The sequence below is a fragment of the Passer montanus genome, unplaced genomic scaffold, assembly GCF_014805655.1.
Source record: "Passer montanus isolate IOZ18808 unplaced genomic scaffold, ASM1480565v1 scaffold102, whole genome shotgun sequence".
Lineage (NCBI taxonomy): Eukaryota > Metazoa > Chordata > Aves > Passeriformes > Passeridae > Passer > Passer montanus.
In genome coordinates, this window is record NW_024356727.1 from 968,312 (window position 1) to 1,112,490 (window position 144,179).

Below are 144,179 nucleotides of genomic sequence, written 5' to 3' on the forward strand. Positions count from 1 at the left end.
GCAGAAGTCAAGAATACATATTTTCAAATAAGTGGAGGAAAATCAAATTCATGACAACTTTATTTTCTTCAGTGCTATTGTTGCCTCTGACACAGTTTGCTAAGTGTCAGTGATTTTAAGATAGTGGGACAAGCTAAAATGGTAGCAGGAAAAATAAGGCTTAGAAGTCCTTTTACTGTAGTATCTAGCAGTGTGAACAGGGAGAAAGAAAAAGAAGAGGCACATTTTAGAAGTATACGGAAATATATTTGACAAGTAAAAATAAACTGTGGGATTCATTGCTGCAGGAGGCAAATTCTCTCTTATGGCCTTGAATTACTAAAAGATGCATCCGAAAGCAAGGTGAAGGAAATAATATGGCCAAAGTAATAAAGACATTTGATGCCAATTTATAATATTATATAATTATAGATTAGCTGCAATAGGAATTTTTTTTTGAGGAACTTTTGCCTGGATGGAGGAGAACATGGTGGAGCAGAACATGACTGCAAAGTAATACATACAAAATGTTTTAAAAGTTTTTAATTTTCAAATCCTAACTTTAAACCCCCCTAAATTATAGAAGAAGCTAGGCTATGCAATGTTTGTTCAACCAGCTAGTTGTCTGCAATATTTATGAGTTTCATGGGAATAACAGTAAATGTCAGAAATAAATGTATGCCCTCATGGCCAAGTCACAGTGACTCAATTTTTCATGCATCTTTTTTGGTGATATAAGGCTTAAAATGTTTTAAAATGCTTTTAGAGAATTTTGTTAAAAATCTTATGGGTGTCCCAAAACCAGTATTTTCAAAAGATTTTGGAATAATGTAATATGCTAAAATGTCTGGGAATGGCTATGCAGCATTGTAAGGATCAGTCTGGCTTATTCATCTTCCAGACACTCTTTGAATGTGCACAATGAAGCCAAATCCAGAATTCTGATTTCATTGTACCTGCTCTCTGACTTCAGAGGAAGACCTTCCTAAGGATGATCACAGGATTAGCTGAGCGATACAAGTGAGAGCTAAAACAGGTTTTCTTCCTGTTAAACAATTTTCCTATGACTCAGAAGCAAGACAAAGGATGAAGAGAATACAGGAACTTAAGAACACATTCTGTGTGAGGTAAAATGTCTTAACTTAGATTGCTTTTAGAGGAAACTTGCTTAGGAAGAGCTGAGATAATTTTACAAATTATTTACTAGGGGAAAAAAAAAACCACTGAAAAATAATCCCTGTCAATATGTATTTAAGTCCTGATTTTTCAGCTTTACATAAGAGTGAGTTACCAGCATTTCCTTGAAGGTTATCATACTCTGATCTTTGTTCATTGATATATGAGAGTTTGAAAGATGTACAATGAGAACAAATCATTTCACTGCGACAATGATGAAAATAGGAGATATTTTTTAAGGGCCAGATTATATAAGTAAGTAGCCAAACCACCCACTATTTTCATATTAAAACAAGTGTAACTTTTCCTTTCTGAGATTGCTTAGTGAGGATCAAAATTTCATCTTTGTGGTAGATGAGGTGGTTTGGATATTTCCCTACCTAGATCTGCACTACCTGTGCTGTTATGAACCAGTCACTTGTCCTATATCTTGAGAACATTTCCAATTTTTTTCAGTGTATGTTAAAAACACAATCTGTGTGAATGATTAACAGAAGAGGCAGTCATGGAAGGCTTGTCCTGTCCTTAAAATTCTGTCAGAACATGCTCACCTATTCAAGCTGCTTTTCAATTCAGGCTGATCAGAGCCTGCCATAGCTCAGCTGACAGGGGTTCAACGGCATCAACTGGATGGCTTGGGATCACCAACTGCATCCCTGCTCTCTGCACCCAGAAAACACAGCCAGGTAGTAGTTCTTGGGTGTATGAACTCATAAAGCACACAGCTTGGTGAACATCAAGGTCTTCAAGCCTCTTTCCCCTCCCAGACAATGGAGCACAGCCCTGTGCAGGGAACCCTCACCAGCATCTCTCGTTTCCCAAATGCTCCTTTAAGGAACCCACCTGTCCTTGGACTCAGTGTGGCAGGCTTGACATTCCTGTACCCTTCCTCCCCTCTGCAGACAGTTCAGCCTCAGTTCCCAGCAGAAAAGGATCTCCAGGGAAGAACTGGAACTGCACTCCAGTTATCTTCTACATTATTTAAATGTAAAACCAGTATTTCTGGTGAACTCTCTACAACAGATTGGCAGCATGGTAGCCTTAACTGCTCTGTCTTATAGAAATCATCTTCATGTCTCAGAATGTTTTTGTGGTATTTCTTGTAATAATGTGATCTTAAACCTCCACTTAAAAAAAAAAAAAAAAGGTTTTGGGAGAAAAATCCCGCAGCAAAAATAGAAAATTCTAAAATGTTTTATGACAACAGTTTAAAATGAATCTGTTTCAGCATTAAAAATCCATTAAAAGTTAAATGAAACCTCCCAGCACAAAGACAAATATCTAGGGATTCAATTACTGAAACTGCTTGCAATCCACTTATTTAAGTGGAAGATTCTTTTTTCAAGCTTACAAGAAAAAAGAATTCTTGAAATGAAATAAAAAAGCCAACGTCAAAGTTTCTGTACATCACAAAGCAATAAAGCAATTTAATGTGATATTAACATATGAAACAGAAATTAACTATACTTTTCAAAGTGTTCTTTAAAAAGAAATAGAAAAAATGGTCTGATGATATGTTCTTAGGCTTCTGATTAAAAATTGCAGTGTTCCATAGTTTCCGATTAATAAGTTGAGTGAGAAAGTTAGTTGTCATGTCCTAGGCTTGTGCTTCTGGACCTAAGTCCATTCAGAATGAGAAATGGAGAATATTTGCTAAAACTTGCTAAATCTGAAAATAGTTTTGAATTTAGGTTTATCTTTTATTCTTTCTATCCTAAATAAAATGAAATTGATAGAATTATTCAGTGCTCACTTATATTGATCCAGAGCAGATTAAAATAGAGCACCATGAGAATCTGTTTTAGCTCTCTGTTACAAGAGGTCTGGAGTTCAAAGACTTTGCACAGCTATACATTTACTAAGAAAATAATATCCATTGTTCCGTACTGGCTGATGATTTGATTAGCTAGGGAAAGAAAAAAAAAAAGAAAAAAATCAAAATCACTTTTATTTCAGAATGTTGATTCTCTTACTAAAGTTTTGTAACTGTTATTTTTTATCCTTCTAATGAAACAGAAAAAAAAAATACAACTCTTTTTATCACTGATAAGTCTGGAATACGTATAATCATGATAAGAATTGTTCTTTTCCTGCTTTAAATTACCTAGGAACATTCCTCTCATTTGTTTGGAGGTGGACATTTTCAGGAAGATGACTGCAAATAGCATGTCTCGACTTCTGCAGATTGCAGGCAGTCTTGTCACTTTATCTCAGCTGTCTAGGGTTTGAACAAAACCACACATTGATTTAAATTTCCTAACTGGTCAAAAATCCTTGAGTCAACCTGGTAAAATCTGCCTGTGATGAAGTGCTGCCTTTACTGTCAGTGTTATGTCCTTGAAAGGTGTTCAGGGCCAGCACTTGGCATGAAATGCAGCTGTGGTTTCCATGACATGTGTTAGACAAGCTAATAATAACAGTTTGCAAAATGTCTAATTTGCATAGTTGACTAAGGATTTTTTTTTTTTTTTAATCCATATATGTACAAGCCAAATGTAGAAAACCAGAAGGTTATTAGAGGAGTTTGAAATGGAAGATAAGTACTGACAGGAGAAGAAGATAATGAATTCCTGGCAAAGACCTACCTTCCTGTCTGTAAAGTAGGCACATCTCTGGTGTCACACAGCAGAAAAGGAGGGGAGGGGAAAAAAACCAGCTGCAAAGAAGGGAGTTTTGAGAAAGGCAGACAAAAGTGTAATTGCCATGTTAAGCAGCAAATTTGGGCATGCCGGCTGAAAGCAATTTGAGTTCACATGGGTGAGAACGAAGGAAAGCTCTGTATGAAGGAGAGTTCATACATAACTGACACAAATTAGCAATAAGCTATTTATTCTTTCTGCTCCTGTCACCTTTGAGTAATAACAACCTTTCACAGGGAAGTAATGATTAAAGTCATCATAGCCAGATTTAACCCACTGACCAAGAAATCAGCAAATGAATCCACTCTTGTGACCAAAGTCAAGAATGGCCAGTGGTACAAAATTAACCCAGTCTTTATGATATTTGAGAAATGTAATTTCATGCTCCACCTCAGCTGGTTTGTCTTGCCTTGTTATAGTTCTTTGGAATCACTAATAGTATTTTTGAAGAAGCAAGGAGCCCTGCAGTGAATTAAGAGAAAGTTGGGTTTCATCCACAATTCATCCACAAAATTTGGTAATCCTAAATGAAATGTCTGAATTATGTGATGTCACAGTTAAATGACAGGATAATTGGGGTTTTTTTATGGTGCCTAGTGTTGGTCCCTGGAAAGGTTTGAGACATGTCTTAAACACATGAAAGGCAAGATCGTGAGGAGCAGCTAACATGGGTTTAGATGAATAAGAGCAAATTAGGCAGATAATGCCAGACCAAACTTTTGCTTGCTGTGCTGAGGTGGTTGAGGCTGTAAGAAAGGGGAGGACAGTGGCTGTTCTGTGCTGAGGCAAGGCCTTTGACACAGTCCCTCACAAGGTTTTCACACAGGAGCCTGTGAAGTTTAATAAAAGTCAACGTGGAGTCTTGCATCTGGGACAAAATAATCCCGGGTAGCAGCACAGGCTGGGGTTCATCTGGCTGAGGAAAGGAGATTCCACCTCTGCAGAAATGGTTCTGGAGGTCCTTGTGGGCAGCAAGTCAAGGGTCAACAGCATGGCCTTGCAGCAGAGGCATCATGAGTGTACTAGTAAGAAATACATTTATTTTTTTTGTTTGCCTGGGTAAATTGCAAATGCAATTTCCAGTGTAAGTTGTTTTGAGGACAGCTAACTACTTCAATCCTCAGCCAGGCTGAGGAAAGCCACATTCACCTCCTATATTTGGCATATGTGAAACTTCAGGTGGAATCCTGTGTCTGATATTGGATTCTCTGTACAAGAAGGATATTGTGGACATGCTGAAGGGAGTCTAGGAGGCCAACAGGTTAGTCAGGAGCATGAAACACAATGATTGAGGAAAAGCTGAATGAGCTGGACTTGCTCAACCTTAAAAATAAAATGTTTCTGTGAGACCTTACTGTTTGTCTATACTTCCTGTTACCCTGGGAGGCTGTGGAATCACCATCACTGGAGATGCTCAAGACCTCTCTGAGCATGACCCTGAGTAACTGGATCTAAATAGACCTTCTTTGAGCAGGAGTTTGAACTAGGTGACTCCTTGAGGTCCCTTCCAGCCTAAATTTTTCCATGATTTAAAATCCTCAGGGCTGCTTTGAGGAGAATGAACAGGTCTAAGTATTTATTCAAAAGCTCTTATACACCTTGTGCAGGGTATAAAAGCAAAAAACAGATGAAAAATACTTTTACAAACTCGATCACAGCACATATGAGCAAGGGTGGGATGTATTAACTTTGTAATTTTGAGTTTGTAGGCCTATAAGTGCTTTTAAGATGAGCGTGTGTTTGTGAACTGAAACAACAGAAGAAGAGCTGATTTCTTAAAGTTGTTTTTAGCTTAGTATTAATTCTCTATTTGATTTTATGAGTGAGTATAAGGAATTCTTGGTACTTTTAGATTAGTTTCATTTACTTATTCATCTCTACACCTGTATAAAGTGGTAATTTAAGGAACCTTACTTAATCTGAAATGCACATCATTTACTTGTAATTATCCACCAAGCATTGTGAATTAACCCACCTTTATCATGCTCTTTTATGCATTAATTGGCTACCAAATAATTTCCAGCCAGTTCAATTGCTTGATCCTCTTTAATTTTCCCAGTCCACTTTTTTGTCTTCTTCTGTGCTTCAGAACTTCCTACCTTCTGTTGAACTGGCAATTAATCATAAAAACTCTGTTGGCAAGCAGTTGCCTGCTCTTTATAGAACACACCGTATGTCTCTTGCTCACAGTTCTCTATAGTTTTTGGATATGTTAAAAATAAAGCTGGTCTGCAAATAGCTGAGATTTTTAGCTAGGAGCTGCTTTTGGAGTTCTCTGTGTGATAGAAGCAGAGTATTTTGTGTGTCAAAAAAGATTATGCTGTTACAGGGAGAAGCATGAACAATACCTTCATAATTTCCTTATCAGTAAGAATAGACCCCATACAGTCAGAGAGTTTTGACTCAGATTTCCCTCAGATATTTCAGCAATGTCTCCCACCTGAAATAGGACTGACTAACAGCCTGGAGTCAGAGCAGAAGTGCTGCTCAAAATGGAGTTCAGCATGTGTTTTAATTGTGTATTCAAACCCAAGGGGAGGCAGAAAGGCTTCAGCCTGTGCTTAAATCCATAATCAAGAAAGCATTTATATATACTTTAAATGGTAGACTGAATGGTTTTCCAGACTGCAAAGGAAATACTTAGAATGGATTCTGGTTTCAAGCTTAATGTAATCTTGTGCTTAAAGTGTGATTTTTTGGGGGTTTTTTTGGAGGTTGAGGAGATGTGTTTGACCAAATGTAGCTCAAGTGGTAGTTTGAGAGTTGAGGCATTACTGGCTTAGGCAATGGCATCACGATCTCTGATGATTCAATGGCATTGAATCATTGTAATAAATCCAGGACTTCTTTTGGTTCAGACATCATCAGTGTCACAGCACGACTGCAGTAGGCTGAGTAGATGGTTCTGAGGACAGCTGACCATTAATCTTTGATCATTTGTACTTGCCCTTCTTCCTTTGATACAACACAGGGCTATTTTGAAAGGAGTATTAATAATAATCTGAAATATATATTAATATTTTTAGTACAACAGTCAGATAGAACATCTTTTTTAGGTATCAAGGGTAATTGAAAAATTCTAGCTTTTTTTTTTCCTAACTGAAATCTATTGTTTCAGTGAAAAAAATCTGCACTATTTTGAGCTGTGGGAAGGAACACACAGAAGGATAAAATCTAGACTCTTTTGGCATAAATAGCAAGCCATCCAGAAGAGTCCCTGGGGAATTATTTTTCCCAACATGGTACTGCTGGTTCTTATGTTAAAAAAAAAACAAAACAACCCAGCCCCCAAACACATCACAAAGTATTCTTATGTGCTAAATTCCATCATACTAGCACATTGAAACACACAGAACCTTTGCAAGCCAGACTTGCCTAAGGCTCTTTCCTGAATTTCAGTTTTAGAGATATTTTGACGTGCAGTACTGCACCTCATGGTGTTTTGGGTGGTTTAATACTGTGCAGCAGCTGACTATTTTTGGCTCTGAGCAGCGCTGAGTCATAACAGAAATGTTAAGAAATACAGGCACACACAAACTTTGGGAGCATCACTCTCACTCAGGATCAGAGTCAGGCACATCCAAAAGCAAGAAACAGCAGGGCCAAGGGCTTTCCCAGCTCCCTTCTTCCCCATCTGGGGAAATCAGCAGAAGTAGCTGTGGAACAAACCCTCCTTCCTCAGTGATACTGCTAGATCTTTGAGCTTTACTTGGAGGTAGATATATATCAAAAAGAAAAAAAAATGAGAGGTTGCATGCTGCAGGAATCTGAGGAAACAGTGATTGCAACAGCAATTCCTGTTGCAATCCTGAACCCATTGATGGCAGGAATAAAACATAGTTTTTTGTCTTGGGCTTTACTTTCATTGCCTGAGATATGCATGTTTTGTGTAGAGGATCTGACTGACCTTCAGCTTCGTGTTCTTTTCCTCCTTTGGAAACTTTCTCTTTAGAAATCTCCCATGCTTAATCTTTGTAAATTGTACTTCAGCCACTTTGAACATTCTGACAGGTGTGAAGGAGCAGGACAAGGAACTGGTTTTGCAATACTATTATTGCATTCTGTTTTCTCTCTTTGCTATATTTTGTGTGAAGAAATTATACTCTCTCGTAAATTAAAAATAGCCAAAATATGCCACTGTGCTCCCATTTGGGTCACAAGATGGGTGTTCCAGCAGCATGTTTGGTTCAGGATTATATGAGCCACTCCTTTGTCTCCTGAGGGTGCTGAGATGCTGTCAGCATGAAAAATCTCCACTCCACTTTGAGATGGCAAAGTCCCCATCAGGAGTTTTCCTGTGTAGCCTGCTGGTATAGTTGTTTCAAAAGGTGCAGGAACATTAGTGGATGTACCACAGAAGAAAAAATCCTGAATTTCTCAGTTTTCTTGCTAATTAAAACAAGGTTACACTCCTGTCTTATGTTTATTGTGATCAAGTAGTGAAATAGTAGCATGTTGCCTACCTTTCTTGACTTAGATGTAATATTATTTATGAATTTGTGAAGACTTTGAATCAAAAAAACCTGAAACAGGAATATTGCCTCAGCCAGGAAGGTTTTAAATTTGCATGTTTGTTCTTAATGCAGGGAGAAAGAAGATAGACCAGACAGAACATTTTGTACCCATTCATCATCTGCTTGTCTAGTCTGGCTTTTTGATTTTTTTTTGTTGACACTGTCCTTTAGTTAAAGATAATTTCCAGGCAATTTCAAGGCTTCTTTTGAATATGTAAATATTTTGATGATTTATAGGCTCAAAGCCCTGGAGGGTAGAGGAGGCGTTGACACTGTCCTTTAGTTAGAGATAATTTCCAGGCAATTTCAAGATATGTAAATATTTTGATGATTTATAGGCTCAAAGCCCTGGAGGGTAGAGGAGGCCAACAGAGAGCACATTTTTACAGAGTGTCCAGAGAGATTGTAGAGTCCCCCTCAGAAAGCATCTGGACGTGGTCCTTGGCAAGCAGCTGTGGGTGGTTCCTGCTTGAGCAGGGGGCTTGGACCAGGTGGCTCCACAGGCCACTTCCAGCCTCAACTGTCCTTTGGGGTTTTGGCTTTGATTGTGGTCCTGAAGCCTCTGAACTCAGCCCTGCTGCCAGCTGGAAAGGATTCTGACAGTGATCCCAGGGTCCTCCAGCAGGTTTCACCCCAAAACATGACCTACCTATTCCAGAGTATCATGTGGTGCTCTCTCAGCACCTGCTGCTCAATAATGGAAGAAGAATGATCTGAAGTGAGGGTAACTATACAAACACACCTGAAGTTCTGTCCTGCAGAACTAATGTAAAAAACAGAGCTCATTTCATTTGGAAATTCCTACATGAAAGAACTTGATTACCAGTGTGAAGTAATAAGTTAAATAACTCAGACAGTTAGACATGAAATTTACACTGTAAAACTTTCAGCTCTCTGCTTTCGCTTCATGAGTCAAAATATCAGAAATTTCTACCTTTAACTGACAACATTTGATATAATATATATTTATAGTTTATAAAGTGAAAATGGGGTTTATATGGAATATGCACTTTAAGTGGATTCAAGGCAAAAAAAGTTAAAAAGAAATAGCAGAGGTGGTATTGATATGTTGCTGATGCATAAACAGAAAGAACAAATGTAGGGGTTTTTCTCTTCTTTCTGAAAGATGAAAACAATTACAATGAAAAGAAGGATGTATCATACTACCTTATTACCAAGGGAGTGCAGAATAAAGCATCAGGAGAAAACGGGGTTTTCATCAGAGAAAGGTAACCCTTTGAGACACAGGGTTAACAATCATGGTAAATATGTAAGTATTTGTATGTGTCCCCTACATTTTTTGGGTAATCACTCATAGTATAATAGTGTGTTCAAAATTCTGTTCATCTTCCCCTTGCATTTTATGTTTTAAAAATTCATAAGCAAGAAGGCTTTATTTTTTATTTCCTGTAGTGGGAGATGAAATCTAGAGACTTAGGAAATTCAGGAATCTCAGTAGGAAAGAAGAAAAAGATAATTTGTCTGTAATCTTTAAAGTTAGAGTTATTCACTAAAGCTTTTTTTGAAGACAATCATCTAAAACAATTCTGTTCCATTGGAAAATAGTAAAATTGGTAAAAAAATGGAAATTTTTTAAGAAAATAAAAAAGAAGGTGTTGATGATACCCAGCAAAAAACCTGTTATTTTTATGTTGTGGTGTTTGGTAGGATGTTTTAGTTCTGCTTTTTGTATTAAAGTCTGAAAAAGCTGTATCTTGAGATATAGGCTGAAAATATAGCAGCTATTATAAAATCTCACCTCCTTCTGTGTGGGACTGGGGATATGGGTCTGATTTGCATTTAATGAAGTTTGGGCTTCTTAGTGGCAGGAAAACACCTCGCCTGGTCTTTCATGCTGAGTGCAGAAGGACCCTGAGTGAAGAACAAAGAATAAATCAGCTCATTTCTTGGACAGGGGTACACACACTGCATGCAGAGAACAAATGCTTTCAGTCCTGTGGGGAGCAATTTGGTAATTGGGAACAATTACCAAAATACAAAAGCTGCAATGTGTGTGTGGGGATATCCTAGACAGGAATGTTGGCAAAGCTTTACTATTCCAAGTGAATTTGTGTGAGAGTTCAACACTGCTGCAGAATGAGGTTGGGAGAGTGGAATCTGCCTCTGAGTTGGAGGGTCTTGAGGTGTATATTTTCCTCAGTGTAATGGTTATTCAGGTCTGGAAGTGTACTTCTCATCAAATAGCTGCATATTTTTGTATCATAGAAAAAGTGTGGCAGCAGAACTTTTCAAGTGCACTGTTCCTCTGTATTGATGTTGAATCAGCTAGAGTACAGAGCCTGAATAAGTGACTTGATTTGTCATGCCTAATTCAGATAGGAACAACAATGCAGGTCATTGTTACCAAGTGACCTGGATTACCCAGTTTTGTTCTGCAACACAAGTGTAGTTAGCCGTGGAAATTATTGGTGCTCTGATTGGTCAAGAACAATTTGCATTTGATCATGTGATAAAATTATTTTTAGACAGAGACATAGGTAATGACGTGTGTATTTATTAGGTTAGAATGAGTTTAAATCACATTTCTTTTCTTCCTAGGAAATTATTTAAATGGCTGCTTAAAACAAAGTCCCTGTTTCATTTTTTTCAGGATTGGGGATTCTTTTCTGAAGCTGAACATGACTATCTGTGTGCTGTCAGAACTACCAGAAGCTCATCCTAAGGCCATGAAAATCAGTGGAAATATTTGGAATATACCAGAAATTTTGGAGGAGGCTACATTATACTCATGACAAGAGTGGGGTCATAGGCTCATAAGAAACAAGATACATGGAAATGTCCACATTTTATTAATTGCAATGATAACTGGTGTTATAGACTGAAACATTCTGACTGCTTTGTCTGCAACTAGGACTGGTAAAAATCTAGAAAAGAGTAATTATTTCTAAATATTGTCATTATTATCTGAATAATTACATGAGTATGAATACTGCAAAATATTAATTAAATTCTATTCAGTGAAAAATAACTTATAGAACAGAGGAGTCATAGAATAGTATTGACAAGATCTGCTTGCAATGCAATCACCAGTGTTTTGTTCTACTTGAGAAGAATGTCTTGAGAGAGATGAAAGAATTTAATCTGTGTTCTTTCTTTATTGTGACAAAACTATCAGATTTAAGGTAGCGTTGCACACATGATGCTAAACCTGATTAAATATTTTTGATAATTAAATTTTAAAAAGCTTCAGAGTACATGTATCTTTTAGAAAGTGAGAATAACTGAGAAATTCTTGTAACTGTCTGTCTAGAAAATAGTGGCTTCTATGTCCGTATGCTCAGTTTTAGTGCTATTAATAATAACGTAAAGTTCTCATATGCTATTTTTCATCTGGAAATAAAAATCCTCTTGGGAAATTCATCTCAGCTCTGTGTCACAATAAGTCTCATGAAGTGATTAAAGCAAGGACATCAGTGCAGAGAGACAGCCCTTCTGTTCCAGGCTGGTGCTCTAACCAAACAATCAATATTCATTTTGGGTGCACCAGGTCCATCAAAGAGCACAGAGCAGATCACAGCTAGTGATCAAGCAGTTTATTTCCAAGGAAGGGTTATTCAGAAACAAAACAAACAACTCCTCAAGTCTAAGTTTTAATATTTTAAGGAAGCCAGAAGAGCACTCTGGTAATATCCATGAGCTCTCCAAAGATTTAATGTCTGTTACACAGTAAATGCTGCATAAAAGTGATACTCAAGGCATTATAAAGAGATGTTATATTGCCACAGCATATCTATATTTCAATTGAATTAAGGGACATAAACCTGTTTTATGTGTTTCAAAGAGTTTCAGCTTGCAACCTAGTAAATGTTACTGCTTACTACCTGGATGAATATGTGCATCAATAGAATGAACTGTTAAAGTCAATACACAAATATTTGTAGCAGAGCAAGTGAAACAGAGGGTTTTATTCAGTAACATTGCAATTATTGACCTCAAATGCTTTGACCAAGTTAGGCATCACACTTCAATAGAGCAGTCAGTAGAAATATGTGTTATTTGGAGTTATGGCTATGTGGGAGAACAGAATAAAAACCAGTGTATCTTGATGGTGTCTTGTTTTCATCTTAAGTAGCTATGCAGGCTCTCATTTTTGCTATTTTTCCCAACATCTGTGTTATATAAGTGATGCTGATTTAAGCTTTTGATTATGTGCTATTTTGTTGTCTTTGAATTATGAAGGTTCACAAACAGAGCTAATGTCTTAGGTCAGTTCATTTAAGGGGAAAAAAAAGGAAAAGAGAATAATCATTTATTCATAAGTTAAAGAGAATGAATTATACAGAATTCTTTTCTGTATCTGTATCACCAGCTCTTTCATTGCCAACACAATTAACCCAAGTACACTCTTATTGTTATTATTTGAGGTAAAATGCACATTGCAGCTTCAGGCTTTTAAAAAGTGGCTTACACACTAAACTTGTTGCATTGAACTAAGCATACTAAAGTCTCATTTTGCCTTAGGATTTAGTAAAGATGGTGGCATGCAGATGGTGAAGATGGTGGAAATAGTGCCTAGGTCAATATATTGCCACATATCCAGCGTTGAGGCAAAGGACTAAAAATATTCTTTGTGCTAAATAGAACCTCATGAATAACTATGCATTTGTAATTATAAGTTTTACTGCAAATAGTTCTTTTGTAGCAGAGATTCCATTTGACTAAAAAATGGCAAATGCAGCAAATACTTTTTTTTAAGGAAAGGTGGAGGGGATGGAGGTTGCAGGCAGCTGTAGCTCTGTTAACATGATCTTAATACTATGCAAAGATTTAGAAGAAAAAAAGAAAAAAAGATGAGGTAGCAGAACGAACTACAACAATAAACATACGAAATACACAGTATTCCTTTTTCAAAGAAAGAAAACAATTGTACTTAAAAGAAGACATACTCAACTAATTTAGGACCAAAGGAATGCAGATTAAAGTAGGCAAAACCCCTTAAAATCAAAATCAAAACATCTTTTTACTTTTTTTCCCCCTGAGGCTTGGATCATGTAAATTGTATTAGTGCTTCTTTGTAGATTTTGCACTTTTAAATTGTTCTAGTTCTGAATTCTTATCAAATTATACAGAGAAAATTTATTTCTAGTAATCAGTGATCGAACTACTTTTATTTCAATGTAGATTTCAGCTTGGAATGTGGATATAAGGAAAATGATACATTTTAACTGAACTGGAAGCCTTTGTATCTTTTCCAACATGTCTTTGTAAGGTTGACTTACATCCTTATAAATAATTGCCTGGCTGAAAAAGTTCTTTGGAACTTTATCTTGCTTGTAACTGATTCAGTATTTCAGACATTTGTTATGGGGATTTGGTTAAATTACCTATCCTTGCTTTTTATAGTAATGAAATTTTTACATTGATAGTTATTGTCAGCAGTGCAGGAGGTTACATGAGGTGATAGCTTGGTGATGCCACATCACTCAAATTAGGACTTCTGTGTTTAGAGACAAATTTTTTTCTCCTGATCCTACATTTAAAAATCAATCTGCCTGGACATATCAGCAGTTTGAAACAAAGTAAGGCAAAAGAAACTACCTCCTGTGAATTCTAGTTCTATGTAAAGAGAGTTAAAATTATAAAGTCATCAGTAAAAGAGATGAAAAGTCAATTTGTTGTGGTTTTTTCCCCTGATTTTTGTTGCACACAGTTTATATACACAGTTTATTTTTCCTACTGCTCTGTAAGTATGGTGATAAACATGAGGGCACAATGTACAGCCAGTCTTTTAGAATGTGTTTCAGAGAAATATTTCATTGCAATTTCTGTTATATGTTTTTGAATGTTCAGTATTTTGCTGAAGCCCTATTTTCCCAGCTCTCCACCACAGGCCTAGGACAAAGCTCTCTCTTCTAATGAAAAGGTGAAATCACAGAAGAGAAAGAAGTTTATAACCAGAGCCTTGTTCTTACAGGCTGGCTGGTTATTTTAATCATCAGCCAAAGCACAGAAGCCCCTGCTTGTTACTGAAACCTTCTTCACCTTTGGGAGCAATGTTCTGTGACATTAAGGAACTTTATGACAAAATAATACCACCTAATGAGCTACAAGATAACAGACATTTAAGATGAAGGTTAATATTGAAAGAGACTGGAGTTCTTTGTCTTGTCTTCCTCTTCAGTTTGCCAGGTGAGTGCAGGATTGTGCCTGTCTGCTCATCCCTGAGGAGCCAGCAATGCACAGCTCTGCCACAGCAGCTGTGACTCAATGCAATATTTTACCAAGGAAAATTAATTTACTTGAGTTTTTTTTGTTAACCAAAGGTGGCATGCCTTCTCCTCTGTTGGGATAAGCAAATCTTTTCCACCCCTTCCCTCTACTCAGTCCTGGGAATGTGGGTGCATGTGTGTGTGTGTGTGTGTGTCTGCAGCCAAACAAACCATAGCATCTCATCCTTGTCCCTTCATTGTCTCTTTGGGAGTGCTACAGTAATAATGCTTAATTAGTTTTGGTTTAAAATTTAGAACTAGTCTGAAACTGGACTTTAGTACATAAGTAGTTCATTTAATAAAGGGAAGACTCATTTAATAAACATGTGGATCCACTGATGAGATGAGAGGGAGCAGGGACAGTTTTTAGGTCAGGAGAACAAACTAAAGTTTAGCCTTTAAACTATGTGCAAAGAGATTTAATATATTTTCTTTTTCTACCAGCACAATCCTCTTGTCTTAGATGTACCACTTATCTTTGTGGCCAAATAAGTTTAGACTTATGGCACAATGCTCAAATTTATATCCACATACCGAAGAATCATTTAAAAACAGAGCACGGAATGGAAAAACATACAAGTCCAAACCCAGCACTTTCAAATCTCAGTCCTTTTGTTAGCATTCAGGAACACATAATCAGAGAATTATTATATGCAAGTGCTTTTATTGAAGAGCTCTGGATGTTGGGGGTACAGACCCAAATCTGACTCTGCCATGGGTTCAGGATGAACATGTTTTTATATTCTATCATTATATAACTTACATATTAGTTATTAAACTTACATTGATCTATTGTATACATTGATTTCATCCAAGCATAGGTTTCTCGTGATCCCACCCAAACCCTTGAACATAGTTTCTCATGATTCTTCTTATGATTAAACAATAATTATATCTAAACAATCACCACATCTAACAATTATATCATTTATCATATACTGATTACACAGGTACAATTTCACATGATCTGGCTAACACAAGGCCTAGTGTTTCTCAGGGCCTACTTTTAACATTTTCCCAGGGACTACTATGTGTAGCTTTCTTTCTAAATCCCCGAATTTTCTATGATTTTAAAATCTTTTACTATCACTTTGTCCACACTTCATTAAATAATTTTCTCCCAAAGTCCTTAAACCCACTTGTTGTAGCCATTTAGCTTTGATTACAGCACTTTTAAAGAGCGGAGTGGTGTGGCCCACACCAATTTGACTACCTTGGGCAGAGATGAGGGATAAAGATGCCTCAGCCATCAAATCCTGGGCAACTCATGTCCAGGTGCATTCATCCCCAGACACCTCACTGAGTTTTCTTGGGTTGGCAAAGGCAGAGGTAGCTTGGGCTAGCCTGCAGAGAGCCACTTCAGAACTGAAAAATTTTTTCTGAGTGACCTTCTACTATTTTGTCAGAACAGTATGTTTCTATACCAAAAATATGGCTTAATGGATAAAATATTCCTTTGTAAATGTTTTATTAGTGCCAGACGTATAATAAGGTCACAAAATTAGATCAGTTCCCTTGATCAATATTCAGATGATTTAGACAAAAAGTATTCTTTCTATCCTGTCACATTTTTGAAACATGAGGGAAGTATTTAAATGAGATCTTTTCTGTCTTTAAAAATGGGAAATTATAAAGATACTAGGTAATTTATAGCAAGATAAGTTTATTCTGTGGAAGTATCTTAAAGGGAACTTCTACCACCCTTCTCTGAGTAGGAACAGAAAAATACTCTCTTACTTATTACTCTATTAAAAAAATGACCCAGTGGAATATATTATTCTTATTTATAGAATAAATTCCATAATGCAGTTTGGAAACAAACAAACAAACAAACAAAACAAAACAAGTTATACTATGGAGAAGTGATGCATTTTACAGCCTGAGTGTAAAGAACAGGAATGAGCTTTCGTGAGGAAGAAGCCGTGAAGTAGGAAATTCATGGTCATAAACAAAAAATCCCATTGTTTACCAGGAGTTTGACTTATGCTCCAGAAACTATGAAAAAATAGAAAGTGAAGTATGGCAGGACAGGTGTATAATCTCTCACACTAGCTCTGTAGATTGTGTTTATTTCGTGTCAGAGTGTCAGCAGTTCCCACCACTTGCACTTCTGCCCCTTTGCTCCCTCTGCAAGTTCTGCTCTCTAGAGAGGCTCTGAATGTTGGATTCACTGCCTGTAGCAAGCACAGTCAAGGGGTACTTGATTTTCCTTTTATTGCTTTATGTTCATTTGTATCTTCCCTCTCACTTAATTGTGTCAGAATTATTCAATCCAGGTAAATGGAGATCACCAGGAGAGAGATGGGAAGTAATTAAATACATAAACCCCCCACTCATAAACAGAGAATATTTCTGGCTAGTCTGCTTAAATAAAAAAATATAGAATCCTCTATTTATTTTGGTGAATGCACTTTTAGCTTGTTTCCTTTTTTTTTTTTTTTTTTTTTTTTTTCCCCTGGAGGAACAAAGAACATTTTCTCTTATTTTCATTATGTGAAATTAATAAATAAGCTGTGTTATCTTCATTCATGGTAACAGCACAAATGACCAAATTGCTAAAATATTGTTGTCTTTCTCTGCCAAAAGGAGTGAAAGGCTTCCATTGTGTCTTCCTCCATTTGTACTTTATTGGTGAATCATGACATTTAGAATCAGCATATTAATTCAAAATACAAGCTGGTGACAAGGAAAACTTTTGAAGGTAGGTCTCTTTTCCCATATTTTGACTGACCATAAAATTTAACTGGCAGATTGTCTATTAACTCTTGGCATTACTGGAGGGTATTTCTATTTAGGTCTGCCCATGAAAAAAACCCAAAACTTAGTTTTAGGCCCTCCATTGGTTTGACATTTCTGTGGTAACTAGAAAGTAGCTTTAATGCAAATATCAGAAAGTCCTCATTAAGTTTTATTAATTATGTCATGGGTAAATTTATTTTCCATGTGATTAATTTAATATCACACAAACAGCAAATACAGTTATACCTCCTACACACCAACTTAATAATGAAATATATATAATATTCATCTAAAGGGTATTTAAAATAAAGCTTGGTTAACTTACAAATAACAGTGAAAAATTATTAACTGGTGAAGTGACATACATGTGAGACTGAAAGGGTTGGACGAGTCATGAGACTGCTACTAAAATATGGAATTTTCATGGCTGTTTTTCTGATCAGTAAGATTTTACCATGTAATGCTGACTCGGTTTTTAAATTTTCTATGCTCTTTGTCTTAATAAAGAGCAGTTTTCTTTGGTCAGAGTAACCTGTGGGTATACTTTAAAAGCACCATCTCCAATATTGTGAGAAGTTCATATCATATTATCATATTAACAGGAGGTTCAGTGAGTGCGGACATAAACAGGAAAAATATATTTTTGTGTGTAGATTTGTACATTCCCACGCAGACATAACTGGGATTAAAGTACACAGCTAGCAGAAAAGAGCATATCACTTCTAGGTATATTAAGCAAGAGCTCAAATATTCCCATAGAGGAGAGCTTAAAGAATCTTTGGTTTTCTCAGGAACAGTGGATCTGTTAAGTGATTAAAAGTGAAATGAGAGTTCAAACCTTACAGGTATTCATATCTGTGAAGCAGCATAACCACCAGAGTCTTACATTAAAAATTCTCTCAGAGAAATCTCAGTGGAATGACAGCTCCTAATTTCTGTGGAGCCAAGAGAAGCAAAATATTTACTTTTTTATATCACCTGTCTTTAAACTTCTCTCTTTTAAAATCCCTTGCTTCCTGCAACAAGGGAAACAAAAGGGACACATAATAGACTTCCTTTTGCATGTGGAACAAAGCTGGATGGTACTTTTATCCTTGGCTTCTTTGTTGCTCCCCAAATCTATCCCTCTTTGAACAATCTGCCACTGCTCTGTGCCAGCAGGAGCTTTAGAGGAAGGCCATCTGCACTGTCTGCTACATTAAGGGACAGATTCTCTTAATTCCTGATGTACTGGAATGGCTTTGTGTCCAGAATGGAATTTCTGGTCATCCTGCTTTTGGGGATGGGACAGGGCAAAGATCTCACAGACCCTGGTAATGCTGCTGAGTGAGAAACAGGCATTTACTCACAGAACTGCAGAGCTGGGACAGCACACACACCCAGCCTACCCTTCAAAGGTAAATGTAAGCTCTGTTGTCATTTTGTGTAAGTACTGACAGATAAATGGGAGATTTTGAGGCAGATTTTGAGGAAGATTTTTACAGCAATGTTTTAAGTGGATCACTGATGTTCTGTGGTTCACTGCAGACAACTTGGAGCTTTCAGCTGCAGACAAGGGTCACCAGTTGTTTATATAGTGGCAGTACTCAAGAGGATCCTGTTATGCTATGCAAGGATGGAAAAGAGACAATTCTTGTCTGGAATGTGTTTTCACTGCAATAAATCATACTCTGTCCTGGGTTATATCTCTGCTGTATGCCAGGAGAAAAGGTTTTGATTAATCTAGACACCAGGCAGAGTTTTGTTCTATTTATTCACTCCTCCAAAATATGAACTCTCCTCAATGTTTTCTGGACATAAATCTTCCTGTTCCCCTCCTGAAATTTCTCTTGTGTCCTTATTGCAAGCCCTGTATTTGGAAAGACTGTTGGGGTATTCCCCATGAAACAGAGAGGAGGTCCTCTTCCCATATCCCTTCTGTTAAAGGAGAGAATTACATCAGTTAAAAGTTCTACCTCTTCCAGTGAGATCATTGACTTGTCTTTTCCTCCTACCCTCTGTGGAACAGGTGAGCTGCAGATTGGTGGAGATCATTCCTCAGGAAGAAAGTATTTTTAAATATTATTTTTGTTTTGACAGACTCTTGTCTGATTGATTATACTTAATTGGCATTTTGTCTGTTTTTCCCATCCTGAGTCTTTGTTACATAATTGTAATTTTTCAAAGGCAAAAGTGATTTTAGTAGTTTCTCCAGACAAGACCTAAAAGCCTCTCTGAAGGTACAGATATTTTATTAATCTGAATGACAGAGGAGAGGCATCAGATATTGAAGTTTATCTGTGTCCTCTTTTGAGATATACACAACTTACTTCATTGTAGTAGTTTAAGAATAGTGAGTTCTCCTTCTTGTCTCTTTAAGAAAGGATAAAACCAGGTAGCACCTTTTTGGGACCTGTTACCAGAATAGTTTTGGCCTTTTTGCAAGATTCTCTTCAGCGCTGGGCAGGAATTGCATGCATTGCTCTGTAGGTACAGCTCACTTCAAACCAGGGGGGGATCATAGGCAGCGCTAAAGTCAGATACAGTAAGGAGACTGTCATCAGAAACACAGGACATCAACATTTTTAAGGAAATATGTAGGATGGGGAGTCCTTAATTAGATTTTAAGTACAGAGTTGAGTTTGTTGCCTTATTTAAATATTATGTCCAACAAGCAGAGAAATCCAGGTCAGACCCAACATGGGCTTGTTCTGCACTGGGGAACATTTACAGAACATTCCCACTATTGCAGCTCCACTAACATTAGTGGTAGGACGAGCTGCAGCTTTCACAGCTCTCCAGCACCAGCAGCTGTTTCAGCACTGTGCTAATTAGATTGGCACTGAGCTGGTTTCATAGACATGATGCTGCTGACAGCTGCTGGGGTGCCATCTACACCAGGGCTGCCAGCACTGATAAAGCTGTAGTAGTGTTGGGAGCTGTGGCAATTATTTGTAAGTGAAACTGAGATATGTGGGCTGAAGTTATAGTATGTGTATGAATGTATAGATGTGATTTAATTCTTTCCCTGTTTCCCCCTTGCATCCTACTCACATGTCTAAGCTTTGCTGATCGTTTGTGAAAAACTGAAAATCTCTTGAGTCATGTGTCTTCTGGCTTGATGGAGGTACAGTGGAGGGAGCAGGAAGGTTTCCTATTTGGGATCAAGGATCTGAAATACAATGAGTCTGGGTGAGTGTAAAGCAGGGATAATAATGATCTCAATGTGCATTGTGCTAGTGGTGATGAGCTGTGTATTGATTGTTAAGGGACTTTGAAAAGCTTTCAGTGCCCAACATGGTGGCTGTGTGAGTTGGCTGTGGTGGTCTCATCCACATGGATCTGTATGTGATACCTGCTTTCCTTATCAAATCAACATCTCTTGGCATGAACAATGCATATTTCTAATGGAATATAATTTTTAAAGATAAAGGAATAGAAGGGTCTCAGTACATGTGAATGTGTCAGATCATTCATTTTTCCTACAATGTTTTGTCATTTCTCTTAAAATTTTAAGAGGTAGAAACACTTCATTGAAATTATAAGTTTAATCTTTACTTCCATTTTCCTTACTCTTTTACTCAAAGTATCTTAGCACTTGACAGGTTTTTTAGTTTATTGGAAATAAGCACTGCTCAGCTTGTCACAGGTGAAAGGTTACTTACTAAACTTTTAAAAGAATAAGTAATTAAAAGGATACTGTTGTCCAAAGAAAGAACACCGTTGTCCCCCTGCCCCATCCTTTTTGAATGCAATTTTCTTTGAACTAACTAGAATGACATTTTGCACAAGTAACCCTTGGACCTCATATTGAAATAATTTCCATGAAAAATCAGAGACATGAGAAATCAGAGACATGGCACTTCTACAAAAAGTCTTTCTCTCTGCATGCAAAAACATGTAAACAAGTGAGAACAAAAGTTCAGAGAGGTGCTGTTTAAGCCATCCTGTACTCCAAAGAATAGTTTAAAGGAAAGTTCAGATACCTTTTCACATTTTTGTATGTCAGCAAAATGACTTTTTAAATTGTGTGAAGTGACATGTCGTACCCTTCCCCTTTTCCCTCAATTTATTTTAGTATGAATTTTAGCATTTGCTTTGGCAAAAGGAGCAGTGTTCCCTCTGCTCCAATGCCTATATCCATACAGAGGCCCAAAATCAATGCCCAGCTCCTTTTCCAGAGAAATGCACACACACCCAAGAAAATGAAATAGTCATTTGCAGCTAAATTGCCTGTGGCAGACATTCAGAAGAACTCTACTGGTTGTCTGATAAATCACCCACTCAGCCATGTGAGTGTTTGGTTCTAACCATTCTTTCACACAACCCCACACAGAGTTTAGTATAAAAAACATTACAGTCTAAACTGAGTAAATTTTATTGAATATGAAAAAAAATTCTGGCCTGTTTGAACTGTTCTATGTAAAATATCTATGAACCTCTTTGTCCTTTTTTTTAATATAAAAATTCTCCTTTTTTTCCCAAGGAAAGTTAACTGCTTTGAAAAATATAATACCAATGTTAAATGTAAATTCACTGTGCTGATAACACTGTTTTGTTTAAAGCACAAAATAGAAATAAGAATGTGTGTTAGAGAACCTATTCTGGATTCATTAGAAGTGAGTACATGCAAAGAAAGTTGACTTCTCCATTTTTTGTGTATCTTAGTATGTATTTTCTCTTCTGGAACATGATAAAAGCACTTGTGAACTCCACAAGCATTCAAAACCACAAGAAAATTGCAATGAAAGATCTACCAAAAACAATCTACCAGATGACAAGCATATTTATCAGAAATCAATAAGAATATTTTGCTAGGTGAGGCTCTGCTGTTGTTCTGTATAGTTAATTTCTAGTCCTTAAGCCTCTGTAGCACTTCATAGTTAAAAGAAAACTGTTATATTAAGTGGGGATGATAGAGCTGCCTGTCATATGCTATTCTTTGTCTTTTCCTTGTTCTTGTAAACATAATCTTCAAGTATAAATATTTATATTCTCAAGTAACAATAAATATTCATGGCTGCCTCATGTGTGTGGAAAAAATTGAAACCCTTTATCAACTTCAATAATGAGATTTTTCTAGAATTTGTCAATTTAAACCAAGGTTTCTAGTGATTTGAGAAAGAAAAAAATTTTTGCAAAGCTGTACATTGCAATGTGAACCTTGAACGACCTAAATTCTCTCATCCTTCACTCATTGTGGATGATATTTTGAATGTGAAAATAATTGAAGGTTTCTGTACCTGATGGCTGTTCAATGATTTCACAGTACATTCCTAACCCCCGTTAGCTTGTATTATTCTTGGTCTTTTTCATTGTCCCTTAATCCATATTCTTTCCCCAAGGGATCCCAACACTTGATTCCTACAGAAGGGTGTACTTTGCAGCCGTGACCCTGAAAAACTCTTTTTGCAGTGGTAGCAGGCCCACAGGAGCAGAAGATCACCACTTTTGGTAGCACATCTTTTTCCATAGGCAAGGGAGGTTTCAGGGTTGATGTTGCAGAGGGTTATTTGCTGCTTTCTAGCTCCTACACCTTTACAATCTAAAGGAGCACAGACAGCAGAAGAGCTGGTTAGCCACTTGGCAAGGGCTCTCAGCAAGCACGGCTAAGGAGGTGCTGCACAGATGAGAGGGACCAAGGCACGGTGGAACCACTTCAGAGATCAGAAATATGGCCATTTTTCCTCATCCCTGTTCTCCTTTCCATTCATCATTTCTGACTTTGCCTAGCTTTGCTCCAGATTTCTCAGTCTCATTCTCATTGAGGAAGTAAATAAAAGAAACCTGAAAATAATTCTCCAGACAATGTTTCCAAACTTCACTGAAAACTGTGCGAGACATTTTTAATTAGAAACAGAAGTAGAAATCATAAACCAAAAGGCACCATGGGATAAAAATTTCACCAATAATTCATCACAGTTTAAAAAAAAAAATCAATGTTTTAATTCAAGGTAAAGAATAATAAGCAGTGGTTTAGTCAGATTAGTTGTTGACGGACAACATTTTTTTTTGCTTTTTTCTTACAATGTAGAAAAATATATAGTGTAAAAAAAACAGCTTTAAGAACAAGATTCTTCAGCAGCTACTGAAATTGTCATGTAGCTGTCATTAACACTAATTTGCAATATTGCACATAAACAAATTAGCAATGGGCTTATGTTAAAAACCACTGAGATGGAGTGGTAAGTGTAATATTAAGTACAATTAAATGGGTCAGTGAGTTACTTTGGGTAATAGTCTAATTTAGTCTCTTAAAGTGAAGCAATTTTGGTAGGATTTGAAATGAATTGAACTCAGTAGTACAGTGAGAATGGTAAGCATGAAAAGCAGAAATGGAAAAGTAATTTTTACAGTAATGTGGGACCTGTAGGTGTAATCTGCTCTTGCTGATACACAGCTACAAAGTTAAGAGTGTCTTTTAGCTGGAGAATATATTTTAAAATGGCTGCCACCTGCAGTAAGGAATAATGATGATCTCAAATAAAGAAGAAGGTGTCTGGTAGGATGTACTTCTGTAGGAGCTGCTGGAATCCAGGTGAGAGACCCCAGGGAAAACGGCTTTTAACACAGTGAATAATTCGTATTCCCTCTTCTAGAGGCATATGATGATTCTCCGCCCTTGAAATTCTAGAAATACCAATGAATTTTATTCATAAATTTTTCATAATTTTTGGTTTTGTTTTTTTTTTTTTAAACAGACATGAGACTAAGGTGCAAGTTAGTTCTTCTAAGAAGTTTCTTCATCTTCTTCTTAAAAAAAAAAACACAAAAAACCCAAAAAACCCCCAAAAAACAACAAAAAAAACCTCACAAATCTCCCCCCCCCAAAAAAAAAAAAACCAACAAAAAAACCAGAACAAAAGCACCCACTATCTGAAGACACATTTAAAGAGCTTTCAGTTTTACCCAAACTAACCTCTAGCCAAACATCTGTAAGAGCAATAAGTCTTACTTGCACCATATGGTACTTGAAGTATCTGTATGTCTGGACGCAAACTGATAAATTAATTGCTCTGTGAATTAATTTGGACTGTTAGTCTATCTGCAGAGATAACATTGCTGTCATCCTTCAGCAGAATACCATACTTGATGCTTCATCTTTCTCCTGACATATTCAAATTCTAACCTCCAGCTAGACAGTCTGCAGGTGGTGCTATGGGAAATGTTTGCAGTTCATAGACAGAGCTGGAACACAAGTGCGGAAGGAACAGATTCATTCCTCTTCAGCTTTTTCCAGGACAGAATCAGAAAGGTAGTTTCTTTCAAAAAACTCTAAAGCACTCTGTACTCCCCTCTATGGAGTGCTCAGTCACAGATCAACAATGTATAAAAGGGATGTAAAGTGCCTTTTTCACCTGGTGGAGCTTTTAACCAACTTTTCTATGCTGTGAATGACTAATATTTGTATTTCAGCCAGTGTAATTAAGCTTTAGTTTCTGGTAATAAGAGCTCATGGGACAAGAAAAGCAATGGAAAAGAATAGCCTGAAAAAAAGTAAAGAGAATAAAAATGTGTTCACAGAAAAATTAATGGATATTAACATTAGAATTTTACTACCCAAAGGCAAAAGGAAATTTTCTGCAAATGTAAAGTAATATGTGACCTGGCTTTGAGTTTTTGCTTGTTTTGGGTTTGATTTTTTTTTTTTTTTGGAAAGTCTAAAGCAGTTTGCATAAAACTAAAGCAATGTGTCCCCTTTTTCTGAACTGGCAGCTGGCTGGTGAATTTTGATGGCCTTGATATTGTATTAGCAGCAAAATTGTGTTGTAGCTCACAAACCACAATGGTGAGAGAGATTTGCAGGAAACTTCATTGTTCAGCAAGATTAGTACTTGAGTATTTTTGGTAGGTTTTAGTCTACAGGAAATTTTTCAAATCTATACCAAAATTTCATATGTTTAATATTTTAAATTTTTATTATTATGATAGAGGGGAAATATTTTAAAAAAACATGCATGTGGACTTATATATGTGTGTAGAAATATGCTATCTTATACTATCCACTAGATGGACTCAGAAATAGTGTTCAGAATCCAAACTCAGATTCCTGGTAAGGAGAAATATCTGATGTGAAGCAGTTGCTGGAGCCTGGCACACAGCAGCAGAGCTGGGGAAAGGAGCTTCTGCACCTGCACCTTTTGTAAGGGCAAGGTCTGACTGTGATCTGCTCAGAGAGAGGTTCTGCTTGGCTGCCAGTGCTCTCTCCATGATGGTGTTGAAAAGGCAGGATTATATCCAGCCAAGAATCTTGCAGATTTCTGAATATAGAAAAAATTATATAAGTGCTTGAGGTAATTTGAATTAGATCTCTCATAGGTGCTCAGAGTGCGTGTAAGGCTGCCATATGGCCATAACAGTGGGAAAAGCATGTGCTGAAACATGCCAATAATTAGCTTTAGCAGACAATTGAATATTCCACTTCAAATGACAGGCTTATTCAAAATCATTGTCTCAAATTACTTATTTCTTTTTTCAGTCACAGGCTAAATTATTATTGCTCTTTGTGTTGGTTTGTTTCCTTATCATAACCAGCTGCTTTTCTCTTTAGTTGCTGTATTTGCTAAATGATGCAATACTTTCTCAACCCATAAAATGTGAACAGTGAGAAAAGGCATCAGCAGTACTCATTTCATTAAAATAATTATTTTCGAATCACCTGGAACATACAGCTGTAGTTATGACTACAGTAAGCGATGGAAATGACCTCCAGAGAACATGCTTATGTTTCCACCTAGTACAGGCTGTCAGAGTAGCACTGTATCATCTCCTTACTCTGTTCAGACATCAGAAACAAGCCAAGGGATAGTCAAAAGAGAAAATGCAAAAAGACATCAGCAAAGCCTGGTAAGTAATACCCACTCTTATTCTACCTTCGTTCTATGCTGTGCAGACTGCAGCAGTATTTTAGCAGCTGTAATGACACTTGGGCTTGAGAAAAGTCCTGGGATCCTTGACTACAAAACTGATTGCAGACTATACAATGACTCTATCTGGTGCTTGATAAAATAGTCAATGAAGGCAGTGGGTAAGATGTCCCAGTAGTAACAAGACAATGCATCTCAGAAAGCAGAAGTGCTTAGTCCTGTGAAAGTAAAGTAAACTTAATGGAAATAAATAATGCATGCTGCAAAGGAAAATAAACATGTGCTCCTACCACAGCCATTCAATCCCCAGAGTTGGCTTTAATAATAAATCACCCCAAATGGTCCAATACTTTTTGGGGAGAGAATTACACTTAATAGAGTTTATCTTTCAGATACCAGTATGAGACCAAGCTGATTTTTTTTCTCTGCTCCCAGTCTATAGTTGTTTATTGATGTGTCTTTCCATAATTATTTTTTGTGAGAAACACATGATTAAATTGATGGTATAATATGTGCTATATGAGTAAAAATGACCAGACTGGTAGGGGCATAGAACTACGAGGAACATCTGAGGTCACCTAGTCTAGTGTGATAATATTTCCCGTATATCATCAGTGATGGAGTTTCCATTCTTATTGCTATTAATGGCTATCCTTTCCTTAGAAACCGCCAAAGACAGCAACTTGGGACTTCCACAGGCAATCTCTGACACTAGTTCATTATCTTTGTCATTGAGGGCTGATTTATTTTTTAATCAAAAATCCCTTCCTGTGTCCTGTTTTCTGCATTCTGTATCTAATGTCTTTCATCTAATCAACACTCATTCCTTGCCCCTGTCTGTTGTGGATGTAAAGACTAAGATTATTTCCTTCTTCATTCCAGTAGATTTCTGTGTCATTGAAAGTGTTGCCATGTTCCCCCTTTTCCCCTCCTTTCCTCTATTCTAAACAACCCTGAGTCGAATGATCATGACAGGTCTCGAGGAAGAAATCTTATATTTCAATCTAAGCATAATATTACTAGATACATCAAGTGGATTTGAGAGGCCAACTTCATTAGATTTTTAAATGAAATTGGGATTCACTGTTCCTTGCAGCCGTGGATGACTGATCACTCTCCATGTCAAATCAGCCTATTGTTATGGCCTTCTGTGAGATTTTTGTGCTGCAGTGGTGATAAAATATAGTAAACTAAAGAAACAAAGGCATTTTGAAATACCACAAGAGAAAGCAAGAGGTCTGTGGAGAGATGGTGTGTTCTCTGAGGACTTTCAGATGCGAAGAATCAGTAGTGAGAAACACCTCTGTGAAGCAAGGTTGCTAACTGAGTAAGGAAGATCAAGGTCAGGATGTTTTAGTTGGCTCAGCTGAAGCTGCAGGTTTGACACAAAAGGCTCTTTTGCAACTCATCCAGCCACAAATTCCTGACAAACCTTTGCAAATGGGTAAAACATCAGTGTCTTGGGAAGGTGTTCCATATATTGCATGGTCTTGTGAGAGGAATCTTTGTTTTCTCAATACTTCCATGCTAATAAAGCTGAATTTTGCCAGATATGTGCTAACAATATCAAGCCTTAAGCCTGTTTTAGAAGAGTTCTGATGGACATTGCTAAGCCATTGCTGCTTCATCTTTCCAAGATCCAGTTTAAAAGTGATGATGTAAAAACCCATCACTTGATGCAGAATGTTCACAGCTGCAGTCCCTTTGGATAGAGTCAGACTAGTAACCTGTGTAATGCAGTTTCTTGCCTATGATAGGAATTTTTTGTGCTGTTCACCAAAATGATGAATCCGTGGGTTACACTCCAATGAGACTCTTGTGAAAGTGAGACACAGGTCAAATTCAACTGTAATTTTTAATACTTTCCTAATTTCTCTCATTAGTCCTTTCTATTACTAGTGCTGCTGATTTGTGGTTACCAACAGGCTGTTTTTTCCTTAATGAAATCTCCAAAACTGAAGGAAGTTACATGTTTGTATACCTATATGATGCTACAGGCATTGGCACTGCTGGGAAACACAGGAATCATTATAAAATTCTGTGATAAAACTGCAAGAGAGAGAAACATTCTGAATATAACACCATTCCCAGCTGACACCTTCACTGTCTGATGCTTCCAAGTCTGCCCTTGAAGGCCAAGAAACCATTGAGCACCTGGGAGTGCCAGTAGCTCATATCATTAAAGAAAACATCAGCTGTGAAAATTTAGCAGCTGTAGGAAAACATGATCATATTTGCTTTCCTGGAATTCCTGCAGCTTTAAAGAAATGTGGTAAAGGGAATGTCTGTCCTACACCATTGCTGATGCAAACAGACTGGGCCCTGAGATATACATATTATAATGAATTAATATTAGTAAGCTAAACTGGCATTGCATTTTCTTAATTTTTAGCTCCTGTAGAAGCGGTTATAAAATATTCCTCCTTACTTTTAAAAAATCTAAAGGCATTTCCCTGACCCAGCATTCTGCTACTCACTCTCAATTGTGCTTGGTTATACATGTATCTAGTCATATATACAAGGCTATTTGTTTTACTCCTTCAGAAGAGAAGATATTCTAAAATTGATGCCTCTGAGTGAGCTGCTGTTGAATGCGTTAAGCTGTTCTGTATGCTTGAATTGGTGCTTCACTCATTAGTTGATGCAGAGCACTGAAAACCCTTGTGTATAAACCATTCCAGTAGGGGAAAAAAAAAAGAGGAAGAAAAAAAGCACACAAAACCCACAATCAATTGCTTGCTCTGCTTACTTTGGTACAAGAAAGCTGTTAATAAATTCTTATTATTGTGCTGAATGAGTTATTTCCTTTAGACATTAAAATAAAACTCAATGATCCAAATAAGGTAACTTATAAAATATTCACCTCATATACCCTGAAAATAATTGTCACGGCCTTAGAAATACCATGTGAATTCTGAAGGATTCCTATGCATTTCTTCTAGCTCAAGACTAGTCCTGTAAATTTCCAAAATCTAACCATCTGTAGTATAATCAGACATTGTTTGTGAAGGGTACTGGCTAATCAAGCCATATCTAATTAAAAGAGATATTACTATTTATACTTTGCTGAATGCAAATTTTTGGGTGAATCTTCCTGAAGACTGGTTAGATGTTTGGCAAAATTTTCTGTGTAAAGGCCTGCAGAATTTAGGGTAGAAAACGACACAAAATCCAAGTGTTCTTTGATGTGTAACATGGAATCCAACCTTATTCTTTTAGTGCACTTGAAGAAAAATGGGTGCTTGAGTTAGTGACCTATGGAGTTATGAGTCACTGGAGTTTCCAGAGGATGAGTCAATCCACTCAAGTGTCATTTTGCTGTCACTGACTATATGGCAGACAAGGCTCTATTTCAGTCGTGTGTCTTAACTGAATAAAGCTGGATGTGTGAATATCCTGCTCAGACATTTGAAATTGGACACAATTTATATTTACTCATATTCTCTTGTAAATCATATTTCTGTAATGTTTAAGTGTATTTCTGTAAATGTGTCTGAAAAGAGATGTGAGAAAGCTGTGGAGGAGCATTTAATTGCCTGCAATAGTTAGTGTTTAAATTGTATGGCAGTGTCCATTGTCAGAGTTTGCTCAGGCATTTTGCTCTGTCATGCAAACTGACAAAGCTGCTCATGTTTTCCCTTCAGTTTAAAAGGAAATTATTTTCTGGTGAGCTGATTAAGAATTAAGGGACTTTCCCTATTCATTTTTGCCCTCTGTATGCTGAATCTGTGATTTCTCTCAATAATTACTTCAGTCTGACAATCTTATTACAGTTTGACTGGAAACTGCTCTCAAATTGGACTAAAAGAGACCTTTTGACAGTACCAATAGAGGTAAGATTTAAGTAGAGGAGTCAGCCAAAAGGCAAGGCTCTTTTTTCTTATATGGCTAGGTAGTTTCTTGAATAAAAAGATAGAGAAAAAGCTCTTATTTTCTCACTTCTCTCCCTGCACAGTTTTCTTTAAAGAGCACTTTCCACACTGGCTAGACCTTTATCCCATGGCACTTAGGGCTGTGTCATCTTTTAAAAAAGGATGTTTATGTTTTTATGCAGGACCTATTGTCACTAATTTAAACAACAGAATATCTCATGTCTTTTAGACAAAGCACAGCTGCTTATTTCTGTTTCAATCAATCAGGAAGAATAAAATCTTTTAAGCTGAAAGTAAGTATATCAGCAACTATTTCAGGAGGTTTTTAATACTATTCAGGATGCTGATTTTCACTAATGTGTCTATCTTACATATTCTTCAATGATTGTTTCAGGCTGGACTAGATTAATCTGAGGCAACTGAATAACGTAACACTTATTTTGAGATTGAGAATTGTATCATGAACTAGCTGTGGATTTTTACAGTACAAAATAAAGCAAAATTTAAAATCCTATAAATTCTCCAAAAAGCTGTGCACATCTTTGCTTTCCAGTTCCATATTTTTCCTCCCTTTTCTGTTAGTTTTCACCTCTGATGTTGTTGCCATTAAATCCTTCCTATTGCATAACAGTCCATTCAATGACTTCAGGGTAAGTCCAGATGTGAGGTTTAGTCAGCACAGTACCATGTATTGGGGAACCTTGACCCATTTCTTTCTTCAAAATTCTAGGGGAATTTTTGTTTATTTGTTTGTTTTTAAAAACAGATACTTTATAAGTTGAAAAAATTGCAAAAATTTCCTTAGAGCAGTCCTGCCCAACCTTAATAACTCTAATTTTTCTGGCCATGAATTAGTCTGTCAGTCTCATGAGCTCTCTGAGATGAATCATTTCAGACTCCAGTTTAGCATTTTCATAAACATCTGCATCACTACTTAATAAATTACTCATTGCACCTTAAAGCAAAATGGTAATGCCTGCAACAGAACCTCACTATAGTAACATAGTGAATGAATAAAACATGTTTGTGCCATGGGAAGTACAAGGAAATGCTGCTTCCTTCCACTCTCGGCGTGTCGGATGTGCAATTATTGGGTAATTAAGTTCACCTTACATGACAGGTGAATGACATTCCCACACTGCTGTTCCAAGTTTGCTCCTCAAGCAGGCTAAATATGTTGTACAACAACATTTCAAGCAGAAGCAATGCATAACAGCTACTACAGTGTATTTTGTGGGCAAGAATGGCTCCTGTGCCAGTTTCTGCTACCATGGGTAGGCAGGATGTACTTTTGATAACATGTGAACTAAGAAACTCAGTAAGTCAGGGAAATTCCTTAATTAGAGTAATCACAACAATGAATGAGTGTGGGGAACTGGAGTCATGATGGTTATGACTTCTGCCTTTTCTTTCTTTGTTTTAACGTGATTTCACCCATTTTTCAGCTGACAAGGAGTCTCATACCACATTTGCAATTCCAAATGACTGACTCCTATGAATCATTTTCAAGAGCTGTGTAGGAAATCAATTCTCAAGGGAAGGGAAATATTCTTCTGATTAAATTGATGTAGCCTATTCCTCATTGCAGCCTTAAGAGTATTGAGAAGAGATATTTTTGTTTGAAAATATAAAACCTGCAATTTAAGAAAAAAAATTCATAGCCCTTGTTGCTGCATAAGAATTCACAAAGCTGTGGTATTTAACTCTTAAATTGCAGAGTTAACTCTGGGAGAGTGTTTTTCTTGTGATAAGTCAGCTAATGTTTACTGTATGCAGGGGTATTGTTGAAGCTTTGCAATCAAGGAAAAGCAGATTTCAGCTCTGGGTGTTTCCACTTATGAGCATTTCTAATGGAAGTTCAGACAACTGAAAAGATGGGAACCATTTCTTTCATTGCAAAGCTGCGAATGAACTATGCAGAGCTGCAATAAAATCACCATTTTTCATTATTGTGAAAATAAGAAGCATTCACCAATTCTCCAAGTCTGCAAAAGGGACAAAGCAGAGAATGCTGTTTCAAAACTCTTTCCTTTAATCTGTTCTCATGGATGTGGCTTTGTTTTAGCCATTCTTTTGCAGGGTTTTGTCTGGGCAGCATGGAACTTAGGTAGGAGTTTTGCCCTTCATTCCAGCCTGTAATGAAGACTCCTTCTGAGAACAGCAAGAAACACAAATTGGTGAAAGGTTTTATCTAAATGTGAACCCGGGTCCACACCTGTTACATAAAAGATAGGGAAAACCTTTTTTTTTATTAAGTGCCCCAGATTTTCCAGTCAGAAACTGTGATGCTAAGGTAAGTTCCACTGCCTTCAGATCAGAAAACAGGGTAAATGGGTAGTCAAATGTTTTCGTTTCATCAAGAGTGATTTGAAAGAGATACAGAGGATTCTTTAAAAAATCAAGAGAAAGTAAACACCAAGTCTACTTGCAATGTTTGGAGATAAAACACATAATTTTTTGAGGTCTCAAGGACCTGGTTTTACTTCTCTTTCATTCTGAAACATGTAGCTGATGTTTTGATAGACAAGGAGGCTGTGCTGGGATGATGTTTTATTGCTACTCTATTCACTGAAAGCAAGAGGTGTGAAAAATCAAAATAAATAGTAACTTTTATTTTTTAATGGGTCAGAGTTCCATATTTATCTTTGTGTTGGTTATAAGAAATATCTAAAAAAAAAAGACAACATAAGATTGACTAATAGAAAAATTTTAGGTGTTAGATTATCTTAGTATTTATTCAGAAGATGTTACTAAGTTTGCCTGTTATTTCAAATTTATTCATATAAAATTTCAGAAGAAATTTGTTACCAGTGTTTGACCAAAGGGGTTTTTTTGTACAGTGGAATTTCTTCCCATGCTTGTATTTCTGTAGCTAAATTTTGTCCTTTTTCTGTACTCCTGATGCCTCCCAATAGCTGTGGAATCAACATATTCCATTAGTACACACCTTGTGCCAGGGTCATGGATACAGACTTTAAGACTTATTTTGCACTGAAATATTCATGGGCAAGAAATCACCCTTCTACTAGATGGAAGCTTATTCCGTGTTTTGAAACCTATTTTCATATATATATGTATAATGTAAAGATATGTATGTAAATTAAAATATATATGCAGCAGTTACATTTTAGCAATTCTCTTTACATAAAATTATTATTACCATTGCTGTGAAATCATTAGTAAAATATTGTCAAATACTGGTACTGACAAGCAGAAAAAAATCTCCAAACTTCTAATCTCTGGCTTTTCTGTCTATGTTAATTTTAGTTTACTTTGAAATGCTTATCCATCAATATTCCCATGAATTAAATAATTCCAGAACTATGACTTCATGCTTATTGTTGACACAGGGCATGTTCACCTTTCGCAGGCAAAACAAAATATCTTTCATGGATTCATTGCTGCTTATAGCATTGAATAGAGCCCGTTCTTGATACTGAAGGAAAGCCTGGATAATCTTCTCTGTTCATGGCTAACTTGGGGTTTTTTTCAAAGTACTGAATGCAGTAAATGAATATTTCTTTACAGCCCTTTTAGTATACTTCATGTTTCTAAACCAAGGTAAGTTTGTCTCTGAAACTTCTCTGTCTGATGGGGATGGAATTAAAAATGAATGCTTATGTCATGGCTGTTTGAAAGATCTGAGAACCTGGTATGATGCAGCCTGATCTAAGGAACATTGCATTCAATGAGGAAGGGAGATAATGAAAAATGCAGGATTAATGATCACCTATTTCTACATTTCATCAGTTAAAGCTCCAGTGTGTACTTGGATACATATGCATTATTCAGAAAAACTCTTCCAAGTACTTCATTGACATATAGGAGATTTTGAAGACTGTGACAAATATGTTTCTTGAGTTTCTCCAAAAACTGGTTTACATTTGTTCCGTGTTTTCACAGGAAGTCAAAGGTGCTCATCTTTAAATCAGGGCAACCAAAATTGTACTTATTCTTAGATTTTTATTGTTTTAAAATATTTTCTCAAGTGGAAATCAATGTAGTAGCCTGTAAGTAAGACAACATGAGTCTGGTGTATTTTGTTTTGAAGGGAGAATTCCACAGGATCCCACCTGACCATGGAGAATAAAAGGCCCAATCAAACATCACAGCTCCATAATATTCAAAAGCTCCTGTGGATGGTAAGTAGTCTCTTCTAAAGGCAAATTGAGAAGAGATGACCCTGGTCTTTGCTGTGTGTACATTCATTGCACTTTTCTGAGGCCATCACTGCCTTCTGTTCTGGAAGAAATTCTAGAGTCTTATTTTCAAGATTTGTGTTGCACAGTGAAAAGTCTCAGAACATATTTGAGTGTCATTTAGCACCTTAACTGATCTACACAGAAAGGAAATTCTCAGCCATGGTGTGTAAAAACCTATATGTTGCATGTGACTATTGGCTGTTCCCTCCTTACCTGTTTTTGTAATGTACTATATTCTCTTCAAAAAAGTGCCCAACTAGTTAAATTCAAGAAAATGCTCAGTATTTTATTAAGGAAATAAAGTTCCCAGTCCTTAGATTGTCTGTTGTATGTTAACATTCTCTTAGAAGTAAAGTAAAACGCAGACAAATGGCAGGATCCAAATACTTTTTTTGGGGTTGATTTTCTGGAGAATACAGCACTAATAAGTAGGTAGAGAAAAGCTGCCAGGGTGTACTTTGTGCATCTGCCATCTGGTAGCTATATAACACAGTTGTGGTGGTCAAGCAGGTGGTGATTAACCATGATTCAAAATGATGTTTCACAGCAGGCATGCCCAGCAGGGAAGGAAACGTGGCTTTCACAATATTCTGCTGGAATTCACACACTGGGAAGAGTGAGGTGACACACAAGTGCTGTGGGCAAGAGGGACTGGGAGCACATGGGAGGTTCCCCTCCCTTGAAAATTGTCCGTGTCATTCAACCCTCTGCTGGTGCTGCAGGGTTGTTCAAATAGTTCTAGGAATAAGGATAAACTGCCTTATGTTAAATTTTCATTGGGATTTACACAGATGGTTCTAGAATGCTGAACATGTCATTCAACAAAATAATGAAGTAAGAGCTTTATTCTACAGTGTCAGAATCAGTCACTGGAAAGCAACAATTGTGCTTGATAGAGGTACAAATCTTCAAATTGTTCCATTTTGGAATCTTCAGGAGGCCAAGTATGATTAAGAAAAAAACAGGAAAAAAGTGTAGTCTAGAAAAATCAAAGATCTGTTAATATTGTGCCAATATATTTACTTGGAACAATGGGTAAAATAAAAGATGTAAAGATAAATGTAGAATAGAATACAATTCTGCAATCTAGAAAAGCAGGATTAATGATCCTGCTTTTTATGTTTTCTTTTGCACAATTCTGTTGTGAAAAATCCAATCTGATCATCCAATGTTGATCATCCAATGTGATTGAAAATGAACATAGCATTTAGGATGGAGAATATGGATATTATTAATTTTAATACTATTAACCAATTTTAAGTTAAAAAACACACAAGGTCAATGTCCTCTTAGAAAAGGGGAAGTGTACCATCCTTAGTACCATCCTGCCCTGCAGATTCATTTAACATTACATGGAATTTTGGTTGTTTGTGTTATAGAGCTATTAATACACACTGAAGCAGATAAAGAACAGTGGAATGATCAGAGAAAGGAAAGAATATCATGCAAAAGAGTAAACAAGCTTGGCTTGTTTGGTTTAGCAAAACACAGATGGAAGGAGGGATATGATTGTACTTGATAAATATGTCAAGGGAAATACCAGGCTGGGAGCTATTTAATCTGAGACTGTGTTTGCACACAGAAAATTTTTATAAAGCTGGCTATAAGCATATTTAGGATTGAAGTTGTAAACTGCTTTTGAAATATGAGATACACCACTTGTGAAGGACAAGAAGCAGACTAAAAACTGAAATACAGAAAATTCCATTTAAACAAAAGGAAAAAATATTGTCTGGGCAGGTGAACAGCATTGCACTCCAACCTCTAGTGGAGTATGAGTGGATAGTTGCATGTGTATTCACCAAAGGAATTCAAGTGTACTCAGAAACAGATCACATGCTCTGAGTATTTTTCAAGTGGTTGCCTTGGTTCAAGATAAGGCAGAACATTTCAAAATACACAATTCCCATCTATGTCAAACAGACACCTGATACTAAAACCAGTTGTCTTATATTTAAAGACTGTCCAGAACAGGTAATATTGTGTTTTGCTTTTTCATGGAATTTGATTCTAAAAGTCCTCTTTGTTTTTTTGTTTTTAATTGAGTAACATAAAATAAAGGAAAATATTTTCTGAAATACTTTAAGTTTTCGGGTTTATTCTTATAAAAGTCCTCTTTGTTTGTTTGTTTTTGAGTAACATAAAGGAAAATATTTTCTGAAATACTTTAAGTTTTTGGGTTTATTTTTTGGCTATTGCTTTTTACAACTGCAGATTGCTTACCTTCATTTTGTGGAAAGGATCTGAGCAAGGAATCTTCTAATCTTGCTCTGTTATTACCTTTGCAGAGTTAGCACTGTAGACAGCAAAACAAAGAAAACTAAATCCCTAGGATGCTCTTTCTGAAAAAGATCAAGACTTATCTTACAAAAACTGAGGCTCTAATGAAATGAAACTAAAATGCACTAATTTTGTTAATCTATCTAAATTTTACAAAATTTTCCTTCTAGTATATTAGGAAGAAAATGGTGCTGTTCATTCATTTATGCACATGAACAGATGAAGTGTATGTGTGTCTGTATGTATATATATATAGATATATATATACATATTAAAAAGCAAATTTTATATATAAGAAATAATTCTTAAATATGAAAATATCTCATTTTTTTCATTACAAGAATATTTTGTGGTCAGTTATCCAAAAGAATAATAAACCCATCCTTGTGACTTAAGAGTCACAGAGCACCACATCACACAGCACACTGACCCTGTGTTTCAGAGAATTTTATCAATGCTCCAGACTCTTGTGTGGTCAGGCAGATCAAGTGGATTGTACATTCACAGTTTTGCCCAGGGCAGAAAACAATCCTGGTGCAAAAAGGAAGAAATGCATGTGAGAAAGCTGGGAAAGATGCAATACACGGGTATTTCTTTTCATTTTTTCCTTCTGCTATTGATATCTTCCATTTGAGGACTACAACCCTGTGAATGTTTGCCACAAATCCTACTGATCATGTTTTCCTCCCCTGCAGTAGATACCCATAACTTAATTTCTTCTGCTCTGGCTACTGCTAGGTATAATTTTTTCTGATAAAACATAGTTTATCATATTTCTAGTTATCTAAACTGGGCTGTGCAGTGTGGTGTGAACCACTGATCTACTCCCACCTTCTTTTCCCTGTACAGCAGTAATTTTTCAGTTCATTCAGCTTGTTTTATGGACATAGTCATAGCTTCACTATTTGCTTCTCTGTAAGCTTGGTACAAGGTAGATGATGTGAAGGCAGAGTTAGATTTTCTTCCAAAGGACCAAGACCTAAAACAAAATCTTTATTTTAATGGATAACTTGATGACTTCAGTATAACGGTTTGGGAGAAAAGTTCTGCAGAATCAGATCTAGGGGGGTTTTTTTTGTGGTGGTGGGGGTGTTTTTGTTGTTTGGGGTTTTTTGGGTTTTTTTTTAGTTGTTCTGGAAATACATCACTTGTGAGGATCTTACCACACTGTTAATTTACAAAGTATTTTATCTTTTATATTATGCTTTTTGCCATGCTCACTGAATTAAGAAACCCGTTGTAGCAGCTCTGCATTCTAATTTATGATTTAGATAGGCTCTATTTATTGCTCAGTTTACTTCATTCTAGGTCAACAGCTTTAATTAGAGTATTTTTAGCAGATCATGAAATACAAGTGCACGCAGACATGGAAATATATTAACCAGTCCAATCCCAGCACTTTGTGCTACAAGTCTTTGTTCCTGTATAAGCAGAAACAGTTACTTTTTTTGTAGACTTCACTAAGCATTTGCCATCTTTTCTTGCATTCACCGTTTCTCCCTGTCATAGTTTTGCTTTTATTCTACTTTTATTTCCCCTGTAAAGGCATACTTCTTACTAGTAAAACATAATGGAAAGTAGTCTTCAATCATGTTTCTACTAAAAAATTTGTAACTCTAATAGAAAGCTATACTGAACAAAAGGCCTTTTCTAAAATATTATATTTCTTCAATGTTTCCTGTGGACTAGGACTGAATTAAGGTGTTTATATTTCTAAGTCAAACATTTGGGTGGGATGTGGGAATTACAATTTTGGCATGAAAAAGTAGAACAGTTGCATCTGATTTACTAACATGTGATGGAGATTTTTTTGTTACTTGACTTTACCGCTAGAGACATGTTTAGAAGGTCATATGCATAGGCTGAGGGAAAAAAAAAAATAATTCAATTTGGTAAGAGGGATTGTGGTCCTTGAATAAACCCTGGGCTGGAGAGTGGCATTTTTTTATACTAATGCATCCATGATTATTTTTCAAGTGGAGGCCATTGTCTGCTAGTCCAAGGCTCTGATAAATCTTCAATTCCTGTGCTGATAGTGTGTCAAGCAGGGCTATCTTAAAATTCAGGCTGTTAGAGCACTGTAAGGAGTCAGGAGTTACCATCCACAGCCCAGGTTTTTCTGGTATTCAGGTCTTTTTGCACCCATGCTCTGCCATCCATCGATCCCATCAAGTCATGTGGCAAAGCAGGATTGCAGTTCCCATACTGATGATCTGGGAGATGCTGCACAGGTATGGAATCAGTTTGACAGGGGCTTAGGAGAAGGTTAAGTGGAGGACAAATTACCACTGGTCTCCAGAAGCAGTTAACATTGATCTTTATAGCACCTTTATAGCATCTTTATAGCAAAATAATATACATTCTGGCACTGCACTTTATAGATTCTGCATGACAAGTGATAAAAGTTATGAATTACTTCTATCAGGCTTCATTTTTCCCTGCTTTTTAGTTAATATTACAAAGCCTGATGTAATTACCCATTTGGCAGCTCTCCTTGTCAGTCATCTGCTGATTCATAAGCCAGTCAAACAATATATTACACTCCAGATCATCTGTGAGGACTTTGCTGGCACAGGGCTGGCATTGGATTTGGTTTTCAAGGATATTTCAGCAGAATCAGAGCTATCCACAGGGTTCCTGTGCCAGTCCTGTCTCCTTGCTGTACACAGAGCTGTAGGATTTTAGCCTGCACCTCTTCTGTTGCCCAAAATGACTTGCATGCCTTTCCTTTCCAGGGAACAGAGAGCTGTTCTGCTTTAGGTATAAGTTTGTCGTGTCAGGAAATATGGCAGGTGCTGACTTTGTGGCTGTTTTGGGGATACCTAAAAGCAATGTGGAAACCTGCTGGTTCAGCTTGAAGACCTTTAGTTGCCTTTGTTTCCCATGGCTTGATAGCCATTACATATTTTGGGGTCCTGCCTCCCTGCAAATACATCAGAAATGTATAAATTACAAGCACATCAGGGCCAGGGAGAATTTTCTTCACACGTTTTACTAAAAAGCTAAAAAAATTTGCTGAGCACCAATTATCGGCACACTGAAGTTCTCTCCTCAACATCTTTGTCTCCTTGGTGCACTTTCCTGCTGCAGCTCTTCTCCTTGTGTAGCTGTATGAGTTTCTGCCACTGCTCTGCCTTGCTGTGTGTATTTTGTCCTTCCAGGTTAAATCAAACTATGTCCAGATAAACAAGGGACTTTGCTGAGGCCTAGAGCTAGGCTAAAAAGGGCAATTGTTTTCACAGATTGTTATGAGGATTGTTCCCTTTTACCTTTTAACAGATCTAACTTCAAGGTGTGTGGAAAATATTAACTAATTTTTGCATTTGTAGGAGTATAGCTTTACAAATGATGTTGTAAATGATAATGCATTTGCTGACCATTTTAATAGTTGGGTAGGAACTGAGAGGTGTTAAACAGTTCTTCATCTTGGATTAATTTTTAAATATATGATCTTTTTTTGCAAAATTATTTTTCAGGATTTTTCACGGTTATTAGTTTGTCAATAGAATAATAAAAATCTCATATATAAGTACACACAGAGGTGCAGGAATAAAAACTAGAATGACTTTGGGGAAGGAAAGGGGAAGGAAAAATGCTTATCCAGAAGTTACACACAACTTATTCTGAAATCAGGAAAATTCCAAGTATAATTTTCCATATTTTATTAATTATTAGCTCATTTTTTCTTAGAAATCATGGAAACTGAAGAAAGAAATACCAGAATCTCACAGAGAAAGGTGCTTTTCAATTAATCCTAGACAGAATGCAGACAGAAAATGTTGAAAATCTTGGTAGGATATAATTTATTTATTTTTCTCTTTCTTTTATAATCAAAGGTCTGAAAACAAAATGTCTAACTTTCAAGTTATTATTTTTTTTATTATTAGCAGTAGTAGTAGTAGTACTACTACTACTACTACTACTACTACTACTACTACTACTACTACTGCTAGTATTAGTTTTACAAGCCAAAGAACATCTGAAACCTGAAGGTCATACCTTTGTAAAAAAAGGACAGCCCTCAGGCCCATCATGCAAACCAAGTGACAGAGGTAATTTGAGCATAAATATTAAAACAGTAAGTATTACCTCTGAACTGTAGTAGGTGTTAATTCTACACTGTATCTGAAAACAAAACATCTCCTGAAAACCAAGGCCATTTCTTAAGAGGATGCTGAAGCTTCCTATACAAGACTGTTCATCTCTTTATGACACTGTTTAGCAGTAGTGGATGTGACAACATTAATTTAGATCAAGGTTACCAAGGTTAGCACTCCATTGATATGAATGAAGAAATTCAGGTTCATGTTGAGTCCTCCAGATAAGGCAGGACTAATAGGCTGTAAATACAAAGGTTGCACAGTGATGAAGGGCTGGATGGACTGACTTAAAATCTCAGCAGTTGTGCTCTTCTGCCACATGCCTGTCAGCAAATATTTTACAGGACATCTGGGCTGGATCACACTGTCTTTTTTTTTTATTCTGGAGGAGTAACTGACAGGGGATTAAGATTTTCATCCCACTGGAAAATTCTCCATTACTGCAGCAGGTCATAATTAAGTCAAAATGGCATTCCTATTCTCTCTGCAGGAAGAAACTGACACCCTGACTCCTGTGCTCATTTCTTGCTCAAGTGAACAATGTCTATGAGCTGCTCCAAACCAGCTCCTTATGGCTATGGGCATTGATGAATTCTGGTCTCTGTGGTGCTAGAGTTCTTTGTTTCCTGTGGCCTGAAATTTCAATAAATTCAGTTTACAAATAATGGCAAGGATTTGGTGTTGTCAAGCTGAGCAAAATAGCGGCAGTAGCAATTGAACATGTGCTTATATTCCAGAGTTATAACTGAGACAGTGAATCAAACTCATATATGTGAGCAAGAACAGAGGAGTCAGTATGGTCCTCTCTCTGAATGTGAAATAAATGAGAAATATGTGTCAAAGGTTTCCTCTTATTCATGTCAAAGGAAAGGGGAAGTATAAGAATCACCGAAGTTCCAAAGACAGAGTTCCTTTCAATACAGCACTGTATTGAAAGGAGCACTGTAATCTATATTTTTTTTTCCCAGATAAAGTTTAAGAAATGTGTCTCATAGCAGATGATCATGACCCAAACATTAGAAATCCATATTAGAAATTAATTGCACACATCTAGCAAAGAGGCTTACTAACATCTGGAGCACCTTAGCTCATGAGTACTTCTTAGATTACTAGCTACTTCCAATATTGAAACTAATTTAAATCCACTTTTGATTGAAATCCTTGAATTTTTCATGCATCTCTGCATGTGAAAATCATTGGTTTATTGTTGATGCATAAAAAAGATATCCTTTCCATCAAACCAGATTCTGCAAAATTTATGAGAAAAAATAGCGTTTCATATGTGCACCTCTTCTGCCTTTAAAAATAATAAATCTGATTCCAAACAGGTTAATGCTAAATTGCTTGCCTAATCCCAGTACGTAACATCTTAGAAGGAGTGAAATTTAAAATGCAGAAAGTAGTTTTGCTACATGGGAAAATGGAATCTGCTTTTAAACTGATGAGTTTGGTCCAATGTGGTTAGGAAAGGGACTCCCTTACTATAGAATGCTCTCATTCGTTTTAACATGACTATTTCATCTTACCCTCAGCAGGCTTTTCAATTCAGCTACAATAATTGCCATAAGTTGAAGCTGAAGTCTGTAGTTGGGCTTTACCTTGTAGAATATGTCCCTGCCTACTTCTGTGCTGCTTTGGCCTCACACCTTTAATTGATAGTCTTGTTTTCACTTTGCCATTTCACTTTTTGTTAATTAGCCTTTCTTCTTACCAAGGGTGATATTTTTTCTTTATTGATATTCCATTCACAGAAAAGCTCAGCAGAAAAGAAGTGTTTTCTTCCTGGCCAATGCCCAGTCATTTACTTATTTCCTTTCTGAGTTTTTGGGGTGTTTTTCACATATAAAGAAATATGTGCCTTTGTCTTTTCTGCCTCTTGTAAATCATTGATGATCTCATCAGAAGAGTGGGGGCACTTTATGATCATGAAGCTAAGCTTGTTACTTTTTGGTTGCTTTTTCTCACGTTCTCTGACAAACCAAGACTTTTTTATTGAGATCTGTTCTTGTGAATCCTATTTCAGGATTAAATTTGTTATGCTGTATTTGGATATTCCTGGAAAGTGCTTCATGATACATTTTAGAATCTACTGTCAAAATGCAAACACATTATTTTTATGCATTCTGCAGCATTAGACACCAAATGTGGCAAAGCCATTTCTAACAGACTTGAATTCAAGAGTCATCTGCTTTTTGGTCTTCTGGCACAAACATTACTTTTAGACACAAAGGAAAAGGAAAAAAAATGAGCTGGTGGTAGATTCCAAAGAAAGATTAAGTTATGGGTTGTGATTAAGTCTTGGAAGTTTTGCTTCATATTTATATTTGATGTCATCAACTCATTAACTGTTACATTAACACTAGCAATGCATTCCCATATGGCTTGAAGAAAGGTGAGCTCTCTTCTTTGCCTTCTTATCCTTGATTTCCATGCACAAGCAGGAGTGTTACTGAATCAAAAATGTCTGTGCAAGCTTCCTTATTATTTTATCCTGCTTGGGAGAGCATTATTAGCTATATTTCCAGTGCACAAGGTCTACTGATATTCCTCACAAGAAATCACTTTTCATACAGTGGTCATAAGCATCAATAGGAGATAAAGTGTTTATTTCAACGGACTCTGCATTAGGTCCTGGTTGCCCTAAAACTGTATTGTTTGTTTTCATTTAATTAAATCTCTGTAACAGAAGAAAAAAGAGAACATTTTCAATACTGCTGTTTTTATTAAAAGACATGCTTCCCACTTTATCCTGCTTTCCACATCTTCTGCTGCTATATTCCATTTGTATTCTTCTTACTCATTGGAGTTCTGTGGGTGTGAATAGAAAGGAATCTGGTACTCATGACTTGTTTGGTGATAGCTGAGTTCTTGTAGGTGAAGTGGAGAAGTGGTGCCAGACATTGTGGCACTAGAGGCCAGCTTCTGACAATCTGTCCAGAAATGTCAAACTTTACTTTGAAAGTAAATACACATTTATAAGCCTCCAGAGAGAAATTCCTGGACAAAATTATTCCAGAGGTCATACTGACATTCTATTTTTCATGTAGAGTGCTTCCCTTTCTTGATCTGTTTGTGTGTTCTGTGTTTCACCCCCAAGACAAACATTTTAAAAGCAGATTTGTAACAGTCTCCAGAACACCATCTAGATTCTCCATAGAATAAATTTGCACATTGTCTTCCGGGCAATTTTTTTTTTCTGCTCTCTGTAAACATATTTGAACAGGTGCTTCCTTCTTTATCCACCACATCTCTTCAAGGCAGTTATTGTTTGTTTCTCCTGTCCCTGATTTGCATTTCTTTTTGGAGATTTACCAAACAAATACAGTACAATCTAGCATCAGTAGTTCCCTAGTTCTCCTTTCTTTCAGTTGTTTTTCCTTTGGAAGGATATGATGGCTGATTTCCTAGCACATCTCATTTCCCATTATTAATTAAATAATGTAGAATATATGCCTATTTCTAACCTTTCATTTTTTTAAATGAAAGGTTAGAATGTTTAAATATTTCCGTCTCCCTTGCATGTCTGAGATGCTCCAGAGATGGACAGTGTTTCTGCTGATTCAACACATAGCATGGTTTTGTATGACCCAATTTCTTTCCCTTTGAAATCAATTAGGACTTTGCTGATGAGTTCAGACATAGAGGTGTTTTTCAAAAAACACACGAGAAGGAGGAGGAAGAGGAGGAGGAGGAGGAAGAGGAGGAGGAGGAGAAGAAGGAGGAGGAGGAGAAGGAGGGAATGGTGCTCCATTGAAGATGTTGTACAGCTGCTGGTGCTGCAGCTCAGGTCTGGAGCAGCCCTTACAGGTGGGTGGGTGGCTCCCAGGGCTGTCCCCTGCAGAACTGCTGAATGCACTGGTGAGAACATTTGAATTTTAAAGGTGTCAAGGGGAGAACTAAGGCATGGGAATTGTTCCATAAATCAACTCCTAGAATCCTGTTACAGACCACAGAGTTACTGACTTAGCAGTTTTATCTAAACCATTGATTCTTGAGAGCTTTAAGGATAATTTGCTTAAATCAAGGTAACCTTAATTATGGAAACTTGATTAATTGCTGCAGTATTTCAGCTTTCTTGAAACATATTAATCCTAATAGAGGCACCTAAGTACCAAAGCCTTGACAAATACCTAGTGTTGTGTATACAGCATATAATTTATGATATTGTTGTAGCTGTTACATTCAAACACACATTGTTTCCACCAAGTGTTACTGCACCATTTTATACAGCTGTTTGTGACTGGCCTAGAAATGTATATAACATATGAAATGTAATACAATGAGATACTCAGGAAGATGTCGTGCACTGCTTGCAGAAGTGAAGCACAAAATGAGCAAGAAAGAACTAAAGTTGACTTTGATTGGAACGTAGGCGAGTAGTGTAGATCTGCTCTCCATGTAGTTTAAACAAAGTGGAAAAGCAATTTATAACTAAATACAGTACTGTGTGTACTTATCTGAAATTGCAAAATAGAGCTGCTGGGTTATGAAGTTCAGATGAAATTGTACAGTGTTCTTTGTCTCCTACTCATTTCACTTAATCTCTTCTCCCAAGGGACCAGGTGGCTCAGGTCCTTAACAATGAGATCTGATTTCCAATTTTTGGTGGGTTTTTTATTTTTATTTTTTTTTATTTTTGGTGACACATTGAAAGCATTCTAAAACTGTGATTTAGTTCTGGATTGCCACTCAAAAGAAGAGACTGTTAAGCAAGTAAATGCTTTATAAATATTCAATATTAATATTTTCCTTCTCTCTCTTAAATTTGCTACCAGTGGTAAAACTGGCAGGTTAATATTCCCCCTGAAAATCTGTCACACTGCTTCTGTCATAAATGACATCACATTTCAGTGAGACGGTTGCCTTCAGCATTAGATTCAGAAATGTCTGTTCTAGCTGCCAGCTTGAGCAAACAAATTTAACAGTTTTCTGTTGACAAGTCTTTCCTAGCTTGTTAACTTTTTGATTGTTCGGCTGAACATAATGGGCATCAGTTTTCATAGCTGCTCACCATTTTACTGGTTTGAAAGACATTTGGGTTTTCAGCAGGAGCTGAGCAGACAAAAGCAAAGCTCCAAAAGGGTAGGTGCATGAGCGATAATAAATACATACATCCACTTAGAGCAAATAGCTTTATAGGGTAAATTTACAAAAGTGCACAGGTTTACAGATGAAAAGCAAGAGACTAATGGATTCAGATGCTCAAGCACATTTATCAGTCCCACTAAGCACTCACTTGAATCTTAGAGCATCTAAATACCATTTAAAATATAGCCCTGAGCAATACTGTGCTCCTTTGATCCCTAGAATAAGTGGAGCCTGAAGGCAGTTCTGTATCACTGGGATTATCGGAGGTCCCAGTGATTTGTAACAAGCCATCACTCTGCTCCTTTTCACACCCTCCAGAGCTTGGGTGGCTGGTGGAGAGGGTGCTGCCTTTGTGCTGTGGAGATCCTCATTGCAGAGTGCCAGCTCAAGGGTCCTCAGGGTTGCTTGAAGCTTCTCCTTCTACAATAGAGATGAAATTCAAGACAAAATTCTGCTCACAGATGCTTAACACTCAGCAAGTAGGAAGAAGAGGCATGATGTGTGGTTATATAATCTTTATATCCGTAAAAACATACTGGTTTTACAAGGAATTACGGTTTTACAAAGATGTAGGCTCAGGCTTAGTATTGCCAGTATCTAAACTTCATGCTATAAAAATATCATGCAGTTACCATGTTTGCAGATTGCATGGAAGAAAAGCTGTCTCTCTCTTTTCAGTTTATTATATGACTCAAGAAACAGGCTCTCTAGTAAAGCTAAACTGCAATTAAGAGTATAGTTTCCATTTAGTCAGTTATTTTTAAAAACAATTGGGAGTAAGGAAACCTATCCTGAAATCAATGACCTGCATCATCTGAGATGTAAGAAATAGCAAGTGAATGAAAAGTAGAGATTGTTAGGCCTTATTTGGAGTCTACTTTTCTTCCTTCTTCATGTCCATTTTTTTGTGAGAACCTGGCAGTCAGATAGAGATCCCTGGAGAAAAGGGCATCTGTCTGCTCCTTGTTAAGAACAAAGTTCCAGGCAGTCTCCTAACATGGGATTATAAGGTTCTTTTTGGACTTCATTTGTCATGTAAGTGCTCTGCAGAGAAGTCAGCAGTGTTTACATTTAATTTAGGCACACATATATAAATATTTATTTTAATATATGTGCAATAATGTTCACATGGTGTGTGCAGAAATGCAACTTATAAGCACTTACCTTGAATTCTTTTAAGATAACAGGGAGTTTAATAAAATATAGAGGGTAGTTATTTAACCAAAAATATTCTTTTAAATTTAATTTAGATATTTTAAACTATATTTTAAATTAAATTTTAGAGACTGAGCTTTTGACATAAATAATGTTTAATCATCTTGAGTATTGAGTCTTAAGTGTTGGATATATGATTCATGGTACCACATAGAAGTTAAATCTGTGCTATATTCTTTTTATAGATATCCCAACTATAGCAAAATCACACATGATTACCTGAATGATGGAGTACATGGCAAATTTTGGATTCCTTCTATTTAATCAGGAATTCCATTGTACAGGGTAAACAACCAAGTGTTTCAGTTCTCCAGAGATGATAAGGTGCTTTCTTTCACTATACACAAATATGTGGGTGGGAATGACAGGCTTCTACCATCAGGAGTCTTCAAAAAGTCTGTATATTATGGTATGTGGGAGGTATTTTTTGTGATGGTAGTAGTTCTTGCTACATAAATAGCCGTGAACATTTCAAGACAAAGAAAAACAATCATGCTTTCTGTGTGCTTTGGGATAATATTGCAAGTGCTATGTTAGCTCGAAACGTTAGACATCTTCCATGTGAGGAATGCTTTCTTCAAATAGATGTTTCAGCAGTTCTGTTCCCTACACAGCTGGGACTTCTGTCATCCTTTGAGCTTTTTGGTTTCCTCCTTCATTTAGGATTTCACATTATGCTTATCGCTGCAGGCTCTTTCTTCTGAGTCCCTTTGACTGTCCCCAGGCTGTCTGCCACCTGTGGTTGCAGCTCTTTAAGAGCCAACCCTTCAGTTAAAGGGGTTGTGTTTGTAAGAGAAATGTTCCCCATATCCAGACCAATATACGTGGGGCTGAATTCTGTCTTTGCTCAATGCATGTGGGCTCCAGAGTTCTTGTGTCTGGCAGGCAGAATGCTGGAGTGTGAATTTCCAGCATGGAACCTGACCCTAACTAACCCTTGGCATGAATATGCATCCTACTAAAAGCAAGATATCTTGTCCCACTTTCTGTCAGTGTTCCCTACCACAGTAGCAGTCTCGTTCCCACTGTGGAACACTGTGCAGTCCCTTCTCTGCTCAGGCAAGCTTGAAAATATGGATTTTGGCAAAACTGCTGAAGACAATTGAGTACTGGGGGACTCATCCTCCAGGACATAAGGACAAGCCAAGTGGAGGGAACAACTTAGGAGTCCTGAACAGCAATCCTTTCCAACAGGCTGAGATATTTTATTTATGAAGAATACTAGTGATGTATGGCAGTTTAAGCATTTACTAATCTGCTTAGTTCAAATGCTAGGACATTTGAACAACTTCCCATGCCACTCATTCCCCATTGAACCATAAAGTTATAAAAGGAAAGAAGGAAACTTTTAGCCAAAAAATATGCTTAGGACCTTAGGTTTCCCAGAGCTCAGTGTTAAGTCTGAGCCATTCAGAAACCGCAAATGGCCACAGGAAGGACACATCATTTAAATGAATAATCAATATAAAACATGATGATATTTCAGTATAAAACATGAAGATATTTCTCCAAAGAGTGTCACCAAGATTATACCTCTATACTGCTGGCATAGTTATATCTAGATTTCCAGTCAATAGTATACACATCAAGACACCTGAAGTGTTAGAATATAGATTAATTAAGATCCATTTTCTCCCTTCCAGTCCTCAGATTTTAGAAAGCTTTGACAATGGCGATCTTTTAAGATCTAGAACATTGAAAATGGAAGGTGGATTTCACAACATCAGCATGGAATCTGGCTAAATTTAAGTCCTAGAAGGAGTTTACTAGGGCTGTGTGAGATCTAAATTTGTACTGAATAAAATAAGGGTATTTCAGGAAGCTTCATTTTGAAATGGCAACTTAATCAAAACCACTTTAATCTTATCTCATAAAAGAGAATTTTGAACTTGCCTTTGAAGCAAGAACTAGCCATATATCCAGTGCATCATTCTATGGAACAAAATCTTAATGCTTGCCTGTAAGAAACCCATTTTAAAACCATTGTATCCATATCCACTAGCACAGTCGAGGAAGGGAAGGATTTCCCTGTGCCTGTGTGACTGGTGTTGGCTGAATTAAAGAAGTCATCATTTCCAGCCCTCTCTATACTCTCTACACAATGTTTTTACTGTACTAAAACGTGAACATTTTTCTCATATATTATCTAGGACAAAAAGGATGACATTTACCACTCAGACTGTGGATAGCCTAAACCTATCAAGGTAAAACAAGTCTGTTCAGATGTTGAGTTTTCTTAGTGCTGTAGGAGTAGCAAATAATCTATTTGCCTACTCTACTATAAGCTAACAGATTCATCAGGTTTGAAAATGTTTCTGCACCTGATGAACTGGTTTTACACTGGGCTATCACTAATCAAAACAGGTGTTTTTCTGTAAACCAAGCAGTTTTCTGAGCAGTCCAAGTAGGGCTGGAGATGGAAGAGGGACAGATGATGACAGAATCACCCAGTAAAATAACATGATAAGAAATGTTATCCTTCATCTCATGTCAGAGTTAAGGCTGATGGATAAAGACTTGCCTTTCAACTAATTCAGTGCCACCCTAAAAACAGCCTATGTATTTGCTTTATTCAGTGCTGAGGACTAATATTCTTGCTGCTTCTAGAATCTAAAAGCATGTGTCTGTTGGGATTGCAACTGCCAAACACTGATTCCCTGTAACTGAGAATTTTCAGATCATATTTTATCTACAAGATAAAATTGCCACCTTCAGTAAAGACCTCTGCCACTTTTCCCATTGACTCTTTTCCCTTTCTGTATTTTTAATACCACCAGATCCTAGGGAATTGCACTTTAAAAAGTAACGCCTAAAAAGAAAAGTAACACACTGATTCCCTGAGTTGCTGCTGCTACACTGTCAAATAAAAAATAAAGCACAATAAGATAAAAATGATCACTTCAACAATTTTATGACTGTTAAAAGAAAGAAAATAAAAACACCCACAACATGACAACAAAACCCCCTCTGACTCTTGTCTTGAATGGAATTTCATCAGTTTACCAGAAAGGGAAAGGACTCAACTTTAGAATCAGGTGCTGCCACTCACTCTTAGTCAGCACCTTCCCAAAGTCATCTTCTTATTCTTAACTTGGGTTTCTAAGGTATCTGGGCACTTCAGATGCTGAATTCTGGTTGTCAGTCATTTGTCTACAGACTTGTGAGTGGTTTTAATGATAGTTCAATCTTTTTCTGGATGTACTGTGAAACTGTGCTTCAGTGCTGATGTGATACTTGCTCCGAAGTTCTGCCTCGGTGATGGGAGCTGATGCATCACAGAAGGCATCATGGTTTATTCTGTCTTTAGAAATCCTTATATTATGGCATAACAGTGAAAACTGAAACAAATATCTAGTCTAATATTTGAAATAAAATATAATATTTTGTTTATCTTACCACTAAATTGTGTCAGACTAAAAGTCTGGGAAAAAGTACCCATTTTTTGTCTGGAGACATCAACTGATAAAAACTAGTGCTTTCCTCTGAATTTTGTTCCAGTAGTTTACACCCTTCATTCTTACAGTCTGAAAAACCAGGTCAGTTTATATTTTCATTGAGCTTTCAGACAATTTCTGCAGTTGGTAATGTCCTAATTTTTCTTCCTGAATGAAGTCCACAGGAAAATCCTCAGAGAATGACAGTTCTAGCTCACCAAACTCCAGAAGGATCACACTAAGTTTTCATAGGAGGCTCTTTGTGACATATGGGAGACTTCCATCCTTGGTCTAGAAGGGTCAATCCTGTTCTTCCCAGCTGTGCTAATACTTCCTCATCCCTTTATTGCCATAGAGCACATAAACCCTCCAGTTAAAATTTGGGACTTTCTGAAATCAGTGTAGGAAAAGATTCCCTTAGTCGGACTATATTTATTTATAGGTTTGCATTGCAAATGTGGTAATTTCATCAGCATTTTGATTTGGGCTTTTTTTTCCCCAAGATAAAGTTTGAATGACTTTGGTTCTTTTTATTTTTTTCTTTTTTTTTTATTTCCCCAGTTTATTCATCAAGAACACCTGTGATTTTTTAAAAATTTCAAGGTGATAAACGTAAGAGTCTTTTTAATACTGAAAGACAGGACTATTGCCCACCTACTACATAAATAGAGGCAGAACATGTAAAGGTTAGTAAGGAGATATTGGCTCAGGCAGAGTTTGGCCCCACTTACTGTTACAATTCTACCAAAGCAGAGATGAGGTTGTCATAATTCTTTAACTTAAAAACTCCAGAAATAAAAAAAAGATATTTTTAGGCACTGTGTCCCACTGTAAATAACTTAGCAAGATTGCCTGAGTTCAAGATAATAACTACAACCATTAGGATTTATAGAGCAAATTCAGTCTGCTCTGTTTCCTGAGATGGGTTGTAGCTTTATGAAGTAAAAATTGTCAGTTTTACAACAGAAAATTTAATAGTTAATTAAGCCTGTTAGTTCATTATTTCATCTTGAAAATTATCTCATGATGATGTAAAGCTTAAGAGCAATGCCGTGTAAGGAATTGTGGTCACTATAAAAGACCCTGCCCCATATGCCTGTCAGAATGAAAACACATGATAAAGTGAAGGAATGAGTTACCTTTCAGACAAATCCATGTGCTTTCATACAACACATGTGATCATAAAAACAAGTAAAAAAATATAAACCAGGTGCAAAATTTCCTGTGACCAATCAAGGAAGTATAAACTGAGAGCAAAAAGGAAGGTTTAGTATTATTTCTGAACAATATTCATAGAGAAAAGCACATTAAAAAAGTGTGAAGAGTGTAAGTTATCAATGCTATATTCCTTGTTGCACACACTATGAGATTTGTACATAGCTATCAAATTCAGTGATGTCTATTTCACCTCAGCCTTGCTACCTGAAACTTGTGTAGGCACAGCAAATTGACAATAATTCAGATTATGCAGGGAAGCCTGTAACATCAACACTGGTTCTAGGTTCGGTTTTGCAGAAGGAAGGTGGTAAGAGAATATTGTATTGTAAAAGCGCCTGTGGTTTGTCAACCCTTGTTTTCACACGAAAAGTTTTTTTGTCTAAGTGGTGCACTTGTGTTCTTCTTTCTTACTGTGTTATGCATAGCTATTTCACATTATGCAAACTGACATGAAATTGTGGCACTATCCCCTGAACTGTGACATCTTGCCAGCTGGCAGCAGTTACATGGGGAGAACATAGACTTCTTGTAGCACAGGATATCTGTAATGACCTCTCTGTGAGGAGCAGCCTAAATTTCTACATGTATCTTGATCCTGTGAATGTGAAGAAAGTGTGTGGAAGTAATATGGGGGGATTTTGTTATGTCTGATGTTGTATCTGCTTTGCAGCTGCTGGGTGGTTTTCTGTGAAGAGCTGAAGGAAGGTGAAAAGTTTGTGCCCTCTGTCTCTGGCCAGATGTCCAAGGAAGGACAAGAACTATTGCTACAGAAATGTATTCCCCAAGCACTGTCACTTTTACTGCCTGGGGAAGGTAAACATTTTCTCCTCCATCAAAGCAGAGGGTTACTCAAATTGCTAACTGATCCAGTTCTGGAAAAACTGATCCATTCCCTTACTCTTAATTTTCTACTGGGACTCTGGCGAGAGACCTTTTACAAGGGCATGTAATGACAGGGGAAGGGTCAATAGCTTCCAACTGGAAGAAGGTAGATTTAGGTGACCTCTAAGAAAGGAATTTGTTATTTAGTTGAAGCATTGGAACCAGTAGCCAAAAGAAGTTGTGGGTGATCTGTCCCTGAAAGTGGTCAAGGCCAAGCTAGGGGGTATTTGAGCAACCTGGTCTAGCAAGAGATGTCACCATGGAAGAGGGGTGGGACTAGATGACCTCTTTATGCTCCTTCCAACCCAAACCATCCTATGATTCTGTGACTACTTAATTCTTTAAGGGCAGCCTCCATTGTGGTGGAATGTGTGTGGCTGGTTCTGCTACATCCCCAAATCCTTCCTGTACAGTTTGACCTCACACCAGACTGGAAGCTTATTAAATCCACCCTCTTTAATGAAACAGGTTTGTGCTCATTTCAAGAGCAAAGGCAGTACCTGAGTATAAACAGCTATGGATGTGTTGTTGCTTTCATCATTCAACTTGGAGGTTTTCCTCGTTGACTGTACATACATCAAAAACACATTTCATGTTCATCATGCAGTATAGCAGGAAATGAGTACTGAATTGGGAGTGAAAGAGGGGGGGAAAAAGCACATAAATGCTAGCAGCACCCTCCAGCAAAAACATCTCCAATGTTTCAGCCACTGTATTCCAGGAAGTGAAATTTCAGTTTCTATTATTGCTCAAAATAACTAAATATAGAAGCAAATGAAAAATCTGTCACAGAGGGATCCTAACATAAAGGGCATCTTTTTCCCCTCAAAGCTTTATGACCCTGCCTGAATGGGGGTTAAAGGGATGTAAGTAGAAGCAGCACATGACAGATAATCCTTCAGTTTCCTTTGAGGTACAAAAGGCAAGCCTTAGAGGTGTGAATCTGGCCTGTGTGTGAGACAAAATAGCAATGAAATGTGAATAAAATGGAAACAAATGGAACATTCCCTAGCCAGGGTCTGCAGTGTCACCTCCAGCCCAGGAGACAGCCTGAGCCCTGGTCTCTGCAGGTACCTCTGCTTTAGGATCACTGTCTGCTGCTGCTGCTGCCACTGCCCACAGAGCCTCTTAACAAGCAGAAGGTGTTAGCTGAGCTAATGAGACTGGAAAGGTGCAATGAAATCCCTTGTACACTAAAGCTTTTGCTGTAATTCTGGGTCTTTTCTGTTCATTGTGGTGAAAATGTGGCAAAGGAAATAAAAAACGCTTGCTGAATTCCGGTTTTTTGGAAACCACTGGAAGATTTTCATAGCTTTGAACAGAGGTTTTGCTTTAAACTAGAAAGAAGGATCACTTCTTTGTTCTTTTTACACTGTTCTTAAAATCTAGATAGCCCTAAAACCTAGGGAAATTGAGCAATTCTGCAGACACCCCACCCTCCACATATTTCCCCAACAATTGGTGCTGATAATTAATATAAGTTTTATCCTAGAGATTTTTGCTCCAGTTGAACTTATGTAACTTATTCTTTTGAAGCTATAAAAATTATGTTAGTATGGACAACAAAAGTGTTTTGCCAGCTTTGCCACAATACTAGACTAGGCCATCCTCAGCCACTCAATTATCAAGTTTTGTGTGAATTTAATTTACATAGAAATGTTTATCCATTCTTATTCAATCTTCCATGCTTCCTCTTCTTGTATTACATTATTTTAGCTGTTCCAAAAGAAAAGCTTCACTTAATATGTTCTTAAAATTTTCACAATTAATCAAATTATTAATGGCATCTTGTTTCTCACAATCTGCCAGGCCAGATTTTACTGTCTCAGTGATACTAACCTGGAAAGGTGCTTTGTCATGAGAAGATATCCTGCAGAGCCAAAATATTGCTAATCTTCATGCAACATATGATTTACAATATCTGGATATATACCAAAGAAGAGAAATTTTGCCAGATCTACTGGTATTTTTTAATCTAAGGGAGATATTAGAATTATGGAGATGGTTCTTGCAGGTGTTTTATGATCTGTATAACAATCTTGCCTTGCCATAATGAGCATCAGACTATTTGATGTGTTTGTTAAAGCATGAGATCCTGGAGGCATGTGAATATGAAAGCCTTTCAATTTTTATTTGAAAACATCTGAAAATCTCCTCTTGTGGCTGCCAAAGAACCTTTGGAAAATGTGTGTCACACAGGTTCAAAAGTCAGAAAGAAAATAGAAAGGAATGAAAATATACTTTTAAAATACCTAGAGAAATAAAAGTGTTGTTTTTAGTGCCTGACTTCAGATGCTTTATTGTTTACAATTGCAGAAACTACTATATTTGTGAACTACAAGCAAGATATAATTTTATAGAAATGAAGATTAACAGTGAATTACAGGGTTTTTTTTTCTGTGATGTGCATGTAAATCTGACATATGCCAGTGTTGAATACAAGATATAATTTTATAGAAATTAAGATTAACAGTGTTTGAATTACAGGGGTTTTTTTTCTGTGATGTGCATGTAAATCTGACATATGCCAGTGTTGAATTTCACATGAAATACAAACTCTTTTTGCTGCTAAAAATCATAATTTCTAGTAAAAAAACCTCTTCTGTTAATATTCCTCTAAAATTTCCATAACTTTTTGGAACCTAAATTGACCTTTGAAAATTGGAGAACAACTCAGCAGTTATTTTAAACACTTTACCCTTGCTGAGTTGCTAAATCAAGATAAATTATAGTCAGCCCTGGACATGTTTATGAGCTTGTTGAGATCACAACCTGCAAACAGCACAGGGTGTTTTCTTCCATGTGCAGCTTCCAGGAGCAGTTTTAAAGCCACAAGGAGACACCAGATCTGAGCTTGAGCTCCCCCTGAGCACAGGGGCCTTAAATGGAGAATGCTGATGGCCAATTCCTAAGATGGAAATATATTTTCTAAATGTTTTTTCTTAAATATTTCTGTCTGTCTGGACATGGCTGCTGGGAGGAAATATAGATGTGATGGGAGTGGGTAATTGTTGCCTGCTTTTCTTACTTAAGTACTTTCACAGGACATTTCAAAGGGCATAAAATGCTCCCTATTCAACCACAGGAACTTCTGGGGATGAATGCCACTTTGTTAAATGTTATAGACACCCTCTGCAAGGACTTTAAATGACAATGGCCTCCTGAAAACATAATGCAATATATATATAAATATGGTGCTCAGAATGTGTAATATTTTAAATACTTTCAGGAGTTTCCAATAAGTTCCTGTGACTTCCATGTGTGCCAGTGGGGTTCAGAATGAGGGGACAAATTGGTTTTTTCTGTTGACTGTGTCATTACTATTGATAAAACGGACACATTTTGGCCTTTTCCATGTTTTTGAATATTCTGTACTTTTGTTGTAAGTATTTTGTTGTGAGTATTATCTCTCCACTTCCTTCCACCACAAGAAAATGAATGCTGGTGCATTTTGATCCTATTTTTATGGCACACATCTAGAACAACTCTGCTAACCCCCTATTTTCAAATTATTTTACAAAATACCAATTCCTGCATTCCAAACAACTTTCCAACCTATTAATGGGACATTTGTTCCTCATTGTAGCTACAGCATTAACCTGAGTGATGATAACACCTGATATGCAGTGTGAATTCATTTCACAGATCTACCTGCAGAATAAACTGGGGCATGTATACAATGATCTCTTTCTGTTGCATGTGTAAATATTGGGTCAACCACCTCTTTATTTGCTCCAGGTGTAGTTTGCAGTATGCAGATGGACACTGATCAGCCTGCTGTCCATGGTCATGCAGAAGGTGGAGGTGGAATCATGCTTGGAGGGCTGTGCAGTTACAAAATCGGTGCGAGGTTGGGGTAACTCTTCTTGCATTGTTTCCAGTGTTTTATAGGAGCCACCCAGTCTTTCACAGTATTCTGCTCCACAGATGACATAGTCACAATTCAGCATCATGGGATTTATTTTCTTCCTGCAACAAAAAAGAATCGAGAAATCTGTGGTGAGCCTTTTTGTTAATACTGCAGTAATCTGGTGGGTTAGCAGATGGTTTATGCTGCTTTTGGATGCCCTTTTCACTGCTTACTGTGAGAAGGTCATAGCAGCTGATGTAGCTGCTTCTGTTAAGTTCACTTCCACCAGCTGCAAGGGCATTTGTTTCTTTTGTTTCTTTTCTTTTCTTTTCTTTTCTTTTCTCTTTCTTTTTTTTTTTTTTTTTTACAATCTTTGAAATTTAGGGTCAGAACTCAGAACTGAGGGAATAATGTTATTTACAGGTGTTTTATCACTATAACACTCTAATTACCTGATATCATTTCTTTTCCATTATTACAGTGCAACAAACTAAATTGAAAAAAAAATTACAATCTTTGATAGTTCTGGAAGGAGAAGCTCCAGATTAATGCCCAAAAGAGTATTCAGACCAATATATGCGAACTTCTCTCCCTTTGAAATGAGACTTGCACATCAGTTGTGAAAGTGTTAGTTAAATGCTTGCCATTGGAGGATGAGCCCAGCAATTGCATTACTCATTCTGGCCCTTTTCAGAAAAAAAGTCTTGTCACCAAACCAATGACTTTCAATATGGCCTTGGCTTGATCCAAAGAAGCAGCAAAATTTCCTTATACTGATGCAACAGGGTATGCAGAGAGTTTATTCAGTTTGTGTACCATGGGAACAACTTTTCATCTTAGAACAGGCAACTTTGTGATGCTGACATTGATATAAATTGTTATATGAATTAAAGGGAAAATTTGTGTTTTGTTGCAATATCATGTAGTGGTGTCCTGCCAGGTACTGGGCAACTTCAGCTTCCATTGCATTCATCTGAACTACAGACTTTGATTTAATTGTGATATCTTCAGTGCAAAGTAAGAGCTGGTGCTTTCAGGTGAACAAAAGCCCATATTTATGTCTATTTTGGTGTATGGTTTCATTTATTTTGAAAACAGAAGTGCTATTTTTGACCTATGTGAATCATCCAGTGTAGGTGTCAATAAAAGTATTTCCCATGTCAGGGCTGGAATGGGCACTGAATGCAGAGAGATTCTAGGAAAAGCCCAGGAACTGTATTTTCCTTCCTGTAACTGTTTCCCCTATGGATAAACATTGTGACTCATTCATTTTTTTAAATATTTGATTTTATGGTGTTTTTAGACTGGCTTGTACAGCCCCTGAATTACAATGAGAACCTCAAGCACTGCTGGGAGAGGGCAGCCAGAGCTTCCCAAAAAACCCCAGCAGCCAGGCTCTTATGTGGGTGTCTGGCTTAGCTCCCACAAAGTGGGGAGGCTCTTTTAGTGAATTAGTGAATTTCATGTTCCCATTCAGAGAGAGGAAGAAAAAATAAAAGCATAATAAATGAGTTACACAGATACTCATGCTGTGGTGGAAGGGATTTTTCCATGTGTCCTCTTTGTGTCAAACCTTTCTTTTACTGTCACACTATCATGTGTGGAATAGATGACTTTTTATATTACGTTCTGTTGTCTCAGAAATTGGGACATTCTGCTGTCCTCCTTCAATGTAACAACTTATTTCATCATTCAAGAGGTTTCTTTCCCCATAGTTGCTGATGATTTCTGCAAGGCCCAGTCTCAGTCAAAGAGATTTTACTGAAGAGTTTGCCAAAAATATAAAAGTGATTGTTCAACTTACTCTTGAACCAATAAAGTTGAAAGGAAAAAGTAAATCGACAACAAAAGACAACAAAATATACATTATTTACCAAAAAAACCCCCAAAAACCCTTTATCTTTGAGTTTTTAAACAATCCTTATTCATAGAACCATAAAATAGGCTTGACCATAGAATTTAAACCCTCCAATGATTCTGAAACCATAAATATCATAAACTGTCATAATATTTATCAGTAAAAATCTGTGATTTTGAGGAACTAATTTTAAAATAAGTACCTCATAAATATTTTCTAAGGTTATATTATCAAAAATTTTAGCCTTTAAATAATATTATACTAGAACAGTACTTAGTTTTGAGAAAAGATTGTGTATGTTTGTGGAAAAAGGCAAGGACCTCAAAGTTCATTGTACTAATTCAGATTGTCTTTTGACTCTGCTTTTCATCACTTTCATTCTTTTCTTTTAAGAAAAAAGTGTTTTTTTTCTTGCTGACTTATGGACAGCATATTATTTTTTTATTATTTCAAAGTTTTAGCTAAGATCCCAAGTTATTGCACCATCAAGGTTTCTTTCTTTCTTTTTCTTATTTTTAAATTTTTTTTAAGGGAACTTCTATAATTTTTATTCAAAAAGGAAAGGTGGCACTAAAGAAGGAATTTCCAAGCTATTAAGACATTAAGAAAATTAATGAGACCAGAGCTCACTGTTTTTCTGTCATTGACTGTAGCATTCAGAAGAATATATTACACAAACAATTAATTCTTGGGACATACTACAGTTGCTTTATACTTTTTCCTAAATTTCTGTGGTTTAGGTCATAAATTAGAAGCATGAAAAGTAGAAATGCAAGTTACATTCTTGTAAAAAGTTAATGTGCTGTAAAAGAATGACCCTGCTCAGGGTCTCCTTTCTCTCTTTCCCTACCAGTTTTGTGCAGCTGCCCATGGGTAGGAGCTGAGCTCTTTCACTCCTGTGGTTGCACACTGGTCTGGCAAACAACTGCTTGTTACAGAAACAAGGAGAGTATTTTAAAGCTACTTTGGATGTTTTCTTCCTTACAATGTTATTTTCTATGCTGCAAGATGGAGCTAAAGCTTTTTCTCCCCTGTGAAAATCAGGAACAATTCTTTTTCCATCATCTATCATCAGAAACAACAGATTTTCAAACCTGTGACAAAAAAGAGTGACTGAGGTATTTGAATTCTGGACGAGTGGTGGCCTGGAGAAGCTATTTAAAATTCTCTTCAAGACTGGGTTTCTATGCATGGGCATTTTATATTTCCACATCAGATTAGTATTGAAAGGAACATTTGTTCTAGATGGCCTTTCCATACACTACTTTGGAACAGCAAATGTTGGAGCACAAAGAGCAAAAAGACTAAATGTATTTTTGGTCAGATGTAAGTGGGTTTTAGGATTTTCTCCAAAATCCTTTTCTTGATGAGGTTTCCTGCAAAAAAAGTCCTGCTGCTAGCAGGCTGTGTGTGCCCACAGGAAAAGCAAATGGAATATCCAATAAACAACAAATTCCATTTTGTCTGATATTTTTTTTCCTGCTTTGTTAACCCATGTCAGTATCTGTTCCAATGCCTTTTAGCAAGTAGGACTTTCTTCCCCCTCAGAGTGTTTCTGTGCAGGTGGAAGATGGTTTTGGATTTGATGTGCACTCCAAGATTTTCTGTGGCAGAGCTGGTGCTGCCATCCCTGCTTAGAGCAAGAGGGAAATAATTCAGGCAAGGTAATTCTTGTTCAAGTTTGGGTGTAGATGGACCTCACTGTCCCTGATGTCAGAGCTGTCCTGGACCTGAAACCCAAACCATCCTTAATCACTGCTGGAGATGCTGTAGAAACAGATGAGGTGCTGGAGTTGCAAGGGTGAGGTCTCTGTGTAATGCAGTAGTGGGAAAGAAGGTGGGCAGAAAAAAAGTGCAAGGAAGGCTTAAAGAAGTACCAGCCTTAAAACCTGTAAAAAACAGAGGGGAACTTCACAGGAAGAGGTCAAATGAACGGGGGTCCAAGACAGCTGCATGGTTGAGTGCCCAGCCAAAGGAGAGCTCTGGCAAGAACGTGACAATACGATGAATATTGGCATATTTCTCTGAATAGAAAAGAAAACACATGCTTCTAATTCTTTCACATAATGCATTCAAAACATATGCTTGATAACCATGGAGAGCATTTGATGGAGTGTTTACAGAACAATAGGCAGAACAATTAAGATAACAGAATGTTGTGTGTCCCTGGAACTGCTCCTATTTCCCCCATACCCCTTTTCTTTTGTTCTGCTGGGTTTTTTTTTCTATTCTTAAAAGAGGTTTTTACTCTTCTGGCAGTTTGGTCTGATTTAAAATTTCTTAGCAAATTATTTTATTCTCATGAACTACATATTTTCTGTCTTTTACAAACTTCTGCTAAATAGCTGGATTTGAGCCTGACTTTGGTTTTTCCCTCACTCCCCTGAATTCAACCAAGTTTAAAATAAACACAAATTTTTAAAAGTAGCAAGAAAATAAACAAAATGTATACAGTTTTGTAATATCTGTGTCAACATGAAAATCCTGAAGTTCAAGTCCTAAACAAGTTTGTCTGTGACATTTCCCTTCATCTGAAAGATAAGTGAATCATGAACTCTGCATCACTTTCAGTCTCATTTTCCTAAGACTGATGCTGTGGTGTAAAAATCTTTCCATGGCATCATAGGAGATCTCTGACAACCATCTAAAAGCTTTGTGTTTATGTTTGCTTGGTTTATGCTTTAGAAATATCAGTTCAGATACCTGCAGATTAAGGACAATCAGCAGCTGTTTAAGAGGAGAGTGTCTCAAAAGACAATAGATATCTAGATGTGCTTAAATGTCCTCATGTTACAGATAACAGATGTTATCTTTGGTGTGAGGAAACAGCCAGGAAAAGAGAGGAGGGTTGGACAAGCAATTTAAGACAAATGTTTTTAAACTTTTAAAACATTTGTCTACCAAATAGAATTTAAAATAATCTGTTTATTTTGAGATTTTTTTGCATTGCAGGTATTTTGGGAATATTTCCACATAATAGCAATAACAAGAAGAATTTCTCATTAAAGTTGCCTCAGTGGTATCTTTTGAAGGAACAGAAATTCTATCATGAATATTGCTTTTGGCATAGCATATAAAGTGATTAAATGTTACATATTTGAAATAATGTATAGCATCTATTAGAAATAATAAAATTTTGTAGTCTCAGTTAATGCATAAATGCTATGGTATTTCCTTTTTGCTTGCTTGGTACATAAATAATTGTTACCTGGTTATATTAAATTATTATATGACAGTTTTAGCTGGATGGAGAATATTAACTTTTTTTTAGTTCCTTGATTTATAATTGCAACAAAACTCTAACTGTAATTGAGTGTATTTCAAAGTTCTAAATTCAGATAGTCTGGAAGATCAGAATTAGTGCCAAATAACCTGGTTTGGTTTGTCTATACCAGTCTAGAAGATCCATGGTAAAAAACAGACTGCAGCAGTTCTAGAAGAGCTGGAGTTACAGCCCATGAACAGCTGTGATAGAAAAGTGAAAAGTTAAAAAGTTTTACTTTTATCCCCTTCTCAAAGGAGAAAATATGCTTAAAATTCAGCTCTGTACGAGATTTGGTTAAGCTGTGTGTGCAGGGTTGCTAAAGAGGCTGAGAAGGGCAATCTAATATTGCAGTCATGCAGAGGTTTGTACACTGGGTTTTGCTTCATAAATAATGTGAATTTGGGCAAATCAAAGTTCAGCTATCAGAAATTTCAGAAGCTGGAAAATGAAATTTTCACAGATTAGATTAAAAGGATAACTCAGGTAATGCAAGTATTTTAATACAAGCAAACACAAAGTACAACTGACACTTGTTTCTAGAGCAGTGCCATTATGATAAGGTCAATAAAATATGGGTCCCTTTCATTAGTACCAACCAAACACTACCAAAAAAAAAAAAAGGAAAATAACTTGTAAAGGTGTAAACTTAAACATAAGATGGAAATGCATTTTTGAAGCACCTAACAAATTTAATTTGACCTTATGCAATATGAATGTAGTACTTTTTATAGCATTATCTATTTTTAAAAAAATCAGATAATAATGGTGTTGTGGTTTAAACTTTGCTGGAAATTAAACACTCAATCCTCCCAACTCTTTCATCTTCCCTAGCCCCTTCCCCCTAGAGAAGGGAGAAGGGATGGGGAGGAGAATCAAAGTAAAACTTGTGAGAAGAGACAAGAAAAGATGAATAATTGAAAATAAAATACAGCAATAATGGTAAATTAGAATAATAATGGTGACAGTAAGAAGCAAAGCAAGTGATTTCATGCACAATGAAATTGCTGATCAATACCAGACTTACCTTCCCAGTCCCAAATTGCACCCCCTTCCAGATGACTCCCCTCAGTTATATATTGGGAATGACATTTTATGGTGTGGAATGGCCCTTTGGTCAGTTTGGGTCACCTGTCCTGGCTGTGCTCCCTCCTAGGTGTTTTTGGCTCCTCAATGGCAGAGCATGAGACAAGAAAGAAAAAGTCCTTGGCTTAGCACTAACACACCTTAGCAAAACCCAAAACATCATTGTTATCAACACCATTCTCATTCTGAATCCAACCACAGCCCTGGAACCTCTACTGAGAAGAAATTAACTCTGTCCCATCTGAAACCAGGACAAATGGTAAGGACAATTTTTTCTCAACTGGAAATTTTAATGTTCCTTTTGCCAGATAGACTTAAGGTTCTTTGTAAAGTTCTTGAGTAACTTAATTTTTCTGTTGTCATACCTTAGTGCATGCAGTAAGACACTTCAGTATTTCTGAATTTTCCAAGAATGCAATTTTTACTGAAGTCATTGAAATATTACTTCAGTGATTTCACAGTTGACAAATTAGCAGCCACATTCCCTGACTTCACTTGTGTTGAATGTGCATTACATTAGGGATTCTTCTCTTTTTTAATTAGTAAAATTTTCATACAGGAAGAGTAAACAAGAAACCTAGAGAGAATGCTAACAGCTTATATTTCCAATAGCATGAAGCCATGTATAAATATGACACGATGCATCCACTTCCCCTATGGAGCAAATATTTGTAATTGTCAGGATGATTGATGTTGAAATAATAATCAGCTTTTCTTTGTTGCAATTTCAGAGAGAAGCCATAATTAGGTGTGACAAATACTTTGGAATTGACCTGACTGTCTTTAAAAACTTCCATAAGTAATCTCAGTGGGAGAGGCACATGCTAAGAGATTATTTCAGTTTGAAAAGGAAGAAATTTTTCTTTCACTCTTCACTGTACATTTTATAATAAGTAATGGGGATTTCATTGTGGCATTTTCAGATATTTACATAATGGTTTGAAATGTGGTTGTGAAGCAAGAGTGGTAGACACACTGATTTAGTTGCTAAACAGTTCCATCAGACTTTTATTGAGCTTTTCCTATTTCTTGTAAGATATACAAAGTGACAGATTCATCTCAAGATTTTACATTGGAATAACTGTGTTTGTAAGAAATCTCTTTATCTTCCACTTATTTTGTCTTTCATTCCATAAAATCTTATCTAATATAAGTATATACCTTTTTATTTGAAATTTCCAGTAGGCTACTCGTTTTCAACTCAAACATACACACACACGCAGGCTGTTCATGGCCCAGTACCATCTTTGAGTGATATATTTAACTTATAAAGGAGACTCTGCCTTGGCAGATCAGATGAAAAATCACAATATACCCTGCACCTACTCTGGAGATGGTCCAGCCCCCCTGCTCAAGCAGGGTCCCTTGGAGGTGATTACTCAGTACCAGATCCAGATGCCTTTTGAATATGTCCAGGGAAGGAGACTCCACAACCTCCCAGGGCAATCTGGGACAATGGTCAGTCACTCTCACAGGGAAAACAGTGCTCCAACATGGTCAGACAGGCCCCTCTGTGTTTCAGGTTGTTTCATGTGAGGTGTTGAAAAAATCATTGCAGAAAATAAAAGCAGAAATATAATCTCTGTTACACATATCACCTACAGATAAAAAAGTGACAAAAAGACCAGCTACTTGATGAAAACTTTGTAGTCTAAGTAAATGCTTCTCTGTTGCTGTTATCAGTTGAAGGACTCCCTAAATGAATTTGTCCATGGGAAGTACTAGCGGTATGGTCTTTATTTTAAAGAAAGTTTTCGATCAAGCTTGTTTTTTGACTCCAGTGCAAAAAGACCAAAAAAAAAAAATCTTATAGTCTTCTTTTTTTATATAAGGCAGAGTATCAGGTCTGTACATAACATGGCCTCTGCCTTTTTACCTTCTAGGTGACATATCTTTAGTTTATGCAAATTCTCGTTGCTACATCCACTTCTGTAGCAGTGCACTGCTTCTCAGCAGCCCGTCTGCAGCAGCAGACTGGTGTCAAATGGACATCAAATTATTTGGTTTGTGTGTGCCCATGTCATACAGTAACAGGATAGTGCTCCATGCTCTCTCTCTGTCTTTTGATTTCCAATTAAAAAGCCTGTTACATTCCAGCCCCCACCAGCAATCTCCAACATACTAAAGTGGATTGTGGATTAGATGCAGCCTTGAGTAAAATTGGTTAATGTCAATTTCAAATTTACTTCCTGCTGTGTTCATTTCAGGGATGGTGGCTGCACAGGACTGGGCGAGTTTTAATGCTGTGTTTTAGGGTCTTGGTTCTGCTTTGTTAGCTCTAAAGGGGTGTAATATATTTATATCAAAGACTGAAAGCCATTAGAACCCCATATTTTGTTGACAGTACCATTTTACACAGTAGTTTATTGCCTGCATGTTATCTTTCAGCAGAGTAAGAAGCATCATTGATTTTAACTTGACTTTTCTTTTGTTCAGCTTAGCAAACAGATATAGTGCAAAAAACCTCACAGCTTTACCTAAAATTCTTTTCTTTAAATGTCACAAATGACTCAGTCAGGCCCAAAATATAGCCCTCTGTGAAAAATGGATGCAGAACCATAGTGTGAGTATGGCTGTAGAGGGAGATTTCCTTAGACTTTACTAAAATATTTAATTTAAAAAATAAGATGAATTCTGACACTATTGAAACCTCTCAGACAGCAGTATTTTACTGTTTCATAAGGACTGGTGAAGGCAATTCACAAGTATCATTTTCATTTGTCCTAGATCTGCCAACCTCCCTTCTGCTAAGCCTTTATGTCATTAAACTCATATTCCTATCACAGCTGCAATCAAAATAACAGGATAAAAAGTGTTTTCCTAATTTGAGCTGGGCTTGATATTTTTTAAGCTCTCTCTTTATTTTGGGAGTGTGTATTAGCTGTGAACAAGTAGATGGTAAGTGACAGGGATCTTACAAGCAGCTCATAGCACTAAGAGGAGTGTGACCAGTGGCTTCATTTCTACAGGGTCCTGTACTGTGATGTGGCTCTGCCAAAACACAGATGGGCCAAAAATTCTAAAAGGGTTTTCATTGTTTTTGGCTGTTACTTTCCCTCTTGGCCTTAAATATACATTAAAAACATTTCGAGAGCCTGTAAGGACTTAAAAATCATGCTTGCCTGTCTCAAACACAGTTACCATTGAAGGACTTTGACATGAGATGACAAATGGCAAAAAATGACAGGATGGTGCTGACTCCAGGCCTGCTGAGGTTCTGACTATCACATCCTGGGTAATGCATCCAGAAAAAATTCCCACTGTGGCAAACTTTGTAAAAGAAGCAACTGTTCATCTATGACCACTAAAGCCACTCCCTTAATTTAATTTAACCAATAGAATAAGAGAAGTGTGCAGCCAATGATCATTAGTTCCTGTGTTTGCTAAAAGGTATAAATGGTGAAACAAATCAGAAGAAGTGTGCATAATGAAGATTGGTTGATTTAAACAATTAAATGTGACTATTTTGTCCATTTGTTTGATGTCCTTAGGGTGTGATAATTCTACAGTGCATGTAGTTACTTTACTATTTAATTCTAGATCATTTTAAAGAATGGATTGATCTATTGATGTTTATAGCAAGGTAAGGATTAAAATACTGTGCTTGACTGATTAAGGATTTTCTGTCTCATTGGGGATCTCTAAATATATTAAGTAAAATGAAAAACTGATTAATACTCCCCTCTCATGTCTTCTCTAACCACTGGTTTTATCCTCTACTTTCCTCTTGTTTTGTGAGTGTAGTCTTTCTCTCATTTGCTTTTCTTCCTAGTATAAAACTAAAATGTGCCAGAAAATCTTCAGCTTTAAAAGTACTCAGCATTGGCTTAATGCAGCAGCCAGATAAGCCATCAATTAACCCCTATTTTCTTTAACAAAGAGAAATGGGAAGTGATATTCTATGGAATGAGACTGTCTTGTCACCTTCTTGTAGCATGGCATAGATTTTCAGCCCATATTTAACATATTTCTCTCAGGCTTCAAACAAGATATAGTGCCCTTATCAAGAGTTCAGAGGTGTTTCTGGCACTGTAGGACTGACCCTTCAGTGGTTTTTCTGGGATTTTCTGGGGTGGTTATAATTGTTCAGAGGATTTGTCTAACTATTAAGTGTTGGTATAAATTAGTGTTGCTTTATTCTTTATATTTTATACGAAAGCACTCGGAGAGCCATAAAGATTCAGGAAGTTTTAAATTATCATAGACTCATAGAATGTGCTGAGTTGGAAGGAATCCATCAGGACCACCAAGTCCAGCTCCTGACCATGCACAGGACACTCCAAAAGTCACCCCAGGTGCCTGAGATTGTTGTCCAAATGCTTCCTCAACTCTGCCAGGCTTGGTGCCGTGACCACTGCCCTGGGGAGCCTGTTCCAGTGTCCAACCACCCTCTGGGTGAAGAAACTTTTTCCTGATATCCAAACTAAACCTCCCCTGACTAATCTTCATGTCATTTCCTGTAGTTCTGTCACTGTTCATGAGACTGAGAAGAAATTTGGTGCTGTTATAAAGTTTTGGGTTCAAGGAATATGCCAGAAGACACCTGGGAAGCTCATCCACGTGGTATCACTGCACAGACATCACTGTGTGGAGTAGTGTCTCAATACCAATTTTTTATGGGTTAAGAGCACCTTTCCCTATGTTTTGTCTATTTCTATTTTCCCTGAGACCCAGGAATTTAAATTCAGAGTATGCACTTTCCATGACGGTGTGGTTTTTTCATCCATTTCATTGCTAAAATTCTTACTGCTCAAACTTGCTTACTGTTCAAAGAACTGGCCATTTTCAAACTGTTTTGTAAGCTTCAATATCACTGTTTGGACTACTGTAGATAAGGAATTCTTAGTGCTATCTTACTGGGATGTTGATGCCATGGGATCATTTTGTTCTCCCTATCAAAACAGCATGGATTTTTTTCTCATACTGTTCCTGCTTTTTTCCTTGTAAGTTCTTTAATTCACTGACAGTTCAACTGATCAGTGTGACAAAAATTTGGTTTCACCACTGAATCTTATAAATACTACAGGCTGAAGCAAAGCATCTTTTCAACAGCTCTTGGAGAACTGAGATTAAAAGCAATCAAAGAATACAGATATTTCTTGACTTGGGGGTATGTTTGAACATATGGAGCAGAAAAGTCTCATACAAATCTAGTTAGGTGAAGAGATTAGTTTCCACAAACCCACAAAAAGTACTATAAATGAAACTGATACATCTGAATTTGGAAGTTTCTTTGAAGTTTGTTTCATAAAATTGGTTTTTAGCCCTACAAGGTATTTTCAACTGTCAACATCCCTGCACATTTTTATTTCCTGTCAGCACCACGATATCACTGCCATGAATCAAGGGCATGCAGTGGTGATGATCAGAAAGAGCTCAGCCAGAAAAGTCCCTGTGTTACAGGGCCTGGGCAGCTATCACCTGAGAACATGTGGATTAATGGTGGAAGCTTCATTGCTTCAGTGGCTGACAGAGAAAAAATGATTTGGCAGCTGAAAACACCAGAAGAGAATCTTGTCCTTTCTTGAATGCATTTTCTCCTTTTTGAGCTGTAGAATGTCAGAAGAGCTAAAAGCAGACAGAAAGATCAAAAATAGGTATGTGGGTGACTGTATATACTCTCTTTTCAAGCTCTGTTACATGATAGCAGTAGTAAGCTGGTGTAGGGTTATTAGCACCAATATATACAACTACACATGCATTCATTCTTTTCAAGAAATAGGAGATTTTGAGATCACACCTACCAAAAGTATTACATATGTTTATACATATATTTAATAACAATCAAAATATTTTTCATTGTCATGAACTCTGAGAAATTCGCTACTAATTAGCTCTAATGAATCTATTACATCCTCTTTCTGTCTCTGCCCACCTCTTATTTTAGGCAGTCTCTGCATCTTGTGCTGGAAGGATATTCCCCAACAGGTCAGGATTTGCACTGTTACCCATCAAGGACAGTGTGTGGAAGTTGCTTATATTCCTAAGAACTCCTGGGCACGGCACTGAGGTGCCTCAAACCCCAGTCTCTTGATGCAGAAATGTGACAGCAACTTAATTTGAGGGATACCATATGAAATTGGGTAATATTTCATTTTTTACTCTCTTATTGGAACTGTCAGTTCTTCAAGCTGATATTTTGACCTTGCCTTTGTTCCTTAAAGGAAAATGACCAAAAGTTCATCTCCTTTACACTTCCTACATTCTCCTCTCCTTCATACATAGGTATGGCTGAGTCTGCCCTCACCAGAAAAATCTGCTTTTTATGCATTTTTTTTTTGCCACAGACCAGACACTTTTGCTGCAGTACAGGACCAATTTCATCCTTGTCAGGTAAAAGAATTTACTGCTTAATTAAAAAGTACCCTAATGTAGAGCTTCCAAATAAAACATGAAAATTACAATGCCATCCTTGCCTTTTAGGTTTTAGCCCAAGGCCACTGCCCACTTTGAAAAACAATCTTCCTTCCTCATAGTTGTCCTGTTTTTTCAGTGTCCTAAAATGAAGACAGGATGCTACTGCTCTCAAAAAATTTATTTTTTTCTTTAATGTCAATGCTAGCCAGCTGAAATCTGGGATCCTAAAAAGAGATTTTTCCTCTCAGCCTCCCTGTTTAGACGGGCTAAAATTGTAGGCAATAACAACTAAAGCATTTTACCTCTCATTACTGGACATATATTTTTCCATGTAATTCTGGAAAAAGACTGAATGACAGAGATGCAGTATTTTTGCAGTTTGTACTGTCTAAAAGGAAGCAGAATTCTGTGAAGAGTTTTTTGAGGTCCCAAGTGGCTGATAAATCATATGGAAATGAATATAATGGAAATTTAGCATTCTAAAAAACAGAAGGGAAACACACAGAAAAGCTGTTAAAAGAAGATTATAAAAATTTATGATAGTCTTAATAGAATTTATGCTACTGTATTTTCCTCTACACTTTATCTACATTATGGGAGACAATGGTCTTTATCTGGGATTGAATATAAGCTGATTTCCAAAGTATTATTTCCAATAACTTTTTACAATGTTGTAGGTCCCGTGTAGTGAATACACAAGGTTTTCACATTAACATAATATGATGTTTACCCAAGATCAGTTTTTATACCCCTTTTACAATGGTTCTATATGATCCTGAGCAAGTCACAACATTTTTTGTTGTGCTCTGAACTGAAGGATATATCAGACAGGTCCTTCCAACATGAATTATCACTTTATTGTATGGTCGTATCTTGAGGCAACTTGATTTTGCCTTGCCAAAGCAGTCTAGCTTGCTTCATGTGAGGTTAGATGGACACATGGTCCTGAATTGCAGAAGTGATAAGAGTTTGTGATAGAAAATAAATTCCTTTTTATCCAAGCCAATAAAATATAAAAACTGTATTTTACACTTTAACATTAAATTTTAATTTTTTCCCATACTTGGGCCTTATGAATTTTGGATTAGTTCCATTTTTGAAAGTAATGTGGTATTTTTGTGCTTCACTGTTTTTATAAAATAGTGCAATGGTCTGGTGTTGGAAAGTAAATGTGTATTTATGAACTAGTAATAACAACTAATATAGTGGAAATTCCTTGAGGAAATTAATAATTCTGTAACAGGATTTTAATCACGGAAAGGGAAGAAAGCATTGGATTACATATTTAATAAGGGAGATAAAACCCAGAGGTGGGTTTCTTCTCATGGGGTGAAAAAGCTCTGTCCCCTGAGTTTCTTGAATCACAGAAACCCCGGATGGGTCAGGTTGGAGGGACCTCAGAGGGTCATCTGCTCCAGCCTCCCTGCTCAAGCAGGGTCATCCCAGAGTACATGGCACAGGATTGCATCCAGATGGTTCTTGACTGTCCCCAGTGAGGGAGACCCCACAGCCCCTCTGGGCAATCTGTCCCGGTGCTCGGGCACTGCACAGGGAAGTTCTTCCTCACGTTCAGTGGAACCTCCTGAGCCTCAGCTCCTGCCCGCTGCCTCTTGTCCCATTTAGAGCTCCTGGAAAGAAAGAGGAGGTGACCATGTAATCCAAACAATGTCCATGTGTCCAGTGTCCATGGACACAGGCAATGGATACACAAAGATCAGAGGGGATTTAACGCTGAGTTGACAACTTTTTACCTTTTCTATGCATCACTACTAGGCTTAATGTTTCCTGAAAGGAAAAGCTTTCCTTTTTTCTGAATTTAATAACTTTTAATGAAATCTTCTCTCAACAAGAGTATGATGCTAACTGCTCAAAAGAGAAGCAAAGTAAAACTTTCAGATAAATACTATATATTATTTAAAATAATTTGAATGGAATTAAAGCTCAAGCAAAGTTTCCATCTCTCTAATCTGATCCATTGTGAAATTAGGCCTTGATTTACTCTCAGACAATACTAGTTCTCTGAAATTAGTTTGCACTGATGTGAGATCACATTTTACCCACTCTTAAAAAAAACAAACAGACAAACAAAAAAACCACCCAACCAATTACATATATGTATATATATATTAAAAATATAGATTTTATTTATATATGCAATCCATTAAAGGAGATTAAACAGCATAGGATGACCAGTATTTTTATCTGTTTTTCAGTCTCTTCCTCTCCATTGGGTGTTCTTGTGTATGCATACCATACATTCCCAGGTTCTGCATGGTATAAAATGTCATTAAAGGTGGTAGGTTTGCATATTCATCTAATAAATAGCAACTAATTATTATGTTATACTGTACTATATATATATATGTAATATTAATATAGAAATAACTAATTTTAATATAATAAATCTTTGGTTTGTGTTCTGTTAGGGTGATTTAAACAAGTCAACAAAGTTTGTGATAAGTTGTTCTCCTTAACAGGCATGAAAAGCAATTCTTACTGTGTTACATATTGTGCAAAATAGAAAAATGTGTAATATGTAGGCATGGCAAAAAAAAAAAAAAAAAAAAAAAAAAAATTAAATTGAAGCCCCCACCTGCAATTCTTCAGCTCTGGGATCCCCAGCACAGGAGGGACATGAAGCTGCTGGAGTGAAACCAGAGGAGGGACACCAAAGTGATCAGAGTGCTGGAGATCTTTCTCCTGCAAGGAAAGGATGAGAGAATTGGGATTGCTCAGCCTGGAAAGGAGAAGGCTTTGGTTTGATCTAGTTGTGGCCCTCCAGTACCTGAAGAGAGCTTACAGCAAGGCAGAGAATTACTTTTAACAAGAGCGTGTAGTGATGGGAAAAGGGGGAATGGGTTCAAATTGAAAGAGAGTAAATTTAGATTGAATATTAGAGAAAAAATCTTTGAAGATTTTGAAGCACTGGAACAGGGTTTCCAGAGATGTTGTGGATGCCCCATCCCTGGGGCTCTGGTCTAGTGGAAGGTGTCCTTGCCTGTGGCAATGGGGGTTGGCACAAGATATCTCTTAGGTCCCCTCCCAACCCAAACCCTTCTATGATTCTATAAAAAATATTGATCTGACATATACTTTTTTTTTTTTTATAAGTTCCAGTCACTTTATGAGAACAACCAGGTTGCAAAATCCTGTCAGAGATAACATCTTTTCTTGAACTGAAACCTCTGTCCTCAGTGGCCCCTTTCAGGTTGCAGTGCAGTACAACACAACCACTGTCACTGTGAGTTTACAATGTACAGAAAGATTTTATTTTTCATATGGTGGGAAATCTGATAAAAGAGTATATACATTGCTCTTGGAGAAAAAAAGAAAAGGCTTTATATATGAATTTGTAAATCACCAGTATTTACTTTAAATTTTAATGAAATCCAATAGGGTACAGACTGCATAAAGCATTTTAAACCATTTCTCTGTACATTTGGAAAAGTATAAATAGATAGGTCTTTACTCTGACTCTGTATTTTAGTTATTTAATAAAGTTTTCATAGGGAAAAATTTATGCAGGAAAATAAACTTATTTTGGAATAAGATGGCAAAGCCTCAAAAAATATCTTTACAAGTCAGACCAGAGGGGGATTGTTTATGTATCTGCTGAGTGGAAAGAACATACAAATGAGTTATTGCTGTTAGGCAAATAGCTCAGCTTGTAAAGAGGTAAAAGCAGAATTGTTCTCAATGCAAAGTGCTATAGGAACACTTGCAGGCAATCAACATGTGCTTGATGCCATTCCTGAGGTAGATAATGACCCTGTAGTGGCCATGAATCTCCTGGTAAGACAGGCTTAAACAGCTGAACATGCCTAGTTTATATTTGAAATGGGTTCAGGGCACTATTGCTTTGAACCTTTGACTCATTTGCAATGAGAATGTTTTCAACATTTGCACAAGTTCTCACCACTGTTCACCTGTGCTTTCACTGATGGTCAAAATTTCATTGGCCTCTAGACATTGTCCAGGTTGAGCTGCTCAGAACAGAAAAGGATTCAATAGGAAAATAAATATATCAAGCACTTTGAATTTCACAGGCTTTGAAATTGATCTTTTTTCCAGCCTTCATGTTTGCATAATTTAAAATAAATTAGGAATATTTTTTAGGCAAAGGAGACTTGTTGTACAGGTTGACATCGAGCAAATGATTTTTTATAACATTTTTATTTATATATTGAAAAAAAAAAACAGGTGCAAAATGCTGCAAAACACTGGAAAATTAGAATATATTCTACTTTCCAAGTTTCTATCTAGCATTTATATGCAGAAGGCCTATTCCTGTTGCATTCATATTCTCTGGAAAAATCTCTTTGCCCAGGATTTTTCTTCTGGGAAGCTGAGAAGCCTCAGAGAAAAGGAAAACAATTATTATCTCATTTGCTTCTCTTCTGTTTAGCTCCTTTGGGATGTGATTGGAGATTGTTTATCCACAGGTGATTGTTTCATTGGATTCTGGTGTGAGTTGTTTTCACTCATTGGCCAATCAGGGCCAAGCTGTTTTCAGACTCTGGAAAGAGTCACGAGTTTTCATTATTATCTTTTTAGCATTCAGTAAATATCCTTTCTGTATTCCTTAGTATAGTAAATATAGTATTCTTTAATATAATATAGTATTATAAAGTAATAAATTAGCCTTCTGAGAACATGGAGTCAGATGCTTCATTCCTCCCTGCCATGGGGGCTATGCAAATACAATAATTCCCATGTGACCAGCAATAATAAAATATTAGGCCTACTAAATGAAAGGGAGAGTAACAGATATTGGCTACCTGGAATTTAGAAAAACTTTCAATGCTGTGTCCCATAAGATCCTCACAGAGAAGTTAAAGTCCCGTGGAATAGAAATCTGAGTGGGAATCTTATTAACATACATAAATGCTACAGGAGAGTGTGCAAAGAGGATGAACCCAGGCTCTCTTGTGGTGCCTAGGGCAAGGACCAGAGGCAATAGACAAAAACAGAGACACAGGAAGTTTCATCTGAATATCAGGAAACACTCATTTACTGTGAGGGTGGCTGAACATCTGTACATGTTACCCACACATGTTATGGAGTCTCCGTCGGTGGATTTACTCAAAACCTATCTTGACATGGTCCTGGAAAACTGGTTTTGTAGGGGGTTAGACTACAGGTTCCTGCCAACTTCAACTTCATTTCAAATATTTCAAAAGTAGAAATAATTGGATATGATTTTTTTTTTTTTAATACAGAACCATGGAGGTACAGTGCACATTAAGGCTAAGGTACATGCTACATGTAACTGACAAACACAGCAGTGGAGGAATGGGGCCTTTGTGTGTTCTAGACTTCCCTAAATGAAGAGTTGTTAATTCTACCTTTAAAAGCATCCATAAAATAATTTTTTTTTGATAGATATCATGAAAGATTTTGCTCACTCTTTGGGCGTGACTGTGCTTTTCATAAACATGCTGGTGGTTTCCATCATACCATGATCATATCCATCATGGTTCCTTAGCAGAATACTGCATTCTTTATGACAATCCAGTCTTTCCCTTATGGCAGACAGCTCCAGAAGGGTGATATCCAAGAACAGCCAAGAGACCCTTCAGAATGAAAAATAGTTCCCAGATACATTGCCAGACTCAAAAATGAAAAAGAATAGATTTGTTCCTCTGTTTCTTTAGAAAGCAATAATAAAAGGACAATGTATCTATATCCCAGAAAAGATAAGGTTTATCCCTACCTCAATTTGAAACATCAAGTGAAGTAGGAAGGAAATTCAGCCATGTCTGTAATTAAAAAAAGAAAATCAAAAAGTCTAGCTTTGTTTGTTTTTAAGTGTGGTATGGAGAAACATATTTAGCAACCAGCCACAAGGCAGTAAAATTGATTTCTGGTTTATCTGGTATGACTCTGAGTCTCTCACTGAGCTTGGAAATAATTGATTGCTTGAAGCCTTGTAGTGGTAGTTAAAAATTGATAAATGCTAAAACCAGCACAGTGTTTTATAGATTCCCTAGAATTGTGGAGCCTCCATATTTCTTTCTCATCACCAGCACTAGATCATGTGGTGAAATTTAAAAGACGCTTCATCTTACCCTTAGTAAATTATATTCAGCAAATCTAAGACCTTGTACTGCGGGATAGAAAGCAAAATCTTTAGTTACATAGCACTGATGAGTCACGTATGAAGCCAAGCACGTTTTTGCAGGTTGGCCTAGTGGTTTAGATTAGCTGATCAGATTACAGTAAAAACCTACAAAATGTCTATGATGTCTGGAATCAGGGTTTGTTAAATCAATGTTTAGAAAAATTATTGGTAGTGATAGCAACAATGTTTGCAAATAAATAAAACTGCTGTACTAAACAAAGAAATAAACTGCTGTAAAACATCAGTATCAGGTCCCACTTGGCAAAGAAATTCCTAAAGTTTTCATTAATATAAGTTTCCTTTATTAGTGCAGGAATTTGTCATTATATATCAACTGACTTTTATACTGGGGCACATGTTTTGGTGATATATGCACCTAAATACAAATTGTCACAGCATAGTGATATTTCTTCCACATCAAATTAGTAAAGAAATATCTTAGTTTCATAGTTATTCACTAAAATAGGAAAAACAATAAGTGAAAGAATTGATTAGTGAGGCAAATTTCACTACTAGTTCCTTACCCAAATTGAAAATACATCAGGCAACAGAACTCAGCCTCTTACACTTCTATTTAGAGCTAGAGATCAAATTATTTATTTGCTGACTATTTTGCCAAGCAAACAAAAATATTTTAAATAGTTTCTGTAAACTCAGCAACTCAGCACTTCACTTCAACATTGCTGGCTACATCTGGGAGCAAGCTGCAGTTTTCCTTTGCAGATGAGTGAGACAGGTGATTAGTATTAAAATAGTCTGTTTATTCATGAAAATCCTGCTTTCTGAGGCTGTGGGATGAAGTTGATCTTCAAGTCAGACCACCTCTTGCATGCAGAATCCACAACATTCCACACTGCAATGCTTGCAGCAAACCCAATGACCTTAGGAGCACTGCAGTGTACTGCTATTTTTTGTCAGCATTATAAATGTTTTAGAACTGCTAATGTGATGAAAGCTTGAAGCATAATTGCAATAATGATGGAATTAAATCCTTATCCTCTACTTGTTCCTTCATTTTCTACTTTAGGACTGTTTTATCTACTGCCTTGAAAGAGAGGATAGAGAGGAAAATAAATACAGGCAAACACACCCATATTCTGAAGGAGCTGCTTTCTCACCAACTCACATGACTCTGAATAAACCCTAATTAAAATGTCCTTGGGGGGGAATTGATTTTATATTTTTGATCAGGTTCTTCTTTCCCCATTTTATCTCCAAATCATGCTGGAGTCTCATCTGGAGCTCCACCAGGACTGTGGTGTGTGTGAGGTCTCAGCTTCCTCCTTTTCCTGCTCTGTTTTCTAACTCAATGAGCTTCAGTACTCCAGTTTCAGTGTTGCTGGTAAAATAGATATTAAACACACAGCTTTGCAGCTAAAAGTGTTACATTCTCCTCATACAAATAAACGCATGTCTGTGGGTTTCATCAGCTTGTGTTAGGTGAGGTATTTTAATATAATCAGCATTACCTGGACTCCAAGGCGTGGTGATGGGTTGCCACCATGAGTTTCTTGCTGAAGAATGTTAATGCTGCTTTTAAAAATGTATAATTCTACTTGTATCAAATTAAATTAAGTTATATGCACCAATGGTCTTCTCTCCAGAAGGCCAGAGAGTTTTGCTTGGCGCAAACACTTAGAATTTAGATACTGAGAGATAAGATACACTCAACTTCTTTGGTCTTTGCATGCCCTAATAAAATGTTTATTTGAACAGTCTCTTTAAACATGAGAATTTTGAATTATCAGAAATCTAATATCTCTTACCCAAATTACTGATTTTGTATTTGCAGTGAATTTGCCCTGGGAAAGAGTGACCCAAATGGAACAGTAAGGTTCTGATTTTCTGTTTCCATTTTTCTTCAGCTTTTAGGGCTTCAGTGGGTGCACAGTTTTGTAGGAGGGACGCATTCAGATGTAATTCTGTGCTTAAATATACATGACACCCCCAAATGCAACACTGTGTGTTGATGCTGTGCAAACACTGCATGTAATTAATGCTCCTAATGTCATATCCCATTAAAAGTAGACAAGTAATAGCGCAGGGTTAAAAACTCACAAGCAAGCAAAAAATACTTTTTACTGCAGAAACCTCTTGCAGGTTAATAAGTAGTTTGTGGGATGAATCTTCTGATTTTATAAAAAGCTGGATTTAAAAGTTGTCAAATTTGTAACTGCCAGAAAAACCCAATTGAAAGATAAGCTGAGAACCATCAGTTCCTTCTCAAAGCTCTAAGTTGTCTTTATCTAAAAAGAAACGTGATGAATCATCAAATTTGCACAGTTCTTTTCTTTAAATATTTTCCATTTTTTCACGATTCAGATCACTCTGTTGCAATAAGCATATATTGTCATTATGTGACTTAAAGTATTGCCATATAATTTGACAGCATCTTTCATTATGGAATCTAATTTTATTCTTTTGAAATTAAATTACTCCTTACTCATTACATGTCTTTTCTGTAACTTTCATTATAGGCATTTTTCTTTTGATAACTCACAAACATCCATAACTTCTGATAACTTTGTCTCCAAGGACAGAAAGATAAATAGGGTATCCTTGAATAGTTGTAATCTTCTTGATCTTGAAAATACAACTATATATTATGATGGGTGTTTAGAAGCATACAAACAGGAAAAAAAAGCTGATTAATTGCTCTTTAAACTGATTTAGCATTAGAAATGCAGATAATATCTAAGAGTGAGCTAAAATCTTCAAGTACCTGTCAAGCATGTTTCCATACAATATTTAAAACATGAATCATGCTGTGTTGTAAGACCACATAAACAAAAGCCTTAAAAAATACTTCATGTTTTATCTGAAAAAGGGGAGAAAGGGTAATAAACAACAACAAAAAAGTATTCAAGCTGTGAACTCCAAAGAACAACATGAATAAGATTGTGGGATCATCTTCCTAACTACAGTGGTAGGAGATTAACTGCACCACAGCCTAATGGTCCATGTGGAACATGGGAAACAAGCAGAAGGTTGTCACCACATGTGGATTTCTGCAGTGTCCTTCTTCACCCTACAGTGTGATGGAGGAGAAAGGATGAGCACTCTCACCACTGGCTGGGTAATTATCTTGCTCATAGGTGCACAGGTCATGAATTGCACGTTACAAGTTATGGATTAGAGAACTTGCAAATTAGAAAATTCATGAATGAGTTAACAAGGAGATGAATTAGTTAATCCACATTGGACTAATCTTTACAGATAGGATTCAGACCTTGTTTGGTGTGTTTGCTTTCTTACCCAATGAACTCATAAAATAAAGATTAATTTCACAGAATATGCTATTCTGTAAAATCAAGAGATCCAACCAGATTTTAATGCACCCTTCTAGACTCACTGATGAAGTACAGACTACATATGTGGTCAGTGGGGTGGGCTAAAAACCAGCTGGACTATCAGGGTCACAGGATGGTGATGAGTGGCATGAAATCCAGGTGGATGTCAGTAACCAGAGGTGTACCCCTGGGAATACATTAAGGCCAGAACTATTTAACATCATCATAAATGTCTTGGGCAGAGCACATTCTCAATAAGTTTGCAGATGGTATAAAAGCAGGAGGAGTGGTCAATACACCCAATGGATTCACTGCCTTGCAGAGGAATGTGGACAGTCTGGAGAAATGGGCTGATCAGTACCTTCAACAAAGGTTCAGAACTTCAACAGACAGAAATAAAAAAATCCTGCTGCTGCAGATGAATGATCCCATGCGCCTGGTCAGGCTGGAGACAGACTGGTTGGAGAGCAGCTTTGCAGAAAATGACACAGGGGTCCTGGTTGACATCAGGCTGGAGAGAAGTCAGAAATACACCCTTGGGGCAAAGAAGCCCAAGAGCCTACATTAGACAGAGCACTGCCAGCAGGTCAAAGCAGGTGATCTTTCCATTCTACTCAGCGTTGGAGCATAGTGCTAGAGCTGGCCATGAGGAGATAGTCTATATAATATATGTCTATGGGTAGAGCTCCTGGGGAGCTTTGCTTCTTCTCTGAGCTGGACAGAAGTGTGCCAGTAATGTTGTGTCTATGATGATAACCCTGCTTGCAAGGCCAGGTGTGTAGTGACAGTCACAGCACCATTGTCATCAGCTTCTGCAGATGATGTTCATAGTTAGTAAATTCAAACAGAGAAAGTTTTCTCCTCAAGGCACTATCTGTTTTTAAAAATCAAGAACTTAGAATGACGACATTGCAGTGTCTTTTTTTCCTCTCTTTTTTTGTGGGATTGCAGTACAAATTAGGTTTCTCACCAGGCCTTATGACTTTCTCTGTACATTTTGGTCCTAAATTGCTGTTTTGTGAGAAAGTCCCTGCAGATTATAGACTTTTCAGACTGGGCCCATCTCCATAATGTTTAATAAGGAAAAAGGCGTATTTAGAGATGCAAAATGGTAAGTAAATATGACTGCTTCCAAAAAAACCCAGCCCTATCAGTTTCTTTTTATGGACTGTTACATTTTTATTTGATTCCAACATTTTTATCACTACTAGAAAGATCTTTAGTGCTGAAAATGAAATATAGGAGTAATCCTAAAACAGTGGGAGAATGGCCACATTGGTAATTACCCATAAGCCTTCACAACACAGCAAGAAATGTTTCTATGATTTATTTCTATTGCTTAGAAAAATCTAGAAAGCCTGTACAATACAGCATGCCCTGATATTAACTTTACCTCAGCAACCTTACTGAAGCTTAACTTAATGAAGTAATAAATTCAGAAATGTGTTTCTGCATGCATTTGTTTCATAGATTTATTATACATAAACCCACTTATAACATGCATTGGGATACAAAGTCAACACTGCAGAAACTTCTTAAATACTGATGCATGTATTACAGTCTCCATTACCAATAATATATAGAAGGTAGAACATTTCCTTTAATGATGATGAACAGAGGCTAGACACAGACTGACTGATGTATGCATAATTCTCAATAGCTGCTAAAGGAAAAAAAAGATATTGCCTCTATATAAGAGGCAAATAATTTTATATCTGTGCATTATATTTGCTCTTGTTCCTATTTATCCTATTATGGACACTATGGACTTAAAAGCATTTAGGCAAATCTACTTATACCAGCAGAAATAGCTTCATTACATTGCATCAACCACTTCTGGGTGAAGAGTTTAGGGAAAATTGTGACTTGCTTAAAAAAATAGAAAGTTTCCACTAACATTTTTGTAATTCTACACTGGCAAAGTTTGGGCAGCCTGGGCACACTATATAAGAAATTATGTTTTAGTTCATAAAGCATGGCTTTGCATATAAAGCAATGCTCTCATAGGTTTTAAATTTTATGTTTGAAGTTAAAAACTTCAGTAAAAGTGTAACATTGATCATGTCTGTGAGAAATCCTGCCAGTAAAACTACCACAATACCTAGCAAAATTTTACTCATCACCTTGAGGAGCTCACCACTGTAAGAGAACAGAATGTCTGTCAAGTCAATTTTACCTTAGTATCACCTGGACTTACATTAAGAGTTCAAGATGATTCACAAACAACTGCTGCAATATTTGGGAACCTCCCTTTCCTTTCACCTGGCTTTTTTTTTTTTTTTAGGAAGCTATTTCTCACATGTTAGGATGCTCATGGTTCTTCATGGTTCTCATTTGAAAGGCTTCACTCATGGATGACAATGGGAAATAAAGTCTTTAATATTGATTGAGGCAAACCATGACATTCAGACTGCTGAGCCACTGAGATACCTTGTAAAGTTTATGAATAAAGAACCTATAGTATTCCCACTTAAACCAGCCCTCCAGAAAAACTTATCCTTTGGGATGTGCTTCAGAACACTTGTGGAGGCTGGTTAGTGCTGCAGGGTGTGCCTCCCATGTGAAAAGAAGAATAGGAATAGGAATCCAAACTTTGAGAAAACTGCCTTCTCTTGAGACATAAGGCTTCACTGGGGCATGTAGGAATCCATGCTAACTGACTCAAGAAGTTTGATATCTCTCTGAGAAAATTATATATTTTCAACTCAATTAAAATTAAGTCTGGACAATTTTATTGGATTGTACCAAAAGCAATATGTTTCTCCAAAATATGATTTAGTCAAATATGTATTTTTAGAGGAAAGGTGTTTTATCAGGAAGATTTTCCACTTGTTCTTTCATTCATAAACCTACTTCTTTATTTCACAATTGCCCACTCTTTATAATGCTAAGCACATAAAGCAAATATAGGCATTTTCAATTGAATTTGTTCACCAGCCCAGTGGATCTCATTTCTGATTTTCTTTCTATAGTAGCACCAGAAATGAAGATGAGATCTTAATCTGAGGATTCATATGCATCCTTTCTGAAATCTTCTTTAAGAGCAGGTATTGGTGTGCACATGTTCAAGCTGGTACATTCTTAGGACTTTGAGGATACTCACAGACCTTTGAGTATTACACATTCCACACACCTGTATATGTATATCAATCTTAGAAGGAGTAGCTGTGCATGGATAATAATCTCCATCAAGGCCTGTTGTGAAGGTACAAAACTCTCCTTGAAAACTTCACTGCAAATCACAACTTCCACAAGGTTTGTCTGTATGGGCCCATTTCTCCTCCACATCTCCATGGAGGGAGAAGCTTATGCAAGACCTCTAAAGTTGTAGATGTGGGATTATTTATACATTCATACTGAAGAAAAATATCTGAGAGCAGCTTCATTTCCAGGGCTGTGTTGCAGCTCTCAGCATTTTCCCTTGCATTTGGTAGAGTAGGCTACAAGAATGTATTATTGTAGAGTTGTATTTGAACAGACTGGCAAAATTAAGAGGCAGGATTACACAGCTGAAATTATTTGTGTGGTAACTACCATAGAGGTGTGATTACATCCTGGAACTACTTAATAAATAAGTAGTTAAACAAAAAAAAATGGCAAGGTATTTTCATAGGGTGACTTCTTCCTGCAGTTCACATGCAATATGCAGCCTTCAGGGACACTGCAGAGCACTTTACTCATTTCAAGACAATTTGACGCTCAAATTCACTCGTGAAAACACTGACCTGTTTTTCTTTGTAAGTGCACATGTGCATATAAATGAGAGCAGAGTTTGTCCTGGAAGAGATAGACACAGTCCACTCTGTTACTCTGCTTTTGGAAGAACATCTGCAGCGTATCCCGAGATTCTTTTCTGTGACTGAAAGTGAACTCTATGCTTTTGGCATCTGAATATAGTGATTCAAAGCCTCCTCAGTTCAGGGAAACAGTGTGTATTATTTAGTTTCTGATACTTCATTTAGTGACCAAACTCAAAGTTCATTTCACTGATGAATGAAGTGTCTTGCATTGCTACATATCCCAGGGAACCAGCTAGACATCTATAAAGGTGGTATATGGATGTTTATACAGTTGTATCTGTCTGAAGTTGATATTTTTGAGCTATATTAAAAGGTTATTTGATTCAGTTGCTTTCACATGAATATCCTTTATAAAGAATATGTGATGGCAGTAACAATCTACGATAAAGGAAACAAACCTATCTTTATATATGTACACAACACAGGGATAATATTTTGTGTGCATTATGCATGTTCAATTCAACTGTGGAACACCTAAATACTCTCAGAATGTGTTATTTAATTTTTTCCTCTTTATAGTTTATTCTGCTCAGCAAACTTAAATCCTAATATATAAATAGGTGTGCTGTCTAGCAGCGCTTAAACTCTCTCATAGCTAAAAGCAGCTTGTCATGGTTTAACCCAGGAAATCAGCCTGGACCATAGAGGGAGAGCCACTGGAACATTAATGAAATCAGTAATTACAAAAAATGAGAATATAGTAAAAATACATATATAACTTTTATATATAGATATAACACACACATATATATATATAAAAAATAAAAACACAGACTAAAATATAATATATAATATTTATATATGTAAATTTTATATAAAAATATAATATAAATATGAATATAAATATATATATATACATATAAACTACAGAATAACTGATTGTAGAATACCAGAAATGTAACTTAACTTTGATGTTTCTTGATATTCTGGTCTCAATGGTGAAATATTACAAACATCTTCCTCTTGCTAAGGTAAATTGACAGATACCTCAGACACACATTCAACTTCAGTATCAGACTAAAATATAATATATAATATTTTATATGTGTAAATTTTATATATAAATATAATATAATATAAATACAAATATAAATAAATATATATATATATATATATAAAATACAGAATAACTGGCTGTAGAATACCAGAAATGTAACTTAACTTTGATGTTTCTTGATATTCTGGTCTCAATGGTGAAATATTACAAACATCTTCCTCTTGCTAAGGTAAATTGACAGATACCTCAGACACACATTCAACTTCAGTATTTCATTCTACTTTAACTCATATGCAGGACAGAAGGGAACATATCCGCCTGTGCAGTTACTTCTGGTGTGGCTGCAGAAAGTGCCTGGGAATGCTTCCTACCCCAATTGCATCAACTATTTTTCTTCATCACACTAAATCATCTCTCGCTATTTGTGCTCCCTGTGTGCTAGAAAGGCTGCCAAGGCTGAAGGTTCCTGAAATAAATCAGGGAAAGTGATTGATTGGCATTTGCAGGAGGAGCCAGTCTTGTTCATCAACACACTGGTCGTGACACTGCCTTCCCCAGGCCATGAGAAACCAGCTATAGTATGTCAGTGACACATTGATTGGGGGTTTTGATGGAGGGAAAGGGCATCTTGTAACTTCCATTTCCACAGCTGCACCCGTGCTGATTCCACTACCTTAGCTGGATGAGAGGCTCTGCACTCTGCTGGGGCTGGGAAATCACAGTATCATCAGAACTTGAAGGGTTTTAAGTGAAAGACAAATAGGAGTGGCTGCCCTCCAAAAACCAGCACTCACTGGCTATAATTGCACAGTAAAATATAAGGAAGCCTAGTTTATGTGTAGGGTGGAGCAGAGGCTTTGAGAGCCTTCTAGTTGGGTTAAAAAGTGCCCTTTCAGGTGTCTCTGGTTTCAGAACTGATTTCATACATAATACAATGGTCAGAAATGATTGTCAGTGTCATTTGTTTTCAACATTCATGCAGGACAAACACTGGTAAGACACATACTTGAGTAAAAAGGAAGAAACCCCATTACTGGGGAGGGTAGAGTGTGAAAATCACTGATACTTGTATGGGGTGCAATCTAGGAGGATCTCTGATGTCACAAGAGTCTCAGGAGTGGCAGTTCTGCCTCTACAGCCTGCACATGACAGACCCTCTGATGGAAAGGTTGACCTGGAGAAAAGAAACAAGTCAGGCAGCATGACATCTGGGAAATTTGGTACCTTGGCTCTCTACATGGGCCAGAATGGTGGAGTGAGATACATTCAGTTCACTGAGAACCTGAAGGAGTTTTAAGTTGTGGAAGTGAAGAGAGACATAAAATACTCCATAGATTCTTGCAAGAGTGTGTAGCTCCAATAATCTGTAATTTGTACTTTGATCAACCCTGAAAAATGCAAAGGGCAAGGAGAGCCAGGAAGAGACATAAGGCAGAAAAGAGTGTTTGTGGCCATCATCCTGCTGGGCACTAACAAGAAACACAATTTTCAGGGGAGGGCTTGGCCAGCCGGGCTCTAAAAGAGGCTGTGTATCTCAAACCACACTGTCTGCCCCTGATAAGCTTCAGTAAATTTTTAAAGTGCACTCCACTGTTGCTGTTAGCAATAAAATGGACAAACACCACTTGTCACCAACTGAAAGAAAGGGTCATTTACTGGGGAGCTTAGAAAAAAAATTTCCCAACGAGCTGTCAATCCTGCTGTTTAACCAGCTCTAATAGTAAGCAGTGCTGTATCAATTGCTTCCAAGGCAGCAACTGTCACTTGCTTTGGAAATTTGCATCTTTTAAATGCATATTTTCTATCAACACTTTGGACTCCAGAGCTGTCACTACCTTCACATGTCACTGCCGTTACTGCAATCACAAGTTATTGCTTATCAGACTGATTGCCAGCAGTGCACTTCTGCCAAAACTGTCAATGCAAGTGCTCATAAGCTTTAATAAAATAGTTTAAAGTATGTGTGTGTGCATGTGCAAATGAGTTAGACAGTGGGAGAGAGAGAATAAGAGACCAAATTACACTTTGCAGTGCTCAGGTGGTAGAGCTGTTAGAAGATTACACAGACAAAACCAAATGAACTCATCATCTGTCCTAATTTAACCAAACAAAACCAAAACCAACATAACTAAGCAGAAAACCTCAACTTAAAAGCTCTCAGGTAATAACTGAATTTGGAGATGTGCATTTACAACATCCTTTTGGCATGAAATAGGCAACAGAAGTCAGGAGACCCCTGGGCATAGACAACAACTCATATATGTTGCAACCTAAACCAGGGATCTGAATTACAGTGTGCTTTCTGAAGAGAATCCTGTTCATGCATATATCAGAAGACCCCCGGGCATGGACAACAACTCATATATAATTTGCAACCTCAACCGGGATTTAAATTACAGCTTTCTGAAGAGAATCCTGTTCATGCATATCTGAGAATCACCAGCAGATGAACTGCTTGGGTTAAGAGCTGTCAAATGGTATCTAACAAAGGCTGTACAAAATAATCTGAAGTCTCTGACAACTTATGTCAAAATTATATTTTATGATAATCTCATACCGCAATAAACAGAGAGAAATGTGTGACCATCTGATTTAAAATAACAGGTGTGAAAAAGTTTTGAAGTTCCATTAGAGATTCCATGTGTAGAAAACTGTCATAACCCTTGCATGTTAAATCAGCCCGATACAAAGGTCCAGTTTATGGGTACTAAACCAGGGAAGAGTGTTGGAGCTGAGTAAAGCTGACAATGAAACCAAAGCTGGTGAAATCTTCCGAGATTTGTGTGCTGTTAAAACAATAACTCATCTGACCAAGCATATTTTGTTGGAAGAAATACCACTCAAACTTTTGTGATGAGCCTTGTATCATTATTATTAATCTCTTTGAAAGAATTTTAAGTAGTTTTAACTATTGTATCATAAAACTTAAAGATGATTTCCATGTAACATTGCAATATTATTTCGTGAAATCCTTTGATCTTTAAAATATAAATTCCAAATAATAAGTGGATTTTTCTTCCAAAAATTCATATCCATGTTGACACTTTTGGTGAAATTCCAATAAATTAATTTTCTCTCCCCATGTCTTGATTTATACTAATTTTATTTGTCTCTTCCCCACAAAAAATGTGGGCATGTAAGTTAAAAGCAAACATTATAACTGCATTCTGGCTGAATAATACCCCATCAAGTTGATGGTACTTCATGCAATCCTGGAGAGCCAAAACACAAAATATGTCTTGTATAACTAACACTAAAAATATTTCAGTTATGAGACTGACAACTCTTAAGCACTTGATAAGACTGAAATAAAGCAAGCTAAAAGCAACGATTTGCATTCCCACTTGTTGTGTATATCTTGTATAAATATGTTAAAGGGATATCTGCTTTGAGAAGAGTCTGATCCTCGCAGATGGCAGCGCTCAGTGTCTGCACACTGATATGCTAATGTGCAGGAAAGGGGTTCAGAGTGATGATCCTGGCTCCTCACCTAGTGGTGTTTGAAACTTGTCTGTGGAAAATAGATGTAAATAGCAAACACTTAGGCAAGTATTTTTCCACCAAAAAAGAGTGTACGGCTTGAACAAGCCTCCATTCAATACTGCACACATCCAGCACAGCCTGGTGCCAAAGCAGGCGTGTTACTTTGCTGCAGGCATGGCATAATACCTCTGCTGGTGCTACAGAGGAATAGATGAATGAAAACCAGGATTTAATATGAGGGAATAAATCTAGGGTAGCTAAAATCTGTGACTAACTGACAGCTAAAGCAGCCCATGGCTTTTTTTTTTTAAATTCTGTAAAATAGAATACTAGAACTAAATGTTACTCTACTAGAACTAAACATAATTCCAAATTCCCTTCATAAAACAAAGGAAGAATCTCTTTACCTGGAACTCTATTTGCTGTTGTGTCTGAGGGATTTTTCTCAACTTTCACTGCACACCCAACTGGCTCCTTCTCCACTTTTTTAAAGCCTTCTTCTCTGGATGACATAACTCTGTGGAAGTCATCATTTGGTTCCAGAGCTGTACAGGTAGCCAGTTTTCTTTGGTAATTACTAATGTTAAAAGTGCATTAATTTCACTTTCCTCTGTGATTTAGGCTCTTTGATGTTTCTCATGTGTTTACCCCAAATCTAAAAATATTTACAAAAATCACATTCCAGTGGGGGATTGTCATGGCACACTAATTTCTTTCTAAACATGAAGCAGTGGGTACATCAACAACAATTCCCTTCCATTGTGTGCTTTAGGTGATTTAAATTTCCCAGGTAAGATAATGGCATGATTTTCTGGGTCACTGTTACTGCAAGCCTGTGTGAGAAGGCATATAAGTCTTGAAGATTCTGGAATGAAGCTTGGGAAAGCTACATGGGCCTATGAAATTATGTGGTTCAACTGTTTTGATTTTTTATCTATCTCCTTGTCTTTTTATAAACCTCTGCAGCTTCAGCTGCCATTGCAATCAATGCAGGTTTAACAGATTTCAGTCAAAGCTGAATGAAAAACAAATAGGTAGACAGATCAATGAAGTGATCATGCAGATCTTTGCATTTCTGAGTAGGTCATACTACAGTAGCCTAAATGAAATAATGGATTTCATGCCAATCCAGCTGTTAATGAGAATTCTTATTAATGCCTCAGTAGTGACAGGGGTGATGGCTTTACAAAACAAGGAAGAGTCCTGTAATGCACTTGGCTAACTCACTACTCTGAGTCCAGCCTTCCCATCCAGGACATCTTTTTAACTCTTGCATTTTAGATAGTAAAATATGGTCCTGCTTATTTTGTTCAGCTACTCTGATGTGTAAGTTTTAAACATGCCAAGCTAGGATCTCTCATTAAAACTACATGACTGCTTTCTACAGTTCCAAGTAACATCATCCTGAAACAAAACTTTGTTTCACACCATTGGTTTGGGTGCAATATGTAGCCACAATATTCATGACGGCAGTATACAACATTCAGCAGAAAATCCTCTGCAGCCATGTATGATCCCTTTTAATTCATGTCTCAGAAAGAGGAAAATGCAAGATGAGGATCTTAGCTGCAATAGAAATACATTTTTAAAGGACAATGGTTTTATGCACATGCAGTGTAAAATGGAATAGATATTGTTATATCCTAAAAGCTCATTGAGGAGGCTGAAATTCCCATCAGATGTCTTGTGTGGTTAAGGTTTTCTTACACTGAGCTTACATTTAACTGGAGAACCCAGAAAGTGTGAAGGATCATCCTGAAATCTGTTCAGTAGCTGATGAAGTGATATCCTGCTGTCCTTCTGTTATTGCTTGGAAGTGTAGTAGATTCCAGCAGGGAAGTCCTGTGGCTGATGGAAGCAGAGCTGAGGAAATCTGGCTGCTGGCAAGGCCTCCAAGCCTCTGACCAAAGCAGGATGCTGCAGGGGATTTTGACTGGTGCACTGGAACCCATTAGGTCTTCAAATCTCTTTGTGCTCAGAAGGCAAAGTACCTGCATCGGCTGCCTAAAGCTCTATCAGCAAAAAGTTTGCACTCTGGGAACACAGAGAAGAGCTCTGAATTCCTGTGTAACCAGCACAGGTCTTTAAACATGGGTTTTAGCTTGTTAGGACTGAGTTAACTCCATCTTCTGCAGGGTTACGTCAAATATTTTTTTAAGAACCAGGGATGTGAAACATTTCTGTGGCTAAACTGCCCCAGATTAGAAGGGCTGACTTCAAGGAAAAGGAGGCAGAAGTCAACAGAAACAGCCACTTGATGAACACTAAACAGCTGCATGATTGCTTGGCTTATAAGAATTTAATTTAAATTTGAATTGACTTTGGCCTGTGTAATCTGCCTCAGTGTGTTTTGGATTGTAATTTTATGAAATCTTTATGTGATACTTCTCTTGCTTATGGCACCTACTACCTGGCATTCAAAAGCCATTACTTAAGCCACTAAAAATACAGCTAAAAAGACAAAAAGAAATAAAAATTCCTCTATGTTACACTCCTAGGACAAATTTTCAGTTCTTTCCAGCAAAGTCACAAAGCACAAAACTTACTGCTTTATGAAAGCCATATTTTCTTATAATGGCTTCAGCAGCTGGAGCATTAAGAAAACCTGTAATTGCTAGAGATGAATAATAAAATTATGAAAAGTTAACACAATTTTTTGAATGGGACAGAATATGAACAGAGCAACTCCTTCATCTTCAAAGAAGATTCCCTGAATCCATCTAAGAAGAGTGTGCAGAATTATGAAAAAGTATTACTTTTACTAATTCATCACCTTAAAATTCCCTCCTCCTTCCGCTGAAATCATTACAGGTTTTTTTTATCCTTTATGAAATTTTAGTCTTTAAAGTTATATATGTGGCCTTACTTTTGTGAATAAGTGTGTGCTTAAGTGGTATAACTATGGAAAACTCTCTATTACTGTATTCTGCTTGTTTCAGAAGGACTTATTTTCATATTACCTCTGTGTGTGAGAGAGAATATATGGACCATAGGTTAAATAACAGCTGCCACAGATGATTTTTTTTTTTTAAATCCTGACCAGGGTATCCTGTCATGCAGTTTGGATATTCCTGAATACTTTGTTGGGTTAAATTCACTAAATTCAATATTTAGGTACCGCTCTGGATCTTCAGAGTGTCATGAACTTGAAGGCAGATAAAGTTCACTGGTGGGGAAGGCAGCTTCCTTTCTCACCTTGCCTCATGACTGATAACAGAAGTACCTGGGTCTTCGACATCCTAAACAAATGCCCAAGGAGCTGCCCAACTGCAATGACTGCCCAAAGATAATTACTATTCTGGGATTCATCCCTCTGTTATTTTTTCTCAAGCTGTTCAAATATTTAGAGTCAGACAGAAACGAGAACTATTCTCTAGTCTCAGTATCCACCAGGGGCACCCATGCTTCTCCTCAGCTCTCATGCAAGGCAAAACAGCTTCATCTGATAAGATGTATTGGAAAATAAAAGTCAGATAAATTGTGAATTAAATTTTAGGAGTTCCACATCGTTAATGGCAAAGGGGATGGGGTGTTTTTTGTGTGTCTTCCTGGGATTCTTTGAAAGGCCAATTTCATATTTTTCATCTTTAGAATTTCTCTTTACTAGAGTGGTTAACATAAAAAAAAATTCATTTCATAATGTTATATGAAAATGCTTAATTAATGGATTTTCATATCGCCTTGAGTTTTTCTATTGTTGGTTCCTTATTTTTAGCCCCATTGACTCTACAAGTCAGTACCAATATATTCTCTTCATTTTTCCTGTTTTTCCAATTGCTATAAGTTCTTTATCTCTCTCTAGAATAATATATGCTTTTTTTTTCCCAATAAAATTTCATTTCATGGGAAAAAAAAGTATTTGAAGCTATTTTAAGAAAAGGGTACATTTTAAAGAAGCTTTTAGTATTCAAACCAGAGCAAAATTAAATCAAATAATTATGTTACATAACTTTCAAAATTAAGCTGTTGAGGTTTTTTAATTAAAGTTTTCCTTTTTTAAATTCCTTTTCTTATTTTGGCAACAATTCTGCTACTATGCCACAGAATAACTCTTTCCTCTGCTCTTTCTAATGAGGTTGAAATTGCACGTAAGTTAAAAGATCTTTTTGTTGGATTTGTATGTGTCTCTTGCAGACATTTGACAAGCTTGAAAGAATTCAAGTGTTTCCTCAGATTTCTCCAGCCCATGACTCCACAGTCTCCATGAGAGTAGATATTTGGTGTCAATTATTTGGCCACAGTTTCTGTTGAATACAGGACATGGGTCCTGCTGAGCTCTGCAGTCTTTTCACATATCCATGTAGCATTTTGTGCTATCTGGCTTTAACTTTTGGAGTCTGTACTGAACAAACTCCTTTATAAATCAAATGAATGGATCTCGTCCCACATTGTTCACTTCCAAGCAAAGGGAGTGGAGGACATGAGGAGATATTTTCCTTGGTGCAGTCAGTTCAGATGATCCCAGTGCAGCACAGAGATGCCTGCTAGGAGAAACACCTGTCACCACTGAAATCAATGGCAATTTTGGCTTTTACTTCAATGGATGTGGTGTTGACTTCATTGGGGTTTGATCCAAAAGTTAATTGGCATCCCTAGCCATTAAGCTGATTAATTTGTGTGGCTCACATGAACACCAATGCCAGTAAGAGACAGAAACCTGCTTGTAATCGATCCAATGAGCAAACTCTAAATATTACTCATAAATACATTTATTGGTCCTCACAGAGACACCATCCTTGCACTGGAGGGGGAGCCAGCATCCGTTTACTATCTGGAACTGGAGAAAAGGCCAGAGTTTATCCCTGAGATACATTTGCAGACCTTATTGATGCCTCCCTTATGCCACTTCACGATGTGGTCCTAGTCTGTGCAGTCTTGCAGATATTCAGTGCTCACTGATACACAAACTGCTTAATCTCCCTGCAATTTAGCTCTTTTTATCATCAGCCTCTCACCTCTGTGCAGAACACTCATTTCAATTTCCCAGTGTGCTTTTAGCAATCAGGTATACATTAGTTTCATCTACTTCTTACCAAAACATTAATGCATCTGTCTCTCAATTTCTCCAAGACCTCTTGGGGATTTCAATTTATTGATTTATTTAGTGAGTTTTTAAAAGCACTGAAAATGGCAGAATCAGGAGCATAAGATTTCCAGCATTACACCTGGTAAGTGACAGACATGTTCCAGACGGTATATTTTTGTTTTAATTTGAATTTATTAGAGCTGGCTGAGATGCTACACATGGTCTTCTGTTAAGAACCTCTTGGAAAGAGTCTTGAGATTTCTTCTCTCTGAGTGTTCTTTGTGATTAACAACAAGGCCACCGTTTGCCTGTGCCAGCATGTAATTTTTATTGTCTGTTACCTATGTCAGAACCATGGCAGGCACAATTGTAATCTGCCAAAGGAAGCATTTTATTTTGCTTCTCTTTTAAAGGTCTTGCACTGAATTTCTAGGTTAGCCCACAGATGGGAGCAAAGGGGAATTCCTTGTGAGGAGGGGTGTGGGAAGGATGGTGCTACCCAGTAAGACAGAGCATGCTTCTACTGCACCTCCTTTTGACAAAAGTGTGGCAGAGCTTGTGTTGGCTTAACTGACCTTTGGGAACTGGCACAAAGCTGCAGATAACACAGAATTTGTTAACATTTATATCAGAAATAATATAATAAAAAACAGTTTTAAGTGTATGCAGTCCAGAGAGAGAAATGGGTAATTTATGTGTCAGACATAAATTAATATTTAGCAAGAAATATTAGAAAGCAGCAACAAAAAAAATCCACCAACTTACAAATGGAAACTGTTTGATGCATGACTTTGTTGTTAATTTTGTTGTTTTTAACATAAGTTTTCTAATATACACTTAGTCCTGCCCAACTAAAAATTAACAGAACTCTCCTTCATCTACATTTATTAGTTGTGTTACTTCTCATGGGTTCTTTCCATTCTTTATACATGCTACTGATGTTTGTGCACTCTACTGATCCGTGCAATATAACATTGCCCTTCTAAATACCTTTCTTTCATAAATGCCGGAAAATCCCTGGGTGACTATTTGTTGCAAGGTCTCAGCAGCTGGGGATTCTGGGAGACTTTGAGATTCATGCATTTTTATAGCACAGCCACAAATCTAAATAATCACTGTCTTTCCACACACATTATGTTTAGGTGGATGGGCATGGCTGGGAATGGAAGTAAAATTTGCATGCTTTCCTATCTGCAAATAAAATCTGTGTAAACCCTGTTAATTTAGAATGGAAGGGGCTAAATATAGAGGTGAACTGTTGTTATTGTGAAAAGTGTCCATGTATCAGATAATTATGGAAGTATGGTTCTGCTAACATTGGTTTCCTTACCACTTCATTTATTACAGCTATTACTTTTCTCAGAAAATAAACTGAGGCAATTTGTGAAGAAGGGAGTTTTTAATGATGTTCTGAGAGTAGCACTCCATGCACTCTTCAATATGGGCTTAACACTTGTTTGGGTACTGCTTGACTGTATTTATCTTTTGAGTTACAAGCAGCAGAAGCAAAAAAAGACACAATCAAAGTTTAAATTGGACTGGGTACTTGAAAGACACTATTTATGAAGAAAAAACATATTTGCAGTGTGTTAGTCTTCCTGAGTAAGACAAACACATCTAAGAAAAGCATAAACTTGATTCTTTGATGTAGTTTTTTAGGCTGTAATAGAGTTTTTCCCTCTTTGTCATGGAAGAGAACAGGCTGGCATCCTCCTCAAACAGCCCTAGTGAGACAGAAGAGGCAAAGTCCTAATTCCCTTTAGGAATAAGTTTTTTCTTCTCTGATACATCTTTAAATACTAAAATTGCTTATAGAAAGCATGATGCCAGCAGGAACTCCTTGGCAGCACCAGTGCCACACGCCAGCTGCCTGTTAGCAATGTAGATATGCTTTTGTCTTCTCCTGATAAGCACACTGAAATCTGTCAGAATATATTCTGTCATCTCCTTTTAATTAAAGTTCTAGCACTTTACGTTGGTGAAACTGAGCCCCATTACCTTGCCTGAGAAACTGAGCTATTGTCACAGTGAGGACTAGGAAATGTTTATCAAAGTGAGCAGAGCTGAAATTCCAACAAAATTTCTGGGCTTTGTTTGAACAATAGCTCCTTTTCCTTCAAATCTCAGGACAAAGTAGATTGCTGATAAACACTTTTGCCCTATCAATTTTATTCGTGACTTAAAGTTTTTTTCTTAGCTTGTTTCTTGCTGAATGCCTAAAACTGCTAAACTTCCAGGGTAAATAGATTCCCACAAAAATAACCCTTCATGGATCACTATGGGCTTTTATGCTCATGTTTGAAAATCTAGTAATGAGAAAATTACTCTCTGTCTGCTATTTCCCTTCTCCCTTCACAGCCCTTTTAACTGTCATTCAAAAACCAAACCATGATTCATGAAATCCAGACAAAACTCATTCAACATCAAAGCACTAAATGTCCTCTCATTTGACATACAATCTCATCACAGAACAAGCAAAAAAAGCAAAGTGTGCTTTCTTCATTCTTATTTATCTATTCATGAAATGTTAGAGGCATGCAGAAGGAACACACAGATAGATGTTTTATATAGCCTTATTAATTCTCACTTGAAAGAAGAATATTCCCTATTATTTCAAAAGGCAAAATTCAAAATGAAAGCAAAAGATAACCTGTATGCTGCAAGCAAATATTTTGCAAAGTTCATTTGCCAAGTTTGTTGGCTAAGTTCCATCGCCAGCTCCTGCAAATGTATGTGAAGGCCTTCTCTATCCATAGTCTGAAATCTAGCAGAGTTTAAATGCATGATGATATTTTAAAATATCCCTGCAATTTCGTAGACAATAATACTTTGCATTTGCGACTGATTTATGTTCAAAAGAGGAAACCATTTCAGTGGATTCACAGTCAGTCAGAATCTAGGGAGTTTCTGCAGAAAAGGGCCTCAGTTTGGAAAGTTGTGGCCTATTATATAAAATAACAGTAACTTTAAAAAGGTCAAAGACTGACAGCTGGGTTTCTGAACTTGAATTTAGTTATTCAAATATGACTAAATCACAGATTTAAAAAAAAATTTAATGTTATTAACTTTTCCAAACCCAGAAATTTGCTTTGAGCCTTTCTTTTAACATCTGGAATCTAAGGAATAATTATCTTAATTAAGGTGTACAAAGAGACATTGTCTATTTGGTACATGTATATTTAGCAATTAAAGAAGTGACCATTTCATTAGAAGGTGCATACTTCAATTACCTTTATTTTTAGCTTTTCCCATTTAGATACAGAACTTTTATTTTTTTTCTGAGAATCTTTTAAAATGCAGAAAAGGTGGTCTGCAATTAAATTAGGATGAAAGACATACCTTGTCAAATTCTATGGTGAAAAACAGGGACAAAAAAGAGGCTTAAGGAGAAGAAAGGAAAATAAAAGGCACCTTGGTGAAAAATCTCCTTGATGTCTGCTGTCAGCTGCTGGATAAAGTCATGACTTTTCCTTCAGGAGAGCAGGGCTTCATCTCCTATGGGTCATGCTAGAAGGCTCAATTAAAGATTGTTTTCTCTGTTTCTCATGGACAGGAACAAGGAATTGGATATTGTGCAGGGTTTCCTGTTAAATCAGCTTTCACCTCTGTGTCTGGTGTATTTGCCACCATTGCCAGCAGTGTGAGAGGGAAAATGCTGAAACTCTTCCCAGCTACTGCAAAAAAAAATTAACCCTATCCTGGCCAAAATGAGGACAAGGTGGTAGTCTCTGGTTGCAAGGAATTAATTTTTGCCTAGTATGATGCAACTATGAAGAAAGCCAAAGATGTCCTAATTTCTTGTGCTGTTTTGTTTTGTTTTTTTTTTTCCTAGAGACAGTGGTGTTAGGCTAAATCTTTCAAAAATCAATAAAGAACAAAGGTTTTCTTTGCTTCATTTAGACTAATCAAATGCACTTCATCAGGAGTTGTAAGGGGCAAATCAAGACACATTTTAAAGCCTTCTGTAACATGGTCCTAATGGATTCATAGTCTGTCAGAATTCAGGGAATTTCTGTAGAAAAGGGTTTCAGTTGGAAATCTGTGACCTACTATAGTATAATTTCCAGTATAAAAATATAAGTAACTAAAAAAAAATACCCAGCTCCATGGTGTCTTACTCTTATAAGTAAAATTTTAATCAGACTATATTTTATACTTGTTCTACACAAAGCTCAGGTACGATATGTGCCATTGACCAAAAAAAGAGCATATGTACCTTCATTAAATTTCTTTCTACCTTTCTTTAAATAAACAATGGTGTTAGGCCATGAAGCCTTTATTTTCAAGCAATCTGTGAAACAAAACATCTGTTTACTTTCACTCATAATTGCTAATTATGTTTATTACTAATAAACCTTTCCTTTACAGATGGCTTGTGAGGAAGAACTTCAGGTCCAAACACATTTCCAAGTCTTATTTTTCACTGACCTGTCCTCAAGTAACTCCTTCTCCCATCTGCAAACCAAATAAGCACGTTTGCCTTGCCATTTGCTTAGGAATATTCACTCTTAATCTCAATTACATTTCAATGTAACGTGTATCCATAGGCACCAAGCATGTAATGATCTCCAATGTAACTTCCAGTCAAGTAGGAACAGTAAAGGATGTTTCTACTTTATTCTCAGGAGCTGACATGCAAATGGGCTTAGGATTTCCTTTAAAAAAAAAGATTTGGGAAATTCTTTGCTGATGAAGAGAAACTAAGCCGCAAAAGTGGCAGTTTCCTGGACTTCATACAACAAGCATAAGGACTTCTGTGAGTTTTAGATACTTCTAAAACTGTAAAGAGGGGAAAAAAAAAAGAAAAAGGTAAAGACAAACAATTCAGCTTGGGACTTAGAAAGCTAAAGCCATCTAAATTCTGACTCAGCAGCAAAATCCTTTATAACATCTAGTTTTAAGCTAACATTTCGTCTACTTTCTGTGTGTGACTAGAGATTGAATAACAGTCCACATCATCACACTGACCATTAGCTGTCAAATACTATGTGAGTGGGCCCTTAAGGCTATTAATTGCAGCTCTTGCTACAATCTATATAACCTAATACACAGTCATAATTTTGATATGTTGGCTGTTATGAAGTGGATAGCACTACATATACTTATAAAATACTAGATATTTTATAAAATATCTACCTAAAAATTAATGTAAATCCTAATTTAGTCTCCCAGGGAATACATATAAAAAAATAAAACAAAATAAATTGAGGTACCACCCTTTGAAATAAGTTGACTCTTAAGATAAAAAACCAATTCTGTTCTCTTGAATAACTGAATTTTTGTGGTACATCATTGTCAAACTTCATGATATATTTTTTTAATATTTCAAAGCAAAAATCATTATAGATTTCTATCTTTCTGTTATCCTTGAAAATATACATTTTAGTTCTTGATGTCAAGGCAATGCTATCCAATTATCAGAAGACTTCAGCAAAGACAAGATAGTTAAAAAGGCTTTCCAGATATGGTAAAACTCTTCCCTGAAGTGGGAACTGTTCCCTGTGGTCTTCCATCATTCAAACTGCATATGGAAGGCCCCTCCACCTAGCTCCTTGGGAATTGTGCAGAGGGAGCTCCAGTGGTCCCATGGGCACTGGAGTTTTAGAGGCAGCTCTTAGACTGTTGTAAAGAAAAGGTTCCTCATCCTTGAGAAATATTTCCCTGGGGCGAAAGATTATGTAAGTGAAATAAAACAAATCAGAAATAGTCAGACTGGGGTGATATTTCGCTCTTTTCCTCTGCAGTTGATGGCAACACCATCTGCTCAAGGATTTTCTGCAAGCAGGCTGAATTCATTGAATAAACTGTTCACTCCAGATTGTTTGCTCCGCTCTATATAGCAATCTACAATTGTTGATTAATTAAAGTGCATAGTTCCCCAGCGAGAAAGGTATGCACTGCTATTACAGATGGGGAAGCCAAGGAACAGAACGTTTGTCTGATCTATGAAAATTAGCTGGAGAATTCAGTTTTAAACAGTAGATCACTGGAGGAACCTTTCCCCATCATTACATAGCAGCTTGAAATATTCTCTCATATGGTTTCTATTTGCTTTTATTTTGAGCAGTAAGAGCTTGAGGAAGGGAGTGTCCTAAAGGGCTGTTTCACATCCCTTCACAGAATCACAGAATGTGCCGAGTTGGAAAGGACCCATCAGGATCACAGTGTCCAGCTCATGGCCTTGCACAGGACACCCCAGAAGTCACTCCATGTGCCTGAGAGCATTGTGAAACCTTCTAGAACTCTCTCAGTTTTGGTGCTGTGACCATTACCCTGGGGAAGCATCTACAGCCTCAAATGTTAATTAATGAAAAATATATTGTCATCTGATTTTAGACTTCCTTATCTGGTTTATACCCTAAATTTTCCTTAATCAGAGAGTTCTCTGACTAAATGAGCTTGAAGACAAAATGAAGTCTCTCAAAATGAAGACAGTAACACCTTCTTTCCACAGAAGAGCTAGAAAATAACTGCAGACTTCTTATTTACAGATTATTTGCATAGAAATATTTGTTTCATGCTCTGTGTGCAGTTTGGGTATGTACAGCTTTGTAAACTGCATTTGGATTAGCATGGATAAATTTACATATATAGGATTAAAAATTATGAAGGTTATAATCATTGCACCCCTAGGCTTACTCTGTAGTTTGAACAAGGATGGTTATATTTCAGTATTTCAGGAAAGAAAAGGTATTACTTTTATAAGAAGCTTTGAGCATTGAGAGCTACGGAAAAGAGTGCAGGTTCTTGGCAGTGAAAAGGCAAGTCCCACAGCATGGCTGAGTTTTGCAGAGCACCTGCAATCAGCAGAAGATGCAGACAGCGTAAAGCGTGTGCTGATTTCTGCTGTGTTTGCCAGGGATCTTGCTGTCACTCTGGACCATGGGTTGCCATTAATATGAAAGCACTCAGCAGGACCAGAAATACCAGCGTAGGAAATAGAAACTCAAATGATCTCTCTCATGCATTAGAAACAAAATTAAATTAAGAGGACATACTGTGTAGGGTTAGAGATGAATGGTTTAAAGGGTGGAATGAAACATGTGCCCAGTAGAGCTGGGCAAGACAAGATGATGGTTGGGTCAGATGGGAGCAAAGCAACATCTCCATAAAGAAATTATCATTTGGTCCTCATTTCTTCACAGCTTTATATAAACAAACTTCGAGATAAAGCAACACACTACTCAGGCAATGAGTGTGTTTGAATCATGATTTTTAATTCAGGACAAGCATTGTCAAATTAAGAAGAAAACTGCAAAACATACTTAGGCAAAGACATCAGAAAGGGAAGAGGATTATTTTGTAACCTTGCCACATTTTGCCTTTGCAAAAATGTTATTTTTCAATTGCTTCATTTACTCATGACATATGATATTAATTGATATGAATTGATCATATTCCCTTTTCATGATTCATAGACAGTTACACCTCTGACAAGTTAATTCTTCATTAACTGGGTTTTTTTACTTTATTTTAACATTTTTTCTATAACAGATACTAAATCATTTTCTACTTTAGTTCTAAATATAACATGTTCTATTCATCCCACATCAAGAAAATTATCACTTCTTACATCAGCAATTTCAACTGGCCACTGCTGCATGAAAATCAATGCTAACTGGGAAAATGCCAAGTAAACCAAATGGTATTGGCTGTGTTATTTTTGCATTGTAATAGCCTGTCCCCAAATGTACAATACCCTTGACAAATAAGTATATCAGGCTAAATTCTGATCATACTACTTCTGGTGCAGATCCAAACTAAATTACTTTAATAAGCCGAAGGACAAATTTTCCTTTCATCAAACATGTAGGTTACTGGTTTTATTCCATGTAAGATGCTAATGCTGCTTGGTGAGGTTATGAATTGTGGGAAAAGTGTGGGAAGAGCTAAGTTAAAATAATTCATGGTTGTTCTGAGATGCTGGAAAGAAAGTAATATTTATGAGAATACATGTTATACTAAAGCCGAGGGCTTGATGGAGACATGAGTTACCTAAAATTTAGGAGAACCTTAATGATACCAGCATGTTTTGTGCAGTGTAACATTTTCAGAACTGGAGTCTTGCTGGCTTTGGCAGCAGTCTAATAAAGAAACTCAAGTTTCTGTCTCAAAGATCTTGCAGTCCAAGTAGTTGTGGAAGGGATGAATACATTGATGAAAGAGATGAAGGGAAATAACAATTAATGTTTCAACTATAAGTAATAACATCAACAATATATTCTGATAAACAGGTATTGCTTAAGGATGTCTCAATGTAAGATCTCTATTTATCATGCAGGAAGTGATAAATGGTTTTTTTGGGTTTTTTGGTAAGAGAATGGACACCATTGCACAGTAGTTTTTCTCCTACTAAGACCATTAAGCCCAGAAATTCAGAAAAAATTAATATATTTAACTTAGTTTCCAAGAGAGTGATGGACATTTGAAACTTCTATCATTCAGAAATTGATATGCACACACACACACATACACACACACACACACACACACACACCCCACGCTTGCAGTCTTTCTTCAGAGAACACAGCTTCCTTTTCCACACTATCTGCTACTTCAGTGGCATTTTATTTTTCACTTTGTGCTGCCTTGTCAATCCAGGATTTGAGTGTTTTTCTTGTAAATAGTCTCATTATTTTTTGCTTATGAAGTGTTAAAATTTCCATGCAGCAAAATGTTTTGTACAGCTGTGTCGCTGCCACGCTGCTTCACTGTAAGCTGTTTGACTTATCACTGTTGACAAAAGCATCCAGCTTCTTGTACACACATAATGAAAGCCTTAAATGTTTTCTGAATATCTATCTGAAATATATTACTTCTAATAAAAAGAAATCCTGTAGATTTATTGTTGAGACTAATGGTGTAAAAAACCACTGAATTATCTTAGTGCTTTGGTAGTGTAGGCAGTGGGCCAGTCTGATGTGTATGTTATATCTACTCTGTGTTTTTTTAAACTGTGGGACAGCTTTTAGAATTATGCCTGTAACTTCAGTCTAGTCTGGACTAAAACATCCTGACTCATGATATATGCAATGGAATATAGTTTCTCCTTGGATCTTTCAGGATTGCAATGACTTAATGATGGCATTACAGCAGAACCACCACATTGTGCCGTTCAGTGGTGTCAATATACTAAAAAAAAGCAGGGTGGGGGACAGAAGTTTAGTTACTAAATACTAGCAAACATGCACATAAGGAAGGAACTGGCTTGGAGGATTAGACTCATTCCTTGCTCTTGCTTTGTGATAGAAACCCTAAGGAGCAAAAGTGTTTGGGTAATTCACAGCCGCTCTGATTTACAGCTGTGCTGTACTTGTGGGTGGCTTGCACACTTTTCATTTCATGCCAACGTTGTGCAGTGGTTCAGAACTAAGTTTTTTTCTTCTCTGTTCTTCCACAGGCATCCTTGGAAGCTGACATCTCTTCTTCCAGCTCTGGGCTCAGCTGCCTCAGCCTGGCTCTCTTGGACTCCTCTAACAAAATCATCTCCATTCCTTGAAAATTTCTTGTGGTTCATTTCTGCACTTGATCCTGTCTGAACTTACTTTCTGGTGTGTAATATCTTGAGTCATTAGCAATGTCATTGTTCTTTAACAGCTGTTTCAGCTATTAGGTTCCCTAGCAGCCATTCTCAGTCTTACACACAGTGATACTGGACTGCAACATAACAAATGTTCAATGTCTCCTTTACATTATCAGAACAAGGTTTTTTTGTTTGTTTTTTTTTTTTTTCCTCATTTCTCTCTGAAGCAATCCCTTCTTTTGGTTTTAATGAATTGCCTTAAGTTCCTCTTTCTCTACAATGTTATAGTGATTGAAATTTGGAAGCAAAAAGCCAGAAAAGTGCCAGATTTTATTAAAGGAATCTACGTTATGCCTTAAAATCTTGTGGCAAAATACAGCGTAGCTATAGTTGGACCTTGTGTGATTTTAAATTTCCAGACCTATGTACCATTAAGAACAGAGGTAACGTGGATGAGTATTTGAAGTTTTGAATAATATGGAGCTCACTCAGAAGGCTTCAGAAAAGTATCCATTGCTCAACTCACATACATATAATATCTCTCTTATTCTAACAGGTGAACTGTGTCACATCAGTGATTTCTAGAAAAAAGTCACTTTCTAAGCTGTTTGGTACCGCATGACATTTTTCCAAATAGTTTCTATTAATGCCTTTGTTATGTGAATCTCAAAGATATGTGCATCTCAAAAATATGTGCAAGTGTTTCCACGTGCTTAGACCATGTGTGGAATATTTTTTTCTGGCATTTTCCTTTTTCATATTTTTCAGTAACTTTTTTGTCTGTCATCAAGGTTCTGCCATGCTGCCAATTATAGAAACAAGAGTGTCTGACTCTGTTACCAATGTATTCAAGCTAGTTCAGTAATAAACCTCATGATTTAATTACAAAAAGCAGGGAAAGTTTTATTTGTCCAGAACACCAAAAGAGGACTGAGCATAGCAAACTGAGCACAGTGCTGGAGATGAGCTATAAAAAGAGGATAATTGCTCATTAAGCATTAAGCTCCTCTGCCTCAACCCAGATTTAAAAAAAAAAATTATGGTATATATTTATATGATATATAAAAACCTTCATTGGATGTTTATTTAACTATATATCTCAATAGGTAGATATAAAAAGATGTACAGATAGGTGAAGTTGCAAAACCATTTCTCAAAGGGTATAAATTACTCATTTCATTAATATTGTATTAATATCAAGGTAACACCACCCTTGAGTTTAGACAATCAGCCGTGTGGTTGTTTCTCATAACCCTTGAGGAAATAGTTTTGTTCCCCTTTTCATGTTATGCTACAACCTCTTCCCAAATAATTAAACTGAGTAGAGCTGGACTGAAAGGTGGTTTGAATGGGACATGGAGAAGGTGATAATGCTCCCCAGAAAACAGTCATCTGAAAAAAAACGTTGTCAGCTTCAGTGCTCCTTACTCTGATTTTCTCTGCTTCTTTGAAGGTAGAGGCATATAAAACTTGCTAATTTTGAGAAATGCAAGCGACTTCATTTGGAATATTTAAATGGAGCAATTGATTTCTTTCTTTTATGATTGTCAGTTTAGATTAAATTATCCCTTGTAACCATGGAATCGTAGAATATCCTGAGCTAGAAGGCACTCACCAAGATCACTGAAGTTCAGCTCATGTCCTGTCACAGGATATCCCAAGAATCACACCATGTACCTGAGAGCATTGTCCAAACACTTCTTGAACTTAGTTGGTGCTGTGACACTGCCCTGGGGGGCCTGTTCCAGTGCCCAACTACCCTTCTGGTGAAGAAATTATTCCTAATATGCAACCTAAACCTCCCCTGACACAGTTTCATGTTGTTCTGCTGGGTCCTTTCACTGGTCACCAAAAAGAAGATGTGATCCTCCACTTCCCCTCATGAGGAAGGTGCAGATTGCTATAAGGTCTCCCCTCAATCTCCTCTGCTCCAGGCTGGACATGCCAAGTGACCCCAGCCACTAGTCATATGTCCCCTACAGACTCTTCACATTCAGTGTTCTGATATTATTGTCATAATACACTTTTTATAATTTGGTGTCCAACACTGCACACAATATTTAAGGTGAGACCTCCCCAGAGCAGAGCAGAGGGGACAATCCCCTCCCTTGCCTGGCTGGTGATGCTGTGCCTGATGACCCCCAGGACAGGGTTGGCCCTCCTGGCTGCCAGGGCACTTCTGATTCATACCCAACTTGCCATCAACCAGGACCCTCAGGTTCCTCTCCAGAGCACAGCTTTCCAGCCTCTCATTCTTCAGTCTGAATATTCAGGGTTGCTCCATCTCAGATGCAGAATACAGCACTTTTCTTAGTTAAACTTAATAAGACTGGTGATTGCCCAGTCCCACTCCTGGATTTGTCCAGGTCTCACTGTGGAGTCTTTTTGCCTTTGAGGGTTTCAACAAATCTTTTCCATTCAGTATGGTCCCACAGGATTTTCCTCCTGCTACTGTAAGTTTATATTAATCTCAGGCCAACACAAATATAATGTTCACTGGCCCTGCCATTCCTAGAGTTCCTTTTTTCCTCATTGTTAAATTAATGCTGAAGTATTCTTAACAATGTCTTTGAAAGTCAGATGTATAAAATTGCTGTCAAGAACAGGTTTAAGCACCACCATCCAGGTGCACATATTCAAGCTACATGGGGAACATCAATCAGGCAGAAAAACAAATGAAACATGGTGTTTGATTTTATATGTTATAAACTCAAATCTATTTAGGGAAATGACCTGTTGACAGTATCAGATTATCAGTTGCATAATCATTTAAAGGACTGCAGTGAAATTATAGCAAATATGCCTTCTAAAGTGCTGGTTATGACTGAAAAGTTTCACTGTAATAAGTCATCCTGGGAAGGGATCATGCAGAACAGTCATGGTTTAACGACTCTCAAAATGTCTCAGGTGTGAAACAAAATTAAGCAACAAAATACACAAAGGGCTAGAGTCTGCCTACTAATAATAAGCAAATCAGAGTTATATGTAGAAGTAGACACAACAGCTAAGTTAGTGTTATTCATAAAAAGTTCCACAAAAAGTTCCCCAGAGTGGAATACTGATATGTAAGCCAATGTGGAAAAGCATGAGAGTTTATAAAATGTATAATAACAAACAATAAAAGTTTATATTGCGAGGAAGCAGCTGAAATGCTGAAAAAGTATTTTCTGAGGAGAAGCTTATGCAGCATGTTCATTCATGCATTCATTTTTGCATTCAGTCACCAAAATTAGATATGTAGTAAACATAGAGTACACATACTGGCTGTGAAACAAGGTACAAAGCATGAGAATTAAACAGTTTGAGAAAACAAGGAGACTCAAGATGGAGCAGAGAACCAGGGCAAGGGCTGAGCAACCAGCTCAGGGAGAGCTCCATTTGCACTTTGTTTTCAAAGAACAAATCTTATTTCAGATTATCCCTTCCTTCATGACACCTGAGGTGCTCATTCCCAATGGGACTCTCAGATCCCAGCCCCATCAGTTCTAGCCTTTGTTTTCTTGGTCTGGCCTTGCTAAATACCAAACATGGTGTTCAAAAGTGAGTGTATTAATATGAAGTCAGATCTATCTTTGGGTTGCCATGAAATGTTGCTTTACCTTCTCATTACTCAGGCTCTACTGCCTGTAATCTGCTGGAGCTGACTTTGTAAACTGGATTTTGGGTACTGAAAACAATAATTAGAGCAGCAGGCCCATGGCTACTGAATATAAAGCTTTTCTAGAGTCAGGTTGTTATTTTTTTCCTAGGTGTGATGGTTTGTAAGCATCAAAGATTGAAGGGAGTCAAGAAACTGTGAAGATTCCACTCTGAGTTTTTTTCTCAAATATTTAGGCAATGAAAAATTTCTTCCTCCATACAAAAATGGCAGAAAACAATGGCAGTATTCTCAGACACCTCAAGACAAAATGGAACAGAGACACAGCTAATTTCTGTTAATGAGCAACTTGTTTGCCTCACAGTGCAGTGCAGGCGCTAGCATTAATAGTGTGAATGTTAAAAACTGTGGGAGAATTGAGGTTATTCACTCCTAATTTTAACATTATAATGAATACCTCACTCCTCAAATGTACTGAACAAATGAAATTACCCACTCTGTATTTGTCATTACACCACTCATTAACATGGTGATAATTAATTCTGTGTAAAGTTTCACAGTCTGAGGCACTATAATAATTGATATATTAACAGGCTTTATGTGTCATTATTCATGCTAGTGCATCTGACTTTGGATTACCTGATTGTGGTATAAAACTGAACATGCCGCTGCAATGATCAGCAGTCAAAATAAAAATTGTTCAGTCATATAACATGCAGTATATCTGGGAAATATCTGTTAAAAATATAAGTACTTCAAAATGTGCCTAGGAGTTTGTTTCTTCATTCTTTCACCTCAATGTCTGTATGTTTCTCCTTCTGTTGGCCTCTTGATTTCTGTTCCCATAACAGTCTCAACTATCTTATATTTATCATATTTGTTAATCCTATTGGAGTGAAGAACTTTCTTTTTCTTTATAAAAGCTTTGATTCAAACAAAAACAATAGGTTAATTACTTCTAATGTTTTTTTTTATTCTCTCTGGTCAGAATCTGTTGGGTTGAAATTCTTATTAGGAACTTAAAAACCATGTTGAGTAAAATGTCATATGTGGATTCATGACTGTCTCTAAGGTCCACTGGATTTTGACATTCCTCAGAGGATATCAGAACTATGCAGGAATGACAAATGGCAGTGGAGAGACATCAAGAAGCTAGAGCTAATTCAAATTTTACCCTGTCAGACCTTAAGTGAGTTACCCTGCTGGCAACTAGCAAAGGTTGGAGACAGATGTGATTCTGATTTGTGGAGATCAAATGCAAATTTTGGTGCCCAGACTTTTGATTCAGACTCTTGAAAGAAAGCAGTTGCATGGCCTGGTTTTATACTGTAAGTTCCTTGTTGTAGATGACGAATACATTTGCATAACTTCCAGAGACACCTAACTCCTAATGAGACAGCAGGTAATTTCACTTTTGAGGGAAAATTATAATACTTCTAGAGCAAGAAAATATTTTCAGACTTGCCAGAATTCTTCAGCTTGTGAGGGAAAGACCCATACCAGATCTCAAAATGTTGAGTATGAACTGTACAGCTTAATTGTTAAGAAATAGTATATCTAAACCCCACATGGGCATTCATTCAGGCAACTAATGTCATAACTCTCTTTACAGGCCAAAAAATGCCAAGTCCCCTCTTGACAGAGTCCATGGAGCTCTCAGTCATTTGAATTTGCATTTGAACTTTGAATACTGGATCCCTGACAAATCTTCCAATATTTTGATATTTCTGAATCTTTGTGGTGTCTTGGCTAAAGCAATAATTTTTGGTACTTACTTTCTGATGAATTTTCAACAAATCTAACCATAAAAATTTAGGTAAGGTTACAAGCAACTGCTGGGATGGGATATTCTAACCCCCTCCCATATTTACATTTTCTACAGAAACTCTGGCATTTTCTGACATGAAACAGAAATATCTCCATCCCCTCCATTGTCTTCTCCCTGCATCTGACTGTTCTCAGAGCATCTACAGAGTTTAAACAATTTATTCAATGTGAAGAGAAACATACATACAGTTGGAAAGAGGTGTAAAAAAAAAAAAAGTGTCTGGTTTTTATCAACATCAGAATGGGGTATATTCCATTCTTAATTTTTTGCAGCCTCACTCCACTGAATAAAAATGTGGGAAGTGAAAAAAGGTTTAAAATAAGTCTTGGGGATACACTGGGGTAAATTCTGTAACCACAAGTGAGACAATGATGAACTTCGTTATCTCTTCAGAAAATACATTCAATGTTTGAGATAATATAATTTTAAAATTGTGCTTTTTACCAGGTAGGATTTCAAAAGCTCTCCCCCTTCTCCCAGAAGCAACAAGAGAACAACTCATATTTGAAACAGCCACTGTCCCCAAATCCTGTTCTCACAAAGCTTGATAAATTTATCTTGATTCCTCACTCAGGGGAAATACCACAGAGCCACCTCTAGCACTATTTTCAATTAATAATTCCTGTGATAGGGATCTCTTAAAAAAGAAAAAAAAAGAAAGCAACAAACCAGAATGACACAAAAACCAAAACACAACACGAGCAAGAAATCAACAACACACTCACCCCAATAAAAACCCAAACAAAACCTAAACCCCAAAAGAACCAAACAGCCTGTTCATCAAATGACACTTTTGTAAATTTTTTTTTTTACCATAGCCCAGCTGACCTAACCAAACATACTAAATATCATTTTTGTTAGCCCTGAATTGGCAAAGCATCTCTGGGAGGAATCTACTTTAGTAGCCATATCATTCATAGCATTAGTTTAATCATTACAGCTGGTGGCTTTCAAAGAACCAAAATGAATTGGGCATACAAGTCTTGCAGAAGTTTGGAGAAGTGGATATCAAAGGACTGAGATGCTGTTTTAAGCTTCCATGGCAAAATGTCTTTCGTTCCTGAGCCTGGATTCAGACTGCAGGCCAAATCCCAGGCATCACATTTACAAATAATAACTGAAACCTCCTTCCCTGTAAACGGGGTAGATTCGCCTAGAAGTTGTTAAAAGGATAGGCAGGGTATTTCTAATTCCACTTTTCAGGACAGAATATGTATGAAATATAATTATTTGGGGGATCAGTACTTTTCTTTTTAAACTACCTAATACCTCACAAAAGGAAAGGGGAAAACGTGTTTACCAAGTTCCAGCCTGTTAGTGCCACAAAATTAGACACCTGAAAATAACTTTGTCAATCAATATCTTCATCAAGGTCAACAGATTGAGAGTCATTAATAGGGAAATTGGTGCCAGTGACACAGTAAATGAAACTACACTAGGTGGGGGAAAAATTAGCATCTTTTACAATGATTGTTTTCAATAATATAGTGCATTGCATTAATTTAAACAAAGAAAAGGAGAAAATAGGGGGGGGAAATCCCATCAGGACATGCTACAGATAGGATTTGGAGAATGCAGATGATTTTCCTGTGTGTCTATTGCAATCTTTAATCTCAGAATAATTAATTTTTCAATAAACATACATCATTATCCAGTTCATGTTTCTGTGCTAAAAAGTATCTTGACATTATGATAAAATATCCAAAGATTAATTTTCAATTTTATGCCTATTTTGTAGATTCAGAATAATGAACATTATTCAGTAATTGAAAATAAATAGTACATATTTAATAAATATTTGGAATTTTTCCTCCCAGAAACACTGTAAATTGACAGGAATCAATTTCAGACCCACTCTTAGCATAACGCTGAAGGAAACAGGTCAAAGCAAAAATACCATGCAAGTACTGTAAATGTTTGTGGTGTGAATATATGAGGATTGGAATCATGCCAATTCAGCTACAATTTCATTGTATTTAATAAGTTTGATCCATACACTGCCTGCATCAACCCAACATTTTTATCTTATCCAGTCTAAATTAATCCCACTATTGTGGGGTGAAAAGTGATATTCTATAGTGGGAATGACCTAAATGAGCCTTTATGGCCCAGCCCCTCAGTCACGTGTGCAGCACAGGCCCTGTTAAATTCTGAGTTAAGGTTTAGGCTACAAGGGATTTAGAGCAGAAACAGTTAACTCAGCATCACAAAAAATTGAAAAAACCACAGATAGTGGCATCTGTTATCAGCTATGAGACCTGGCAAATGCACCTGGTAAAAAGAAAAGAGAGGCAATTAATCAGTATCAAGCACTACATTCAAAAGTGATGGAGAGAAAACAATAACAGTATGTGGTGAGGCTCTTCATGAGGATCCTAAACAAATTTGAGTTTATTTTGTCACAAATTGAATCCAAAAGAAATCCAGACAAGGTTGGTAAATTTTCTCAAAGGCCACTTAAACACAGGGGACGAGATAAATGTTAATCTGCTCTCTAGTAGGCTGTGATTTTACTGGAAATTCTCTCTGGGTTCATAGAGGAAAATTCAAGGCTAACACAAAATACATTCCTGTCAGGATGACAGGATACAGCTGAATAGCTGGGAACCATCTGTCACACCTAACAATAAGTTACATATCATCTCCCCACCTTTTTTTTTACTTTTTTCTTTTAACCAAAATAGTTATCAGTTTTTATTTTAGGCCAAACTGAGAGCAGCTTATCCATAAAGTTGATCAGCTAAACAGTGTAATAAGGATATTATGTGATTTATAGCTTATTCTAGGTAGTTTTAAAAATAATTTGGTTTCTCCATGGTCTTACAAAAGTGCATTTAAAAGCTAAAAGCAGGCCTATGGGATATATGACTCTGTGTCCATTAATATCACATTGCAAAAACCCCATTCCAGAAGACACAGATAAAATTCCCCAGTGTATGTTCCTTCTTGTTAATGGAACAGATTTTTAAAAACTTTTTCCTGCTACAGAAATAATTCTACTTAAAGGCAGTATTACCTTTCTGCTAGGTACTCAACATCCCCTTTCATGCTCTACTACTCTTGGCTGAGTTCATCAACATAAAGATTGTTTATTAGAGCTTGGCTCTGTCACATAGAATTCTTCAAGTTTGACTGGTTCTAAGCTTTGCAGCAATTCAGTCTTGTGCAGAGACACACCTAAATCCAAATTTCCCATAAGACGCAGAGAATAATCATTTTTTTCAAGCCATGACTGATGAAGCACAGAAAGTTTCTCACCTTATTTCACAATAGACTCATGGAGAAGTCTTCAGTATCCAAAGCATATTAGTTTTGGATCTGAACCTCTCCTACCACAGAGAGGTGTCACAATGTCCAAGCTATAGTGGGAGCACGTTTAAAATGACACTGAACCTGGATAAAAATGCATAGAGACAAATGGAGTGGGAAGAAAAGTTCATATTTCCTGTTCAAAGCTCTGCCCAAAAGGGAGATATTTACATTTTCTTCTCTGGCTTCTTCTAGCCTTTTGAATCTTTGTCCTGGATAACCCATAAAAAATATGTATTGTATTCCACATGTTTGTGCCAACCTGCTCAAAATTATCACTGTCCCATTGAGACCCAGGGTCTGGAAGCAGATCTGGGGTTTTTCACACTGAGTGGTCTGAAGTCCATTTGAGAGACAGGGAACACTCACACAGAGAGTTCTTTTTGTTCCCTCCTGGCTTCAGAGTGGAGGCAAAGCCTCTTTAGGTTCTCTCTGGGCTACCAAAATAGTTGCCTGCGGCAGGTTCTTCAAGCCGAGGCAGTGAGAGGCAGAGGCTCTCTTTTGGGCTTTGGAGAATTTCAAAACACCTTTTTTCGGCCACTGTTGTCATGGCAACTCTGTTCCTGGGCTAGAGGAAGATGGTTTCTTTGGACCTTTTTGCTACTGCCACTTGGGACAGCTAGCCTGAGATGTCAGACTCTTCTTTCTACAAGTTTTTTAGCTGTTGCCCCTGTTCCAGCCACTATTGCCAATGGGACCGCCACCACCCCCTGTCAGGTGACATGGAAGAGGCAGCCCAGCAGCATTGACTCTTGTTTTTGGACAAAAAAGTATTTATTGTAGGTTTTCAGTTCTATCGCTGTTGTCTTCTAGGTGAAGAGGGGGTTCTGTAATTGTGGAGGCTCTGTTGGTGTTTGTTTTTCCTTTCACTTCTCTCTCCACACATAGTTTGGAGAAGGCTTGTCCACCATCTTGTGTTTGGCTTCTAGAGAGACCAGCATCTTGTTTTCTTCCTTCTCAGGGAGTCCATGGGATTCAACACCTTTGTATCTGGTGCTCATTACTGTTATCTTGGTTGTTGCTTTTTTGTTTCTTGCTAAACTCTTCTTTTCACTTAGGTCTTTTCTCAGTTGTGTCTCTTCATTGGTTAAAGAAGAGTGTTTAAAACTAAAGGGAGGTCATATTGAAACCTCTTGTCTACATAATTGTCTTAAAATAAAAAAAAAAATCTTGCTTGTTTGGGCCAGTCTAATACATGGGATGAAGCTGGGATGAATCTGGGATGAAGACTCATGCTTTCCTAGCCAGAGGCCACTTCAAAACAGAACCTCCTGTTACATGCCATCATACATTGGACATTGCTTGGCTATTAAAAAAAGAGATGCCAATTGCTGCTTTCTTTCTTGCTAAGCAGTTGGTTGCAGATCTCATCACTGAATGCAAAAGTACACAAAGGTACACAACTTTTAGCTTGCTTCTTCATGAATTCATTGGAGACCTTGGCAGTTTCTTGTCCCAACCTCAAGTTTCCTTGAGCCCCTTGTAAGAAGGGCCTCATATTTGCCACAGACACAGGCATCTAATTCAGCTGGGCTGTGACACCCTGCTGCTGCAATAATTGTCTTATTTTTAAGTGTTGAACTGTGCCACAGGTGTCTGTCTTCACCAGCTGGAAATCAAACCAGAAATGTTTAATTTAAAGCACTGACTGCTGGCAGGAGGAAAAGACTTTTGGCTTTGGAACCAGGAACTCCTAATTCAGAGTAGCCAGGGAGAGCCTCAATGAAAATAAACCATGTTCCAAACAAGGCTGCCACCATCAGCCAGGGATTTGACAGCCCAGATGAATAAAAGCAGAACTATTTCTGCATTAACTCTGTTAGTAGGCTGAGCCTAAGTCAAAGCCCACAAGGGAGACCACAGATGAGAATTTTCTCATGAGACAATCCTTCTTCCAGCTCAAAGTGTCCTCATGATATCCATGTCCAGCAGAATCAATCCCTGGTGGCTCCAGGATGAATGTGCTGCTGGTCAAGGCTGGGACGATTAGAAAGGGTGGTAACACCTCTGAGATAACGGATTTGAGAAGAAAAAAAAAATGTTGTTGCACAATTGTAACTGTGGCCAAAGAAAAGCAAGGTGAGAACATGGAAGAGGAACTGCTCTGGAGACATCCAGGTCAGTGGAGAAGGCAGGGGAGGAGGTGCTTTGGGTGCCAGAGGTGAGATTCCTCTGCGGCTCGGGGTGCAGACCATGGGAGGAAGCTGGGCCCCTGCAGCCCATGAAGAACCCTGGGAATGCAGAGATTCACCTGGAGCCCAAGGAGGAGACCCACACTGGAGCAGGTTGCCTGGGAGGAGGCTGTGGTTCGGTGGGAGGCCTGTGGTGGAACAGGCTCCCGACAGAGCCTGCAGACCCGTGGGGAGAGGAGCTCACACTGCAGTGGGATTCCTGGTAGGACTTGTGACCCCATGGGGGACCCACACTGGAGCAGCCTGTCCCTGAAGGACTGTACCCTGTGGAAGAGCAACCCGCATTGCAGCAGTTTAGAGATACCCTGTGGAAGAGCGACCCGCATTGCAGCAGTTTGCAGAGAATTGTTACTCTTGGGACTTACATTGGAGAAGATCCTGGAGAACTATCTCCCATGGGAGGGACTCTGTAGAGGATCAGGGAATGGACTTCTCTCCCTGAGCAGGGAGAGAAACCAGGGGTGGTGAACCGACCAAATCCCCCATCCCACCCCCCTGCACCACTGGGGTAGGACATATAGCTGGGCAGAAGGAAGGGGCGGGGAGAAAGAAGCTTTTAAAGTCTCTTTTTACTTCTCATTATTCTGCTCTGATTTTGTTAGCAATAAATTCAATTAATTAGGCCTGTTTTGCCTGTGATGGTATCTGGTGAGTGATCTCTCTCTGTCCTTATCTCAGCCCATAAACCCTTTGTTATATTTTCTTCTCTCCTCTGTCCGGCTGTGCAGGGGAGTGATGGAGATGCTTTGGTGCATGTCTGGTGTCCAGTCAGGGTTAACCCACAACAATCATTTATGTGACTTTCATGCAAATAACTGTTTTAGTGATTAGAGGTCTAATAAAATCATATTACATGCAAACTCTTTATTAGTCCTTCAACATGGACCTATGAAAACTATTAAGTGTTACTGCTAAGCAAAAAAAAACCATGCAAACAATCTGATTTTCAAATTGGTTTTCCATGATAGTGTTTCCTAGTACTACAACAAACAAAGTTTGTTATCTGAAATAAGAAATTTGAAAAAAGTCAAGCTTGTTCTATTTCTACAAAGACATTAATTTTCTTCTTATTGCTTAAATACTGCAACTGTGTTTCTTTAACAAAACCATAAAAAACATAAAAGGTAGTATTATTACAATCATATAAATAATAAAAACAATGTCAAAATTAACTCAATTTAATGAAGTTTTTATCAGTCATTGCAACATCTTATTCTCCCAGCAATCATTGAAATTTTTATCTGGAGAGGTATCACCATACTAGTAGACAAATAATTCCATGCAGTATCTACTGTTCAGGAAAATTATCTGTATTGCAACATAATTATCTCAGATGACATACTGACTGACTTCTAATTACAACAGATAGAGCTAATTACTGTGGTTCATCCTGTAAATAGCTCAGCATGTATCTTTATGAGAATTCAGTAATGACACATTGCTCAGTGGGACGGTATATGGAAATTGATTCCCAAGATTTTTATGCATAAAATTCTTAATTTTTTAATGTGTGTATAAGTTTTCCTTCAAGCAAAGAGTATTCAGGGGCACTCAAGTGGTGCAACCCTGCATGGTTGAGTTTTTTGGACAGTGTTCCCAACACCTTGACAGGAACTGAACCCCAAATTTGCCAGCCCACTCCCTTAAATAGATTTCTTTCTCTTTCAGGAACAAGAAAAATGTGGAGTAACCAGACAACTGCAAATGGATCTGTTATGTACAAACTGATCCATGCTTTTTTCTCCTGGAGTTTTCATCATGGAAAGCCAGTGGTAGGCAAAAACTCTGTAGTGCTTCTGGTACCTGGTACAGCAGAAGTGTGGCATGAGCAGGAAACTGATATGGTAGATGCAGAGCAAGTACCCAGAATGCAGTCAAAATTCAGTGGGAAGTGGTGGAAACCAAAGTCTGTTTTAAAAAAATCCCATCTTCATTGTTTAGATTCTCCATCAAGCCACAGTCTGCCGACAGAAATGTATGCAACAGGACACAACAAATGTGCACCTTTCTATTCTGCCAAAAATGCTGATTTTTAAATTATTCTGTACTAATTTGTCTTCAAAAGACAGCAATGTAAGAAAAAAGTATCACAAAAACCCGTTTTGATTAAATACATTAAAACAGTTTAATCAGAATATATAGTGTTGGTGATATTATATATATTTATGTATAATATATTCTGTATATAAAATTATATATAACATAATAACATATGTAGTTGAAGGATTAAGAAACTATCGTGACTTTAGAATATTTTTTTTATTCTGAGTCCTTACAGGAATTTCAGATTCAGCTATTGAACTTCACACATTTTTACTTTAGATAAAAGCCCTAAAAGTATTCATTGACCAGTTTAAAGTCTATAGAATCACATTTTTTTCTCTCCTAGTATATTTTCAATTAAATAGTCTATCAGTGTAGTCTAGATTCTGCATTTTTTTACTGTAACCAACAGTTTTCAAACAGTCTCACCTGACGTCAAGAAAAATTCGAATAATAAATATGTTTTTCTCATATATAAAAATTTTCCTTTATAAATTCTAAGTTGAATAATTAATTTTAAAGTATATTTTGGTTTATTTTTTTTAATTGAAAACAAGTCAAACTTTATCTCTTTGAATTTTACTTAAGCCAGCAAAGATGACCTAAGGATGACTTTAATTTCTTCCTCTGTACTAAAAACTGGTTGGCAAGAAAGACAGTTAGTCTTTTCTGCAGAAGCACAGCTGGAAGGTATCTGTAAGTAAGTGCTACTATTTGCTTGGTCCTCCAAAAATTCAGAGCATTTTTCTTATTAGTAGTACCTTAGTCCAAATACCTTGACTAAATTTACATCTTAGTGCTTATTCTTCTTTTCTTATTGTAGACTGGACACAGTTCTTACTTGTCCAACTCCTGTTACTTGCTGCCAAAAGAATGTTTAACATCTCCAAAGCCAGCTGTGTTTCTGTGGGAAAAATCCCAAACCAAACAGTAGGGTAATTTGGAAAATGCTTTATATCTCATTAGGGCAAATAACAATATAAAAACTGAACACATTTTGAAAGAACTTTACAGGTGGTACACACTTCAGAGAAATTATGGGGGCAGGTGGTATAAATGTGCAGGCACCTGCTTCAGTAGAATCTCTTGGGCTGATGATTGCTTCTGTTTCACTGAAAAAGGGGGAAAAACTACCTTTGATAGAGAAGCTGGCAAAGAGGCTGTGACTCTGCCTAAATTAGAGTTCTATTTTTGTAATTGTCCCACGCTTCTCTGTCATTAGTTAGACAATTAAAGATGTTGTCTCAGATTTAGATGCACACCGCTGTAACTTCAAAGCATTTATAAAACTAGAAATGGTGCAAGCTTTAAATATCTTTAAATCTCTCTCACTTTACATTTTATGTGTCTTCATATTCTTATATACATTTGAAAAACCACCTTTACATAGTTCTTAAAAAAACACCACTTCTTGCTCAGGAAGTTCTTGACCAAGTGTTGCTTGATGTTGGAGAATATTCTGAGAAAAAGTAATGAATAAATATATGGATACACATTCTTACCCTGCTTTTCCTGACAGAAACATCATTGAAATCCAGCAATTGCAATGTCATTTGCATTTGGATGTTTGTATTTTGACACAGGCATTCAAAATCAGAGCAAAACATGTTTCCTGGAGAACTTCTCTGGTATCAGAGGACAGTAGTATGTCTCAGTGTTCTTCAGTAAATACTAAACCTTTGTCAATTAAAACACAAGTTGCCACAGGTGGTATCTGCTGTGGCAGCTTTAAGCAGTGCCTCCTCAATTTTTTCATCATTGACAACCTTCAGAAATGTATCAAAATCCATTCTGTGGAATTCAATCAAAAATTTAATTAATGGGGCTTGCATTTGTCTTGGAGATTGTTTACCAGCATTTTGGTTTAAATTTAGGCAGTGTTTGAAATTTAACACATCATTTATAAGCTTCAAATTTCCAGGGACCGAGGCTTGACATGATAACAAAATAAAAAAAAATCAGTATCATTGAGGCATTGAATCATAGAATGGTTTGTGTTGGAAGAGTTCCAAAACCCTGCCATGGCCAGGGACCATCCACTAGAACAGGTTGCTCAGAGCTCCATCCATCCTGGACCACAGCATCCTGGAAGTGACAGATATTCTGATTTCAGAACATTCCCAAATAAGTTGTTAACATCAACAGTGTAGTTTCTTTGGTATGTCACCTCACCTTTATTACTCCACTTAGTAAATGACATCTTATTAAGCTGACTATCCCTGAGAATTATCTCACCTTACAAGACATTTTTCGTGGGTTGAGGTATTACTAAGCCAAGGACTGAGGCTTGACATGATAACAAAATAAAAAAGAATCAGTATCATTGAGGCATTGAATCATAGAATGGTTTGTGTTGGAAGTGACCTTAAAGACCATAGAGTTCCATGAACCCTGCTACTGACAGGGATCATCCACTAGAACAGGTTGTTCAGAGCTCCATCCATCCTGGACCACAGCATCCTGGAAGTGACAGATATTCTGATTTCAGAACATTCCCAAATAAGTTGTTAACATCAACAGTGTAGTTTCTTTGGTATGTCACCTCACCTTTATTACTCCACTTAGTAAATGACATCTTATTAAGCTGACTATCCCTGAGACTTATCTTACCTTACAAGATATTTTTCATGGGTTGAGGTATTACTAAAAAGCAATGCTTTTATAGTTTGATTTATTCATCTAAAGTTAGTGAAGTTAAAACTCACTTCGAAAACTTATGTTTATAGAAATACTGTAATGACACCACATTATTATTTGTATTTATTCTTAATACATTTTTACAAACGTAAGAAAGGGCTAAAATTTAATCAAATTAAGCACCACAATTCAAACACAAAAGCAAATACAAATGGAAATTAATCTTGGACAGCCAGAGATGTGTAAAGATTAAGATTAGGATATTACCAGATATCTGGTGGAAGTTTTTACTAAAGAAATATTTTTTTCCACTCAGGTTGGTGACATGATGTTGTTGATCTTTGAAATTACTTTAATATTTATGATGATATTTTGTTTTAATTTATACTTTCTAAATATTTCAGAATGGCACACAAAAAGGAAAAAATAAAGCAGTTATGACTTTTTATTTTTTAGGAAGTAATCAATTCCTGACTGTTAGAAATTGAGAGGCAAATTAATAGAAAATTATTTTAATTATCAATAATTATAACTATTTTAGAGACTTACATCACCAGAGGGCTGTCTGTGATTTTTATAATGGGAAGAACTGTTAGTATTTTCTATCTTCTATCTTTTCTCAATGTGGAAAAAAAGCAGCCATGCAAATGATGTATGATAAAGACCACCTCAATTTGTCTCTATTTTGATATGTTGTACATGTCAACCAGTTAGAATTCTTGCATGTTCTTTCAGCTCTGATGACCAGACTGACCCTTATTTATTTCTATTACCATTACCTCCACATGAGTTCTTGTGAAGTGTTAAGACCTCTTTGTACAAAATAAGGAAGAAGAGAGGAGAAGAAAACAGTCTCATTCAGATTTGTAAAGATTTTTCTCCTATTATTGTAAAATTAAAAGTTGCCCATGACAGCTTTCAGAGTCTTTGTGTAGACCCAGCCTCTGACAGTAGTGATCTAGACAGAGTTCAGCAGCTGGTACTGATGCCAGTAAATCAATCAAGGACAGGATGTGCTGTATGAAACGCTGGGAGAATTTTGTTTTACAATAATAATCTTATGGGCAGCCAGATAAAGATGACATATAAGCCATAATTTAACTTACATTAAATACAGTCTAAATTTGAAAAGTGTGGTGTCGTCCTGGTGTGGCCTCCCAGGAGAAGACATAAAGAGGTAGAAGAAAGATGAAGGCAAATGACTTTCCAATGAACCATTATGATGACTCCTGTGTTATCACATAGGATTTACATGTGATTTCCTCATTTTTCTTACAAGATCTCCTGGGTAGTATATTTAATCCTGCTGCCTCTATTCCTCTGTGCCGTGTTGTTTTTTCATGGGGTTCTCCATCAGGTAGAAAATTATTATTATTGGGTCCCTAAGGCCTCATGGTGAGGCTGGCATCAAGTGAAGCACAGGTATCCCTGCTGCAGGCACTTTCAGCCAGGAAGCACATGGAGAACCAAAATTCCTTGCCCCTGACTCAGGTATACCAATAGCCAGTATTGGAGTAAGGAGCATAATTGGACAAATTACTGTCTGTCTCTCTGATTGCAGAGAGTCCCTAAAGAAGACCACATTTTCTCTAGCATATTTATCACTTGAGACTATTCCAATCATTAATTTCAATAGTTAACTTGGCAACTTGGTCACAAAAATCTAACCTGAGCATGAAAATAAATGCAGTGTATATTCAAAATTCCATTTTATTGCTTGTGTCAGTAGAAATTTGAATCCACATTAATATCCACAGCTATGAATTTGCATTTTACTTATGGTCATTCTCTGGTATCAAAGTGTTTGTGAAGAGGCAGAATAATCCTCTCTCATGTCAGAGTTCCTCCTATCATCAGTCTTGACCTTCCTCCTGGGTGCTTGACATTACAATAACAGGGTGTTTTCATTCATGTCTATTTCTGCTGAGCACAAGGCTTTATTATGCTTTTGGTTTCACAAAAAAAAAAAAAAAAAAAGGCAGGGGGGTGGTTGGGGAATGGAGAGATGGAGATTAGTCATTAACTGCTGATCCCCAAGAACCTGCAAAAAAAACTGTTTCATTCAAGATACAATTGGGAGTAGTGATAAAGTACAAAATATAACGGCGTCCTCTGAGATGTAACATGGGACATTTATTTAGAGTAACTTAGCAGGAAAGCCTGACAAATACATATTGCTTTATGATTGCTTGTGCCTTTGTTCTTCATTTGTCCTTCTTTAATACTTCTTATCCTCTCTTGAGAATTTTTTCTAATATTTTGGTACACACTAAGACCAGGAAGGTTCATAAACATCTAAGATTAATCTCAGCCATGCTTTTTGTTGTCTTCTTTGGAAAAGCAAATGCAGATAAAACCTTCAGCTGAAGTGACAGTAGTCTGGTAAAGAGTGGTTTCACAGGAAAATATGATCAACAATGAGTAATGGATCTGTAATCATCAACTAGCCAGCCCACCAGTGATAGCTGGAAAAGAACAGAAAATGGAGATAAAACATCAGAAAATATAGCCTCTATCTTTAAGAGATGGCTTAATATCTTAAAGAGACAGCTTTTTTTTTTTAAAATGTGATAGTTAACCCAGTGAGAAACCCTAAGCAAGTATAGTAAAATCTTTTGACTTAATCCTTCAAGTTGTAATTTAGTAATTGCAGCATATTACTCTTTAAATACATTTGCTTTTGTGCTTTTCTTTCAGTTCTAGTCCAAAGATGCTTCCATTTTATATTTCCATTAGCCTCGATAAAGAAAGCTCATGCTCATTTTCTTCTTTTGTACCGATCTACAGAGTGCTGGCCCTGGAACAGAATACAGATTCTGCTACAAATTGTCAGGTAAGATTTCCAGATCAGGTGTCACTGACACACAGTGACCACACTTGACCAGACAAAACTGATGCCTAGAGGAGCTACCTAGAACAGAGGCTAGACAGTGTAAAAGAAATAAAGTAGGTATTTATTAAAAAGGCATTCAAAGGATACACCTTGAGCAGTACAGGAGCCTGGTAGAGGCTACACCCAAGATGGAAAATGGGTCATGAATTTTTCACATTTTTATATGTTTTGGTCCATTTGTATATTGAGATTAATTGTTCAATTACAGCTTCAGGTGATGAAGTCCCATCCTCCTGGTTTTACTCCCCCTAGTTTGTTTTTGATTATACTTTTTGAGGCCTGAAGTTGTAATGGTGTCCTTGTTTCACAGGCTGGAAAAGGATTTTTTTGTCAAATTAACTGTGAAAAGAACTTGCTAACACTTTGTATAAGTTCAGAGTTATATACTGATGCAGCACAGATTCTGAAAAATATGAGCGCTAAAATTTAAGGCATCAAAACAATCTGTGTTTAAGATGTTAAGGCAATAGGAATGGGAAAAATATCAAACTACTGAAAATGGCACTCGTGCGCCTTACTGAAATGTAATCATATCTATTGAATTGCTTGTCCAATAAGTCCAGATCTCTGTAAAATATATTTTTTCCATCAGTCCATCAAGAAAGGACATTGCCAAGCCTCTATAGAAGTAGCAGGCTATGGCAAGAGACGTTTTGGTAAGCTCTATGTTCCTGTGACTCCTTAGTGACATTCTCCCCCCAGTATTTCTGCTGTACATTAGAGGAACTCCACTGTGTTGCTGGACTTTCCCTCCCTTTGGCTTTCTCTGGTGACAGAAGTCCTCCAAAATGCCTCATAAGGCAAACCATAAATAGTGAGAACATATTTGAGCTGCACTGCATGTTCCTTTGGCACTTTGGCAGGAAAAGGGCATTTTAAAAGGAAAATGATAAATAATCTCACTTTTCAGGGAAACTTTCTAAAGTGATAGAGATGTAATTTTCATAATTTTTTATATGTAATTTTTGTAGGAGGCCAAACTGTTTAATAAAGGAGATGGATGGTGAGGAACAGAGTCATAGTTTCTGTTTAAGTCGTAACATTTTGTAAGAGAAAGGCTTCCTTTTGAGTTTTATTTAAAATGGACTTTCTAAATTTCCAAATAATAGAAGAGCAATGGAAAAATAGCCTCTTTTCTAAGCTTCCTGGAAAATTTGCTCTTTCAGGGACAAAAAAGATTTAATAGGATTTGAAGAAAAAAAAAGAATCAACTGTCAGCTTTAATCATATGTAAGGTTAGTAGGAAGAGCTCTTGAGCAACAAAGTTTTGTTATACTGCACCTCAACATTTGAAGTAAGATAATTCATTTTCCTCTTTAGCTGTTTAAAACCACAGTTTCCCTAGACATACAACTGGTAATATGATTTATTTTAGACAATGCTAGTGTGTACTAAGAATATTTTGATTCAGGTTCTCATACATTTAAGTGCCTCCAAGGCAGACAAAAACATCTTTGTTATTTCCAGCAGAAATACATCACAGAAGGTAATTTAGGCTTCTCATTTTCTGTTTCAGGATATGCTTAGGCCAGCTTTGAACAAGTTCTAACCATTAAATTACAATGTTTTCAACACAGTTGGAAACAATAATAAATATGATATTTCTGATTAAAGACCACATGATCTGAAGTGTATTACTGCAGATTTTTTTGTTTTATATTGCTGTTTCAATACACTTTATTAATGGTTAAATGTTTAATAAAAGCATCATATTTAATGAACAATGGCAAAAGGATATTAAACAGATTTGTTTTTCAATGACGTATCCCTCCCAAAATCTTAAGTATAATTCCATTCTGAAATGGAATATAATTTAGAAATATATACTACAATTTGGTATAATTTACATTCTGAAAACAGAGGAACTAATTTGAAATTAGTGGAATCATGTTGTCAGAGAGAAAACAACTCTTCATGGAAGAAACACATTTTATCAGGATACACGAGTGCACTTAAAGCTCTTAGAAGAAGGGAATAATTAATTTATTCTATTGTTACCCAAACCAGGTTATTAAAAAAATATAAATTTACTGAAATATCCTACTGTTATCAGGAAGTTTTAGTGGGGCATGCCTGTTGACCTCTATCACATTTTTAGGGCTATTTCTTGTCTAATACACATATAAATATGAAATAACTGATATTAGAGACCCAGTAAATAAAAATATATACATTTCTAAAACAATAAAATTCTCAGCAAGATTCATGAATCAAATAAGAAAGTACTAACTGAAGACACAAACTATTCTTAATTCAAATTGAAGTGCAATCTGTTGTACTGAGAAACTAACCTCATTCCTCATACAGTTCTGCCCTTTGCTTACTGCCTTCTTTCAGTAAAATAATTTAATTTCTGTGTCTCAAGTTCTTACAATCATTATTTATTTTTCTTTCTTTGTCAAACCTGCAAGTGACTGCTTTGTAGATACGAACTATGAAAGTTCAGCTGAGATGAAAATTTCTATGAACAAAATTCAAGTTATCTAAAATTGTTATTTTCTTTGGAGGTCTCAGACCAGGTCTCATGGATCACCTCCACTTTAAAAATATATATATTTTTTTCAGACTGAAGTGTAATGTTGGGGTCCCTTAATATCAAGACCAAGGGGAGAAATGAGGGTTTGATAACCTTCTCTTGAAACTCAACAATTTAATATTACTGCAAGTTTTTAAAAGAGAGTTCATATACTATTTTGAAATGTAGAATTGTAGCCTGAAGTAAATCCTGATCCTGCAGGGGCACATTACATGCTTAGCTCTCCATGTCTTAAGACAATTAGTGGAATTCAATAACATTATTCACTGGGCCAAAGTTGAATCTACAGGCAAGATTTTGTAAATTTGTGTCTCAAAATAAATAGGTTTTTTTTGTGACCTTATTAATCTCTTATCCTTTTTCCAGTTTTGTTCTGTTCAATAATTCTTAAATAGTCTGTTTCAGACTTGACTGGGTAGATTAGAGGGCTATGGGATATGGTTCAATAGGGATGACAGATTTCTCAATTAGTCAAACTCAAACAAGCAAATTTTGTCATTGAAACTGTTTTTACAAGACTGCAAATTTATTACTGATGTTGTATCTCCAGTGCAAGTCCACCAGCCACTGAACAGGAACAAAACACAAGTAAAATCAGTCACCAAGGATTCAGTGCTTCTAAATTCCTGCTGTTGTTCTGTTTCTTATGCTCTGTAGAGTGATGAACTACAACACAGTCAAAGAGTGTGCCAGTATAGTTGCTGGGAAATGTCTTGGAATAGTTTTATAGACAAAATCTGCCCCAGACAAATGCAGAAAAGAGCCTCCCACTGAGGTGCATCCTATACAGAGAGAGAATTCAATTTTCTTGTGCTCATGTAAAATTCCTGTTACAAACTACAAATCTGAACCCACAAGTTAAATCTGCTGGTCACAAATCTTAAAAGCATATTGTTTTTAATTAAACAAACACTTTGCATCAGATTCCACTCACAGAATTTACTTTATTACGCTGACCCAGGCTGCATGATGAAGACAAACCCAATGGTAACTGAAAAAATTTAAATGCCTCTCTTTTAAGTTGTAAACATAGTTTTATAACATGCAATTTGTTAGTTAAATGCTAAAATGGTTTTCTGACTTGTATCCATATAAGCATGAAAAGCCAACTATTCCTCTTGAATTAAGGAGCCCAGAAGGTTTACTGGTGCCCAGGCCTATTCAATGAGTTCATTTGCCAAGCTCCTACTCTCAAAAACTCTTTTTCTGAATGAAAATAACATCATTTTTTCCTGGAACACCAGTCAGATAATTGCTGTCTCTGGGGGAGAGGCAAGGACAGACTTTTCCTGAGTGGAAGATGCCTCCAGCTATGGCAAGGCCCTCCTAACAGAGTGAAGACCCCAATACCTGAGCCAGGTGAGCTGGGATCAACACCAGCAGCAAGTGCTGCTGGCAGCCCCAGGCTCTTCAAAAGGAGCTGTGGCCAAGGTCTAGCTAAGAACAAAAGGCTATTAGGCCAGAGAAAAAAAATGACAAAAAAAAATAAATTTACTAGTCTGGAGACAAGGCTAAAGCAGATATTTAGACTCTATTCAGGTGAGAAACTACTCAGAGCCTGCAGCTAGAGAGAAAAACAAGAACTAACACTCCAGTAACACAGCTGAGGAAAGGAACAAATCTCAAACCTAGGCTTAGCTGGAGCCCTGGGGCACTAAGTGTGGGTGGAAGTTCCAGGCGAAGCCACTCAGGGCCATAAAGGCCAAATCATGTTCTGATGGTGTCTTTCTTTCCTGGATTCATCTGCATAATAATCATCCCAATGGGCGCAAACCAATTTAGCACATTAAAAGAATGAATGTCATTAATTTCATTCTCACTGTTCCTATGTCACCTAAAAAAAAATGATGCTACCACAAAATATGGTGGACATAAATGGCTTCTGCTGATAAGATTGCTCCAACTAGGTTATATTCATTTTATACATTTGCTTGTTGCAAATACTAGAAGGGTGAAGGTTTTTTCCTCTCATGAAAATTTCCAGTAAGAATACTTCATTGTAGTACCTAAAAAGCTGGAAAAAAATATTAGAGAAAAATTAAATAGAGCGAGAAAGCATTCTGCTTAAGCTGCTAACTAGATAGCAGCTTATATAAAAGCCCCCAAATATATCTATATCTGTATCTATATATATATAGATATATAAAAGCCCCCATATTTTACTGCTATTTTTACAGAAAGATCTGAGTTGGTCCATAACCAATTAGAGATGTAAGTAGGAATGTTTCTTAATTATCCTACTAACATTTAACTGATGAATACTCTCACTCAATTTGACTTATGGCATGCGCAAAAATGACAGAAAATTCTTACTTAGTTCTTTACTTATGTAAGAACTTCTTACATTATTGATGGAAAAACCAGGTCACTCCTTCCAATAAAATGAACAGAAAACTTACTTGAGTCAAGGAAAATACTAATCTTCCAAACCTGTTAGCAGAAAGCAGGTCTGCAAAGATATTCCTTTTCCCAGTTATTTGAGTTCAAAATCTGAAATAATATTGATGGTCTTTTTATGCACACCCACAGAAATACAAGTAAGGATACTCCCTACTATCTGGGAGTTATATAATTTTCAAAATGTTCCAGTGATGCCAGTATTTTGGCAACACTTCTAGCTATTATATCAAAGAATAATATTTGTAACCAATACAAAGTAGTTATTGATACACCTTCTTACTGGGGAAAGAGCAAAATCTAAGTTGTGGTTAGAGGGGATGATTAAGTTAACAGGGAAAAAGAATATATTTTAAAACAGTTTAGTTTGAGTTTTTCTACTGAGATGGGTCCCTAAAATCCCACTGAAATGAAGTATAAGTTTAGTCTTTAACTAGCTACTGCTCAAATTGTTGCTTTTCTAAGTTGCAGTATAGCAAATATCTTAGTAAGCTTCCAAAAATCTGAAAGAAGTATGGCACTAATATGGAAATAGCCAAGAAGAACTGTAGGAATACAGCAAATCAAAATTCATCTTTGTGCTACTGTGAGATCAAAAGAGTGGTTTACAATGCCTTTATTGATTTTTCTATCTTTCCTTAATAGTGTTGTCAAACTTTGGGAGCCATCACAATAATACTGCAGAAATGTCCAAGCCAGATTTCATGTGTAACATTTTCCACTGTATTATGCTCAAATCTTTCTATTATTTACTTGCCAAACATTCTGGCAAAATTTCTTTACTTCTTTGCAGCAATTTGGAATTTTTCATAGACTTTTTGATTTGTCTGTTTAATATAAAAATAATTTTGCCCAATAAGTTTAAATTTTCTTGGTAGAAAGTCTGATGACTAACAAAAAAATCAACAAACAAGCAAAATTAAAATACCATACAAACACATACATACACCATTTTTAATTTTTCTGATATTTTTGTTGTTATTTTACTTCAATGAGGCAGAAATTTAGAATAACGCTTGCAGCTAGCCTAGCCTTCTCTTTCTCCTTCTCTTTCTCCTTCTCTTTCTCTCATGCTAGCCCAACAAGTTGTCACTTCAGTTTAACAACCAATATACCTGAACAAAGTGTGTTGTAACTAAGCTGAGTTTCTCTCCTTTCTCCAAATGCACTTCAGTTCCACAGCACGTTTTTAACTTGTCTTCTGCCTCATAAATTAGTCCTATATTGGCAGGCTGGAGATTCAGAAATACAAAAAAAAAAAAAAAAATAGCAGCTAAGACAATATCTGCTACTTTTTTTTCTGTTTCATATTGCAGGATAGAGTCATCCTAATGTATTTAATGTAGTCTTATCAAGAAAAAAAACTTTAAAGAAATTAAAATAAATAATTTGTTGGGGAAAGGAGTAGAGAACAAAGCAGAGAGTGCTTTGCTTAAAAATCAACTTGTGTAACTTTAGTAAGAGACTTTATTAATAAGTATTAATAAAACAGCATAAAGAGGGGAAGACTGGAGGCTTTATCAAGAGGAAGTCTGTAAAGTCTCCCCTGCCAGTGTGAATAGAGGGTGGAGGGGAAAACTGTGCTGAAGAAAATGCCAAAGTGCTTCAAAATCCCTGCCAAAACTAAGAGAGCACCAACATAAATTATCTCTACCTGGTCCAATAAGACATTATGGTCTTATCTGGATTTGGACACTAAAGAAAGCCCTTACACTGCTGCTCACAGAGTAAACCCACTGGTATTGTTACCCCTTGCTATAATATCTGCAGCTCTTTCCACTGTCAGCAAAGCTTTGGCAGAAAGCAGAGCAGAAATAGCTCTGCTCCCCTCCTGGCAGCTGTAGCTGTAAGGAATGGACACTCTGGGAATCAAGGTTGCTTGGAGATATTCTCACTGTCAGGAGGATTACAGAGATATGCTAAGTAAGCACTGGAAACACACACCAAGTTTAACCTCCAAACCCCACACAATGGTTTTATTCCTGTGCTGTCTGATAGAGGCCAAAAGGGGACGCAGAGGATTTCCCTCCTTTTCATCTTCCATGGAAAAAGTGGTCTTGATTCCCAGCTGAAAACAAAGATCCAGCACTCTCTGGATGCACCGCTTTCTAAAAATTCTGTTGTATAAAGCAGGGGCCTTGTGAAAAAAGGGTGCAGAACCAGAGTGATCAGCTGAAGCAAGTCTTGTATGGAGCAAAATCTCAGTCTGCATCTCAAAATGCCTAAAACAATTTTGGGGAATGACATAGGGAAGAGTGACTGCTGCTGACAGGGGAGACATCCTGGATTCCTGGTGCCCTTTCAATCCCAGCTAGCAAGGAAGTCCACAACCCAGTGCCACAGTAAGTTTAAATGGGGAATGGGGAACTGGAGAGGACAGACTTTACCATCACAGTGCAGCCATAATGGTCCTTCTCCAAGTCTTTGAGCAGGAATGGAGACAAAGGAGGCACAGCAGAGATCTAGGACAATATTGTTCCTCCAACTATATCCAGCTACTCAGCTAATTCCCTTTAGCTGATCTGACAGAAGATTATAACCACAGGAGATTTTGGTAATTATCTGAAACACCCTTTAGAAGCACATAAACATCAGGGATTAGTTAAGCTGCCTCATAGAAAAGTGCAACCTGTAAAAATATCAGTCCAAGTGGAGCATTATTAGTGTCTGAAGCCATGTTGGGCTATTGAATTTTGAACTGGGCCTTGAAAACCCTAGTTAGGGATTCTTGGGATTCAAATAAAGGCTTAGACCAGAGAATTGAAAAGACCGCAGTAAGCTAATCAAATTTATGAGCTATTTAAAGCCTGGGAAATTAAACATTAAATATATTTCAGGAAAAGAATAATAATAAGAGCTTGACAAATTGAAAAAATTAGACTGGCATCAATTATGTAGTTGAATAAAGATATATACAGACACTTAAATAGAGACAAATAATGAGTTCTGAAGAAACAGTAGAAAATAGAGGATAACTATCTCAATGCCAATATCTTGGATAACAGATTATACTTTGAAACAGGCAACAAGAAAGCAAATAGAGATTTGAATTGCATTATTAGGAGCATTATGTGTAAAATCAGCAATTATTATACTTCCCTTTATTATACACTGTTAAGGGCCCAGCCTCAGCTGTTCTGTCTCAGTTCAAAAAGGGAACAAAAAAAGTTGATAGTTCACCCTCTTGAATGGCAGAAAGTGATTAAAAGTTAGGAAAGGGAAACTGTTAAAGAACATGCTTAGAGTCAAGAAAAGGTAACTCAGGGAAGAATAAATTCTCAGGAAATAGTAATAAGGATGTCATAAAAAGACAGGCTCCTATTATTCTGACTTCTGAGAGAGGATAAGAAGAAAATAAAATGTGCTTAAGTTAAATTGCAACACAAATATTCTGTTTAAACATTAGGGAAGGCAATTCTCAAATGCCAAAAAGTTAGTATAGTGCTAGATATTATTGTAAAAAGGTCATATATCTACCCAGAGACTTAGAAAAGAATATAAATATCAAACAAATGCTATGTGAGCATTCTCACAGAAGATCGTTGTTACATGTACCTTGCTATAATATTCTAAATGAAAGAGGAAGGTATGTCTTGTTCTTAAAAGAATGAGTAATTCATTATTTAATGAGGTAAGTTTTTAAGCAAAATCTAAGAAAAGAAACACATCCTCTCAATAATATGATTAATTGAGAAACATTTTTAGATTTAGTCTGGGTGAATGTTATATAGATTTTGATTTGATCAACAATTCATGATTGTGGTACACTGTGTTCTAGTTATCTTAGAGAGCTGGTAAGGCAAATCTTATGAAGGTTATGAACTTGATGTAAAAATATCTAAGTAAGCAATTTCCTAACATGAGAAAAATTTAAATTCAAGTGTAATTTAAATATTTTTAAATTGATCTGGAAATAAAAGAATTATGATGAACTCTATTTTAAAGGTGATCACATGGTTACTAGTAACTACACATATAATTTCTGAAGGATATGCATTTTTTATTTTTACATAAATTATAGCAGTCTTTACTCCCAAAGCACCCTTTTTAATGAATATTTTGCAGGCAAGCAGATCACAGATCCTTGACCATAATTAATAAGTAACCTGTATGTTTTCTTGAGAATTTAAAAAACAATATAAATTGCTTTTGACTGCAACAAATAGAAATGCTCATTTTTCTTGACATTTAGACAACTCTCCCTTTATAGCATCTTGCTTTCCTCCCTCCAAAACATGCTACTTTGGGTGTTTTAAACTTCAAATTCTATTTAGTGTTTGAAATCCAGAATACCATTCCTGAGTGCATTTGTGCAGGAAAAACATGCATAAAGCAGTAGAGGGATGAGAGGTGCTATGAAGGCAGCTGAACCAGACAAAGTTCAGGAAGCCAGGAAAATTACGATCTGACAGCACTTTGTGGGATATTTTTCTCTATAGTAAGGGACTCTTCTCCAAGTTGAAATGGAATAGTAACTTAAATCTACACACTACTCAGCTGTGCTTTTTAATTTTAACTGAAAATCCCAACAAATTCTCAGAATTCCAGACAATCTCGTGCTGAAATGGAATTTAGAAGTCCTAAAACCAACCAGTTTTAATAACCAAAAAAGTATGCAGAGGGAAAATATTATCCATGAAATCCCTCACAGTAAAAATCACTGCAAGCAGAAATTCCTAATTAAATAACCCACAATTGTCTAGAAATTGTTTTTACTGTAATACTAGAAAGAGGAATCTCATGAATAATTTCAACTATAATTTATGATTCAGCAGATGCACTGTGCAGCTCATGTACCACAACTGCACACAAAACTATAACCTCCAAAAGCTGGAAGCCCAGTTCGTGCCTGGATTCTGCAATGAGGAATGAAGAATTCTGTGTGGTAAAATTTTACAATTTCAATACCTACCAAGTTGTCCATATATTTTACCAGCCTTAGAAATTTATCAGGCATGAAAGCAGAACAGAAAATAAGGACATGTGACACACATGTCAGCTATTTAATAATGTACTTTATCCTACTAAGTGCATGTTCTAAAGATAGTGACATCCCAGAAATACATGAATCATTCTCTCAGCACTTTTTCCTAATCTTCAATCTTTGCTCAGTGGAAGTGAAAACACTGCCAATTTTTTTGTGCAGATTCATAAAGAATGAGGATTAGCAAAGTGTCATTTAAGAAGGTTATACTGTTCTCTGTGACATGAAGTGAAATCAGAAAGGATCATCTGCATAGCTGCAAAATGGGTTAGGCCACAGTCATCCAGTTGTCTTTTAAAAGACCAATTATAAACCCAGAAATTATTTTCTTTTGTCTCAAAATTATGACTTCCACATAATAGTATTTGTCTTCATTATTTGGATTATTTTTTCCCTCAACTGTGAAAATGCTTAATTGAAATTCTGGTTTAAATATTCATATAAATATTAATAATCATAAAAATATAGGTAAACATTCAAAAGCAATAGACTGCCACCCTAGATATTGAAGTTCAGTTTACCTATTATTATTTAAACAATTTTAGAGGAGGCAAGTACCCATTTATTATTGAAGAGCATGTTGTCCCCATATATTCTACAGCTGAGATGAAAGGGATTTTTTACAATTAGTCAGAAATTTTTACACTTATGAATATTTTTGCAAGATTTTAGCAGATGTTTTGCACACTCCAACATAGTGAACAGCAGATAAAACAGCCAGTTGTGAGTTTCAGGTACAAGTGTTATGAAGCATATAAGTGCCAGCAAAAGTATACAACATGAGGATCAAACAAGTTTAAAAAACTCAGAACAAGTTGGTAGTTGAAGAAAAGACTTGCAGAACTGTTAACTATATTCTTTAACTTGTTGGTAGAATCCAAGATTTAATCCATCTTGTGTAAATTTGAATTGGTTTAGTCATCAAAGGCACATTTCTCTTTAACATCTCAAGCTGCCATGTCTTAATTTACTACAGGAAAGCAAGAACTTCTGATGAACACATCTGTTGTACCTGCCAGACTAATTTAGGCAGCATTTCATACCATGGAACTCCCAGACTTAGCCAAGATTGTCAAAATGTAACAGAGAATCTGTAAAGATGACAAGTTGCCAAGAGCAAGATTCCTTCCTTGTCCAGAAGCTGACAAATTTGTTTCTGTCATCACCATGCAATGACATTGTCTCAGGTCAGAGGGGATGGAGAAGAGATTTTGCTTCTGCTTGAGCTCCAGCCTGGTCACAGGTGTACATGTTACAGCTCTGGTAAGCACAGTGGACAAAAGAGTAAACTGAAAATATCATGTGTGTGTCTCTGTGTCTGTCTTTGTGTGTGTGTTTGTATTTGCAGCAGCAGCAGGGGGAGAGGAAGAACAGCTTTTTTCATGAATCTGAGTCATTCAAGCAAACCTTTTTCATTCAAAATTCTTCGCCCAAACAATTTGAACAAAAAAAATTCTAAAAGATATCTGGGAAATAAACACTCATAAGGTAAAAATACAAGTTGAGACATTATTAAACAACAGAGTGCAGGAGTAAGACAATATTGGGAGGGCATTTTGTGATTTTTTTTTCTTGCTTCATGACCATGTAAGAAAGGTGGTTGACACCATGAAGCAGAAGTATGAAAAATCAAGGAGAACATCTGAAATGGTTTAATATATGTCACTGAGGAGAAAGGAATATTCCTAGTGAAGATAATGCAAACACAGACTAAGAGGCCAATGTGAAAAGAAACACATTGTGAAGTGAACTCATTGACACATATAGTTCTGGACATGGATCTAAGAAATTGTCTCTGATCTAGTATTCCAAGTACTTTATCTGGGTCTTCTGTGATTAGGAGTTTGAATCTTTATTTGATTTTTTTTTTAAGAAATATTATTCTCAAATAATCCTGATGCACTTTACCCAAAATTTTACTTGTTTCAGATCATTTAGCAGATTGTCAAAGGAGAGGCCAGTGAGGCAACCCACCCAACTCAAAGATCAGATGGCTTTTCTTAGGCAAATAGGATATAGTTAAGTGTTTGTTAATCACTGTGGGGGAAAAAAAAAAAAGAGTTGCATTTATTTTCTCTCTTTCTGTATCACCAAATATGATATGCCTTAACAGTGAATGTTGTGGTCCTGAAATATCCTCACATTTTATAGAATTCATGCTTGAAAAGACCACATTTCCCATAATGCAAAAAAAGTTTGCAAAATACTAGGAACTTCTCTAAAAGCAAATTGTTTGTGGAGCTACTCTAGATGACTTTTAAGTAAGGAATATTTTGAAAATCTGAAAAATAGTAGATGCTGACTAACATCTTCCAAATATTGACCTCTCTGATTTACTGAATGTGCAGAAGAGTTCCACAGTGTGATCTTATTTGGAAAGGTTAAAATAATTTGTAAGTTTGTTTACCAATATTGTAATTTATGCTTTATATATAACAGTCTGTATGTGAACTATGAATGTTGTTTCACCTATATGACCTGTCCATTTTCTCTTTTTTTTTTATGATGCAATGAAATCAGTCAGGCAGAAAAGGTTGAATTAACAGTGCAGCTGCAAATGCGTGACAGGACATATATTATTCTGATGAAAAAAATTGAAAGTTCACTGGCAGGGCTTCACAGCTAAATTTGCTTTCCTTGCTTGCCTCTGTTTAGTCCTATCACCACTAAATGACAGGCTGGGAACATGAAAAACAAACAGCTGAAGAACCTTTTTTTTTCAGTTTTATGAATGATGATGGGTGCTTGTTTATGCTAAAATTAGGTGTTACCTTCATAAAATGCATCACCTGAGTGGAATAAAGATGCTGTAAGTGACTATAATTCATTCAAATGAGTGAAAAAGGAAGAAGACTTCTGATGGTGCTAGAATTCCATAACCTCCAAATACAAAATAAAACAGTGGCAGACAGGCACATTACTGAGTGGATTTTTTTAAAGTAAAAATCAATAAATTATGAAGCATTGATTAACATCATACACCAAACGTACAAAGTCAATCTCTTTCATCTTGTGATCCACATTCTTTCCGCAGTGAAAAGCTGACCTTTTAAAAATGCTGTCTTTAATTCAGGTCTCAGAGACCACACAAACTGGCAATAGCAGCAACAGCTGCTTTGATTCATGGCAGAAATCACTACTGTGTCTGCTTGAGACACAGCTGTTACCAGCACTGTTAAAGCTAAGAAACCTGAAAAAAAGAAAGAAAAGGTCATTGCTGGCAGGTAGGCACACTGTCCTGGTGGCTGCTGAGTCAGGTGCTGCTCTTCTGTCCCCAGGCCACCTCCTCACTCATCCCTGTGCTCCAGGTGAAGAAACCATTTCAGGATGGCCAGAGCCTGAAATAGAGCCACTGCCTTTTCTGCTCCTGTCAAAACACCCGGGGTAGGCATAAATCCTGTCAATGTTAACCTTTGGGTTGGCTTTTGCCAAAACTGAGACTGTGTAGAGCAGAGGGACTACAGCATATGAAAGCCTGCAGCAGACCAGGAACGAGGGTTGGGGAGAGGATTGGAAACTTGAGGAACAAAATCCCTTCTCCTGATTCAGCTGCAGCTGCACATTTGACCACATCATCTCCTAAGTCTGTGAATATTTCAGACCCATAATCTTGCTTTTATGAAAGCTCACATGGATGGGGTGACTGAAGAGCTATGAGCTTGAAAACAATATTTAAATCAAAACAAGTACCCAAAACCTTAAATTACCATTAAGTATGCAGGCATACACTAATAATTTTCTGATGATTTCTCCATTATTTCTCCCCCTACCTTTTTTAATCTTCCTGGTTTTTTGGGTGTATTTGTTTTGTTTGTTTGTTTGTTTCAGTCCAAGGACAGAAAAGTTAAAAAGCCTTCACCCTTCCTGAGATGGGGAGCCAGTTAAAAACATTTTTCTATCTCAGCTGCACATTCTTAAAAATCAGACAAAAGAAATTTCCCTTGCAGTGTAACCCATCAAACCTAGGAGTGGGCAGAGAGACAAGAGATGCAGATTTGAACTACCTAAAGCTAATAGGGAGGTAAAACTGGAGCTGCCTTTCCTTTGACAGTGCTCTAAAAATGAACTCATATTTTTCAAGAGAAAATTGAGAAAGGCAATTAAATCCACAGGGTCACCTGTGCAACCACAGCTGTTGCAATCTGCCAATTTAAGTCTCATGCACAGTCAGACCTGTGCCAGAGGTAGAATTCCAGATCTGTTTCTTACAGAATGTTGGAGAAATTCCTGCTTGTATCATTCTCATGACCACTATTCACAATTGTCTGATCTTGCAGAATGTATGCAGTACAGGGAATTGTATGCTCTCATCTTTGGAATTCTGCTACAGAAGGTCCATATGGCTGCGTTAAAACAGCCCCTACACAAAGTATCTGACAACAGTACAAGTAACAAAGTGTTCAAAATCTACAAAATTGAGTGTTTTAAAATGAAAATGGAAGTGTGGCCCTGATTAAGGAGTTCTTTTCTCACATAAAATTCCACTGGGAATTTTCAAATTCCATATAAAGATCATATTTCTGCAACCAGCTTCATAACCTTCTGCTTCTACCTTACAAATATTCCTTTAAACTTGAAATACAATTCCACAAATGACCCTACAGAAGGCTGATGGTGAGTAATAAATGATTTTTTGTTCTGTTTTCCAAGACCATCTTCCTCTTTATCTTCTTCCATATGATACATAAATTCTTAATTCAAGCTCCTTTTAAATGTGTAGGCAGATTAAGAATAAAGACATGATTGTTTTCTTCAGGTTGTTATGAATGAATCCAAATGTGCTATCAGCCAAATCTGATGAGAAACACAGATGTTCTAAACTTTCAATGAATATCTCAGGTGACTGCTGAACTGCAAACAAATTCATTTGATGAGCCATAACCCCAGTGGAATAAAATTTTCCCTGATAAATATATTATTCAAAGTCAAAGTCTAACTTTCTAATTTCATCTCGGGACAGTATGAAATGCCTCTGACAATGAGCTGAAAATTAATAAAATATCTGTTGCAGATTCATTTCTGTTTGCTGGATTTGGAGGTTGCTAGGTGATGAAAAATAAATTGATTGAATCAAAGGAAAATGCTTATGAGAAACTACAAAACAGATTGCAGGGTACAATACTTTGAACATGAATTAGCATATTGTTATGAAAAAGAAGGCATTTTATAGAATTATGGGGATGAAGATTTGATAAGAAATTACTATCAGAAGACATAAGCATGACAATAATTCTGGAGGCACTTAGCGGTTAGCAATGAAAAGCGATAAATAACTGAGAGTAAGAGAAAGGAAAACGCTGGAGAAGATGCAAGAAATCAAACAGCCGGGCTGCTTCTTAGATCTAGAAAAGCTATAACTGAAACCTGCTTTGACATAAAGTAAAATGCTGCTGACAATATGTATTCATGCAGGCATAGTCAAAGACAAGAGAACATGACTACAATTCCTTTGTTTAAAAAGCTTCATCTGCTTCCGTGCCTATTTACAGGATCCTTGGAACTCTTCCTGAGACTAAGCATGCAGTCTCAATGGCAGAGATCAAAATAAAATACCACCATTATTTGAAGTAGATAACTCTGTATAATTTGTTTAATTTTATGCATATAAAAATCTAAATAATTCAGTGTAACAATCAAGCTGTACTTCTAACTGCACAAGTTAGAATATTCCATGAAACTTTTCTAGAGCAATACTGCCTTGGATGTGTTGGTTTTGTCTTCAAAGAAAAGAGTGATCATACAAAGGAATTGAAGAGAATCAAGCTACATGGAAGACCATTGCAGAAAATGGAGCAACATAGATGTAGCAATAAGTGGAAAATGAAATGCAAAACCATTTACAGGAATTTACCTTTAACCCTGGGCACCATTATGGGGAACTCTATGGGGGCCTGAGGAAAGAAAGAAAATACAGGACTGAAAGCAATGCACAAATGTGAATTTTACTTTAGCAAAATCTGCCAGTAAATGCAATGTGTACATAGAAAACTTGTAGGTAGATGTCAGCTATTAAATAACAAGCATTGTTGAGACAGGCAATATTGAAATCCAGACACTGTGACATGCACGATGAGTAAGCTTATTCTCATTCCCCATTTACTGCAGTGCTATAATAGTGACAGAGACCATGGGCATATGTCACCTCTAAAGTTTCTGCCAAGGAGACAGCACAGTCCAAGGCTTCTCAGTGTAGTCCCTTGAAGGACAATCTGGCTCAGTTTGTGCCTTTGCCTTGTTAAGGTCTACATGGAGTCTTGACTTTCTTTGGGGATTCTTTATGCCACAGTTTAACTTCATAACAGCACTGGGGGCCTCCTCCCAGTAATGTGCTTTTGTCTTTGCTAGTTCTCAGCCTTTGGCAGGTTTTTGGACATCCCACTGGCTGTAAGATCAGACTAAAACAGCTCCTGCATTTCAGACTTACATTTCTTTCTGCGTAGCTTCTTTCAGGTTATTTGTGTGAACTTTAAAAGTAGCTTATGCCAATAGGCTTAAAAGACTTGCCATGTAGTCATGGACAAAGTATTTGTTAGCCCTGGGGAAATTTCACACCAGCACTAAAGAGCAATTCCATTACACTGGCATTAGCAACAATGAGAATTCAGTAGTTGGGCTCTTTTTGAGAGCCTGGGTCATGGTGCAAAGCAAACAGGAAGCTGTGTGAATGCAGTTTGCATGTTAACACACCCAGACAAGCAGTCCCAGGGCTGAGACATTATTTTCTGTCTCTCTGCAGGACTCAGTAGCCTGGGGCAAGCCCAGCGCGAAGCTGCCTCTACCCAATCTTCAGAGAGCTTGCAAGGAAGAGTCTGCAGCATTCAGAAAAACACCAGGTGAAGTCTCTGTTGAATAAATTCTATATTATTAGAGATGCCTAGCTTAGCTCAGAGTTCCCAGCATTGATGTAGCTCTGCACATCTGGCAGTGAAGGGGATTTTCTTGGGAACTCTTTATAGTCTGGACATGACTTAAGACTGGTGGCTGAATCAGCTTTGCTGCAATGATGAAAATCTTTTTGGATAGGTCCTGGTTGTAGAGAAAAGGGGGTCAAGTTTTTTATCACTTTTCTATTCCAAGCCATTCACATCATCACCAAGGCATGGTTTTGGAAGGAACAGCTGAGTGTCAGAAACTGGAAATTCCCCACCTTTCCTGTCTCACTCTGGAGATAAGAGGCTGGAATCAGTACTCTGCCACCACCACTCCCTTTCTGTTCTTTCAGTGAATTCCTTCAATATTGCCTTTGTCTGGAGACCATGTGGGCAGCACTAATTTTAGGAAGTGTTTTTGTTCTTGGAGGTAAATATCTTATTGTGGGTAAAACACTCTATCTCTTTTGTATGTTCTTAGTTAATAATATTGCTGTGGTTATTGTGATTTTAATAAATTGTTATTCCAATTTATAATCTGTCCTTATTGTTCCTCAATTATTAGAAGTAGTGGAGGGAAAGGGAGCAGATTATTTATTTCTCTGTAGATGTTAAAACCAGCAGAGGAGGGAAATAAGAAGGATTGCCCAGTCATCACAGTCTACAGAGAAGAGTTTGTGAGTTCAATGAAGATAATAATTTCTAATAAAGCAGGACCACAAAGAAAAACAGATCTAAACCAATTTGTCTAGAGCCAGTCTTGCCACTTTTAAAAGTCTTATTCAAAATCAATAATGGATAAAATTTGTTTATAATGACACTCATAGCCAGCTGATTCACACCATCAAAAGAGGCCAGATCTCTTCCTGATAAGTGAAACCAAAGTCTTGACAAAAAACTCATGACATCATCTCTGGGCCAGTGTTTCCTGAGGTAATCCTCCCACTATCCCCAATTAAAAGTCTCTCACAGACATAGTCTCAGATAAAAAGGATAAAATTAAAGATTCTCACCAGAACAGCAAAGCCCTTGGTATTAACTTACAGTCTTTCTGTAAGGTAAAAATAATATTAGATTATGAACATGTTCTGTAAAACAGAAGACCAAGGTTTGGACCATCTGAGTTACTACAAATGTTTTAATATTTACATCAGAGAGTAATTAGTTTGACATTGTTTTGATCTTCTGAAGATCTTGCTTTTTAATGTAATTTTAGCCTGAAGTAAAGAGTTACATTTATGTTTAGAAATGCACAGAATCATAGAGTGTTTAGCCTGGAATACACATTTGAAGATTGTCTAGATCAAATTTCCAGACCAGAGCAGGGTCAGCTATAAAGAGGTGCTCAGAACTGCATCCAGTTGTGTTTAAATATCTCCACAGAGGGAGATTCTACAGCCAACCTGGGTAATCTTTTTTGCTGAACTCTCATACTATTTTTTTCCCTTAGTTTTGAATAGAATTTCAACTGTGTTTTTATTTGTGCCTGGTGCCTTTTGTCCATTCATTGGACATCACTGGGAAGAGCCTGGCTCCATCTTTCACTCACCCACAAGAGCATCAAGATTTCCCTCATGAGCCTTTTCTTTTTTAGTGTGAATAGTCCCAGCTCTCATCCTCTCCTCCTGTGAGAGAAGCTCCAGTCCTTAATTGTGTTTGTCCAGTGCGCCCATTCCTCTTGCACCAGGGAGCCCAGGACTGGTCTCAGCACTCCAGGCATGGATCAGTAGAGCTGAGTGGAAGAGAAGATTTGTCCCCCTCGACCTGCTGGAAATTCTCTGCCAGCTCAAAGGCTCATTACGTCTGCTGATCTCACTGTCCACTAGGACTCCAAAGTTTTTCTCTTTCTTGGCAGTTCAGCCAATTTTAATCTAACTCTCACTTACCTAGTCTGTATTCTATCATCAAAACCTTTGCTGCAGTCAAGATAAGCAGTACTCAATGCTGTCTCACTCATCCACTGAGCCAGTCTTCTCATTGCAGAGGAGGCTGGTCAAACATGACCAACATAAAATACTTGTATATCATGAAAAATAACAGAATAGCAAATATAATTTACATTACTATCATGTACTGCCATCAGCCTTATTGCTTTATGTTTTTCACTCATTGTTATCCTGCTCTATCCAGTACCACGCAGTAACAAAACTTCAAATTCTGGGAAAAAAACCCAAAACTAAACTAAAATGTGAATAGTAAAGTCAAAACTCAGCTGAAATTAGACTCTATGCTCATTTAACATAAAGCTTCAGATTACCATCTCTTTTAAGAAAGTTGTTTTCCTAGCACTTTTCTCTCCTAGATTTTACTTGAGTTATCAAAAAAGTGAATAATAGTTCATATCAGATACCATGTAAGTAAGGAGAGTGTATGGTCACATGGGAGTAGAAATTGTAGATCAATTTCTTCTTAATAATTCCTTAGAATTGGGTAAAATTAAATTCCAGGCATCACTATGAATCAGTGATATTACTGTTTCTTAGCAGGTTATACCTGTAATACTTTTATAATTTTGTTTTTAATTCAGTGGACATTCTGTTCCATAAAATTCACTGCTTTGAATAAGGAATTTATGTGACATTTTTAGAAGGACTTTGGCTGGCCTTTGGCATTCAGGAAAGCTAGCAGCACTTTAATAGCACCATGTCCTTTCTTGTGGTACTGTTCTAAAGGATGATAGAAATGTTTACTTCCCCCTGGTTTATAGTTCTGTCAAATAATTTCATGTCTTGCGAATGGGATAATAAAATCAATTGATAGCACTAAAACATTTTATTTTCTCTCACACAGATGCTTATTTAGTGGCAGCTTAAAAAGAAAAAAAAACCAACAAAACATCTTCAACCATCTATGATATATAGAGCTGAGACCCCAGAGGCACTCTGAAAACACCTTGGTCAAGGATCAGCAGCAGAAAGTTGACTGAGTCAGAGACCTCATCCAGCCTAACAAATGTGCTTTCAGCTGTACAAGTTTGTATTCTTTTTATTTGTAAAATTATACTTCAAATATTAAAGACTTGAGTATGATATTTTTAAGATGACTGAAGTCTCTACTTAATGCGATGAGTAACTAATTTTAATAAAGCCATGTCCCATCCAAAATATTATATGATGGTTTTTAACTTACAAAGATGTGTTATTGTAGTAGCATATTAATGTATCATGGCATGCTATTTGGTTAATAAATTCAATCAAAGGAAAAAAAAATTAGCTTTGAACACATAAAGATAGCATATTATCACAATAATGACACACCTGAAGGTGGGATGCCATCCAAAGGGTCAAACTGGAGAGGTGGACAATGGGAATCTCATGAGGTTTGGTAAGACCACGTGCAAAGTGCTGCACCTGGGTCAGGGCCTTTTTGCAAGAGCATGTGGTGACAGGAAAAAGGGGAGTGGGTTCAATCTGAAAGACTAGGGTTAAATTGAATATTAGGAAAAAATACTGTGAGGTTGGTGAGACACTGGGACAGCTTGCACAGAGACTTGGTGCATGCCCCACCCTTGGAAGTGTTCAAGGCCAGGTTGGGTGAAGCTCTGAGCAGCCTGGTCTAGAATGCAGCTCTTCCCATGAGAGCAGGATTGGAACAAGATGACCTTTAAGGTTCCTTCCAATCCAAGCCATGCTATAATTCCATGATAAACACCAAAATCAGCAGTACACAAACACTACGGGTCTCAAAAGTACATAAACCAGTTCTGCAGCTAGAGGAATTTATTGCTAAATATTTTTTGATTAGTAGTATTGACTTTGTCAATATTGAAGCTTAGAAAGCTCTGATATTTTGCATAGGAAGAATAAAATTCAAGCATTTCAGTAATAACAAAAGATTCAGATTCAAAAAATTGCAGTAATGTTTAAAATTCTACTTTGGGGGAATATTTTTCAATATGCTTTTATAGTTCTTCACTAGGAACTCCTGCTCTTTTTTTTCTCTCAAGTACATGCTTTTAATGAATTATAGTGCTTAATTAACACTGTATTAACCTACAATTCCAGACTTACATAACATTGAATTTATTTTTTATGTAATGGATCAGTTTAACATACAATTGAATTTAACAAATAATGAAATTTTGAAAAGAGAATAAGCTGTTCTTGAATGCAAATGAGTTATCAAACACATAAAAGATAATTATCTGAAAATACACACATATCACACCCAAACAGTTGATTCTAAGCATCATATACAAAGATGACTGGAAAATTAAAATTGTCTAATTTTGGAATTACAATTTTTATAAGTAAGGCATAAGTGACTGTTTTTTTAACTTGTTTGCATCACAATTAAATTCAGACATTCAAACCTATGTATAACTACCAAACCTCTTAAAGTGGTGCCCATTTTACTTTAGGAAACCTGTGAGAATTTTGGTGCTCAGCTCAATGGCAGCAAAGTCATAATTCCAGTAAAAGTTTAAAATTAAAACTCTGAAAGCAAATTCTGGAAGTCTTATAGTTGGAAGTCTTGTACACAAAGGAAATAACTTGTATTCTTCCAGACTTATACTCCAATCCTATAGCATTTCCAGAAAAATATTTATATTTATCACATGAAACATATTTTCACATGAAAATTTAATTCACTGTTTTTCCTCACAAGATTGTTTTCTTTTATGTATTTATTAATAAGTAAATATTGCATATATTATTTAAGTTAATACTTTTGATATCAGATAGTCTAGCTCTACTCTTCATGGTAATAATATGGTTAAATAAAAATATTATTTTTCTAACTTAAAGCACCAGACTATGTTTGTAATAATTTTGCACTCAGGAATGAGATTCACAAGTGGTAAATATTTTGACAGTTACTGGAATTTAATAGAAACAACTAAATTTTTGCTCTAATTACCCAAAATTCTTTCACAGTCCTCTTGCCTGACGCATCTGTTACCTCCTTGTTAAACCAATATTAACATGGTTTCAGTGATCATAAACATAAGCACAACAGACAGAAAGTACTCAGCAAAGAGTTTGCAGGCAACTAACAAAGAGTTTGCAGGCAACTAACAGGCTGAGTATATTCTACAAAAATATTGCTCAAATAACTAAATAATAAATACACCCACAGAAGCCAAAAGGGGGGGGAGGTGTAAAAGATTGCTAGATGTAATAGTACAAAATATTTGCAATTTGATTCCTTGACTGAACTTTAAAATATTGGCATGGAAATCAAAATGCAGAAAAGAGAACAATCTTTAAAAAAGCTTTTATCCATGTTGCCACTGCAGTAACATTGATCCTGTCAGTAGTGAGGGCACACGTGACATAAATCACTGCATTTAATGCTCTCACTTATCAGAGACTTATCACAAGTCAAATGTGTCAATGACCAGCTATGTATCCACTTTCCCAGCTCAGCTCTGGGAGGATTGGAAGGAGAAAAACTGTCAAATGAAGCTTTGATAGTTCTTTTTTTTGCTAGTGCAGGACTAAAAAAAGCCCTAGCAAGGACCTGAGTTTAAACATCAGCATTAGCAATGTTTCTATTGGTACAGATTTCATCCGTGCAGCTTCTTAGTTAAGGATAACTCACACATGCAGAGGAGGCATCATCACTTCAAAGGATTGAAGTTTTTGATTAAGCTAATAAGCAAATTTCTTAGTTCTCAATTTGCTTAATGTTTCCTGTAATGAATAATGAAGTGGAAATAAGAAGTTGTAGGTGCAAATTTCCTACCTTGGCAATAGGAACATGGCTTTTATTCGAAATCAGAGAGAACTATAACCATGAAATTTAGACAGTGCTCCTCAACACCAGACTTTTTACGACACAAAGTGGTGAAATTCAGATATTCAACCAAGGTTGAATACCAGAAAACCTTTAGGTAGCCTCATAAACCACTGTGTGAGGCTTGGTTTCCAGTGGGTAAGTGACATTGGAAGTAACATGTACATGTCATTAAATGCAGATCTGAAACTTATCAGAAAACAACTCAACAGGATCTACATTATAATGAAAATATATACAACTTTGAAGCCTCAAATTTACTGTTTATATGACTTTGATGAAATGATTCAGTGAAGTAACAGATATGGAATAAAATACAGATTAAGCATTAAATGTACAAGAATTTGCCATTTTAAAAATCAAAGGAATAACACAACCTTCAATCCTATTCCTCATAATCATTTGAAGAACTGCAGACTGTTGAGGGTCTTAAAATATACTTCAGCACTTGGTTTTTGATTTGATAGCATTGGTATTTACACAACAGAAAACTGACACTGCCTTTACAAACATTTCATAATTTCTTCTAAATAGATAATAGAGTTCAGCTTGAACTTTTCAGTCACTATTGAAGTAAGTTCAACACTTGAAATTCAACTTGAATGAATTCAGATTGAATTCTCTCATTTCTTCCTTTATAACATCTGGTAAATACAGGTTCCAGCACCACAGAAAATTGTAAGTGCATACCTGTGTACTCACTTGTGATCGCTCTCTTCAGCATTAAATAATACATAACTTGACAATATATTATTTACTTCAGGAGACACAACATGATTGATGCAATCAGACAATATAATGCAGCACATAACAGAGAAGATAAAAATTCAGGAGAAAGAAAAAAATCCACAAAACCCCAAAGAAAGCATTATTATTCACCGAACAGGAAGAAAAAGAGAAGAATAAGTTTAATAAAAGAAGTACAGGCACCAAGAACTGAGGAAAATATAATTCTATCTTTACTTTGCTATAATTACTCATTTGCTTTAGTTTTTCAAGTCTGCCTACCTTACCAGACACACCCCCATAATTCCATAACTTCCCAAAGAGAAAACTAGTTTTCTAATTAGTGAATACCTGTGCCTTTTCTATTTTGTTATTCAGTGGAGAAGAATAAGAGTATAATAAAAGAAGTACAGGCACCAAGAACTGAGGAAAATATAATTCCATCTTTGCTATAATTACTCATTGGCTTTAGTTTTTCAAGTTTGCCTACCTTACCAGACACACCCCCCATAATTCCATAACTTCCCAAAGAGAAAACTAGTTTTCTAATTAGTGAATACCTGTGCCTTTTCTATTTTGTTATTCAGTGATTCATCATCTCCATCTGGTGTCTGATTTACGACCCAATGGGGTTTATTATGCTCCAAATGAAGTCCAAAAATCCCTCACCCCACACTATTTTATTTCTTTGCATTAAGAGTCAGGAATTTCTTCCCTGATACCTCTTCTTTCTACAGCTTCAAACTTCTAATTTTACTGACTGTTCTTTTCTTATCTCCTCTTTCCTTTGAGCATATGATACATTTTAATATCTCTTTGTTGCCTTAATTTCACCACCTGTGCTCTTCAGCGGATTGAGCTGTACAGAGAAGAAAGAGGCAGACTTTTCCCAGGCCACGCAAAGGAAGAATGCCGATACAAGTGGGGAAAGAACACAAGTCTTCAACCTGAAACTGGTACTTCAGAGAAAAGCCTTCACCTCAGTATGAAGGTTTTTGACATCTCCTAGTGTTAAGTATGATGTTAGAATGGAGTATTCTATCTAAAGCATTTATCCTGGGCTGTGGAGTTGTTATGCACTGAACATTCTCAATATTTATTCACATTCCCATATAATTCTTCCTTCTCTCTCAATTTCTCTCTCAAAAGTTTTTTTATCTTTGAAATACTGTAATTCTTGAAACCTAGACATCTTACAATAGTTATTATAGGCATTCTCTAGCTTATGTCTGTTAGTAATAGTGTCTATTAATATTAAATTGATGTTTAAAAAAGGTAGATCATCCTTTTCTCTAATTTGATTTGACTAGTATAGAAGAGACTTCTTTCTGCATTTCTCATTGAATTGTGCTCATTAATAA

General features: G+C 36.7%; 2 long non-coding RNA genes across 2 annotated transcripts; both read left to right on the forward strand.

Moving 5' to 3' along the window:
• The first annotated feature begins 36,965 nt into the window (after window positions 1-36,965).
• LOC120506195 lies at window positions 36,966-104,923 on the forward strand. Its single transcript, XR_005628444.1, has 3 exons — window positions 36,966-37,064; window positions 100,945-101,095; window positions 104,817-104,923. It is a non-coding gene; the product is annotated as an uncharacterized LOC120506195 (long non-coding RNA).
• An 8,732-nt stretch (window positions 104,924-113,655) lies between these two features.
• LOC120506192 lies at window positions 113,656-139,216 on the forward strand. The gene is made up of 6 exons (XR_005628443.1): window positions 113,656-113,766; window positions 119,462-119,507; window positions 129,273-129,385; window positions 130,461-130,747; window positions 136,221-136,317; window positions 139,144-139,216. It is a non-coding gene; the product is annotated as an uncharacterized LOC120506192 (long non-coding RNA).
• The last annotated feature ends 4,963 nt before the right edge of the window (window positions 139,217-144,179 follow it).